Here is a 144,179-nt window from a genome sequence, read left to right on the forward strand (position 1 = left end):
TTTGCACCACTCTTGCCACTTAGGGGCTAAAGTTTACAATAATTTAGTGTTCACAATTGAGAACCACGTTGGGGGTGAGAGGTAGGGGAGAGTTGTGAGCATAGACATAGCAACTGGGTCATTCACGAGAGCAGATCTGCCCTTGCATTCATACACTTTAGACCCATTAGCTGCTTTTTCAGCATACACACAGATCTTAATACAGAGGATCATAAAAAATAAACTTTATTATCAAACTTAAAATTTACACATAAAACATAAGATCTAGACACAAATAATACTGAAAACATTCTCAACCAATAACCATTTTATGTAATTTGGATGATAGTTACCATTGTTTCAAATGCCTTCTTTAAGAATATTTCTTGATACAGACACCATGGTGAGATGTCTTAAGTGATTAAGCTGGCCAGTTTTCAATAAGATTTTTAAATAGGGGAAAACTTATTTCTATAGAAATAACATTATCTAATTATGAATCAGAGACCCATAATTGTAGTGCTTGGGGAAAAAATATCACAGCCTTTTTGAAATATTTAGAGGACATAAATAACTCTTTTACAAGTTTAAATATTTAAAGGCCTTTGTTACTATAAAAAGTTACTATGTACAAAGTGGATGCTATGTAGAAATCCAGCCAGAGGCAAGCATTGACCTCTCAGATTTGGCCACTGAAACCTATGAATTTGGTAGGCAGATTGTCCACAGGGTACACTATGGGGCCTGTTTTCATTGTAGGAGGTCCATTCAGCAGCTGCCAGTCACAGCTCCGAGCCAACTCCACTGTAAATATTTTTAGAAGGACTTTTGCAAACTCTTTGCCCACACAGCTCCTCAAGCCCCCACCAAAAGGAATGAAACTGAACCTAGAGGAATCCTCTGGAGATGGAGACATGAAGCGATCCGGGTTAAAATCTTCCTTGTTTGTAAAGAGATCTGCCACATCATGGGTATCACAGATACTGTAAATAACATTCCAACCTTTAGGGATCTGGTAACCCTATCAAAAGAAGAGATAGGAGACATGAAGCGCTTTGCTGTGTTAAGTAAGGTGAAGTGTCAGCGCAGAACACTGTTGGTGTGCCCCACCTCCCCTTCTGGCTTCCTGCAGGTCACTCAAAGGCAGATAACACTACATAAATGCACTAGTTCTTTACATCTGCATGGAGTTGTTGCACCCAAGCCCCACTTACGTTTAGCTCTAGAGTCTTGAGTGCAATTCGAAATCCTCCAGGAACAGGAGGGCTTAGTCTGAGGGTCTCTTTGATGACACAACCTGTGTACTTCAGCTGCTCTAAGACCTCCATGTCCAGCTGCTTTTCTTGGTTGGGACTGCACAGCAACCCCTAGAAAGCAAGATGTTGCCATAACTTTTATGGATCCAGGGTGGCCAGGGCTCCTAGCACTGCAAAGCAGCCACCCCTCAGCAAGTGGTGTTTTCCTGCCACACCCTAGAAGTAAGGGACCACCTGGGTTGAGGGGAGCCCCATCTGGGACACCTCTCCTGGGGGTACCTGCCCACTGCCCCTTCTTGTGAAATGTCTCTGGGGCAGACACACACCTTCACCTGCAGCTCTTTCCTCACTTTCTGTAGAACATTGTGGTGGAGGCCTAGGAAGGCGATCAGCGACGTGGCAGCACTAGCAGTGGTTTCATGGCCCCCAAACAGCAGCTCTGTGGCAGATTCCTTCAGCTCCTTACACAGAGAACAGAGGAGGGATAAAACAGGCCTTGAACATACTATCTCTCCCAGGCCCACTCTACCATCACAACACCGCATATCACTCCCAAGATGGAGCAGGTACCCAGGGATCAGAATGAGGAGGGTGCTTATGCTCCCTGTGGACACAGCCCTGGTTCTGTGCAACCAGCCTGGCTGCAGCCTCTGCACCCCAGTGCACTACTGGTTTATTTCATGGGGAGAGGGAGAACTTCCTGCTGTCTCCTTTTGGACCCAAAAAATAAGCGTGTTGCTGATAGAGGGAATGGGGAAAGGGATGTATCTGGCCCTTGGATCTCACCTGCATGTTGAGCTGCTCCCCATTGCCCTGGGTGTGTTCCATCAGCAGCTGCAGTGCATCCTTGTAGCCGCCCTCAGGCTCTTTGCGGGCCATCTTGGCACGGATGTTCTCCTCGATCTTGGCATGGATGATGTTGCGTGCCCTTAAGCCCTGACCAGGCAGCAGAAAGAGCAATGTAGAACTCAGGCTGTACAGCTATCCCTCCCCTCCATTCCCTGCTGTCCTGGGTGCAGGGCTATGTATTCCCCCCTCCTCCCAGGAGCCTTACCCGGTAGAGCCCGCTAAAGGGCACATCGATGGGGAGAGAGAAGAGGTTGCGGATCATCTCCTCAAAGGCCTCCACCAGCTGCTGCTCACCATCGGGGCTTGCCTGGCGGGGCTGGAAGCCCAGCAGGATCCTCATGGCAATGCGAAACATGAGGCGCTTAACCTCGGGGTACACCAGCAGGCAGGGCCCGGCAGCGCCCAGCCAGCGCGCCAGGCAGGCGCTCACCTCCTCCTGGATGACGGGCACGTAGTGCTGCAGGGCGTCCCGGGAGAAGGCCCGCATGATCACCTGCCCGGGGGAACGAGGAGGAGGAAGAGGACACAGCCTCAGCCGCTGCGCCTGGGGCGGCCGCACCCGCTCCCCGCCCGCCGTCGGGGCCGTACCTTTTTGCGGTGCTTATGCTGCCCGTTGTGGAGGTTGGAGAGGCAGCCCGAGCCCAGAATGGTGCGCACCGAGGCCGGCCACTGCACAGAGACGAGTCGGTGCTCGCCCAGCAGGATGTGCCGCACGTTCTCGGCGCCCATCACCCGCACCGTGGGCCGCCCGAAGAGGTGAGTCTTGTAAATGAAGCCGTATTTCCTGCGCTTCATCTGGAGGAATTTCCGCCTCTAGACAGGGGAGGGGGAGATAATGAAATAAATTTTTCAAAGCGGGAGAGGAAGAGACAGGGAGAGCAGCTCTGTTGTACCTGGGCACGGGGAAGCCGCGGCTCATCCCCCTCCCCAGCAGCCAGAGGAGGAGCCGGGGCTCTTCTCTGCTCCCCGCGGCATCGTTTCGCCTTACCTGCAGCACCATCTGCAGCGTCTCCCCGAAAAAGGGGAGCCCCATCGTGCCCGGGGGCAGAGGGAGTGGGCAGCTAGGGTCGCGGCTGCTCACGCAGTACAGGTCCCAGAGCTTGACAGCGGCCAGGAAGAGTAGCAGGGGCAGCAGAAAGGTACACAAGGCGCTGGCGACTAGGGCGGAGAAGCCCATGGCTGGGAAGAAAGTCCAGCCCGTCCCCACGGGAGCTCTGAGTGCGGGGGCCGGGCTCGCCGCGGGCCGCCTTTTATACCCTTCCCAGGTTGCTGCCCACCCTACCTTGGTCCGATAAATTAGTTCACCCAAAGTTCATCTTTAATTGCGGATTGCGGTCTGGCTCCTCCCCCCGAAATCTTTAACTATTTGTTTTGCGTGGCGCATCTTGCCCGCTGCAGACAGTTGATGGGGAAGGAAAGGTGCTGCCGGGTGCGGCGGCTGGGGGCTCGCTTCCCGCTGCATCGCGCTCAGAGAGCGGGCTGCGGGACACTGCCGACAGCTGACAACCGGGGGCCGACCGCCTCCTCGGATTTATCACGACGCTCGTTAGAAACCAGGAGGTTGCACCGAGCAGTGTCCCGCTCCAGCACCCGGGATGCCCGCTGCCCGGAGACACCTACCCTCCGGAGGCGCTCCCCGGCCGGTGCCGCTGCGCTCTGCAAGCTGCGGAGCTCCTTCGCCCGCCCGCTGCCGTCGCCGACCGGGAACAGCGAACTAGCGTCCGGAGCCGGACCGGTGCTGAGGCTGGACGGTGCGGGTGCTTCTCGGTGCCGGTGGCGCCCGGTGGCCCCCCGGGCGGAGCCGCAACTGTGGGGTCGCATCGGCGGATGAGTCTCCGCTGTCCGTTGGTTCACCTCGAAGGGCCCGGCTTGTGTTTCTGAGCGGCCACGGAGGAAGAAGCCGCGGCAGCAGTCCGTCTCAGCCTCCCGATGCAGGTTCAAGCGCGGGTCACCGAGGGAAAGGGAGGTGAGCGCGGAAAGGAAACACCTAACCCGCCTTGCCCGGCTCCTCTCCCTGGGATCCGCTGCCTGTCCTCGCTCGGGGGCCTTCGGGGCGGCCGCGAAGAGGCATTGGGCACTAGTCGGGCGCCCTGCCTGCGAGCCACGGTGCAGAGGGAGTCCCTCCCGAAGCCGTCGGGCAGGCACCGGGGGTTACCCAACACGCAGGAGCGGCGACTCCGGCCAGGAGGAGCGCGGCGGGACCGGGGCGGCCGGCGGGGCCGCAGGGAGGCTGCGCTCGCTGGGTCCCGGTGCGCGGGGCTCCATCCGGGGGACGCGGCCGCTGGGGAAGGGGCGCCCGGCGCGGACTGCGGCTTCGAGGACGCGGAGAGAAGGAGGGAGCGGTGGAGCGCTCCGCTGGGCATGGCTGCTGCCAATAAACTATCGAGCTCGCTTTTTTCCTTGCCGTTTCTGATTCCCTTCCTGTTTCTTTTGCTTTCTCGCTCCCAGACAAGCTCAATAAACGCTTGAAGTTGTGTGCGTGTGTGTGTGGGGGGGAAGGTGTCACTTTTAATTATTATTTTTCTGACACTCAACATATCACACAGGAGCCTCCCTCCTTTCACGATGCCTTGCGGGAGCGGGACTGCCCGCCTCCGCAGCCCCTTGCCCAAAAGGGACACCTCCCGCCCCAGGGGGACACTTCCTGGTCCCCGGAGGTGCGCGGCCCCGCGGGGTACGGCCGGCTCCCGGGGCCCGGCCGGCAGTGGCCGGGAGCGCGGCCGCGCCCTGACCCGGCGCTCTCCCCTTGCCGGGCGCTGACCTGCTTGTGACCTACAACACGGACCGTGACATCTGCGTGAACCCGGCCGGCAACCGCGCCAAGTTCACTGTCTATCAAAATAACGAGATACGGTGGCCTGAGCACCGATAATTGCCACAGGAAGGCTTTATTATCTCCCCAGCTGTGTATTCCCCAGCCATCGGCTCGAAAAGAATCAAATGGTAAAGAGTGAAAGGGATAATTAAAAACATCTTGGAAGGGGGTCAAGAAATTAACAGCCTAATATGAACAAACTTTGATTACAAGTAACAATTATTACACTTCATTTGTAAATGCTTTTGTTTATCTGCAAACAAAATCAGTTTCAAGTCTTTTTCTTTTTTTTTTTTTTTAAACTAGATCCATGTTACAGTTTTCAGCGGGTGGCTATGGGGCTCGTTAGCGCTCGGGGTAATTTTTAAGCACGCTGCTGGAGGAGCCCTCGCCCTCCTGTACCCAGTGCTGCACGCTGCAAGCCCAGCCCTGCCTGAGCCCTGCCTGTGTTGGGATCCTGCGTTACCCACGGGTCACAGCCACGCCAGCAGCTCCTGCTAATTAAAGTTAGTCACTGCCACTTGCAGCCACCACCTACTGATTTCACCTCTGATAGCCAGAAAGATTCACCTTTCAGGACAAGGTCAGCAGGGGCAGAGGCTCTGGTTCACTACGGGGTCGACCTGCCAACAGCACTTAACTCAGTCCTGCAGCTCAACCTCTTCCAGATTTGACCTGTCACATTTGGGAGCCACATTTCTGCCCCAGGTAGCATTGTGCTTGCTGCACAGCCCTCTGACAGCTAACAGCCGCACACGCTCTGCTGCAGTGCCCCAGCACTGATGTGCAAGGAGCACTGGCCAGGGCAAGGTCAGTTGTAGCTTGGCATTGAAGCAGGATGGTGACAGATGCAGGGGGCAGGGGAGCTCCCCAGAGCCTTTCCAAAGGGACTGTCCTCATGCCACATTTCTACCCTTGCAGGTGAAGCTGCTGCTGGTTCTTCACACAGCACACTGTGCCACCAGGCACAGGATGCACTGGAGGGACAGGGCGGATGATTCCCCACTGCTTCCACGCAGGAGCAGTAGTGAAGCTGAAAAGAGCTTATAAACATGTTGCAGTGGAGCAAGGACCTGGGTACAGCTGTCTTCTCAGTGCACAACCAACAGGACTCACTTTTATGTCAGAGAGACACCCCATGTCTCAGCAAGGCATGTGGTACTCAAAAGCTACCTGGTACCCTCAGCACCCAGGCTTAGCCCCTGGTATCACAAGATGGACCCACAGAGCTGTTGTCCTGGCACGTTCCCTGGCAGGGCTGGGCTGTGGGAGGTGATGTGGTCAGCCACCATGAGGCCTGTGTCACCTTCCAAATGGCCCCTCTGTAATATGAACAGCATCAACAGCAACCGGGGACTTTGTACCACAAATTGGACATATTCAGAAATGTCCATTTTCCAAATGTTTATTCTCCAATGCCCGCTCCCCTGCTTCATTCAGCCCAATCAGGTCAGGCTGCAGCTGGGAAGTGCATCTTCCAGGGACCCCACAGGGGGCTTCATGGCAGACTCTGAGCAGCAGCACTGTGCTCAGGCACGACATACACAGCTACAACTACCGACTGAATGAGACATCCTCTGTGCCAGCTCTAAAGGGAACTCCAGGAATAAGATTAAATATTTACAATAAAAACCACTTTACACCCTATTATTCTAGCTAAAACTGATGCCATGGATTGGGCAGCCCTGACTTGTGTTTTCCTGTAGAGCCCCCTCCCCTCATCTTCCCTCTTTTACCTCTAAAAACTACACTGTGCAGGATGTTCATCTTGCCTCTCCTTTAACACATCCACAGGAGACAGCCCTGGGACAGAAAAGCTCTGGGAGCCTTAGCTGAGGGCCTGCGAGTTTTCCTCTCCATCCTTGGCGGCTGGAGACCTGTGGGGGACAGGGGCTGGCTGCACCCCCATGGGGGCTACTCTGTTGCCAGCAGCTTCATGGGGTTTTGCCCCTGGGCTGGGGAGGAGGCTCACCCCAGAGCTCAGAAGCAGGACCCTGCAGGACCCTCCCTACCAGCTTACACACCAGGAGGGGGAAAATCCAAAGACCTCTGGGGTTTTGCTCTGCAGGGACCCAGTGCCATACATAGCCTGGGGCAGCAGAGACCTGCCTCCTGCAGCTGTGGAGGGGCATCGACACCAGGGATGAGGGGAGCAGTTTGTCTCTGGGGCTCAGGCCTCGCTGCCACAGCCAGGCTGCAAGGGGTGGAAGTAGAGCTGCAGCCCATCATCAACGGGGTGCACAATGGGCACGGTCTGCATAGTGGGGTAGCTGGGGGTGGCCAGCTCCCAGCGTGCCGTGCTGACCAGCTCGATGGCCAGCAGCTTGAGGATGGCCTGTGCCAGCTCCTTGCCAATGCAGCTCCGCGCCCCGCCACCGAAGGGGATGTAGTGAAAGCGGCCTGTGACCTCCGTCCGGGTGGCACTGAAGCGGTCTGGGTCGAAGGCGCTGGGGGGGCTCTGGTAGACAGCGGCTGTCTCATGTGTGTCACGGATGCTGTACATGACACTCCAGCCTTTGGGGATCTGGTAACCCTGGGGAGTAGGAGAGAAGAGGGGAGGAGAGTTATGTACCAGTGCAGCCAGCTATGCTAGCCGAGGGTGAACAGAGGCTGCTCGAGGACAGCCCCACCACACTGCCCATCTGCTCTGCAGCTCCTTTTGTTTCCAGCCCAGGTGGGACCCACAGAGGCTGTCGGGTGCCACTTGCCCTGAGCTACACTGCAAAGCACTGTGCGCAGACACAGGGTGCTTGCAGGCAGTGGCAGGCAGCAGCTCCCTAGCAGCCCGCCAGAGTGCGAGGCACTTACATCCAGCTCAAAAGTCTGCAGTGCTGTCCTGTAGCCTCCGGAGACGGGGGGCAGCACCCGCAGCACCTCCTTAATCACGCAGTCGAGGTAGCGCAGGCGGCTCAGCTTCTCCAGGCTGATGGTAGAGGGGCAGCGACAGCTCTGCCCTGACTGTGCCTGGAGCTGGGGACCAGTGCAGGAACTGCCCTGGGGGAGGGTGGGCTCTGGCAGGGTGTGGGGCTGAGGGGAGTCTTCCTCTGTTGGGCCTGAGCCCTGTCTCTCATCCTTGCGAGCATCTTTGGCAGTGGGGAGAAGTGGGTCCTCGCTGTCACTGCTCTGGGTGGTCAGGGTGTCCGGGCAGGGTACTGCAGGGCAGTGTTCACACTGCTGGTACAGACTGTGGGACACCAGCTCTTGCCTCATTTTTTCAATCACTGTGGGGTGCTGCAACAGCAGGAGGATCAGAGAGGTGCTGGCACTGGCCGTGGTGAAAAAAGCAGCAAATATGAGCTCAATTGCAGACTCCTGGGAGAGGAAGGAAGGTGACAAGTTTAAATGACATTTTAAACTGGTTGTGATTCAGATTGCTTTCACCTTTTGCAGGTTTTGTCCCTGTGCAGAGGGCCCCAGCCTCCCCTCTGCTCTCCACAACCTGTGCTCACCCTTCTTCTTCCAAGAACTCTGTAGGAGCTGGTCATCCACTTGCCAAGTTACGGATGCAGAAACACAGCTGCCCATTCTCCTTTGCACCCAGCTTTTACCTTTCTGCCCAGCCAGGGGTTACCAACCCGTGTGTTTGTGCAGGAACCTTAGGTATGCTGGCAGCTAAAATGGGTTGCATTTGATCCATTTCCACTTACAATGGACCATTGGCTTGTCAGGGGGGGAAAATCAAACCAACAGAGTCGAAAGCAGAAAGACCTCCCCACTCCAGCAGTTGCTATTGCTGGCAGGGAGCTCTCCTGCAGGCACCAGGGATGCACACACCAGGCAAAGGACTTGCTCATTTTTCAAGCTTTAGAGCATGAAGCACAGCAGTGCTCCTGATAGTTCCACAAGTTAGGAGGTTACCCAGCTCAGATGGACCACAGCACAGTCAAATCTGTTATAACTGCCTTGTCCTGGCTCACAGATCCCCATGCAGCCTCCTGGTCTTTCTGGGACTGTCTGTAGGGTCTATAAGGCACAGCACATGCCAGATTGCAGCACTCTGTGATTGACTTTTGGAAATTGTTTTCTGAAAGTTAAGGGTTGCCCAAAACTAGGTCATGGTATGACACATCTCTGACAGCAAACAATAATGCTCAAACATACAGCACCATCTGAAGGTGGCAGCTGCTCTGTCGCCCTGGCTGGTCTAGAGGCTTTTGCCAAAGTGCAGGTCTCAAGGGCATCTTTGCTGAAATAAAACCTCTGAAATAACAGATCCCTGTTGCCCCCTATCACTCCTGCAGGCATTAGCAGGAATTTGTAAGTTCAAAAGATATCAGGCCCAGATGAAAAGAAATCTATTGGTTCCACCTCTTGCAATTAAAAACCCAAGACATTTCAATGACATGCAAGGAATTTAGGGCAGGCTCTGCGATTTGAAGTAACAGACAGTCCTCATGAGTCTCTGCATCAACTTCTGACAGTGCTGTAACATACATTGTGACACAAGCTGCTGACTTTCCCTCCCTGCTTTTACAAGGCCAGCATATGAGGTGATGGGTGGCAGCATCTTCCCACAGCTTCATCAGTGTCGTCCCTGTGCTACAGCCCAGCTCCTTGTTCTGAGAGGCAGGACCATCAGCGTTATGGTTCCACTCATCCAGCCAGTGATGGCACTACTACATAGGATGGTCTGGGTTTTTTTTTTTTTTAAATCCTTCCAAGGTTTTAAATGTTTTGAAACAGTACTTTGGGCAAAGTGGTATCTTTTTAATGACCTTTGCATTTCGAGGGTCCTGCTGAGTTCATGCCAGCAGTGCAAATCACAGTGAATTTAGGAACATTTATAGGAATCCTGTCCATCAAAATCATTTGAACAAAAAGCAAATTAGTAACTACTGTGTGCTAGTGTGTGGGGTGTCTCTCCAAAATCAGCTACAGCAATGAGACTGGGGCAGCTTTGGGCTTTTTATCAAATTCCACCGTTCCACTGAAGGAAAGCTCAGCTGCTGTTTTATTAGAGTGGAGAAGATTGCCATAATTGCAATCACAGGCAGCCTGGTTTGCAAGTCATTTTGTAACTGTAATGGGCAGCATATGAACACACTGTCATTTGAATCAGCTGCCATGTCACCCTGTGTTGTGTTTAACATTCCCTTATTCCATTTGTGGTCAGAACCAGGGTCATGATGAGAGATCATGTCATTACTTGTGTATAATAACTGAGATTAATCAATCACATTTTGAACCCAGCAATTATTTTTTTAAAAGCAATTATATTATAATAAAATTCTATTTGAACAAATCATATAATGAATAATTATAATACAATTACTTTAGGAATATATGCTTGTTCTAATTGTATCTAACAGTCACTGTAAAGTCTTTCAAATATTTTAGATATAGAGATACACTTTTACAAAATATTTATAAAACATTAGTCTTTAGATAGTTCTCCTTAAATACCTAAATAAACGGTAAAACTAGGTATGCTCAGCACTTTTAAACCACACTAAAATACTTTAAACCTATACTGAGCTGCTGTACCCATGCACATCTGCTTCAAAAGCTGTTACATAAACGCAGTGTCACCTGCCACTCACTGACACCAAGGGACCTGGGGCTATGAAAGTTGCAGTACTAATGACAATTTACCCCCCAAGAGCCTTGCCAAAATACTTTTCAGTCAGTTGGCAGCTTTGGCTCAGTAAGGACTGCTGAGTTCCTCCCTGAGTCTCAGCGATGCACAGTGTTGCATCATAGCAATCTGTGAGCTAGCTGATCTAACTAATGACAGCAGTTAGATCCTCCTGATCAGGAACGACCTGAAATCCCTTATTTCATCCCTGGACCCATTTTGATTTATCACCTCAGAGGTTTCTGGCCTCACAGCCCCGAGGATTATGGTGACATGATCTATATGCCACCCTGTGCCAGATACCAGGGGATGCCTGAGGAGCACAGGACTGGCTTGAAATACAGATACTATCTTAAGACAGTATCGCGGAGGTTACTGAGTGCTCACTGCGGAGCCGTAGCACAGCCACATAACCCAACAGCACCTGAGCCACACTGAAGCCGGGTGGCCCTGGGGAGGAAAGTACAAGAGGCCTTTATTCCCTTTTTAAATACCAGCTCTCTTCTAACACAGATTGATGAGAGCATACAAGCATGCCAAGCCCAGGCTTTCTCACTTGTGCTGGAGTTGGTGTCCTCAGAGCTGGTAAGAGGAGGGGAGGAGCCAGCAGCTGGTGATGAGCCCCCACACAGCCCTCCTCCTGCTCCTCAGCCCAGGTCTCTCAAACAGCCACCAAGTCGGAAGGGACACTGCAAGGGGGTTCTCCTTACCTTTAGCTCCTGCATGGTGAATTCTTTGCCGTGCTCTTTGGCACTGTTTATTATGAAATCCAGAGCATCACTGTCATCTTCTGGGTTGTTTCTCTGCAGTTTTTCCTGAATTGCCTTCTCCATAAACTCATGTAGCATGTCCCGTGCTTTGATTCCCTGCAGGAGGCAGACACAGTTCAGGAGAGCCTTAGGAATTGCCCCCTCTCCAGAGAGACCAGGGGACCCCAAGGGTGGCAATCCTTAATCACAGGATCTGTAACAGCAACAACTGTTTACTCTGTGGCCCAGCCCCAGAGCCTCGCAAGAGGCAGCAGTTTGAGGGGAACTGCTGCAAATTCTGTTGCCTTGCTGTTGTGAATCAGGTACCAGTCCTAAGAAACACTCTGAGAGGAAAAGGCAGCAGTAAACCCATGGTGCTGAGTCCAGAGGCATCTGTGCTGAGAAACCTGTGGTTGTGTTAGGCCCAAAAGAAGCTTGTCCAAAGAGACAAGAAGAGGTAACCTAATAAAACTGAATCCAAGCAGCAAGGCACATCTGAGACAGAAGCAAATGAGTGGCTTCATGAGGGTATAGTAGATAAAGACTGATTAATCACACCCAGGTCATCTCCAGTTGCTTTGCACTCCTGTGCAGCAAAACATTCAGATAAGACCTCACCAAGTCAAGTGATCGGCAATCCCTTTGCAAAGTGGGAGGGCTAGACAGAGTCACAGAGTGTGTGGCTCTGTATCAAGGTGTCTCCTACAAAAGCCAGAAGGACCAAAGATTTGGGATGAAAAATGGCCAATGACAGATGTTGGGAAGAAGATACAAAGGCTGAAATTTGAGGTGGGAAGGATTGGACAAAGAGGGCAGGGAGCAAAGAGAAAGAGAAGGGAACCTAAATGCAGCCAGACAGGCTGAGGCTGACCTGAGGGAGGGCAGGGAGTGATAGGATGGGAAGGTGAAAACTCACACTGGTGACAACCTGCAAAGGGAAACTGATCAGGGGAAACAAGAGCTTTGAACTGGTGAAGAGCAGCAGGGAGGCTGGAGGAGAACTGGAACAGGCTGGATAAAGTCATCTGGTGGGGCAGAGCTCACAATGGAAGTGACAGATCGGGCTAAAAGGGGCAGGAGACCAGAGCTGCGGTAAGGGGAGAGAGCCCAAAGCCAGAGAAGGGAACACAGACTGCAACGGGGGAGGAAGCATGAGACACAGGACCGGGTACTTAGATAAGGAGTGTGGTGATGCAGGCAAAGAGGAGCAGGGCAGCAGGGAAGAAACCACAGGTTGAAGCAGGCAAAGGTGACTGCTCCTCTGCCATGTTCCCCTCCAGGACCCCTCGCTGTCTCTCTGCTGCTGAGGAAAGCAACCAAGGATCTTAAGTCCTCAGCCTTCCCTGAGGTGTGCAGTGCCCACCTTTGTGCTCATGCCCACAGACCCCTCTGCTGTGGGCTAACATGATCCAGGTGGGATGAAATAGGACAGGACTGGACACAATGGACTAACTAATCAGAGCCAGCAGAAGAAACATGTGGGGTGAGGGAGGAGAGGGCCCCTGCCATGTACAATGAACTGGAGCCAGTGCCCAAAGGTGCTGGAGGCCAGCCAGGAACAGGTGAGTAGTGCAGAGAGAAGGGCAGACACCTGGGGTGGGCAAGACACCAGGCCCTCAGACCCAGAACAGGGTGCTGCTGCAGATGTCCTGGCCCGTCAGAAATGTCCCTTGATGGGGCTGGGGACAGGGGGTCTGTTCCCTGTCCCCAGGCAGAGGGAGTGGGGCAGGCAGCAGTACCTTGCGCAGCCCGCTGAAGGGTATGTTGAGGGGCAAGGAGAAGAGGTTTTCCACCAACTGTTCAAAAGTTTTGGCCAGGTCCTTGAACTGCTTTTCCTCCAGGCGGAGCCCCAGCAGAATCCGAGCTGCAATGCGGAAAGTTAAGGTTTTAGCGGAGGAATAAACTGCGATGGAGCCCGGCTCCATGCACCAGCCCCGCAGCTCCCAGCTCACAACCTTCTGGATCCGTGGCAGGTAGCTCTCCAGGGCACCGCGGCTGAACACTCTGGCCAGGATCTAGGAGAAGAAAGGAGGGAACAGAGGCATGTCATTAAAGCCAGGGTTCCACCGAGGCCCAAGGCTGTGCAGGAGGTGCTGCCTGGGCTGCCTGCTTTGTCAGGGCATCCGCGAGGCTCACCTTGCGGCGCTGGCGGTGCAGGTCACCGATGGAGCCGAGCAGGGTGTGGGAGCCCAGGATGATCTGGGTGCTCTGAGGCCACTGCGTGCTGACCAGCGTGTGCTCGCCCAGCAGGATCTTGCGGATGTTCTCGGCACCCGTCACCCGCACTACCGGCCGGCCCAGGAGGTGGGTCTTGAAGACGTTTCCGTACCTTTCCCGCCGGGAGCTGTGGAAGCGGGAACCCTGGGGACGAGCTGCAGGTCAGCCCGAGGCTCCCGCCAGCCCCTTCCCACCCAGTCCCCGTCGCCCTGCGCCTTACCTGGAGCAGCCAGTGCAGGGTCTCCCCGAAGAAGGGCCAGCCCATGGAGCCCTTGGGCAGGGGCAGGGCGCTGGCGCGGTCCCGGCTGAGACTCCAGCGCAGCGCCCACAGGTGCCGGCACAGGGTGACCAGCAGCGCCGGGGCCAGCAGCGCCAGCGCCGCCGCTTCGGGCCAGGAGAGCCCCGCCGGCATCCTCCTCCCGGAGGTCGTGGCGGGCGCGGGGGCGCGAGCGGCTCGGAGGGGCGGCCCCGGCGGCTGTCAAATTCGGGGGGGCCGGGCGGTCCGCGACTCCGCTGCCGGCGGCGGGCGCTCTGCGGCTGGCCCTGCCGGCTGCTGCCCGCCCGGCCCCGCTCGCCTCCTGCTGCCGGTTCGCCCCTCGGCCACATTTATATAGATATTGGCCACTTACGCCCGATCCACCTTCGGAGATGACGTCCTCGCTGCATATTTAAGCAGCGCGGCCAAGTGCGGTGATTGGAGCGGGAGAACCGAGGATGGTGCCTGAGGGGCGCGGGGACGCGGCCAGGGAGAGCTGGGGCGGCCGGGGCAGCTCCCCCTCTCCTGGGGAATGGGGGCCCGGCCCCCCAATCCCGCCCCCCGCCCGGCCTCTCGGGGCGCCCCCCTCCTCTGCCGACGGCGCTGCCGGCCACGGCGTCCCCCGTCCCAGCCAGGCCGGCTCCGCGGCGGGACGGCTGCCCCTCATCGCTGGGTGCCCCCTCTGCCTCGCGTCCCGCCGAGAACCCCCAGCCCCCCTCCGGGCCACTTCCCGTCCGGGAAAGGCAGCGAGTCCCGTCCCGGGCTCCTCCGGCCGGGGAGCGTCCCAGCCCCGCTCCGCAGGCCCCGCCGCCCCGGACTGGAGCGGCAGCCCCTCGGGCAGCCCCTCGGGCTGCACCCCGCCGTGGGGGCCGCCCCCGCCCGCCTGCCCCGGGGGTAAATCACGAAAGAGCCGGGGCGTGTACAGACCCCAAGGAAACCAGCCCTAAGGTGCGTTGTAGCGCGTGAAATTAACCAGGCAAACGGCGAGGTTTGTATTACTGTATTTAGACCGACAATAACTTAAAAATACAGCGAAAATGTACACTATTTTTACATGTTCCATTTGGTTTGTATTTCTTAGACATTCTCTTTTGTGTCTAAAATAGCCAGGAGGGGAGAGTGCAAAGAGACCGGCGGTGGGGCGGAATGCTGGGATGGGTCGGGCGGTGGAAAGCGCATACTGACAAACAGATGCGGCACGAAAGCAACAGTGGCGAATCTGTTCCTTACTGCAACCTGGGGAAAAGAACCCGGGGTCTTACAAAAAGGACAGTTAGAAATAGTAACCCTGAGGACCAAAACTAAAACAAAATGTCACATTAGAAAGAACCCAATTCGTTATTTACATTCACAACCTCAAGATTAAACCCCTTTGGAGAACAAAGCCTATATGCCCTAATGCTAAATAAATATCAAGTCTAGTTCTCAGGTAGTTTTCAGAGGTACTAAAAATCAGAAGATTTTTTTAATACCTCCAGACTACAAAATCTGGTATACAAAATTATGTCCAATCACTTTAAGGCTAATATACATTTAATGCGGAAAAACAATAGGCAACATCTGAAATGCAAGTATCTCGATGCTTTAAAAACATTAAATTAAGATTCATCCAGAAAACAGCAACTAAGGGTTCATTTCTCAAATAATTCCTACCCGGAGCAAAATTTTGGATGCCATGTCTGCAGATATTTAAATAATGTATTTACAGTTCAGCTGTTCCACGTACAATACGATTGAGCTGTTTTTTATTGTACAGTCTCATTTTTCACCATTTGTTTACAATATACAAAATAGGATTCGATCCATTAAAAATACGTACAAAGATTGTTTGCCGAAGACTCCGTGTAGAAGCCATCTGCTGCATTTTTCCTCCACTCAAACGAATGTTCTAACTGATATCACTGTTTGCTTAGTAGAAATAGTGGCTAAGAAATACCTCTTGGAGCGATGAGATACCGTGGATTTAACAGGCCTATGTGTGCTGGGACATACCATTCACTAAACTCCTAAGTTGCTTTACTACAGTCTCTATTAGCTTCTGCTTGTCTCGATCATTCTTCCTGAACTGGGCAAAAATGTTGTTCTTTTTGCTAGAGTCTTTCATTCTGGAGAAACAAAAAAAAAAAGCAAATGACACAGACATGTTAGAAACAACAAAACCCGGACTATTTAAATAGGTTTATTTTGGTTCCTTTTTGATCTTTCTGCTAACAAGAACAGAAAGATGACAAAACCTGCTCTCTGTTTTAAAATTAAACTTCTGCAATGCAGAACTTGTTTTAACAAATACTACTTCACAAATCACCTGCAAGTATTAAGCAAATAGCACTTTGGCTGGAAACTGGCCCTACCAATTGCACCAGGAGAGAAGTAAACCAGAAAACCCATCAATATCATCATCTCCTCCCATGGTGTTCTGTTCACCCTCAAGCTACCCAGTACCATTATTGCTGGGCTGCCGTATCAATGCATTTTAAAACGAAATTCGGGAAATAAACCAAATTGAAGCAACATAATTTTGTAAGAATATAGGCGATACATACCCTCTGTGAACTCTGCAAAATACGTATTCACCGCAGGCCGGGGAGGAGAGAAAACACCGTTAGAAAGTGCCTTTAAATCACGATGTATTTAATGACGTTTCTAAAACCAGATTGGTACTCGGCTGACGGCAACGCGCCCTCCCTTACCCTGCTCTCCCTCACCGCTCGCGGGGCAGCCGAAATGCTCGCACCGGCTTTACCACGGCGAAGCCTCCCGCAACTTTCCTGCCCTAAAGCCGCAACTCGGTATCGCAAGCTGCTACCGGGACTGCGGCGTTCGGCACCGGGACAACGACGCGCTGCCCTCGAGGTCTCGCCGCCGCAACTCTCGGGTAAGGCGGCCCCGGCCCCGCAGCCGCCCCGTGGGTGCCGGGCTCGGAGCGCTGCGGCGCCCGTCCCTGCCCCGCGCCCGCCCCGCCGCCTCTCGCATCCCCGCGGCGGCAGCCCCGGCCCCGGCACTTACTTCTCCAGGAGCGTGAGGGCCGTGCTCGGATTGACCCGCAGATATTTCGAGGTGGCCTGTCCGTAGTCAGCCAGGTACGTGGACCAGTCCCACACCATGAAGAGGTCCAGGAGCTGGCGGGGGGAGATGCGGGTGAGGAAGCGCGAAGCGGCTCTACGGGGAGGACGCGCCCGCACGGCCCGAGCCGGGAGCCCAGCCGACAGCCCCTTCACCTGCCCATTTCCTGGGAGGCGGCTGTGCAGGTCCTAGGAGGGGATGCTAAATGGTTTCACGCTTTGCTGTTTCAGGAGCTCACTCTACCGTGGGGATGGAGAAGGGGATACTTTTCCCTGTTGCAGCTCACAGTAATTTAAACCAGAGGTTCAGGTAGTCTCAATTAAGTGAATTAAACACCCCCTGCTGCACTTTCCATGGTGACTGATCCCCGTGACTCAGCCCCAAGCCCTGGGCACACTTTGGCCCCAACAAACCCTGAACACTTAGATGGGGAAACAAAAAGCCTCCAAGCACAGCAGTTTTGAACCGGGCCTTGGACTCATACTCTCAGAGCTACTGTTGAACAGAACAACCTGCTTTTACAAGCAGACACAATACCTAACCTCCAGCAATCAACATCCTTGCAGCCCTCCAAAGCCTAATTCCCCTCCGCCATCACGGTGTGCAGGCCAGGCACAGGCAGGGTGCCCTGCCCAGGGCCAGGGCACAGGCAGTCTCACTCAGTGGAGCCTTTCCTACAGCAACCTGTGGGTCAGCAGCTCTTGGTCCCATTGACAGCAAGCGTAAGGCAGCCTCAGCTTCTCCCTAGCAGCTGATGCCTGGCCTCATCCTGCTGCTGAGGGGCTAACGTGGGATTCTTCTCAGGCTGCCCTGTGTTAACCAAAGCCACTGTTAAAATAAGTGTGGGGAACCATTAGCAACACTTTGCCCCAGCTCAAATGTTCACTTTAAACATTTACTTCTGTGAAATCAGAGGAGAGCTGTTATAGCTGTAATAGCTGGCTGCAGCAGGCACCTGCTCCTCTGACTCCTCAGAGTATCCAAGAGCAGGATTGCATCTTGGACAGCCTTGTTTTACTCAAACTTCTCAGCCTAATAAAACATCACAGGTCTCTGGTAATGCACATCCCCAAAATTATAACACCAACTTAATTACAAAATAAAAGAAGACACTTTACAGCTTCAAATTTGTATGCTTGCTTTCTCCATTTTTTCTACATCCTTGACCCTTTCTTATGTTATTTTAAAGGAAAGTGTCTAATTTAAATAAATTATTTTCTAATTAACTACTCCTTCCATACTTGTAGTATAGTGTATAAATATAGGTTATAGGCTATAAATAGTAACATTTCCTGACTTTATAACAGACTTCTGACACAGCTAGTGCTCTGTCCTTCCAAAGTCCTCCATGGACCACTGCAAAGCGCAGTGACATCTAGATTCTGCATTTCACTACCATCTAACTGAAAGGTGTATAAAAAGCAAGGAGTCTCTTTCATTCCCTGCTGGCTACATATATGTGATAGCCACCAATGTCAAATGCAAATGGTTCTTTCCCTAAAAGCGCTTTCTCAGGATGGACACCATCAATTCTACTGAGCTGGAGAGAAGACAACGTAACATGCCTTTAGTCACTGAGCAGACAGGCTTTGTGAAAGCCACAGCCTTGCTGCTGCATGTTGCTCACCCCCTATTACCCGTGTTGCAACAGTCAGTAGTGCCCAGTCCTCACAGAGGCTGTATGACATGTTCAAAAGCATGAACAAAAGAGTGGAAAAATGGGACAGGCAGACACATAACACACGCTGGGAGGATAATACTGGCAACTGAAGGAACCCAAACTATATAATCTGGAGATTTCATATTTCCTCTCTCCTACAGAGAAGCAAACAGAATGCATTAATAAACTAATTACAGTGACACTTGTCATGGTGTTCACATGGGAGATACCCTTAAGAAAGGACCATGCCAATGCTTCTCCAAGCATTTGTGTTCAATGGTTAAAGATTTCATTTCTTATCCCCATTGTAACACTGAAATCAAGGATTTGGGGTAAGTCCTAAACAACCCTGAAACCCTCGGTCAAATCGCTGCAAATAACCAGCCTCATGCTAATAAACCTCCTAAGTTAGAACAGCTGTCATGACACGTGGCAGGTAACAGGAAGGACCAAGGACACACAGTCAAGTGACACATGTACCCAATCACAGCTCCTCATGCAAAGGTTCAGGGGCTGCAGTGTGACAAACGTGCCCTGCTGCTGGAGTAAATGTGACAGGGAGCTGCAGACGCTGCTGGAGACTGGACTGCTGCTGTGCACAATTATGTATTGTATATTCTGTCCCCCTCACAGCTGCAGTTCTGCACTGTGGCATATTGCTGTATGTAATGTGCTTTGACAGCACGTACTGTACACTGTGGGTGGGCAAGAGCTGCCTGGTGTGCAGCTCTTCGGATCTGTGTCCTGGCCATTCACATCACCTGCATCTGACTTGGCACTTGGCGGATATGCAGTCAGTGTGGGCACTTTGCAAGGGGAGCGCCTGGCGAGCAGCCAACAGCAGTAAGGATGGTCTATCACACATAAGCTGCTCATCCCAGAACCATCACATGTGTATGGGAAGTAACTTCACCCACACAAAGCTTTTCTTGACCACAGCCCTAAAATTCAACCTTCTCTCCTGCAGTCATACTGCAGGGGTATTGGTCTGTTCTGAGTTCTGCTACTCTGCTCCCTTCTGATTTACACTGCCTTTTCCTACAAAAACGTTTGCTGTATTGAAATGAAGCAATCTATTTCCTCCTACTTGTTTAGAAAGGCATCTATTAAGGTGGAACTATCTTGGCATGATCTGGAAGACAGCCCATCCATTCAAAGAGGCAGAAAAATACTCAGGCTACTACATGAGATTTGAACATACTCTTGGAAAGACAAAGCTGATAATGAAGCAAAGCTGATAATCCTTTGGCAGGTGATTATTATTTTAGTAGGTGATAATATCTTGAAGTTTGTACATATTCTTGAAAATAAGAGAAAAACATGGAGATGCAAAAGCTTGGATTTTTTCATTTGTGTATACAGACAGCTTGATAGCAATTGGACAACTCTTCAGTAGTGGAGGAAAAAACCCTCAAGTGTTCCCCCTATATTTTCCCGTATTTTCATTCACAATAGATGCACACTAAAATGATTTTACAATGTGACAGGGACTAGGTGTGTCCAAAACCACAAGAGGGAACAGCCTTTGATAATGTTATACGGTACTCAAGGTGAAGACATAATGGAAATACTTCATGGATTGGACTTGACATGCTGACGTGACTCATACTACAGGTATAATACATGGGATTTGTCAAATTCCACTGAAAGAAAAGAAGGTTATAAATCTCTGGACTTTTAAACATTGTGATTACTACTAATGTGGAAAAATAAAAATTGTATCAAGTCTAATCATTAAAATATCGATTTTGCAAAAAGTGAGCATCAGCTACAATTGAAAAAAAAATCCCATCCCAGTATTTGGGGGATTTAAATTCAGGTCAAATCACCCCACAGTTTTTCAGTTGTGAAGCATCAAGTACAGGAGAACTGGCTTGTTCTGTGACAGTAGTTCTTACTGTGGTAACTAGAATCAACCTATATTAAAGGCCAAATAAAAGCAACATTTCCCTACTACTATTTTATCCACTAAAACTGTCGCTGTTACTGAGACAAAAACTGAAAATGAAAAAAAAACCTGTCCCCATTGACACACACTGTAGTAAGAGAAATATTTGCACAGAGTAGGTCCTGGAAATACTGTCTCAAAAATCAATCAAAATCCACACAGCACATCATACTGATGGTGCTAAGGGAGACTTCTTCAAGGTCACTGTTTGCTTTGAAATGGCAATAGGGAAAGTGTTTACTTTGCACACATCTTGCCAAAGTTAACACATCGGGGAAATGCTTCAAAGCAGACAGAAAGGCAATCTTTCCTGCTGTTCTCGGTCTGGAGGCAGTGCAGACCATTTGCTGTTAGTCAGCCACTCAGCCCCACCTAAGGAGCCACCCAAGGATGCTCTGTCAGAAACACTGCAAAGCATCCAGCAAACAAGGTATATGCACACTCTGCTGCGCTGGAACAATGGCACTGATACTCTATTCCATAACAACCATGAAAACTAAGAATAAGCTAAGACAGGCAATGCTATACCTGAGAATTTTATAATGAAGCAGGGTAAGTTTCCCCAGGAGCAAGTGAACAACCTTCAAGCCCTTCTGACTAGGAGTAATTAATAAGAGTTCGCAGGGAAGTGGCACATTTGTGAGTGTGAATCATTACCAAAAAAATAAAGGAACATGAGAAAAGCTTTATCCTTTCCAGTATACCAGATGGTGCGTCCAACAGACTAACCACTTACAATTGCAAGATTCTGCCTTATTTAGAGGGTTTGCCTCTTCTTAAAGGTGTGATCGAAGAGGAACCTTTATTCAACATCTTGGAACCATCAGGGCTGAAGATCAGAAAGGAGCATGTTCCGTTTACTGTATATAAACCCGCTGTCCTCTCAAACTACCACATTATCAGTCACATATATACTTCTAACATCACAGGTAACTTGAGGCCCTTGGTTGCAGTTCTACACTTGCATTTTGAATGATGCCCTACAATATGCTGATTTTCTAACATTTTGTTCCCATTAATATATACTCTAAATGCCTTTTACGTGCCTAACAAACTCTTACTGTTCAAAATCAACACCACTCAGAAAAAAACACACTTTATATATATTTATATAAAGGCTATACAAACAACACCACTGGTTTTAACTAGAGCACTTTTATTTTAAACACAACAATCTTACTGTAAAATATATTAAACTATTTTTCAGTTAAAAGAGGCCCTACTTTAAGACCTTGATAGCTAACAGGTTTGGTTAACACAAAACACTACAGTATTGATGTCATAGGGCCAAAAAAAAAAGGGTCTTAAGATTTTAGGTGTATTGTTCTGTTTTCAAATAGGGCACTTGAAAGAATAGGTCCAAGTTCAGAACTCTTGGTTTTTTTCCCCAAGTATCTAGGAGATACAGCCATGTTTGAATAGAAATCAGTGATCATCACTGCTCAGTAAAGCTCTGTCTTTTATTACCTAATGTCACGAGCTGCTCTACTCTAGTCTTGTATTTAGGCCATCTTGTAATTACGTGAGAATTTTGTGCACTGGGAACTGCTGGAATCGACCATCCGGCCCTTTCAATGCTGTTTCAACCTCTTGTCACATCCTCAAATATCATACAGATGCCCTTTCCTTTTTACTTTTGGGCAACTGTCAGGAATAATCTCAGAAGATAATGCGACTTTGGGAACTAGCTCTCCGCAGTCATCAGAAGGGCTTCACAGAAGGAAATGGGGACAGTGTCCATTAGACACCACCAATTGGGTTAGTTATACTAGAAAAAAGTAATTTTAAATCATCAAGGTGGCCTAGTACAAGTTGGAATGGTGCCACTGTATCTTCTGAAGTATCAAGAGCATCAGGAAACAGCTTTGGTTTTACAACTAGGCACCAGTGATTCCGTGACTGGAGGTAAAAGCGAGGAGTCCAGGAGTCGTACCTGTAGTATTCTGCCTACCTAGCCATAAATCCAAACATTCCATCAAAAGAAAAGTGATTATTTTAAAGTATCACTGTCAGTTATGTCCTCCTGGCCGACTCTCCTTGCTCACAAGCCGAATATTTCTTATGCTAAAGAGTTTATTAACCCCTAATCATCCAGTTGCTTCTGGTCTTGATTGCATGTGTAATTACCTTTTGTCAGGTACAATTTGCCTGATAAACATGTCAGAACACTTGCTGCTTAGTCTGTTGAAACAGATAAATGCTGTCTTTCCACAGCCTTGGGGCATAATTAACAGGGAAAAGAAAAGGCAGTTATAAAAACACACAGAAGCTGATTCAGTGAGGCAGGAGTTCACAGCATGCAGCCGCCAAGGCCCATTGCCGGCCCGCTATGCTTGCCTGAGCGCTTATTGAGTTCCAGCCTGCTGTGACAGGGCAACAGGGGCAGCCCTCAAAAAACTGAGATTTAAAGTAGGTTTCCACGTGAACTTCAAAAAGGAGCGGGATGATGCCCGTATGGAAAAAAAAAACCCAAAAAACAACCACCAAGTGAGGTTGCAGATAATCCCTGTCATCGTTCTATTATATGCTCAAGTAAGACTCTCTGGGATGGGACCAGGAATGGACAAATTGAGAGAGGGCAGAGGAAAAAAAAACCCACCTCAGGAAACGCAAAAAGGGTAAGAATAAAAAAAACAAACCCAAAAACCTATTACCCCCCACCCCAGACTTGGTAGCATTGTGGGGCTCGGTTACTCCTGCTTTCTGCCCCGTAGCCTTTGCAGGTTATGTACCCGCGCTATGGGGAGTGCAAAAAAAGAAATCCTTACCTGACCTCTGGATAACCCAAACAGGAGATTAGCCCATTTCCAAGCAAAGCAGGTTGTCACACTGTTAGGCCAATTGCTTCTATTGACACTTTGCATAAACATCTTACACAGGATGATCAGAAAGGACTGTTATGCCATTAACGCTCTTTTTATTTTTTTATACCTAAGCCTTACAGAATAAAGGCCTTTCTGAGCAGGGATAACAAAAGGGTCAAAAGGTCACAAACATTCTTTTAAGTAGGTAAAAATCGGGGAAGTTTAGATTCACAGAAAAGTGCAAATCGGAACTTTTCTGCATCTTGCCACAATTCCAGCACACTCAGCGTTTTCTAATTTTACTTTTAGCAAATTCATTAATCTACTTAATTGTGCAGTTTTACTTTTACTTTTAAGCAAGAAAATGTGACAATCTTCATTTTAGGAAATAGGAAGCTGTCTAATCTTCTCAGCTAATTAGTAATCTAAACAGATTTAGACCCTACCATTAAAATCCTCACGGGGAACAGTGTGAAAATACATAGAATTTTTTCTTGAACTGGCATGACCGAACAGTCTCTCTCATAGTTTTCACCTATAATTTACACAGCATGGGGCTTGCACCGTATACAGCAAAATATTCTATATTTTCCTTTGTTTTGTTTTTGCTTTGATCAGAGATGGAAACAATCTCCCTTTAATAGTATAAAAGCCACCTGCTGGGCATCGTGGACTACAGCTAATTGGTAAATTCTTTGAAATTTAGATATAATGGATTTTGACCTCGTTAATTAAAAAAATCCCAAAGCCTAGAATACTGGTGAACTCTTCTGGGAAACGAACAGTGCCAAGCATATACAACTGCAAGCTATACTGATTACTTTTTTTTTTAGGAGAAAACGCAGAAATTACATTGCATTTTTTTCCTTGACAATGTGAGGCTTTTAACCTAGAAAAAAAGCCCCATGACTGCTGTTAGCTACATATCATTTAAGTCATTAAGAGAAAGGAAGAGCAAATGTTTCAATTACTACTATTTCTATTGGGTTTGGAGCTAAAAAGTTCTGAAGATTAAGGCTTTTTCATCTTAAACACAGTAAACTCACAATAGCCACTCACAAACATCCCACTCCTCACCATTTCCCACCCCAAGAAGCTCACTGAACACATACACACCTTGTATTCAGAACAACAAACGGGTCTGATGGCTGAAGAAGCAGCCTGTCAACCAGAATCACTGTTGTTTCATAATTTCTGACATAATGTGAACCTTTCAGCGGAGCTATCATCTCATGGGTTTGTGAACTCTGAGGCAGTGCTGTTTTCCTTTTGTTAAAACACTTATTGATACTCTGCCCAGCATAATGGGGCCATGGTCCATGACTGGGACTCACAGGCACTGCAGGAACAGCTACACAACGACACTTTCTTTTTAGGCTCTGCTAATGTTTCATGCACATGTACACACGAATATACCTTACATAGGTATTTACTTATCTCCATCAAGTTAACGAAAACACCCCGTATGAACATGAAGATAACACTCGCATTAGTTCACCATATTATCTTCTTGTTTATTAAAGCATGCACACCATGAAAGCACTTACTAGATTGGAACTAAAGCATGAAGGACCAGGATCAGAACTGGACAAAGACACATCTTGTTTACTGTACACATTTCCTCGTCACTAAGGAACAATAAAAGTATTTAAAATAGAGATATCTAAGTCCAGCTTTACAATGAAAAAAGACAGAGTTTGCCAACTGTAGAATAATAGGGCACTAACCAAATGCAATTATCGCTTAATCAGTTGGTGTTCATTACTGGTGACGAGTATCTTGTCAGCCTGGTTAGAAAGTCTGCCTGCCACTTGCCAAAATATTTTGTTTTATTTACTCCTGGTGACTTATTTTGTGAATGCGGTGAATTTTAAAATCCAACCCCCACTGACCACATAACTGGAATAACACACTTCGGTCTTGTATTTCAAAGTGTAAATTGATCTCTTGATCTGTGAATGTCTCCCTATAGTTTATGCCACCCTTCTTCTGGATTGGTATAACAAATGCATTTTCAAAGTGATGCTATAGGGATTTAGCTATGCAATTCCCATTAGTGTCAATGGGGGTCGCAGGCTAAATTCCTAGGCAATGCTTTGAAAACTGAGCCCCGGATTTTCAAAGGGCAGTTTGTGTTAGAACAGCAGTGTTTTTCAATTTTTAAACCACTGCATTAAAACGTGCTTTTTTTCTTTTTTTTTTTCTTTTAACGCACTGTGCATTTAGAAATTGTGCCTAAATTGTGGACATTTAGATGTTTGTACGAATGAAACAGTTTTATATGTAAATGCTTCTGTTCCAAATTTGTAAGTGAAAATCACATCTGTCACTACCTTGAATGCTGTGATACAGTCTTTAACACATTTGCATGTGTATAATGTATAAACTCAGGTTATGACAGCTGAACCACTGGGTGTGTTCAATTAAGTCCTTTATAACCTAAATTCTCTGAAAGGGCACAATTGTTTCCTAAAACTGGACCCTGAGACATACTTTGAGAGATGCCTGGTCTTGTTATATTGATGAGCAAGCCCAAATACTTTTCTTTTTTTTCTTTGGCACTGCACATTAACTTAAACCTGTCTACAAAATAAAATGCCTGCTGTTGAAGTCCCATGAACAAGTTTGTTCCTGTTACTATAACCAGAAAAAGAAGTCACAACGTTTAATTTTTAAAAAGCCCATTAAAACCTCAAGCAGCCCAAGATGTGACTTCTGAAGAACGTCACTGAAAAATCACGGAGGCAAATACAAATATCTAGGGACTATGCAATACACAGCATAGCAAGAAGAAATGCCACTTCAAAGATTTGTTTAATTGCAGTGCAAATGTTTATTATGATGTGTATTCTTCATCATCATTAAAGAATAAGCTGGACTAGTAGCAAAAGAACTGTCTTTTGAGCCAAGAAACAGGGAAGAGTTTGAAAAGCAGGAGCTTGGCAGACAGTCAAGCATCAGAGGGCACAGGCTCAGGCCAAATTGCTCCTGTCAAGCCCGTTAGCCTGTACACGGAGTCCCTTTAGACAAAGCATAAAACTATGTCAATGGTAAAATTTGTGTGGATTAGAAAGTGTGCATTATGCAATGGTCAGGTCATTCACCATTTTATTTTGTTTTGGAGGTTCTGATGCAGAGGCATACACGCTCACACAGCACACAGGGGTGACAAGTGCAGCCCCCCAAAACAGGACAACTGCCCCTGTGACCTGAACAAGACTTTAAAAATACTATTTCAGTTTTTAAAATTATGATGAATTTAACATCACACAGTCAAACTTAATATGTCATTTTCATTTGGCTTCTATTGTTTATATTTTTAAACGCAGATTTGCAAGTAGCACTCAAACAGTGAAATTTGAAAAAAAAACCCCCACCACTAGTAACCAAACTTTAGAGTTTTGTTTACTTAAGCTTAAGGGGGTTTATATGCTTTTTTTTTCCCCCAAATGCATTAGACATAACAGACTTGCTTACAAGTTATTTGCTTTGCTATGAAATAATGCCATAAACAGCACTTCATGTGGCATAGTACCTTAAAACAGGTTTTGTGAGCATTAAAATCGTAGCATTTGCCTCAATTGTTCCTATAAAAAACCATTCGAGGTGTTTCACTAAGACAGTGTATATAAGCATTTTAAAATCTACTGTTAAAATTAACTAATTTAGAGAAGGTGCAACTAGTCAAAGATCATCTAGTTTGGTGTAACTGGAATAAAATTCAAAGACCATAAAGTTCTTTTCAACTTTCCATAATGCATTCTGGAACTGAACACTCTCGTCCCATCTGTCATATTTCATACTCAGCAGTATCCATGTGAGTAACTCTAGATGCCTGCAGTCTCACCAGAGGTCAGTTAACAAAAAGTTATTATCTGACAAATGCTGTGTTAAACTAACCCAAACAGTCCTTGTATACACACACATCTAATCTACACAGCCAGGCTGCTGTACCCTGGAACTAAACATCCGTAGTGGTTTCCAAGTATAATTACAACTCCAAGTTTAAATTTCAGTCAGATTACTTCTAGGATTGAAGGAAGGAGTTTGACATACGCAGCCCTGGCATGCGAATGTAAGCTGATGCTTACGGGAAGACAAGTAAGCATGGCACAGCTCCACAGCATCAGCCTTGTGCTCACAGAGGAGGAGAAGACTTCAACTCTGTGTGAAGCTGCAGTTTACGTAACTGGAAGTCGCTAATCTGGCCACCAGAAATTAGAGATATGGTGGTAGAATAGGACAGTTCGCTTTCCCTATCTTTCCAGTTATTTCTTGTCATATTTCTGACTTGGACCAAAACACCATAGAGAATTACAATTTAGGAAAATACTGAAACTATGTTGTTGCAGGGATTGAAGCTTGCAACCTAACAGGAGGATGGATATACGTCAGGTCTACAGGTTTATGAGCATCTCTTGATTCTATAGCATTTGTTCTCCACAAAGATCACTGATCTCTAGTGTATACCATAAAATACCATCTCTTCTGAGGTAACCCAGGGTTCTACAGCACATAGAGGAAAATAGCTTGTTTCAGCACAACATAATACTTATTAATCTGTAACTTGGTGTGGTTTATTTTTAAGATTTGTGTGTTTATCCAAAAGCTGCATATCTAAAATAAAATTTTAAAAAATAAATCTAAGTCTCAGTGCACCAGATCCTTCTGTTAGATGTCTATCAAAACCAAAGCATTTTACATACAAGGCATCTCTCTGGAAAACCTCTGCAGGAAGCAGATACGCATACAACAGCCATTCATCTCAACTGATCTTAGGTGCTGAGTTGGAATATGTGGGAAGCCAATGAAATCTAAGATATAATAAGCCAGAAACTAGCATAACTTTGTTTCCATCTAGAAACAAGAATCCAGTGCAACTCATCAGACACACAAATGTGTTCATCACGAGTTTACTGTGAACAGTTATTTCTTCCAAAGTAGTGCATTCAGGGTATGGCTTCATAACCACCCTTCAGAGCAGATGAAGTTACATCCCTCAGGGAAAGCTATACTAGACCTGGGAACCACTGGACAAGGAATTCCACAATCAGTAGCTCAGGAATGTAAATATAGACAAGTTAAAAGCAAAGCCAAAATCACCAGACAACAGTTTCATAATCTTCCCTGGACAACCTTCACTTAGTTCTTCAGCTACCACAAGACGTTTACTTCTATATTTATATCTATCAAATGACTCTAAAAACATTTTAGCAAATACCAGAGCCTCTGTAAAATCTTGTTTTTGTTTTTCTTGCCTAAGTAACTTGGTTTAGCAAATGCTCCTGAGCCCAGTAAGTTGCAGTAACAAGAAACCCGGATAACTCAGAATTTGTTTTTCTTGGCTTTTTGCGGAAGATTTTTCTTCTGCTGCTCTGTTTGCAAACATTTTAGGAAAACCCCTTTCTTCTTAGTATCAATAGTCCACTATTACTTCTTTTCTAAGAAACACATCATCAAGAAATCATTATCCTTAGAATTGGATCCTTTTCCTTACATTGTGTCTTTTCTCATCATTTCTCAGATGATCGTATTTTCTTAAAATGTTTCATCTGAAAAAATATTTTTACAATTGCTCTGGAAGAGAGAAAAACTACAAAATAAATACTATGTAATTTCTAATAATTACTCTTCCTATTTCAACTCCAATAGATTCCCATACACATGGAACTTCTGCTGAGTAACGATAGCACAATTCAGCCTCTAATGCCTCCTGCGATTTGAAAACCTCTTCCCCAGATTTTAGTTGCCACTTTGAAATGTTATCCCTTTCTGGTGAGTAATCCTGTGCTAGATTCTTTTGCTTCTTAAACGAACATTATTCTCACCCTTTATTGACTGACCACATCTATTATCACATGTAAGCAGTGTTAATCCTCTAGTAATTAACACCCTTATTAAAGTAATTTTAACTCAAAGAAGTTTAAATCGCATTATTGGTTTTATTTAATTAAGCTATGGGGACTGTTTTACACTGTCAGTTGAGTTTTCAGCTTGTGCCTTTTCAATCTACCAGTTACACAGGTTCATATCCCTCCATTCCTGCCTCCCCTTTGCTTGTGTATTTCTGTCTAGGAATTATTCAACGTGATTCGGTTTCACTCTGAACTTAGTAAAATATCCTCTATGTCAATGGATGCAAGATTTAGGAACTATGCTGAACATACTGCCATTCCCAAAACTGATGTGCAATTCAATAATATTAGCAAATCTGAACTTCCACAGGATTAAATACCCTGCTAGTGCTTAAAATGAAAGAGCCACTTTTACTGTCCTCATACAACCTAAGCAAGGGCAAAGATTTTTACTTAAAAATTTGACTGGTAAAAAGAAAAGAGAGTTTGAATGCACCAGGTTGTGCCACCTTAAAAGGCTGGCTCAGCACTTCTGTTACTTCAAAATAAGTCTGTTTTTAAAGTTGCATTTTGTGCACATGTTGTGAAAGTTCCTGTCTATGGGAAAACACCTCATGTCTATGTTCTTTTACAGACCTCAGGTAAGCTACTCAACTGACATGTTTGACACAGGGTCAAAAGATGAAAACGGCCTTCTGGTTTAACTGCATCATGTTACAGTGTGCACTCTGGAAGATCGTGAGCTAATTGTGCATCCTCCTGGAACCATTTCCTGGAGGCACACCACTGAAGCCGGGAAAGCTCGCGTTCTTCTGGGAATAGGGCGACCTGAAGGCTTCATGGGCTTTATACACCATTAACTGTGTACTGAAAGTCCTTTCTTTTGAAAAAGAAAAATGTTTCTTCGAACTTCTACTTTTTAAAAAAAGAAAAGTTCTTATTGGGTCTTAGCTTAAAACACAGAAATTACAAACTTAGAAAGAAAAGGCTAAAGACAGTAAAGTGCATTCATAGACAGAAACTGCGTTATTCGTCTTTTTATTTTTTTGTCTTTCATCCCATATCGTTATTTCCCCATATACTGCTTTCATCTATTCATTTTTCAACATTTTAATTTCTTTGCATTTCTATTCTTATTTTATTTTCTCCTACCATCACTCAGTCTGTGATTGAAAGGTATTCTTACTAATGCCCTAGGGAATATCCTCTCCAAGAGTTCTTCTTAGGTTCTAAAACATGTAAAACTTCTATGTAAAATTCATTTTTTATTTCAATATTCATTAAAGACAGTGCCAAACTGCTCCAAACCACATACACCCATAAAAGACAAGTGTGTTAACATTTAAGCCAGTATGATATAAAACTGTGCCTAAGAACAGTTGGTTCAGTCAGATCACTTATACTATAATTAGTTTGCTTCAACCAGAAAAGTTGTTTACATAATAGTGTGAAATTCAATTATTTCTTTTGTTACTTTTATACTAACAGAAGGAAAATAAGGTGGTTTTCATCTACCAGATTTTACTGACTGGAGGCAGTCAGAAAATCAGAATAACATTTTTATTTGCATTTCTTCAATGTTAAAACACTCAGCTGAAGATCAGTGTGGTACTTGCTGTACAAACACTTTTGAAGATATGAGCTTTTTTTCAAAAACATTTTGGTCCAAATGAATAAAGATTAGCTGCATTTCACCTATTCAATTCCTTGCCACACTCTGTGTATATGCTTTCTTTCTTGGGTTGTTATTGCTCTGAAGCAGAGAATAATCCTTGATTTCTCGATGTAAAGGATTCCTTTGATTTTGCTGAATTTTACACTGGCTCATTAGTGACTTCCAAAGAAGAGATGGACTAACTTCTCTTTTTCACAGAAGAAACTAGTAAAAGGTAAAAATAGATGGAATATTCTTCTTGTTGCCTGTGATTGACAGGTATTTTAAAGAAGGAATGGAATCTAAATATGCTGTTTGATTCAACTGAAAAAATACCGAAGGCAAATCTGGAGAGTTAAGGGGTTAATAGTGTTGCCCGATACATACTACCTACCAGTGACACTACCAGCTTATCTAAGGCTGGAGGATGTAAACAATCTGAGGGCAGAATATATTGAATATACTAATACAGCTAGCAGCCCCATAGCTCCTTGATGGGTGACCAGGATTAGTAGATGTTAAGCGAATATAAATGACAAGTAACTTGAAGGAAAACAACTATTTTCTTCTCTTGTGTTGCTAAATTAATGCCTATTCATTACTCATAAGAACCACACACCACCCATAGGATTCAGAGGAAGTCCTGGGGAGCTGGGGGATCTAAAACTGAATTCCATCCATCAGCTCAGTGCTACAGAAGGGCCCAAACACAACGGTAGAGATCCTGCAGCAAGTGGCTTTCAGCAGGATGACAACATCTTGATATTCACAAATGTCAAGAAAGTCATGCACCAAAATCCTGCTTTTACATAATTTATTACATGGCAAAGATAAAGGTGAGGATCAGATGGAGAACAAAACTGATAGCAGAAGAAAACTATTACAGAGAAGCTCTGTTTCACCTAATGACATGTGTATCAGCGAATCAAGAAAGGCCAAGCAGGAATCCCCAAATATAATATGCACCAGGATCCATTTCTTCTAATTCAAGCAAGAGATCTGTCAATTGAGAAAATACCTGAAAGTGGACCTTCTGAAACCTTTCTGTGCATAGAACCACTCCTTCTGCCTAAGAATAGAAACCTCCAGATAAAGCTTATTTTGTGCTTTGTCTCATAATGTCCTTGGGAAGTGGGTGCTTTATAAATAGTTTCCCAGGCACGTAGCATGCCAGTTACTGAAGATATTTAATATCTTATCCAAGAAAACTGAAGCTTTTAGGTTCTGGCATTATGGACAGGGCATAATTGGTCCTTCAACCACGAAGGACACAATTTTAATGCCATTTAGGTTATGATCTTACAGATCACGTAACTATGGGATGAGCTTTCTTCAACAGAAAGGCTTTCCAGTGATAGGAAGTTTTCATCATAACAACAGCTCTGCAGATTTTGAATAAATTGCTTAACTATTTCTAAACCTTGTCTTGTGAAAGTACCGATGACTAAGAAGAGCTGAAAACCGAGGAAATGTGACGGTTGGTAGTATTCAGACAGGCACTCAAATATGTCCATCTAAATAGTCTCGAAGGCTTTTGCCTTTTGCCTAATTTTTCTGTTGATATTGGGTTTTTTGTTTGTGGGGTTTTTTGATTGGGTTGTTGGTTGGGTTTTTTTAGTTTCGGGTTTTGTTTGTTTCTATAAAATATGTGCTTTGATCAACCTCTCCAGTGAAACTTTTAGTAATTTCTGTACTGGTAGAATTTAGAGGTTGGAACTCCCCTGCACTGCTCTAAGAAGTCAAATGTTTCACCTGCACATGACAAATGAGATCAATAAACGAATGCCATTTCCTGTCTCAGTTCCAAAAACTATAAATCCACCTAACAACAACAAAAACCCCTTTCCTTCAACTAAGGCTTATGTTCTTATGCAAAGGTTGTTATCTGCAGGTCTCTAAGTCAAGCTGAGCCAGTGCTTCACAAGTTCTGCCATTTTCTAAATACACAGCACAGATTTCTTGTCAGCTCAGTTTACCTGGTTTGGTAAGTGAAGAACCAAGAGAATTTTCCCTTAAATGAACTAGCTTAAGGAAACAACAAGAAAATGATTTCTTTTTTTTTTGTTTTTAACCTCCATGATTTAAGTACCTACAGTATTCTTTACTGTCAATGAAGCATTATATCCTTCACCAAACAGTCTCTCATGCACAATCTTTGCTCTGGAAAAACTGATACAGTTTTTGTCATAGATGGAGTAGTGTGTGTTGTAGTTAAATAGCCATATATATACCACTTCACTTAAGTAAGATATTGATAGGGCTACAAAAGTGAAGTAACAGCATTTGTACCCTGAGTTTTTAAAACCTGTTTTCAGGTATCAGGTCCCAGGATCTAGAGCAGAAACTTGGTATGCTATCAGTGTGTTATCTGCACTTCTCTGCTAAAAACAGGCATTCAGATATCAAACTGGATATAGTCTGTTTTGCACTGAATTTGATGAATGATTTCATGTCCCAAAGAACACACACACAACGTAATACCTGGCATGTGTGCTCTTAGATCCTGGCAGTAACAGGGTAGGAATACCTACTGCCAGGAAATGACTTTCCTGCCATCCTGCTTTGATTCTGCAAATCCTTATCAAGATAGTGCACTACCCAAAGCCATGCTTGGTTTTAACCTCCTGCTGCTAATTTCTCTGCATTTGTTTTGAAAGCTTCCTAATTCTTACCAGCTGGCAGGTATAAATCCCATCCAAGTAATGAGCTTGCTTGTTTCTGTGTACAGAGCACTGATTGAGATCTTCCTCACAAATATCTACAGACACAACTTGTGACCTAAGCCTACTGTCATTACCTACAGGCTTCACAGAATCCAGTTGAAAAGGAGAAATCAAAAGTAAGAGATTGCACTGGGATACAGAAGTGTTTACAAACAAATTACCACGTTTGGATGAAGAATTCTCATTGTAAGAATACAGTACTCTGAAAAGACATTGTATGTTCCCTACAAGTCGGATAACACACACTTAGCATGCAGTCATACTGAACTAACTGTGTCATTTTGAACACAGGTAGGCATTTGCATGATACAAATACATGAGATATTGAGCCCTGAAGCATCCCTGTTCTGCTCATAGCGTGCCTCAAGCCCTCCTTCTGCTTTAGTGCAGAGTCAATTGATGGAGAAGGGGAAGACCAGCATGAGTGTTGCTTCCTTCTCTAGCAGAGTGAGGATCTACAATCTGATATCAAAGAGGTGCAACTCCTGTTTCATTGCTGTCTGAAATCTGAGCTCCTTTCTTTCGCTGAATAAGCAGCATTGCACTGAAAACTAGAGAAGCACAAATCCCATTACATAGCACCCCGAGGCTGGGCTTCATGTTACAGATGTAACATGCTTCTCTGCTTGTTCAGAGAGGCTGGGCTTACATGGGGGGGAAGGGATCAGTAAGCATTGTGAAAGAGCCTCTGTGAAGATGAAAGTCTCAACAACCATTTCCCTCAGGAAGCAAAAGATGAAGTATTCTGTACTACTTGCTAATTACAAATTCGAACTGTTGCCTTATGAAAGAGAGAGTCTACTTTTATCTTTAAACTCTGATGTTTTTAAGATTTATTCCAAAACATACTGTTAGGGATTTCTCCCTTCTGGAAAATCCTGATCTTTTTGCAGGTCAAGACTCTTCTATGGAGAAGGGGTGGGTATACCCTACTCATTTCAAAGCCTAGGCACCATGTGGGCTGTCAGCTTGTGAAAGAAGCCACAGCACACCTTTAAACCTCTCCATGACTCCAAGAGTCATGGTGGATAGGTTTGGCAACAGGCTGCAGCTGATTCTCTTAGGTCTACTGAAGGGCTCAAGAGCATTCTCCACAGGGAACACAGATGGTGAGTGCGTCGGCATGCTTTACATAGGGGGAATCAGAGACAAGTCAGAGCTGAAATGCAGTTACTACCATAGGAAATGAATTCAAATTAAACACCACAAACAGAACAGTGGGGAAGACTGAGCTGTTAGCCTTTAGTGGCAGACAATCCTGTGGCTGGGCCTAAAGCCCAGTTACATCGTTCCGTAAAAATGAGTTACTTCTGAGCTTGTCAGAAGGACAGTACCATCTCTCAGTGATGAATGAGAAAGAAAGAACAAAGAGGAAGATTATATTAAGTACTAGAAAGAAATTTCTCCTTCAAATAAGTTTACATCTGTTGCATGCAACACTCCAGAAGGTTAGTGGTATTTCTCACCAGAAAGTGCATTACAAAAGAAAATGGACAAGCAACCAAGGAACTATAGATCTAATTTCCATTATGCTTTCAAAATCAGAAGAAAATGTATTATACTTTTAAATAGCAAATATCAATTCTTAGAAGAAATACATATTGTGTATTAACAATAACTTAAACTCATAGAAGTGTTTATCCACATGCTTGCTTACAGCATAAACAAGAGTCTGGCAAAAAAAAAGTATCTTCTGATGTTTCCATGGTATATTATTCTGGGTTACCAACAGCATATGATAATGATCCCTTGAGCTGGGTACCCCTGTTACAGAACCAGCACTGACAACAACTGGAGGATATTAACACCATGTACTTAGGTGCCAAAAGAACACACACGAGACACAGTTCTCTTCGCCCTTGGCAAAACAAGGTAATTCCACAATCATCAGGCTAGCTGAGCACTTGTCTGAGATCAGACAGTAGAGGAAGAAGGCCTGTTTGAAACTAAAGTAGTGCTCATGCCAGAAAGCAATACTAGAAGCAACTTGCAAAGCCTAAAATGGATTAAGTCAAGCAATATCTGCAGCTTAGGTTATAACTTTGCAGGCAATGATTTGATTGCAAGAATAGGCACTTGCTACCACCCAAGTGGTTAAGAATCAGGAAATTTGCCCTAGGACAACAACTGTTGACCTCTCAGGCTACCACAAGGTTACTGTTCCTGTCCACTAGATACTATACTGGCTTTCCAAAGAATAACGCCCAAATTGTATGATTCAGGCCTTTTCCTCACAGTATTTAAGTGTCTAGGACATACAAGAAACTGTTTCACATTCCAGAACTGCAAACCTAGTCTTTAGGCACTAAAGAACAGATCTCAACCAGGGCCAAAACTAATTCATGTTGGAGGTTGAGCTTCCACAGAGACTATTTCAAGTAGGACAAACTAAGACTTGTTTACTTTTGAAGGTTAATTCCAATTGACCTAGGATCTGAATTGGTATCAAAATCCCCAAAGTTCATTTCACCTCACTTTGGGCCACTGCACTATTTACCCAGGCTCCCTATATAGACAGTAGCAAGAGATTATCTGCAGAGAGCTATGCAGGTCACAGGAGAGCTGGGTCATCTTCATGAGATGCCAGGGTCCAGGCTCTTTAAAGCAGTACATGCCACTCTGCTAATTGCCTTGCTGAGCTGGCCTCCCGCTCTGTGGCTTTAAGTAAGTGGGGTGAAAGGGTGCATGTAGGTGTGACCCTCAGGTCATACATTAAGACAAGTGTCATGAAGCATGACACAATTACTACAACTGTACATTGCCATGAATCTATCCCAATTTGCTTAGCAGCAGCTTGCTGATGCTGTAGGAGCTGAGAATTTCTGGATAATCATGGCCATGTGATTCTCTGTTAGCAGGGGGAGTTGTATGTTGGTGTCATCTAAGAAAATGCTGTGTGATACCACAGTTCCACAGCCACTGCCCTTCCTCCTGGCTCTGAAGCACAATCCCATTTTCAGCCCAGGGATGAAACTCCATAGGTACATACATCCTTTGGAGAACAGCCCACTGACTGCTATAGATTTCCAGTGATGCTAAAGCCAAGTATGTTATTGACTGTGCTTATTACCTACCAGCATGAAGCAAGTAAAACGGACTCTTCCATTTGAAGTAAAACACTCACACAGAAAAGACTGTACAAACATGAAGTTATCCTGGATTCTCTCTCTCATATATAAGCTTTTAAGATCTTCAGAAATTGTGCTCCCCCCGCCCCGCAGAAGTTGTTTTCTGATTTGTCTGCCAAACATACACCGCAGAGCACAGGTAAAACATAAAAAACAGAACACCCCCCCTACACACACACACATAACATTCTTCCTCCTGGTAGAAGAAAACAGAATAAAGAACAAATGCACTATATGTGATTTGTGAACTACATCAAGTCACCTCTGTAAGATGTTGAGATACGAGGGTTATGAGAATCACACAAAAACCTTAATTGACTTGAGTTTCTACAGATTACTAAAAATCTTTAAGGAACATGTTAAGTGTAAAAAGAACATAAGAGGGGACAGTATAAGGAGAAATAAGTGGCTTATCAAAGGGGGCATTGGATAATGCCTGCTCCTTAGATCTCTTAGAGCTCTCCCTTCTACTAACTTTTCTTAGAAGCAACTACTCATGCCAGCTGTTTCTGTTTGCTCTTCTATGTCTCTGGAAGGAGGAAAGAAAGAAGTGGGCTTGCCAAGGACAAAATGCTGTCCTGAAAGATGGAGGATCAGGAACGGTTAAGAGGAAAATACCTATGGCAATTCTTTTCAAAGCTGCTCCTCACCCCCTGGAAATCATCCAAGTGTAGCTCTTCCTTCTCAGTTCCAAGCTGACTCCTTATGTACAACTTGACTTCTTTGGTAAGATGTGCTACAATATTCTACTGCCCAATCCTCATTAATCTCGTACATTGCCCGAGTACAACAGAGAGAGAGTAAGCTGTTGTTGAGATAACTGGCTTCCATTAGCAACCATGTGATTGGCAGGACGATAAAGTCTTTTCCCTTGCAGGTCAGCTGCTTTTTAAGAAGAGGGCAATCCTGCTGATCCATCTTTTAGCTACAGTCTCTCACTGAGTCCCAAATCTCCTGCCTTTTAGCTTTGATACGGTTCAAGCTTTCCCCCTTGTATCAGCCCCTACCTGTCATCAGCTCCTCTGTACCAAACAGCCAATATCAGGAGTTTGACCTCAGGGCACAGTCCGGGTGGGCAGGTAAAACCTGACCACTGGACCTACTTCCTTATCTTTCATATCCTGCAATTCATGAAGAAGTATCAAATTCAAACTAAAAAACAGAAGCCTGACCTTTTATAAGAACTTTCTGAAAAAGGCTCTGTTGCCTTTCTAAGTATTCTTGAAAAGAACTGTCATCCATCCTATTAAGATAGAAATGGATCACAAATAAGGAAGATAGGGAAAACACTGCAAATCCTTGCTAAATAGCAAATGTTTTTAACTTGTACTCGCAATACCTTTTGGTGAGGCATGCAAAAATATTGCAAAAACCAAAACAAAGATACTAGAATTATTCTACACCTACAAGCTCCAACTGCAACCCTGTAAAGAGAGCTGCTCAGACTTCTTTGCTGTTTATGAAGTACCTGAAATGAATTAGATTCTCGTGGTATACAGGGCATCCTCCCTAAAGCATTAATTGCATCGAGAATTATAAATGTAAGTTGCTAACATAAACTAAAAGCTATCATAAGCAACATAATCTCTATTTATGTGACATGCTTGACAGCTGGTGCTTAAAACATACAAAAATATTATTTATTTCCTGTAGCAAGTATGTACACACCCTGCCCTCCTGCATAGCTGGAAAATACGTTTTCCCTTGAAACAAACATAGGCTCTGCAAGGATTTATACCACTTTGGTAGATGACAGAAATGGTGCCAGAATCTCTCAACATCCTTTCCTTTCAACTAAACTGACAATACAAATTGGAAGATGTTTAGTCACTTCTAACATTGATAATAAAAGGAGAATAAAAAAGAATCCAAAAGAGGAAGGCTGCTAGTCAAGGCAAGACTTGTGGTATTTGAAATTTGGCAGAGTACATCTTCACATAAATTCTGGAACTCCCAATGTACACATATCACAGGAACAAATCTTGTGGCCACAATCCTAATATTCTCCTTGTGTAGTCCCTGTTTATCCCATCACAGATATTTTTCACTGTTATATGTGACAATGTAACAGACATCTACTTTTTACTTTTTCATTTAAAAACAAATTTTAATTAAGTCTTTTCTGTTAGGGGAAACCAGACTTTTGCTTCAGGAATTTTCCCTTCTGAAATGCCTTTTCATTACCTTGCTGTGAAAAACCTACTAAGCTATTAAAAGCAAAAATATTCTTACTATATAGAAAATTTGAATGGAATTCTTTCAACATTTCTTTTCTGATGACTTTGACGGGCTCATAATGGCGCTGAAAAATATCACCAACATCTGCAGGAAGCTAAAGACCCCCTATGTGCAATTAATGATTCCTTTCACTACTTAAATGACATTTATACTTGCAATTTTGTATTGTATTTGCATTCCCTTCTAAAAGCTTTCTTCGGTTATGAAAAGTTTATGAAAATGAATTGCTATGGGTGGATATAATTTCAGAGTTTAAAGTGTGTGGGGAATAAAATACATGGAATTAAGGTAAGTAGATTTTAGCCTGGAAAAAATATTCCTTTGGTCAAGAACTGTGGAAAACTGCTTCCAATATTAAGGCATTAAAATCGTATTTGATATAAAGATCAGCCAGTTGGAATAGAGCCACTTTCTACCAGTTAAAAATAATTCAATGTAACAAATTAAGGAAAGGAAATGCTAAATAATACCATGCCCAATGCTGCTGTCTAGGGAGCAGTTTTGTAGACAGAAGCAATTGCTCAGAATGGAATCAGGCCAGCACACACCCCAGGGTAACATGTACACTCTTGAAGAGGCGTCACAGGATCTTTACAAAATTGTCAGGTCCAAAATTCTCTCTTATATCCATGTAACGGTACCACCAGTAGCACAGTGCCCCCTAACAACACATGGGAGAAACAGTTTTATGCTAAATTACAGGGAATAGTGCCACTAATAACACTTCAAATAACCGCTTTTCAAAACTAATTACACGGGAATGCTAAAACATGAAAGGTTCTCAAATTTAATAACTTCGGCGTTGGTCAAAAGGGGAAATTAGTAGGATAAAAAACAACAACTAGTGTCTTACTTGTCTGAGGTCGATGAAAGCTAACTGCAGGGTGTCTCCCTGGAATCCTGGCACAGGCTCAGAACTAGCAAACACTGCAAAGAAAGGTTAAAAATATTATGGATACAGGTTTTGGGGTTTTTATAATCGAACAGAAAAATCAAGCTTTATACATTATAAATACCAGCTAGCACTAAAATGAAACAAGTTTGATAGAAATAGATTACAGTTATTAACACACACTGATTAAAAGCAAACAAACAACTTCCCCGTCATTTTTTCAGATCCAACAATCCCCAAGGATAATACTTTTAGGAGTATTATTAGGAATTTTCCTTAAAAATCTAAACCAGTAGTAATGCTACGCCGATGGAAGCCAACACCATTTTCTGGCCTGAGGTGAATGATTACTGAAGAATTTTGAAATAATACCAATTCCATGGCTGTCAACATAGTTTTAAACATCTGCTTTTGTCACAGCATCTGCCCTATAAAAACTCCACCTCTAGCCAAACAGCAATAAAAGGCAATCACTAAGGTGAGAGCTAGTTTGTTTAGACAACAGGTGGAAAGATCTACATGCCACAGTCAGAGCAGAGCTGAAATGCCTGTTCATGCCTTTTAGCCAGCTTATCAATAATGAACTTCTGATCTTTTTGAACCCCAAAACAGGCTGTCAAAATTGAAAGGCTAAAGTACATTCAGAATACAAAAAATGGTAACTCTTACAGTGATGAAAAAAACGTTATTTGTTTAAATTAGGAAACTATAAATAATTGCTAAACTTAAAAATAAATATACTTTTTGTTGTTCTTATCCCTGTCATGTTTGTAACAATGTCACTTGCAGAAACTCTCATTGCCTCATATTCCCACTGAAGTTGGACATCTCAGTTCAAAAGAATTTAAGAGAATTTTTCTTAGGCGCTTCAGTTGGACCTCTTAAATCAAAGTAGATATTACTGTAATAGTTTTAGAGGGGTATCATCTGAGGCACTGAAAGGTAACTTTTTTCAAGTTTGAGAAATAGGTCATTCAATAGTTGAGGAAGCAGAACACACGTATCTGAAACATTTCCAGATCCAGGGCTTAACTCTGTGCCACACAGACTCCAAATAACGTTTTAAAATAACATTAAATCATTAATATTTTTTTTTTATTTCATAGCTAGCTAGAAAATTTGGATCGTCAAGTGAAAGTAACATTCAGAAAGACACTAATGTCCAAGCTAACATGGTGGTAAAATAATGGATTCAGTCATTTGCTTCTGAATATATGGTTTAAATTTAAAGCAGTTTAATGAATTCAGATAGATCATTTACAAGTTAAAAAAATATTATGTAGAATACAATGTAAATGAAAATAATAAAGATTTTTAATTAAGTGGTACAAGAAGCTACTGAGACTATCTCAGAATACCTAAGAATGGCATAGTAATAGATTAATGTATTATCAGAATAGCAGCTTTACCAGTAGAGGAAGAGTTTATTACTTCGATTACAGTAGTGCAAAAAATTTTATGGACAGTCATGGAACAGAAGAATGAATTAAATTGGAATAGGACTTGATTCTTCATTAACTAAATGTATAAACATTACCAAATACCATAGGGAGAACACTGTAATGTCACAGTATCATAAAATGTTTCGGGTTGGAAGGGAATTTAAAAGATGATCTAGTTCCAACGCCCTGCCACAGGCAGGGGGGCCTTTCCCTAGACCAAGTTGCCCAAAGCCCTGTCCAACCTGGCTTTGAACACTGCCAGGAATGAGGCATCCACAGCTTCTCTGGGCAGCCTGGGCCAGTGTCTCATGGCCCTCACTGTGAAGAATTTCTTCCCAATATCTAATTCTAAATCTTCTCTCCTTCATCTTAAGGTCATTATCCCTTACCCTCTTACTGCATGCCCTCTTTAAAAGCAGCAAAGAGAATACGCGGATTGAACAACCACCAACCTGCAGAAAACAGAAGATCTGCAGGCTATGGAAGCACCCTTCTAAATAACTAGGCTAAAGGGTTGGGTGTCTCCATGGCTGCCCTCTGCAGGCATTTCATAGTGACTTGGACCACCCTTTCTTCAGGGAAAGGCCTATGATGATGGCCCCCAGGAGCCCAACATAGGGTTTAAAATGGGAATACCATATCATAGCAGGGAATCCTTTGCAATGCTCCATAGTAAAACAGCCAAAAAAAGATACATGGGTTGTGAGTTTTGCCAGTACACTAATAAGGAGGACAAGCATGATGGTCAGAGGGGTCTTTTCTAAATCCCTTAAACAGGACATGAGTGCCTGTACTATTCTTGAAAGGTAAGGGCCCTCTGTATCGGATCCTCTATAACTTTCCATTCATAAACAGTATATTGAGTTCAGCTTCTCCTACTCAAATCTGAGCTCATCCAGCCACTCCACAGAGCTAGCACTAGGAGAAGGGAGCTCTGTGGCAGAGGAATGGCCAAAGAATGGAAGAGTCTGTATAATGACCTGCAGCAAAACTTTTCAGTTAACTATTTGTGCTTTATACTTTGGGAGATACTTTCCTATAGTGACATACTTTTACTTGCCCCAGGGCAAATACTTGCATGCTTTCTGCAGGTCATCATGCTAACATAGATTTTAAATTATCCTAATGCATTAAATAATGCAGTATGATTTAGTTACTCTACATAGTACTTACTACCATTGCAGCTATAGAACAAGAAGCAGGCAATGTACAATATTTATTGCATGTTCTTCATTCTAACTACAATTTAATATTAAAAATATGTTTACACACCAGGTATTCTCACATTTGGGTTGTTTTTGACAGGTGACTACAGTAGAATGTGTTTCATTATTACAATTTCATGAGTTCAAAGGGCAAAAGGATAATCTACTTAGGGTAACGGTCAGACAGTTATCCCCTGCCCTCAGCTCAGGGCTTTTAAGTTTTGCTAACAGTTTTACAAAGCTAATTAAATATTTTCTACTGCACAGCATTTTAGGAAGATATTACAAGAACGGGATTAACATTCTTAATGTCTTTGTCCCAAGGGTTCTTTTCCAGATAGTAATGAAACATTGTCATATATTTTTTAAAATGTTCACCCTTCATATTCATTCTAGACTTAAAGAGGATTTGGAGGGGTGGGAGGCTGGTTGGTTGCTTTAGTGTGCATAACAGCACTCAGGAATTTTATTATATTGCAGAGTGAAAATGCAAAGATCACCATTAAACTGTTACATATAGGGGCAAATGACTACCTGCTTACCAGTCTGAATCAGAAACTTTAGTGGTTTTGGGAAAATAAGCTGAAAATATGCATCACATGAATATGGGATTCACAAGGTTTTTGTTAAAATCTTCCCCTGCACTTTGCTGATACTATGTGGAGCTTTTCTGTGTATAAAGAACAGGATCTTTGGCACAATGTATGTCCACAGTATGTATAATCACAACATAGCTCCTACAACAGCTAGTTTGGGAAGTTACAGACGGTGAAATCTAACAGAAAAACTATGGAATAATACAAAAAACAGGCTGGGAGGTAACACATATGTGAAAATGGTAAATTTAAATTTTAGAGATTACTTCAATCCATTTTCTTTTCTGTACTTTGATCTTTCCATTATATCTTGTATACAGGATATATATGAACTGATACATATGCCTTAATGGATATCTTAAGAAAAAGGCTGAGTCTGTTAAAATAGATTTTAAGACACCTGTAACTGTGAAATGTACTGAATTTCTATGCACTTCTAGATTTATCAATTTATCTTCTAAAACTCCCATCTCTTAGCCATTACCTGTGTGTACCTCTCTGTTGGTCTGGGAATTCAGTACCTATTTCCCAACAAATAGTTTTGCTGCTCAACAGCAGAAATCAAAAACCATAGTCCAGGCTTTGGCTCAAAAGCTGAATTAGGACAGTTTTATTTAAGCCTCATAGCATCGATTCAAAGGCAGGTCAGCAAAGCTACAAATGTATTTTTGAAAGGAAGAGCAGAGAATCAGGTGACTCACAGAAGCTGTCAGCCACTTCGCAGCCCTGTTGGATGCTCCAGCTGTTCAAACATGCCTGGAGGGGAGCCTCACTGAGGGAGCTGCCAGCTGGCAGGTCAGCAGCCCCCAGCCCAGCCCCCAGTCCCGGTAAGAACTCGCTGCTCCCCCTCACTCCCGTGCTGCCATATGTGACTGCCAGATGAAGGATGGTCTCATGTCAGCACAGTTAACCTGACTTCCCAGATCACAGGGGAGGCAGGTAAAGTAAGAGGCCTCCAGAGGAGGATACTGTGCCTTTTCAAGGAGAGAAAAAAAAAAAATTGGATTTTTCTGGCATGTCCACATGGAGATCACCTTTGTGTATGCTCAACAGAGAGCACCTGGGTCGAGATCTCTCTTGTTCTTGGATACTGCAGCTCTTCTCACAGTGGGTGAAAGAAGGAGGGACTGGTAGGAAGCCCTATGCAGGGCTAGTTAGGAAGGTGTATTGCATCCTGCTTTGCACTACTTCTCTGCTAAACCATGCTCATTTATAGGCAAGACCCAAAACCTTTTCATCTTTGCATGGATTCATGTCTGGGTGAAGAAGGATACCTAATTAATTATACTTCTTTCTGCCAATTAATCCCATCTCGTCTATGTTAAAAGACGTAAATTATAAAAATTGCTAACTATTCCAGCAGAGTTTCTAACAAGTTCTAATTCCTTCATATAATGTTGATGTAAGGTGTCTAGATCTGGATGCTGTTTCTGAAAAGCTCGTTTTCTATTACGTACACCTTGATTCTCATGAAGACAGATACAGCAAAGCACATTTGAATTTTATCTTCAAGATATGGCAAATACCTCCTTCCCCAACCCCTTTCCCTCTCTGGGACACTGGAATGCCATTTGAAAGCAGAACACTCTTCTTTGGGTTCTATTCAATGAGACCTAGTAAGTTCTATTTGTCTGATACTGTTGTAAGAATCTCAATCATCCTAGTGGAGATCACTGTTGAGAAAGGATGGTGCAAAACACAGAGGTAAAAAGCTGTTCAAAGTTATAAGACATGTAGAGACAGTGGAGAAATACTTTGACACACTGAAATAAAACTGAAAGCTTCTGGAATATTTGCAAGGAAAACAAAAACTTATTAAAAGCAGAGCAAGATTGTAACTTCTGATTTTTAAAATAAATAATCAGAGAACACCAGTTGATACTATTACTATTCCTGAGCAAAAGTATCAGATGCTTCCAGATTTTCTGCTCTGCTTCTTAAAGTCAGTTATTTTGCATAGAAATGCAGTGCAAGAAAACAAAATCCCAGAGTTCACTACAAACCACCTCCTTCCTCTCTTGGAAGTCCACCTATCATTCCATCTATTTGCTGTGACTAAGAACTTCAGCACTCACTGACTTTAACAGATTGTTGCTCACTAGCAGGTTGTTGGGTTGTTTGTTGGACTGTTGATTGCTTTTTAATGGAAAAAATACACCTGATAAGTAACCATTTTTTCCTGCTTTTATTTCTATTTCCCCCAGTTCATATTAGAGAGAATAAAAATGCAGTGTTAAAGATCAGGATAAATATCTAAATAAATATCGCCAAGATTTTTGAAAAAAATGTATCTTCAGATATTCATTACTTTCAACATTTTGCATAACTGCTTAGTTCAAATGCATTTGATTATACTCCAGTGTCTCCAAGTAAAATGTTAAACCCATGCATGCAATACAGTAGAAAATTACCCAAGAACTGTGACTTATCTGAATACACTAAGCACTAATTGAAATGTCGCTGTCGTCTCCATTAATCCCAAAGTGCCAAAGAATAAAGCTGGGGGAGGGTGATGAGCAGGAACATAAATCACAGGCATCACAGTGAGGCCTGGAATGTGCCTATGATGGACCTTATGAATGAAACCACAACAGCAAAGCCGTGCTTGAGCAAAATCTCATGCCAATCCCTTATTGCACAGATTGTAAGATGTCATTTGTTGCAGCATACTGTTCTGGCAAGTTACCATCATTACCAGGAGCCTGTGAGTTTTTCCAGTTCTACCCTTCTGATTCTCTTCCTCATCCCACCACAGGGGAGAGAGCAAGTGGTTGTGTGGTGCTCAGTTGCCAGCTGGGGTTAAATCACAACAGCCACTCAAAGGATTTCTGTGCAAAACCATTTTTTTTCTAACATGGTTTAAAAGCTTAGCAGAAAGGATGAAGTAAAGTTTATTCTAATTGCATCTGTACAGCCCACACAAGAAGTCACAAAAAGGTGCATTTGTCAGTCTGTTACTAGTATTCTGAAACTGCTCAGTATAACAGCTATGTATAACAAACATGTTGTCTGGAGGTTATATTTTAATCTTAAAATAGTGAAATATTATCATGTTAGATCAAATTACTCAGATCTTTTAACTGATTGAAATATCCACTATCCAGCAACCAAAGATGGTAGGAAGAGTAGTAACAGAAATTAGGATGGTAAATAATAGAGTAAAGGTTGAGAATAAATAGGTATGAAGAACCCAGAGACCACACAACAGCCAGACTCATTGCAACTTCTCATTACTTTGCTGTGAACATACTGTTCATACAGTGAAAGGCATGATTTTTTATCTGCTGTACTGCTAGAAATGCCTGAGTGCAACAGAGAATTGGTTCACCTATATAAAGTAGTATAACAAAAGTACTGTGTTGTTAAGAGATGATATTTTAAATATTAGAAACAGAATAATATGGTGGTGTGCAAGCTTTCTTCACTGTTACTTGTTCAGAAGGCAGATACTGTGTCGTGGGTGCACCAATTCAGCTCATCTAGATGAATGATTATGGTGTCAGTATTATGAATATTATGAAATTTCTGTTTTTACAGCTAAGATCTTTTTTACATCTAGGAAACCACACAAATGCACATACCCACTTACCTGACAACACCACTATTACATTTACAACATCACGTGTACTAAAAGTAAAAATGTCAAACTGACATGTTTGGCCAACTTGTGCAATCATGAGACAAACTTTAAGGTCATAATCACAAATATTTTTTCAATCCCATCAGTTGATGCCATACACTGAAAGGCCTTAAGGCTGCGTGGCGAAGGACTGTCAGAAAGATGCCTGCTCTACTTGTTACAGAGTCTGTCTGGAATGTAACAAATAAAGTCAAAGAAGGAAAGACAAGCATATAGTCAAAATGTCAAAAATGCCCCTTAAGTCTGTCCCCGGACTCCCACAAGAACCCTTTGAGATGCCTAAAAAATTGTGTGAAACCAAATTTCTAGTTCCCCACACGTGGATACTAGCTGAGCAGTCATCAACGTTTTTTCACGTGTCCAAATTAAAAATCCCAGGATATGACATACAGAACAGCCCCATTTTAGAGCTGTCAACACGTAAGAGGAAAGATTTTGAAAAAACTGCATAAGAATCCAATGGTGTGCATAAACCCCCCTAGTGAGCCTTTGCACTGTATCTCAGTCATCAACTACAAAACCAGACCTAAAACCTATTCATACCACACCAATGCTATGGAAGCAAACTTCCTTCATACAGGTTAACAGCTCACCCTCAGTGGTGAGCTCCATTTAAAACATGAAGAAATTAATCCTATACTCTTCAGTGCTGAATTGTTTTTTTTATACAATAATTCTAATGCCATATTTTGAGCAGTAGGAATAAGAACATGTGATGTTTGCTAAATGAGTACTACTGTTCTGCAGAGTAAGGCATTAATAATTCTAGGAGGGAGGAAACTCCATGTAACAGTACCTTTTAACTTTGCATCATAATAAATAAAAAGGGTAAAAATTAAAATTCCACAGGCATTAGACCATTTTTTTCCTCCTCAACTATAAAAGCGTAATTTTTACTTAGTTTTGGGGCAATTATGTACAGGACTATAGTCCATTTACTGGATACAGTGATTCTGATCCCATTAGGAGTAACAATAGATGTAAGTTTCAATTGGATACCTGAGTTTAAAAAAGTTACATTAAAAAAATCCTAGAAATGTTTATGTACTTACATATACTTTTACAAGAAGCTAACTATATTTAAAAAAAACCCAACAACCCAAAGCTCTAGTAAATTATGGAAAAAAAGATCATGATATGGCTTACATTAAAGAACTTTTTTTCAATGTTAAGAGAGGTACAGATAGCAATACTGGAACATCTACTTACATTCACATTGTATCACATCTAAATTAAACTGCTGAATCGCTCCCATGCTTATTTGTTTTAATTCACTGTCCAGTAGCATCTGCATTAGGGATGTTGAAAGATGCTGGCAAGCTGACATGCAAGCTGTCTGGGCCACTTTTCCCTAGTAGAAAGAGCAACAGGTTTTAAGATTGAAACAAATGATATGTCACCAAAGAACTGCTTATCTGATTTGATTTTAATATACACTTAATGATACAGGATTTAGATTAGAAGGAGAAAGACAACACTTGCTGTTATTTCTTTGACATATTAGCTTTGTTTCCATTAAATCAGTTTGGGAACTAAATTAAATATATGTCAAAGCAATGATTAATCATTCTTCCAGAAATCCAACAGTCTTCACTAATACAAGGACATTTCCAAAATAGTAACAATGTAAGTTGCTGAAGCATATTAACAGCTTTGTGACTTTCTTATTTTAAATTTTTTTACCCAAACAGAATGGAAACTAGTATGTAATGAAAATCCACATGCTGCACATTTTTAACAATAGACAGGAAAAATCCCCAACAAACTTTATATAAACCAAACCCCATTGCTTTCAATTGGGGCATTTCCCATAACAGGATGTGCTAATTATTGGCACTTCAATTGCCTGAATTCCATCTCAAAGCTTGTCGCTAAATTATTTAAAATATTCATGCTTAAACAACATTTTCAGGTGTTTAATTAGTGCTGTCAGTAATCAACTACTTACAAAATGAAATGTAGCCCTCTGCTGTACAAAATGGAAATAATTTTCCAATGCAGCCTATCTGTAACATTTCTCTTTATGGCTTATATAATTGAGACAAATTCTTTTCCAGACATGAGACCAAAAAATCAAAGCAGAAAATTGGACATGATTTTGATTAATTATTAAAAATTTAGTACAGACAAATCGAAAGATATGGGTATTCTACCTTAGGATTAAGAAAACCAATTAAGACCAGATACCCGATTAGATGGCACCATCCTGTTCATACCACTGCAATCTTTTAGAGCAGAGTAATCTTGGCTTTCAAATGCAATTATGTGAATCTCTCTACTTTAATCTACTTAAACTGTCCTTCGCTGAGGTCTATATTACAATATGTACTGAAACAATGGTAATTATTAACACGCTTACACTAAAAAAAAAATCAAGATCATGTAATACACCAACAGGAACACACACCACTAGTGCTTTACTTATATCCATCTGTAAAGTCATGATACCTGTCCTCTAAAGCAATGGTTCCCTAGCTGCTTCCTGGGTTGATCAATTCACTGTCAACTCCCAGAAACACATATAAGCAATGAAAAATGGTAAGGACAGAGAGCAGTTTGCTGTTCCAAAACTTTTGGAAAGTTCTGCTCCAACATTTGAAGAGCTAGATTTTGTTCTTAATAAGACAATCATTAGATTTTCATATGTGTGTGTGTCTGTGTGTAACAGAAAGCAAATTTGCCCCTAAATATTTGTAGTTTAAAAACCCATTCTTTGTTAAAATATAATTAAAATGTAGGCAATACAATGGAAAGCATTCACTCTCCTAACATGTCACACTGAAACATTTAATGGCTTTTTCTAATATCTTTTTAGCATTAGGACACCTCTAACTGTTAGGAGCTTTACAGCTAAAATGAGATGTCAGTTTCTTAATTGAAAATCTCAGAAAAGCAAATAACATTTTTGTCCAAAATAGATGAACTGACAACAAGGAATGTAAGAAACAATGCAAGAACAGCATGCTTAAAAAGTCTCCCAAATCCAACAGTAATTACACTGGGAGACATGCAGCTCTATTCCCAAAGCAGAACAGTATCAATATGAATGGAAAATAAAAGAGGAAAAAAAAGAAGGAATAGAGGAGGTGAGAAGGGAAATCAATGGGCCACAGTTCATTTAATTACTGAGTAGTAGGTTTGAAATACTTAATGGAAATGTCATTTTGATTTAATGGAACACCTAGTGCATCTCTGTTAAATGTACTGCTCCATCAAATCAGCTCCATGTCCTATTTATGCTGCCACCATAATGTAATAGAAGTTCACCCAGATTAATAGGTTGTCAGGAAGTATTGTAACATTCAATTTATTTTATATGCAAACAATGTGTACTCCTCTATTATTTTAAATAAAAGACAATTTTATATTTCTGACAAATATCTGCGGTTAATTGTAGTTAATACCTGGCAAATATCAATAGTACTGGAGCACGAGATAATGGTTACAACACAGAAATGACATGGTAAAAAGCCACCTGGAGTTTAAATAAGTATCAATACACATAATGTTTAATGCTTATTTTAAAACCTCATAAAATGGAAACATCCTAACATTGAAACTATTTCCAACTATGTAACTTGAACTACAGGCTTATTGTTCACATGACGTATCAACAAACAATAGAAGTTTACTATGCACAGTTCATACTTACACAGTACAATCACCTGATTTTCTTAAATCTAGAGAAAAAAAGTGAAGCTATGTGTATCAATCAAAATGCTGAATTTTAACTGAGAGAATGTGAACTTTACTGTTACGTTATCCTCTTCAAAAGTTGGTGATTCCCAGTTCTAAATACTAGGATGTATGATATTCAGCAAAGAATAAAATTCAAATTTGTGTTTGACAGATGAAATAAAGTTTAAAATCTCTCTCCAAGTTTCCATTATCCACTAATGAATTCCTTGCCATTTTTCCCATAGTGCCTTTTGAAGAGGAAATTTAAGCATTCATGAACATAACAAATCCAAAATTCTTTTCCAGATTAAAACAAATCTCAGTTTTAGAACGTTCTTCATGTTTATTATTTGTCAGTTTGGGTTTAATTACTACTATATTTTTTGAGGTGGTGCTGGCCGGGGTTACTGTAGCTAGAAATTAAATACCTATATTTGAAAGCATGCAGAGGTTCATCAGGCTTCTCACATTTGCTCCAGTTGCCTCCCATTTGCAGGCACTGTCATTCTCTCCGCTGTGCCTATGTTAAGTGCTGCTAGCTACAAAAACTATTCTTCTACTCAACCAATGTAAAGTTTAAGAAACAAGGACTCTATTCTATAAGCAAAACCACCTGCTAACAGTGTTAAAGGCAACTGTTTTTTCACCCAGTGTTCACATTTTGCTGAAATACAAGTTTGTAAAAAGAGAAAACCCTTAGACAAACTTATATTTCAAAGGCGCTTGTAAAAAGAATCTGCTGACTTATTAAATCCTTTTTTATAGGACCCAAAAGCTTTTCTCCTAAGAACAATTGCAGTAAAGAGACATTTGGCTCCTAGGAAATTCCCAAAGGGTCAGCCATATGCATCCTTCCACAGCACCTTCGTGGTACTGCCTTCGAAGACCCACACTAGCTGTCTCAAAAGCAGCTTTCATCATTCATTACGGTGTCAGTCAGTATGATTTATGGACCACATTCAACAAAGTCAAAGCATATAGAAAGAGAAATATGACTACAATCTGCTAATTTGTTTTGTATTGAGCCACTTAGGAGTCAAAGACCCGATGTCAGGCTGAGACTAGCAACACAATTAACCAGCCAGTGACAGATTCATCCATCCTCCCTGCCAGGCTGTGCCAATCAAAGACAGCATGAAGCGGCATTTGGAGAAATCAGTAAGAAACCCTATTCTCTAAGTAGCCTGTGGAGGATATCGACTGACAGGTTTTGAATATAGCTGCAGAAAACCACCACCCCTTCACCCTCACTGCAAGCTGTGAAATTAGGCTTTTGCTGCCAATCACAGAAACAATAAAATAACACAAACTGCCACCCTCAGCATAAAAGGAAATAACAGAACTTATCTGTTAAGAAGTTAAGCTGAAGAGTTATTTTAACAATATGAAAAGACATAGTGAAAAACTTTCCAAAAATGCAAGTAACTAAACATACAGGTTTCATCAGTCATAACTAAAGAATGGTATTAACATCAGGACTAAAATCCAACTTTTGATTTACTGACAAAACCCATGTATGTTAAAAAGCACTAATGGAATTTTTAAGACCAAATTTTACTCCCAGTCTGCCCCAAATTCTACTGATAATATTTAAAAATACCTGCTTGAAAGTAATTTGTAACTGTTACTTTTCAATAGTCATTCTTTTCCAAAGAGTGGTCCAATGCTAGCTTTGTACTGACAAAACAAGTCTAGAATAAAACTTCAGGTTATTCATACATTCTCTGTAATTTCAAATTAATTGATGTGAAAATAAAAGGTATGACTTTCGTGTTCAAAATAAAAACTGAAAAACACAGGTCCTTAAAAACAAATTTGATCAAGCAATTTATTTGGTAAGATTAACAGCTGTATAATGAAACTAACTTTTTCATTCACAGTATCTAGTGACACTATAACCTGCAATACAAACTTAGAATAGGATGTAAAAAAACATGAAGACAGTAATAATCTCAGAAGACTAAATTCTTGTGACTTCAGGAACCGAACCTTTAAAAGCTACATGACTCAGAAATGATAACCTTCCAAACCCAACACAGCCTCTGTGCTCTGCACCTCTGAAATCCTGTTTGTGTTTGCTCATGACATAACCAGCACACTGACACCTATTCAACATTAACAGGAAGTATTTCTCCACAAAATGTTTTATATTCCTAATGTTCATGACACTTTTTAGCTCGATAGTTCAACATGAGACTTAGAATTCAAATCACAGAAATGTGCATTGGAATGAACCACCACAGTCATGTAGTCCGGCTTCCTGCTTGGATTAGAACTATTGCTAGCACTAGTTCAAATCCATTGCCTTTTTTACTGGCTGAGCTTTCAAAACAACTGAGGATGGGAATTCCACCGCCTCTCTCAGTAATCTCCTTCAATACTACTCTCTTCATGCAAACTTTTCCTCTAATGTCAAAGCTCCACAGCTGCATGTGAATTTGTCAGTCCTACCAAGAGGAGTTTGGGTCCATCACATTTGTTTCTGTCCTTCAAGAGGTTTTAGGCTACCACAAGATCTTATCCCAGCTTTTGCTTTAACAGACTACATAATCCACCCCCCTAAACCTCTATTTGTAACTCATGTGCTCTAGGCTTCTAACAGCTTGGATGCCCACTGCTAGATACTCTAATGATCCACAGAGATACTGCTCAGCCAATTGCTCTCCAGTCTGTAGTAATGAATGGGGTTATTCCCACACTGAGCACTCTGCCTTATATATATGTTCACTTCAGTAGTTAACAGCACAGTGTACATTTGTTCACTTAAGCAGTGTACAACAACAAAATTTAACCACATTAGAGTTATTAGATAAAGCTAGTAAAAGTAAGTTCAGAAGTTCAGTAGCTGCTCTTAACAGAGTAACGTGAATTTCAACACTTTCATTATTGCAGAAGCACATATGCCAAAACAAAATAAATTCCTCATGTAAAAATTGATGACTTGAAAATAATTGGGGCTCAGAATAATTCTTAAATACAAGCCATCATCATCTTAAAAAAAACAGAAAGAAAAATTTATGGACAGCAGAGAAATGACGAAACTTTCACTGACTCTTTCCTCTTATCCTTAATTTGTATGCCTGTCCCATAGCTGCATTTTGATATCTGACCTCTCTTCCAAAAGGTCTCATAGTCTCCTCTAAATTATCTCATTTGGGATGCAAGGCACACCCTACCAACCTTCTGTAAGGTTTTTAGAGCTCCTGCTGTGCCAGTGTATGAAAGCCTGATGTTAGTAATTAACCTGATCCCTGCATGCAAATACACAAAGTACGCAGCAAGTCATCAGTGAAACAGAAGGGTTTTTTATTAAATGATTAAAAATTGAAGCAATAAGCCTGCAGGCAGTTCATAGTTTTTCAGTTCACATGCTTTTTCTTCATCTTGCATCTACTTACCGACATAGCTGCATGGTCATTGTTGTTATTCTGAGAAGGAAACCAGTAAGGCAATCAAAACAAAAAAAAAATTAAGATGTACTGTCAACATCCAAAAAAGAAAAAGAAAAAGAAAAGAATAAAAAATTGGTAGCAATAAAAGGTAAGGAAAATCTTCCAAAAAGACAATTACAGCTATGTAATTCTTTAGATTTTTAAATTATTTTTTTTAAACTGTGAACTTATATAGTATTTTGCTGAGGCATAAAAAAGAAATTAAAATTTAAATAATACTAATTTGGCAATAAAATGTTTTTCTATCATAAGGAACTATAAGCCAATATATAAAAGTAGCAACTTAAGTGATGAAGCCTCTGTTGATATGCCTTTCCAGAAAGTTTTTGTTATAAGAAATAATATAATCCAAAATATTTAGGTTAAAAAAAGGGCAAGTTGCATTTACTGCCTTGGCTTACAGAGGCTATCTGTATGTCATTAACATACTTTGTTCAAGCAAGATTTAGAACAGCTCAGGACAGTAAGCATCTACATGTAACATGACCTGTTAATAAATTTTAACATAAATCTAACAGTAATATAACTGGAGAGTGGAATAAAGCTATTTTATTTTCCAAAACTGTTTTGTAAGTATTGTACACAGGCACAGGGGAGAAAACTAAGAGGTAAAACTTAGGAGGTGAAAAGAAAAAGGCTTCCAAGACGTTTCCAGTGGATCAGTGGAGATATCAGACCCCAAAGAAGGTGTGCCATGAAGTGTACAGGTTCAGTGAAACTCAGATCATGGAATACCTGATTAAGATCTGTAATGTTGCAATAAGAATAATACAGAGTGTATAAAACAGATATTTAACATAAGATGTATTTTTTAAAATGCACATCTACATTGATACGGAAATACTTTAGCGTAGCCCCTCATAGAAGCACTAAAGGAGAAACATCCCTGTGCATTACACAGCTTATACACACAGCTAAAATAAAACCAGACTAACAACAGGAACCCAATGACTGTAACAAAAAGTTGTTAAAGAACATATTATAACATTCTACAAGAAGACTAGACTTCAAAACAATACCAAAGAGAAAGCCAGTGACCGTTGAACAAGACTATGGAGGACCAGGGTGGCCCATACTCCTAGCAGAATGCCCCCTAGCATGATCAGATACACTGAAGTAGGAAGAGATTCCTCTACTTGTCCTGCTCTTTTCCTTACTAAAATTACAGCCAGTAGCTAGGACTTCTGTTCTTTGATTTTGCAAGAAAAGGTTCTGAGAAGCTGTTTTGAGCAGTGGAATGTATCTGCCAGCCGTACAGAAATTATTATGGAAATGACACCGCGACATTAATGGAATAATTCATTCACGAAAATGAGTACTAAAACTATTCCAAATCTTACCTATGGCATATGAGAATCTTGCTTAGTTTAGGACTCCAAAGCACTTATAATTTTAATGAGTTATGGAACCTTGTTCTAGGCTTATCTTTGAAAATACATTTAACATACATTTTTGCTTAATGAAAGTGATTTACAAATATAACCAGAAGCACCATAATGAAACTGTACACACATTTTCATAGAACCTCCACAGCTCACACACAACAACATTCATAGCACTGAATGTTTCCACAATTGGCCAAGCCACAAGAGCGAACCATACGCACGGGTAAGTCGGAAACTGTAAGAATGCTAGTCGTCCATATAACATCCTGCCTGCTACCTGCCCAGTGTCTGAAATTCCCAACTGAAATAACCTCTTCACAGGAACTAGCTTTCTCCAAAGGCTGACGTGTGCTCCCAGGTGCATGTTTCCGTTCCTTTCACACTTCTCGAAGTCCTAATGCCACAGCTGTTTCTTTCCATCCCTCTTAAAACGTTACTGTTCTGTCTGGGGCTCATGTCCAAACAGCTGTATCACAACATACATTCACGACAGACTTCTGTACATCCTTCTCTAGCATCACAGAATGGTTCCAAATCTTTCAAACGCTATGTGCATATAGGCATTGCAGAGCAATATCATTGGCTCACGCTTTTGCACATGAAGTTACAATGAATTTAATTAACAAACTTGCTATTCTTTATAAAAAATTCCTCACGTGACTTGGCACAGAAGCACGTGCCTCACATGTCATACTCACAGCAAGATAATGTGATACTTTTTGAATGGGTTATGCTGTTGAGTCAGTTAAAAAGAGAGACTGCAGTATCACAGCCTCTCCACATGTGATCTGGAAGACGAGACAAACCCACCATGCCAGCAACTCGCAACACCTTGCTGTGGACATAGAGAAATTATCTTTTACTTCCAGTCTGGAGCCTCAAAACATTCCATGTATTGAGGACTTATTCTTCATCAGTATTGCATGTGGGTAAAACACTCAGACATCAGTGTGACAGCAGCAACCAAGGACAAGCTGATGAAAAGCAGGTGTAGCTGGAAAGACTGACCAAAAGTATAGACCGATAAAGCTATAAACTATTACGATGACACCAAACTAGAAATAGTAATTTTTGTCTTAAAGCAAAGGGAAATCAGACAACAGAATGTAGCAATTAGTACATAAAACAGGTTAACAGTGCCCTTTCACCTAGGACAAAATAATATAGGATATATTTGAATATGAACAAGGATTCATTTCAATGAAGCTCAGTTAACTAGAACCAAATGACATTTTGCGATCAAAATTATTTAGCTAAAAACAACCTGGAGATTTCAAGACCTTCATAATCTTATGCACAAATGCAAGATTTGCACCAGTTCTGCACTGTTTCAATCAATGTATATGTACTCAGAACAAATATGGTTAATTAAAAAGGCCATCTGATGCTCTAGAAAACTGCATGAATTCTTACATTATTTCTAAATTTGCAGTTGGTAACAATATTACTAGAGTATTTGAAAGCATTTGCTAAGTGTTACAATGGAGATGCTTCATCAACATACTGAAAAACATCTGAAAATACATCTATACTGAAAAAAAATTAAAATACATCTGCCAGCATGTGCACAACTCAAAAATCACATCTAACTTCAAAATCTTAGTATTTTAGAATAATGCTCCAATACTTTGAAATTAAACTTAATTTTGAACACTTACAGGTAAGTGAGTAAAAACTTGAAATGTGCTTCTTAAAAAGTTAATAAGGTCCATTAAGTATCCACTGGCTCTTCCATCTGATTCAGACATTGTCCAATCATAATCAGCAATCTGAATAAATTCATCTATTTTTTGGTTTAGTTTTGTGTATATTTCACTTTCTGCAGCATGCCTTGCATCCTGAAAAAAAATAATCACATGCAACTGTCAAAATTCTAAGATATTATTAGAATGCAGATAAAATTATAGTCATCAACAAAAACTAAAGTCTTGCAGTTTTGTTAGATTCTAAAAATATTTTACTTAAAATATTGTATTTAAAATCAATGTTCACAGTCTGAGGCTGTGTTTTTAAAAATACTTCTATAATGTATACTATAAGAGTCTTAATAACAGAATATGCCTACAAAATAATCTAAGTTCTCAGAGACAAATGAATTAATTATAATTTGGAATCACAGCAGTTGCTTCACTCTCTTTACAACTACCTTTAATTCAGCCTTACAAATTTATTAACCCTGACACAAAGTTTCAACTTAATTATTTTATCTTTATGGCTAGAGGTCCAGCAATCATATGAATGTTATGTAATTAATGTCTTAAAGCTGTACATCTGAAGAATATTGATAATTTTTCATCCTCCTCTAAATATCCTAATGATCACACACTGTGATCCGGAGCACTCCCCTATTTCTTCCCGCCCTACTTTTTGTTCTACCACCACCCAGATTCTACTTTTCAGAAGACTAAAGAGGCAAAGTCTAGCATTTAGCATTTACTGTGAAGTGAGTTTACCATAATACCTATCTGTCTAATTTGTTTAGGAAACATGATCATAACTGTAATGGGATCTGTGTACAGCTGCTTGATCTTACTGGAAAGGCATGGTTTGGCACACATTATTCGATAAATTCTATGTCCTAATTTGGCCCCAACACAAAACTTTCTTCACTGATTTTGGGAAAGAATTGAAGACCTTTGATTTAAAGTGAACTAGCTAGTTGCTGAAGGAGTTAAAATAGGCTGGATGTACTGGAGCAACATTAAAGTTGATAAAATTCCCATCACTAGTTTCCTCCAAGAGAAATCAGTCCAAAAACATGGCACTTCAAGAAAGCTGCAAGTAGGAAAAAAAAAAACAAACCCTAAAAGGAAAAAAACCACACAACAAACCATAAGAAAAATAAATCCCTAAACAAAAACCAGAGTGATCTGAGCTTAAAGGTGACATTGCACTGAGTGTCATGAGAGCACCAAATTCGGTCGGCAACCAGACCATGAGGCACTTCAGGAGGAAGCAAAAAACCACACAGCCTGGCCATGTAGAAATATCAAAGTAAATCTTCCTAAAAATAGTACTTTTACTGCTACAGACACTTGCAATAGCCTCCACTGAACCAACCAAACACAGAATCTGGCAACCTGTTAACATGTCAGATAAAGCAAGAGGCTGACATCCATAGTTTTATAAATGGCTATGACTATAAAAGCCTCAATTAAAGTCAGGTCTGTGTTTAAAGTTTCCAACAAACAACGTGACCTCAGTTTAAACAACCTATAATGACAAGACTTAAAAATATATCTGCTTCAGTTTAATGTGATGGTCTGGGTTTTGGGTTGGTTTTTTTGTTTTGCTTAAAAACTAAGTAATTTATGGAGTGGTGGTATCATCTTCACCAGTTAAGTGCTTCTAGTAACTGGCAACGAGAAGACTAGTCCTTCAGGTTTTGTTTCTGGAAGGCTGTTTTTGGCTCCCTTTTATTTTGCCTTGGTTATTGGGTTATAACTGGACCAGCATGTTGCCAGTACTTGAAGCAAGGAGTGCTGCTCCATTCCCTGAGATAACTCTGGACAGCCAAGCAACTGTATTTCAAAGGCAGAAGTTATTTCTGAAAAGCAGCACTGTGAATCCCATGTAGAAGTGAAGAAAGTGTTAGCAGTATTTAGATTTGAGATGACTCCTAGAGGCAGGTGAATTCATTGCTTCTTGTTTTAATGTAATGACAGAACCATATCAAAAGCCATTTGAAAGCTCCTAAGATTTTCCCTGATTATTAAAGAGAAAGGAGCAAATGACACAGTTTTGCCACACAGGTCCTTTCTCAGAGTCTGTCCTTGGTGCCATGTGCGTGGTTCCTAAAGAGGTATCACGCAGCTTAATGCAGAGACCCTGGGCTCAAAAACTTCTACCAACACCATCTGCAAATACAACTATTTATGCTTAGAGTGACTGCCAATTTAAACAAAGGATGACAATTGTCATCAATGCCAGAAAATGTGGCTATAAATATTGTAAGTGGCAAACTTTTAAAATATGATAAAATAAGCAAAAACAAAACAAGTTTTTGTTTTGTAGGTGGGTTTTTTCACCTATGTGGAACAATGCTTGGACTTTGAAGGACACCTTAAAATGAGATTTTAGATTAAAAAATAAAATGAGAAGAACACCCCTCTAAAACAGTAGCCATAAAACACGTCTCAAGGGTTCTATTAAAAAAATACAGCATAGAGGTACTTATAAGATCATCTCATGGAATGTAAATGTGATCAATGCTGCTAATAATAGATTTTTGAGCACTTAGAAAGAATGGTGGTGACATGATTTGCCACCAGGAGATGAATTTAATAACAGTAGAACATACCAGACTCTGAGAGGGCCCTGTTGGGAACTGCAAGCACTTTTTCATTAAAATAGACAGAAGGGAAAAAAAAAAAAAAAGAAGAGAAAAAGAAAAGAGGGATTAACAAGAAAGAATTTTATTCTATAAGTGGAGAACCTTGTGCTAACAAGCTCTCCAGGGAATGAGACAGGAGAGAAACCATAAAAAAAAATTCTTACATGCTTGTCAGCATTCACTCTCTAGTTTTTCAAAATGTACAGATACTAAGCTCACCAAACACAGATAGAATATTCTCAGATTCCCTCCAACAGAATTTAGATTAGTTTCTAGGATAGTTAAATATAGCATACTGCATAAGGAATCAGCACAAAATATAATGCAAACTTTCAACTTCCATTTATTAAATGCAATTCAATCATTAAGAGTATCTTAATGAAATCAAAACCACGTCTGCATTAAGTGGTTTTTTGGAATGTTAAAAAGGTTATGGACAACCATACATGAAAATATCTTGAAAGATGCAAATTCAAAAGTCACTCATGCACTATTAATACAGAACAAGCAAATGAGATCTTAAGGACAGGTCAAAATCAGTAAAGCTAGTGGTAGGGCTACAGTAAGCTAACTACAGTTTCAAGACCAGAACTTTTCTGTCTTGTTTTGTTAAGGATTTAAAGAATAAGACAAATGACAGTTAATGGGAAAATTGTTGGCAATCAACTGAAACATAATGTGTCTTGCAATGATGATGTCTTATTCCACCTCACCCATCTTTTAACATCTATGCTAGAGGGGATATTATAAAAGGATAGATTACATACTGCATCAAGAGAAAAAAAATGAAGTACAGAAAACAGAATTACTCTCAATAGGATTAGTCCTCTTTATCCCATAAATACAAGAAATTGCCCTCCTTTGTCTCAGTCTATACCGAAAAACCACCAAATACCTAAAGTTCTAGTTGCAGCTGCTTTAGAATCCCTGATGACTTTTTGTTTTGCTTTTCAATCATTTCTGTATAGAAGTGCCTGCAATTCCATAATCACCAGAGCATCTCTACATCTGTCCCCAGTGCCACTGCACAAGAGGGTTTCTGGCCTGTGACCAAACCAACTTTGCACTCAGCATAGCTAGTCCAGCTGTTTGGATCTTGTTGTAGAGCTTGCTATGGTCCTTATGACATAAAACAGCCTGGGCAACGATCATAATTTTGACCAAATTATCCTAAGGATAAATCTGAGTCATTCTGAGTTACCTGAGATTATGTATATAAATTGGTCTTCAGCAATTTCATTTTTACATGCAGGTTTCTCATTGACAACACGTGTCTGCCTTCCAACTGAAAAAGGACTAAGGCTTTTTAGTAATACTGTGGAGAGCGACTTCACAGGTGACAGTATGGTTCTGGCTCTGCAACGGATGTCAGATGTGACTGTTACAAGTCACTCAGTATTTCTCTTTTAGTTTCCTCTTTTTAAAATCCTTTTTAAAATTTTATATAGACAAATGCAAGAACAACTAAGAGAACTTCACCTACTAATGAGATCAGGAGCTGTATATGAAAAGAAAACAGAATAATTTTTTATTTTAGGATTATTTTATACTCAGCTTACAAATGTTGCTGTGCTAATTGCTGAAATTCCACTTGTCTTTGCATCACCAATGATTTAATTTTTTGACATATAAGCTTAAATACTTCTGCCATTTCTGAAAAGTACAGTTTGTGCAGCTATTTATTGCAGCAGTTGCCAGAAATGTATGGCATTTATGAAAACAGTCAAGCTCCCAGCCAGCATTTTAGCAAGTATTATTGTGTATACACATTTAAAGGACATGTAAATAAAATATGAATTCTAAAAAGATAATTGAATAATTTATGCACTGCATCACATCCTTAATACCGCTTTTATATTAATAAGTTACACACACTGAAAATATACCACAGAATATTTCCATTTTAGAATAAAACCAAATAAATAATAAAAACATTTAATCTGTTTTCCCGAATTCTATTCAAAAAGTGGAGATGTTACACAAATTGGAACTTAATGTATTGAAAGCTTCTGGTGCACTTAAATTTAGCTTGTCATTTTGTAACTTATTAAAAGATAGACCTGATAGAGAATTCTGATGCTTCTGAGGTACTGAGAAATTTTAAATCATACGATAACATAAACCCTAGTGTTTACCTGCTCAGTTTCAAAGCTGGATGCTTAACAGTTCAGAATTGTTTGAGAGTCAAAAATGGGAAAGTGTGCAGCTTTGCCCTTAGCCTCTTCTGTTTTAAAATGCTTCATTTATAGTGACTGTAATGTAATTTTTCAGACAGAATCGTGTAACTGATGAGATACTATACCTTAAACGTAGAAAGTCCATAAAGTCTTGCAGTGTGAACAGTCACTTGTGAAATATTTGTAATGTTAGAGATAAAATCCTCAAGGTATTTACAGGCTTGTTCCAGGTGTGTTGTGTTTATGATGATTTGAACAAGCTGTAAGACAAAAATATCTTTGTAAAAATCCTTTTTTAACAATTTGTTGTAATTTGATTTTGTAACTGATTACTTCTTTTAGCAACATTGTTACTGGAAATGAAATAAAATGTTTCAGGTTACCACCTATTGCCTGTTAGTTTTCAGGTTTGCTTTCAAATACCACTAAAGTGTAATACTACAGTTTACATGCAAATGATGCCATTTTTAAAATGAAGACTGAAAACACCAAATAAATGTAATAAATTCAACTTATATTATAAAATTAAAGAAGGTAAAATAAAGGAAAATATATTGACAAAACAAATAACTCATTTCAACCATAAAAATATTTTTTTAAATGATACTGATATATATATATAAACAATAAAAATCACAGCATTTTCTACAGAATAGTGCATTTGAAGCCAGGGAATATCCAAAATAAGACTGTCCACTTCCACTCCTTGCTCCCCTAACTATGGTAACAATCTGTTTGAACATTATACATTTTTTTTATAAATAGGACCTGCATGTGCACTCAGTTCACACATTAAACAACATACATAATGCACAATAACTTAAATATCAGTATATTATATCTTAATTCTCACTGCATACTGTTTTAGTGAAAACTAATGAAATGCTTAGAAAAGTTTTCTCTTTTTGTACCTGCAGTGAATGCTCAGACTGATTCAACGTCTCACCCTGTCTTATTCTGTCCAACAAGCAAACTAAACAAAGAGTCCTATAACAGAGAATAACATGCAGAAACCTACTAAATATTTTAATTGCAGTTGCATAGAAGAAGTTTCATTTGTTAAGAGTGAACTTGAGATTTAGATTTCTTGATCTGGTAGGTTTACTCAAACTTCACCCAGTTCTGAGAGACATATTTACTCTCCCTCCACTGTCCCCCCTTTTTTTTTTTTATTAACAGAAAGGAAAAGAAACTCAACAATGTGCTACTAATTGCTAGACAGGAGCAGAACACATGAACCATGCCCTGTATGCAACCAGCAAGTTAAGGCTTATTCCTTGCAAAACTCCGTTTATTATATAGACAACAGAACTCTTTCACTGTCATCTCTCTTAAAAGTCATCCCTGTGTAAATACACTTCCAACTAGACCAAACACTGTATCATATTATTTATGTAACAGATATTGATGCTTTTTTTTTATACTTTGTCTTTTACTACTTCAAATTTTTAAATCTTAAGGCAAACACTACTTGTTTTTCTTACACAGAATCTACATTTTCTTACATGGCGTATCTACATGTGCAAGAATAGTTTTAGCAATGTCAAAAAACCACAGTTTTGAGCATGTGTTTTAAAACTTACCTCTGTTAAACCTATATGAGGCTTTTTAATTAGGTTCTGTAAACAACTACTTAGAGTTCTTGTAAGAAGCAAATTTGTAGATTTTCTGAGCATATCATCTATTTCTGTTGAGCTGAAAAAAAAATTTTTTTTTTATAACTATGCTGTACATGACAATAATTTCACAGTGGCACTTAATGTTTTTTAATGTTAAGAAATCCCTATATGCATTTAATTCCTGGTTGTCCCAAGTCTTCTGTGTTCTAACACACAGAACACCTCTTTCACTTACAAAATTCTCCATTAACTGAATTTCAACACTGAAGCAAAACCTGTTATTTTTAGATTTTGGACATGTTTATTGACACAGCAGTTTGGAAAGAGTAATTTGTGGGTTTTAATGAGTTACTGAGGAGGTCAACATGAGCTCATTAGTACATGTAAATTATAAACAATATCAATTAAGATTGTGTAAAAGCAAGCCATTTACATCTTTAACAGTGCAGAAGTGGGTGACGAATACCTTCCAGATTTCAGCTCTATGAATGTTATTTTATGTAATTAAAACTAAACTTTAGGCCACAAGAGGAAAGGGAATGCAATAACTGTGATGTTTTCCATCAGAAAAAGGTGTGATGGAAGAGAGAACAAACATGTAGCCAGCACACTTTCTTTAGCAATCATTTCTCCTGCAACAAACTCAAAGCACTGAGAAGGGAAGGACCATTCAAAGTGCTCAGGGATGCTACACAATTATTTCTGAAATTGTCAGTACCAAAGTATATATTTTAAATCTTACATGCTATATTTAATTTAAAAAATCTCCAGAATATTCACACCAGTCAGTATGGTTTAAAAAAACCCAGCAGTCTTTTAGATTGCTTACCATGCCACACTAGCTTCACCCATAAAGACACACAACACATATCATATTCAATATATATACACATGTATGAAATATATGCTATAGCATTGGGAACCACAGTTTCTTATATAAAGAAATATATAGGTAAATTATGATACAAGCACAGCTAGAAAGTACATGAGAAAATAGATTTAAAATTTAAGATATATTTTTATATCAGTGGGAAGTTATAGGTTACCTTCCTGATACACTTTAAGCTTACCTGCGGTGAAGTGACTCTGAAAACTTAAGGCTTGCATAAATAAATTCCTTAACCTGGATATATATCTGAGGCACTGACTGAGACATTGGAAGCTTCTTTGGAAATGACTGCTGTGAAAATAAATGATAATACAAACTTACACTCGAAACTGATTCTAAGAAGAGCTTGGTATTAAATACAGTAATTAGACACTTAAGACTACCAGTATTTTAATTTACTTTAAGCTTTTCTGTTTTTTGTCAAATACAAACAGTGATACGTGTTGGGTTGACTTTTTCCACTTTTTAAAGAGCTTATAAGCAAAACAGAACTTTTTCACTTATTTAAATTACAATAAGGTTTGGACACTTTATGCAATTTAAGATCCCTCTGTAGAAAGCAATTTACAAACATATTAAAAAAATGGGTCTCAAACTATTTTTAATCTGAACAAACAAGATAGATTTAAGTGCCATAGTGAAAAGAAAAAAGAAAATTAAAAAAGGAAAAAAAAAGACAAATCAGATTACCTTGACATTCTCCTAATCACACCTCTTTATTTAACATTAGGTGGTATGACAACTATGTGATACAAGTGCCAGACTTTCGGGTCATTCAGCAGTGACAGCAAACATTAACAATAAGATTTACTTCAAATATGTGTTCATCTGATTTAAGTGATGAGGTTCTACATATAAAACAAGTGCTACTAGATACAGCTCCTTTGGATCATCACAATATTCTATCAGCAGGGCTTGAGTCTCAACCTTCAACAATCTAAGAGAGGATGTTCTTAGCCTCTATAGTGTCTGGCCAACACAACACTTTGCCTGCTTCATAGGGTAGGAAGCAAGACAGAAAAGAAAAAAAAATAAACCCATAAAAAAAAATCCACATAAAAAAAACCCCAAAACCAAACCAACACAGAGATACCAGTGAATTGTTTAATTCCTGAATACAGAAAGGAAGTAAAACTAGATTATATAATCAAAACATGATAGTTTGGCTCACTCAATCTAAAGAGCAGAGTGCAGACTCTGTGCTTTGTCCAGTCAGATTGGATTTGCTATGTTAAATATGTAATAGGTTCTTGTCATAACTCTGCCTAATGTGCTGCAATCAGCTCCTGCCATAAACTTACCTGTAAAATGTGAGGTTGATTCATTCTAACCTACAGTTAAAAATGAAACACTCATTTACATTCATGTTGTTTTAAACTAGGTGGAGAGAAACAAACATTTCCAAAGGTGAAACTCCCTTTAGTCTGTAAAAGGCATCAGAGATGCATCAAATAGAATTAGCCCTCTGGGGTGTCTGTTCCTCTCTATCAACTACACAGGCTCCCTCAATGACTTGTCTGAACTTACACATCTATTTTAATTTTATTTATTTATTTATTTATTTATTTAAATATGGAAATGTAGATTAAACAAACTGAACCAACAGGACGTCCCAGTGGCTTACAGCCTGTGGCAATAACAGAAAGGTGAAGTGGATGAAATTATAAGCAGCGACCAATAGAAGTGATGTTGCAGCATTTATAGTTTCCCTTCCACATGAATTCCCTGCTACCTAATAACACATAAGGTAACACTGCAGTCTTTCTTTCAACAAGGATACTTAATGATTCTTTCTCCTCTGTCCCACTACCTAGTTGACAAAACTTTCAGGAATGACCTTTTGAGTCTTTTGCCCCTTTGTTCAATTCAGTTCCACTAAAATAGTTCCAAAATTGCCAGGACACAAGAAAAAAAACCCCAAACCCAGACTGCCTGCCTTATTTATAGGGATATCCTGCTTTTCACAGAGGTTTCAAAACCCTTTTCAGAGGTATGTAAAAAAAAAATATAAAATGTTCTCTCTTCTTTGCAGATTAATTAAAAATGAATTGACTTATCAGCATCATGCAGCTGGTCAGTTGATAGAATTGCTAACAGAATCCAACCTGATTCCCAGCTTTACACTCAAGTTCACCAGACCAACAAAACTAAGAGTCAGTAAGATTCCGACCATAAAATATCTACAAAAAATGCTCCTCACTATGAAATAGAAATCCCTCTCTGTGTCAAAAATGAAAATTAAAATTGTTGGGTGCAGAGAATACATTTCCCTTCTAGTGAAATAAGAGACAAAGCTTTGTATTAATCATAGATATGTGTAACTACACATGCCTAGACAAGTAATGTCCACACACACATGCTGATTTGTCAGACAATGAGAGAGGCTAGCAGATAAAATTATTTAATATAAATTAAAAATCTCTGCAATTTATTAGCAAAGTATGTCATGCTATGTAGTATTCGGGGTATGGTATACTTCCAACACTGTAAGGTATTTCCATTCAGTTTATCTTAGTTTAGTATTATAAGGAATTTGATGGAGAAAAGCATCCAGCAAGCACTCTGGAGTCTTATTTTAAAAATAACCATCAAACCCACCTTTAGATTTTCATCTTCACTGCAATACTGTACTAGTGACATGCAGCTGCTACATTTCCCTGGTAAACCCCTGCTGAATCATAGAATCAGAGTATCTTTTTACTTTTGCAGGTATCTGCAGATGGATCATGTACAAACCAACTTCCCTCTACAACAGTTACTCCCACTGTCACATGGTTCTTCGATTTAGTTCCCCTCTACAGACTCCATCATGGGGCTGTTATTTCTACATCGGTATTACCAAACCCATATGTGAACAGCAGAACATATTAATCGCCTTTCTGTGAAAGGAGTTTGTAGTGAAATGGAATGCTAGTACAGCAGCATTATTTACAGTCCCTTTGCATTTATTTTGCCACACATACTCAAACACAAATATTTAATTAAAAAAAATTAAATACAAAAGATGCTGTCTCTAACAGATGCCTGTTTTACACATTTTTGCCATACTACAGCGTATAATATACTGAGAGTCACAAAACCCAATGAATTGCAACAAAATTTAAGTTAACAAATTAAAAATAAACTCTATTATAATTACATAAAGGCTGTATCAATTAAACTGTATTATTAATTTGTTTACAAAACAATGGGTTTCATTATTCACTCGAACATCAGAACGAATGACTAAAGCTTTAATTTTCATACTTATTTATGACTGGATAATTACACACAAAGAAGGTGATTTAGCCTTTCAATCTACCTAGCTTTTCAAATTTTAATTATTTTTTAATTAAAAAATAAAAAAATCATTTCTTTCCAAAGTGTCCTTAACTGGATTTTGACAAAATGCAGTAACATAAAACTTTTCCTTACCTTATCAAGTTCTGGATCTTGGAAAGGAAATTTGCTTATAACTATTTTATATTCTTCCTCATTTGCTACAGGAATAGGGCTGTAGTTGTCTGCTTCAAAAATATCCCTGGTGAATTAGTAAAGCAAACAAAATTTAGGCTGTGTAATTTACAGTATTCTGCAGTGTTAAAATGTGTAAATGAATATAGATTTCACTGACACACTTAGGTGTTTACTCTAAATTGGAGAGATGTGGACTTGACACATGGACCACTCAGTAGGCAAGAAATCGGCTGAATGGTCGCAGGCAAAGCATTGTGGTCAACAGCTCAGTGTCCAAATTGAGCCCAGTGACAAGTGGTGCTCTGCAGGGGCCGGTACAGAGACGGGCACTGTTTAACATCTGTGTCGGAAACATAGACAGGGGGATGGAGTGCACCCTCAGTACGTTTGCTGATGACACCGAGCTGTGTGGTGCACTTGACATGCTGCAGGGAGGGGATGCCATCCAGAGGGACCTGAACAGGCTTAAGACATGAGCCTGCATGAACTGCATGAAGTTCAACAAGGCGAAGTACAAGGTCCTGCACATGCCTTAGGGCAATCCTAAGAACAACTACAGGCTGGGTGGAGAATGGATGCAGAGCAGCCCTGACGAAAAGGACTTGAGAGTGTTGATTGACATAAAACTCAACATGAGCTGGCAATGAGTGCTCACAGCCCAGAAAGGCAAGAGTATCCTGGGCTGCATCAAAAACAGCGTGACCAGCAGGTTAAGGAGGTGATTCTGCCCTTCTACTCAGCTACAGTGAGACTCCACCTGCAGTACTGTGTCCAACTCTGGGACTCCCAGAACAAGAAAGATATTGAGATGTCGGGAGTAAGTCCAGGGAAGGATCACAAAGATGATAAGAGGCTTAAGGCACCTCTGCTATGAAGACGGGCAGAGAGAGTTAGGCTTGTCAACCTGTAGAAGAGAAGGCTCTGGGGAGGCCTTATTGCAGCTTTCCAGTACCTAAAGGGGCCTACAGGAAATCTGGAAATGGGCTGGTTACAATGGAGTGACAGGACAAGGGGTAATGCTCTTAAGCTGAAGGAGGGTAGACTGAGATTAGATATGGGGAAAAAATTCTTCCCTGTGAGGGTGGTGAGGCACTGGAACCAACTGCCCAGAGAGCTAGTGGGTGCCCCTTCCCTGGGGGCCAGGTTGGATGGGGCTTTGGGAGGCCTGGGCTAGTGGAGGGTGTCCCTGCCTGTGGCAGGTGGTTTGAACTAGATGATCTTTAAAGTCTTTTCTTTCCCAAACAATTGTGTGATTCTATGATTTAAATATCAGACTCTATCTGCAAACAGGCTTTGGAATACAGTCCCAAGCTGCCCCTGTTCCTAGGCTTACAATTTACTCAATCAAATGTTTCCAAAGAATAGGTGGAAGCCAACCCGCATCAAAAAAAACCAGGAAGAGGTACTGGCAATGTCAGTAAAGTCAGGGAGATACACATATCAGCTAATGGTAAACAATCTAAACTAGGAGCCTAATGCCCTATTGCAATAGTCTAGAGCCATTAGGTTCCTAATTATGAAAACCAGATGTCTCTCCTGCATCAATAGTGTTTCTTTGGAGACCTTCCTTCACTCCATTAATTACAGACACAGTCCTCAATGACTCTCCTCTTGAATATTAGTCCAACCCTATCTGAAACTCACACACGAGTTAATAATTACAGAGTTAATGAATTCTTCCACAATTACAGCTCTATTAAAAAATCAAAACACAAAACCTTTGTATTGTATCTATTGGGGTATTTTTTCTGAAATACAATTATTTTGAAATACTAACCTGAACAATCCAGACCACTTTTTAAGAAGTGTTTCATTGTACTGGTCTCTAATCTCAAATAAAAGATCAAATAGTCGAGTCACAGGAAAACCGTAACCCTAACAGTGTAAAAATTAAAGAATGGATAATTTAGAACACACTCAATTCCTATCACAACAATTCAGTACTCTGAGACAAGACTTCTTATTCAATCTTGTCCCTTCTATAAAACAAATTATACTACTTTAAACACATCACTACAGTTGGAACATTTTATATGAAAATTCTTAGCAAACACTTCATTCTATGCTTTTGGACTTCAAGCAGAAATTTGTCTTATTTCTCTAACATTTTGATTTGCTATCTATGCATACAACTACTATTTCTTTATTGTCTGTTAAACACTACAAGAATACTTGTCAAACATATTCATTTGGTCTTTCAGCTACAGAGTTAAGTAAAACATTTACAGAAGACAAAACCATACAGAAATTAGAAAGCTAATGTTAACTTTGAGTAGATATGAATAACTGCATGATGGATGAATAGCCCAGAATCTATACATTAAGTTGGTAACACTGGAAAAGAGGAAGCAAGGCAAGAAATATATAGACACATGTATATACATATATTTAAAAAAATATATTATTGTGTAATTTTGTCCTTCATTTGTATATATGACATCAGGGAAATGCAAAGCATTGAATTTATTCACCTAAAGGAAAAATTTTACTCTAGAAATTCCTACTATAATACATACCTGCAAAGTATCAGCAAACACTACAATGAGATTCTTCAATTCCAGAACAAGGTCAGGATCACTGCAATATGACTGAAAGTGAGAAAGTCTGGTTTTGTTAGCAGGATTTAAAATATGGGACATAGATTTTTCAAAGAATATTAGCACAGAAGGTTAAACTCTCCACCGTTATCCTTTTACCTGACTGCCTTACTGAAAAACAACTTAGGACGTTTTCTTCACTCAGTCCAGCTACACAAAAGTATTTGTTAAATATTTTATATATATTTATATATTTCAATAGTATAAAAGCTCAGAAAAAGAAAACTAAAATATAAGATTCAATACATATCAGTATATTGTATTGAGACTAAAAGAAACCCAGCAAATTACATTTATTTCAGTAGACTATAGGGGCACACATCAAAATTCTTTGATAAATTGCTATCAAAGAGGTTTCCAGAGGACATTCTTTTGAATGCTAAGCCTGGGTCCAACTAGTTCTAACTGTGCCACCTCAGACAGCTGATTGGGGAAAACACTATAAAATACTTCCTAAATATGTTCAAACTAGAAATTTGATAGTAAAAACTCAAGACATTAAGTTAGTTATCAAATGACTGACATGTTATTTTCATAGGTATGGAGTCATACAACTAACTCTTTCACCTCAGTCTCACTATTCTCAATACTGGATAAAGTAAAAAGATATTTGTATTTAACTAATTTGAAGCAGTATGACAATATAATATTGGTTAGAGACCGTACACACTTGTTTCACCTTTGCTTAACTTTTATTCTTAGCATACTTTAACAAAGTAAGGGTTTTGTTTACAATACTTCATAAAACAACATACACTTATCTAAGCATTAGTCTGTACTAGGAATGATGTTAGGAGGAGACTGTGGAGACTGTGATAGTTGGTTTTTATGGGAGTTATGCATTTTGAGAAAAGATAGCGATCAACAACATGAGAAGACATTGAAGGCGTCTTTAGAGATTGCATTACTTTTAAATTAGCATATTCTTACATAGTTCTATAAATTCATATACAGCTAATTAACTTCCAAAGTATTTAACAGAAAAAAATGCCGAATATACCTCAATTTATCCTGCTCCTCTAAAATTAATTAAAAGTATGAGAACATTTCATGATCTGTACAGGTCGTAAGAGAAAACTATAGTTGCAATATGAACTTTTCCCCCTTTTTCTTCAGCAGATACGAAATGTAAAAATATTCCTCAAATTAAAGACCAACTATAATAAAAATTATGTTGCACAAAAGGAACTGCTTCTAGCAAATATTAAAAAGAGGAAGATAAAATTCTTCTATTTTTTCCAATAGTAAAAGTTATATCAATAGTATACTCTGAAGCAGTTTATATCACTCAGTCTAAGTGAACAATGGTATTCCACTGGTTTTCACAGAGGAATAAGAAATAGCATGCAGCCATTTGGCATCGTTGGAACTAAAGTAGAAACATAACTTTTGGAGACACCCTTTGAATGTACTGAAATACTCAGATGATACAGAATTACAATCTAACATCTGTGAAGACTATTCTAATACTCTTACTACAGTAGCACTGAAAAGATAGCTCCAAGGGTTTTGCTTGTGGAGTTTATTTTGGAAACACAGCATTTAGAATGATAATTAAGAACTATTTCCTGGTGCTGCTTTCAGTGCTGAACTATTCAATCTGATCTAATGAAGAGGTCAGTTGAGACTAATGAGCAAGGATTGCAATAATAACAGCAGATTAACTCTGCATATTCTAAACTGCTGGACTAAGAGAAGGTTTGGAAGACCCAGTGAGTTGTAAATCAGGGAGGATTATGCAAATAGCCCATGGCTGAGGATCACAGCCTGATACTGTTGGGAAAAACAAAAGCTTGGCAGGCTCCCTCCCAAATCTGAGCAATTTTTAATCACAAGGAAAAGAAAACATGAAGTCTAATTTTTCACTTTGTTGCTATCCCAGCTTTAAATATACAGAACATTGAAGAAAGAGGACTTAAACTGCATACTGATAAGGCTTCTCACTTACCGAATGTGTTCTAAGAACAGCAATGATCTTGGAAAGAGCCATGTTCCAGAGTTCATCAGTGTATGTTCTAGTTACCAATCCTTGGGTTACATGTAAAATGTGGTCTTCTACTACAAAGAAACTAAAACAAAAGAATGCTTAAATTAAGGGTTTTTTTCTAATATCAGAGCAAATTCTACCTTTTCACACACAAGCACCCTTCCTCAGTGAGCAGTGACACTTTGGTAGGTTTGGTTATTCTGTTCTGCCCAGCATGAAGTGAAAATGTGAAAAGTGTGTTTCACACCAGCTGGAGCCCCAGCTGCTGGAGAGTCCTTGTGGGGACACATACTTATACAGCCTGCATGATCAGATCCAGCAACAACCACTCGTGTGACTTGTGTGGAAACTAAATCTCGCAGAAGGAAGTTTTTGCACAATGGGAGAATAGAGGATGAATCAAGAATCAATATAGTAAAACCGAAATAACTTACCCTACAATTTGACTGAAGTATCTTCTATAGCCTTCTACTGTTTCATGCTTTTGGTGAAAAAGAAAACAAGTTTAGGAACATAAATACCACTATGTATCAGGTACAACCCAAGCCAATGTAAACCCAAAAGTATTGGTTACCATGCTTGACTGTGGCTGCAGAACTAATCTTGCTTGTTTCCTTCTTTGTTTTCTGTAGTAATTTTCAAATACTTCTCCATCACCCTACAAGACAAAAAAAATTAAAACAAAAACATTGTTGCAGTATAAAAAAAGGCACTTCTTAAATCAAAGGCAGGATCTCTTAAACTAAGGCACGTATTTTGCATTTATTCTACACAAAGCCCTCCAGCTGACACCAACAAAGTTTTACATGAATTAAAAATGCAAAAATTTTCTTTTTTGGGTTTTGTAGCTTTAAGAATGTACAGTCAAATTTTTGTTGCTCATGTGCCTACATTTTCTCAAATAATGTTATGCATTTAAAGCAGTATCTATGTTTCTAAACTACAGCTTTCATAGCGTATTAGTATTTATAGACAATGCATGTTACCTATTACTCTACCACTGAAACTCACTGCCTCCTAAAGTGTTTCTTTAGGTTATTCAGTAAACTAACTGCCTTATAAAGTTAAGTTCCAAAAGTGTTTCTGTGACTACAGGATAAATCTGAACACTACCTGTATTAGCATTGCCCAAGAAAAAAACCCACGAGATTTATTTAATATTTACTTACTCTCCTTGGAATTGGTAACAATAAGGACTTTGGATTTTTTTCCTATTACAATCCTCAAAAATAAAATACCCTCTGTGTCTAATGATTATGTTGTGAGGAATTCAAGTGACATCCCACCCATCTCATTAAGACGACCATTCAGCAGAAACCATCTGTCCATTTGAAACCGGTGCTACACTGACTCATCTACCTACTGAACACAATTTAATTTGTATGCAAGCAGAATGAAGTAGCTTACCATTTTTGTTTTTACTTCATGAGCTATTATTAGGTTAGTGCTATTCAGAATTCCACTACTTGGCCTTCCAAAAATCTTCATATCAAATTATTACAGGGATTTTATGCTACTAAACCAGCATTAACTACCTAACTCCTTTACAATATATAATAAATAAAGTCTAAATTTAGTATTTTAAATTCATAATGACTATTTCATCATATTTAGAAATACTGCTACCCTAACAAAATCTAAAAGTAAGAAAGAGACTTGGCTTAAGAACAAAGAAACCCCACTTGAAACTGAGATGCAAATTTACTAGAATACTTTGTTGTAGCAGAAATTTACACAGTGTGCTATAATCATTCATACTAATACATACTTATCAGACATACTAACCATTCACCTCCAGCCCAAATAGTCAATGCAGTTTCAGATGTACAAAGCCACTGTTAAATTCTGCTTCCAATACTAAATCTCTACTCAGTCCTGACACAAGCTTCTCAAGTTAGAAAGAGTGGCTGTTCTTCTCAAATCCACACCAAAAGTGGAGATGCAAAATACCTCATTATTATTTTTAGAGTGTGCTATCCTATGCAATCAAGATCAGCAATTCAGGCATAGCAACTATTTTAAGAGGATATTCTGAAGCAATCAGCTTTAGAACTCTACAACAACCCTGATGATTCACTCAAGGAATATGCAAACTAATGGCAAGATAAAATATACTGAAGTAATGCATGTTTTGCCCAGCTTCCAAAGATTCATGAGTTGATATAAATACAAATAATAAATCAGTTCACGTTCAATCATAAATTCTAGAAATATCGCCCGTATATTGGGTTGTTTCACAACAGTTACATTTATTTTATATTGCTATATAGCATTTAGTTAAAGGTTAATGTCACATGCCAAAAGAATCAAGGATTTTTTCAGTAGTATAGAACATCTCACATAACATATGGCCACAAAAAAAGCTCTTTATATATATTGCCCAGAAGTTCTGAGCCTAAAGAAAGGCTACAAATACAGTCTACACTTGGTACGTATGTATCTTGCAATCATCAGGCTGGTATGCTGAGGTATGTAACATCCTGCTTTCTTCAGTATGAAGATGGAGAGTAGAAGACTTTTGTCCTGCCTGAAAATAGAATATTTTCTACAACTTCGTAGCAGCAAGAAAATTCACTAAGAAGGTGCCATTCGCTGGGAGATAAGTCCTTGATATAGAAACGTAATGAATAGACACCTGATATTACCCCACTCCTTTCCTGTCATTCTGAAGTACTCCAAAAGAGACAGCTTACAACAGGAGATAAACAACTTTTGATAATGCTACCATGGCTTGTTAATCAGATGTTGGCAGAAAAGATAGAGGCCATATTCTGAAGGCATCAACAACCCTTTTCTCTAAGGGGCCAAGAGCCTTTGATATCAGAGTGCACTCCAAGTGGTTTTCTGTTTCCAGTAAATTCAGAAGCTGGCAAACTTTCAGTGCAAACCCAAAAAGCATATCCTTGGATCAAGGATTCAACATCAGGTTCCTTGCCAAAGTAAAAAACATAATCACATACTACTTTTAAATGTCCTCTATGCATTTTACTTCATGTTCTTTTATTACAATAAAAGAAGAATAAGGTGATGTTGTCAACTGGTGTTTTTATCTTTACACATTTTTTTAAACGTTATTTCACACTTTTTTCCTCTCTAAAAACAAATGGTCCCTTCTTTTTTAATACATCTGGCAGCCTTTTCATTGACATGAATAATTACTGATTTAATTACTTATGCTTTTGTTTGGATTCTGTCTTAATTTTTAAAAAAGTAAGAGTGAAGTAACACTTCAAACATTATTTCAAGATATAAGCTTCCATGTTACACAGTTGTAAGTTTTCCATAGAAAGAAGATATCCCAGCCTGAACGCTTGAAGCCAGCTCTAGCCGAGACTGTAGGATGAACAATACTTAAATGTACTTCATCTACATGCCCCGATACTTCTATAAAGTAATCTGACTTCAAAAGTAACTGAGATACAGGAAAGGTGAGGAAATAATAATTTGTTACCAAGTTTCTCCAATTTTTTTTGTTTTTGTTAACTTGTGCTTACTCTTTTACAGGAGATTAAATGGGCTATTGTGTCTCTGCTGCTGAATTCCACCTAATCTGCCTAAGTACAGTTTGTCACAACCCCCAGTTCTGGCTTTTTATTTTGCTCTACTATTCCAAGCTGCATAAGAAAGATTATATTCATGACTGAATATTCCTATGTTTTGTAATATTCATCATGTACCCACAAACATTTGGGTACCATAGAACCCTAGGCAGAACTGCAAAAATGCCTGTATCTCAACTGAAGCAGACATGCACATTTTACATATAGTCTTAAGAACATTTATGTAATTGATATCTTGGTCTGTGTACTCTTATGCATGTAAAATAAAATATGCAGTTGTGGCCTTAATATCCATATTCTACTCATCTCAGCTGTTTCATCAAGAACTACTAGAAGAAATATATTTCTATGAAAATAAGAACATTCATAGAATCATAGAATATCCTGAGTTGTAAGGGATCCATAAGGATCATTGAGTCTAACTCCTGGCTCCACAAAGGGCCAGCCAAGCCAGAGCACGTGACTGAGTGCATTGTCCAGACATTTCTTGAACTCAGTCAAGCTCAGTGCTGTGACCCGTTCCCTGGGGAGCCTGTTCCAGTGCCTGACGACCTTCTCTAGTAAAGAGCCTCTTCCTAATATCCAACCTAAACCTGACCTGGCACAGCATCATGCTGTTCAACTTCAAAAAGTAAAAGACCTTTTGAAATCACCTTAATACATACCAAAACTGAGTAGATGTGCAAACACCTATAGACTGGAGAAAAGTCTACAAGATCTTGTGCAGTTAAAACCTGAAAAAAAAAAAAGAAAAAAAAAAGGCATATAATCTGCAAAATGTGATATATGATCGACAGAACTTTTCCATTTAATAAATACTTCCTAAGACATCTTACTGGTGAAGAATTAATTATTCTTTTCTTGTAAATTCTGGTTTAGTGCCTCTAATTTTACAACTGCTCAACTTGTTTTCTTAAAAATTCTGATATTTTAGGGAGAATTAGTAGCTTAGTAGTGCGTGAAGTTAGTAGACTGATGAATGTAAAGTTTAGATTAATATGGATATACATTGGAGTTGAATACAAGAGAACAACAAAACTGGGACCAGCAAGAATCAACTCTGTTGACAGGTTTTATGGCTACTACAACCACTATGTTCACAGAAAGTGGTAGGAGGAGCTTGCTTTAATGACTTGGAGAGTGACTGCATCTTTTTGCCAGTAATTTCATGACCCAAAAATGGATGGATTCTATCACAAGAGTAAAATAGTAGCTTAACTCTCCCCTATCTTTGTATTACAGAAATAGATTTTATTTGTGTTACAATGCCAGACTTCTTTCACTGTGTTTTGAGAGCGACAGCTTTAAAGGTCTAAATACTCTGTTTTATTAATTTTATGAATTCTGAATATGTGATAGCTGAAGCACAAGTCCTCAACACAGTAATGCTGACTTTCACAGAATCACAAGGTTGGAAGAGACCTTTGAAGATCATCGAGTCCAACCATTCCCATCCTATGCTAAACCATATCCCTAAGTACCTCATCAACCCTTTTTTTGAACACATCCAGGGAAGGTGACTCAACCACCTCCCTGGGCAGCCTGTTCCAGGCCCTGACAACTCTTTCAGTATAAAATTTTTTTCTAATATCCAATCTAAACCTGCCCTGGCACAGCTTCATGCCATTTCCCCTTGTTCTATCTCCTGTCAACTGGCTGAAGAGACCATCACCCACCTCTCTACAACCTCCCTTCAGGTAGTTGTAGGTGGTGATAAGGTCTCCCCTCAGCCTCCTCTTCTCCAGGCTAAACATCCCCAGCTCCCTCAGACGCTCCTCATATGATTTGCCCTCCAGCCCCTTCACCAGCCTGGTTGCCCTTCTCTGCACTTGCTCAAGGATCTTAATGTCCTTCTTATGGTGGGGAGCCCAGAACTGCACACAGTACTCAAGGTGTGACCTCACCAATGCCGAGTACAGGGGCACAATTACCTCCCTAGACCTACTGGCCACACTGTTCTTGATACAAGCCAAGATGCCGTTGGCCTTCTTGGCTGCCCGGGCACACTGCTGGCTCATATTCAGCTTGCTGTCAACCAACACCCCCAGGTAAGAATATCAGCAGAATATTCCAGTTGGTCACATATCATTTACAGTGGGCAGGTAAGGTATAACATAAATTACAAATGAATTTCAGAATAATTACAAGTTTTATTCAACTGAGTGTCCCTAAACATAATGCTAAAGCTACTATTAATACAACTAATATTTCAGCACTGTTTCCCCCCACTAAAATGCTGATCTGGACTGGTGTCCCTTGAAGGTGTTCTCCAGTCCTTTTTAAGTAACAGTGACCATCTACAAGACAGTATTCTGCAAGTTTTGTTCATTAAATCTACAAAATTAATTTGAAATATGACATATTAATTTAGTATAAAGTTACCTCTTCGTCATGCTCATCATCATCTTCAAACGTTCGCTTCAGTGTAATTTCATTCTTGGATTCCAAAATTCTGCTTCTACCTAAATGCATATTCCGACCGTAGTTTACATTACTCTGCTTCTGAAGAGTGGTACTAAAGGTTTTCTGCTGTTGTGCCTGGTTTAAAAGTAGCAGCAATAAAGAGGGATGTAATATAAATTTCATCACTGATGAATATGTTATGTCATGAAAAACAGGTGGTGCTACAGGTCAGTCTAACTACAAGACATGTGTTCTCAGTCTACACCAATGATTTTGTCCTTAACTGACATGGGATGATAAATTAGTTCAATAGCTGATCCCCAGAATGCAATTTTAAAAGCAGAAAAAGTTTTAAAAGTAATCTGTAATTTTCACAGAATTCACAGAATTGTAGGGGTTGGAAGGGACCTCCAGAGATCATTGAGTTCAACTCCCCTACCAAAGCAGATTCCCTAGAACAGGTCACAGAGGGAAGTGTCCAAACAGGTGTTGAATATCTCCAGAGAAATATATTAGTTCTTCCTTACCCAGGGAGGCAACTCCTTCTTGTATAGGAGACAGATATAAATTTGGAAGGAAAGTCTGATGCTACTGAGGTGTCACACTGCTGCTTGCTGTGTTAGCCAGCGACTGCTAAAATTGACAACTTCATTTCCAGAAGAAGAAATTACCCAAGATGTTGTTAGCAAGCATTTCACAGCTCTCCATCTGTACTCAAAGGTCTATGTGATGATTATAGTCCTTAGACAAATCTTTTGGGCTAGCCTGAAACTATCAGCACAGATATTTTCAGTAGATAACAGACCTGAAGTAATACTGTTAGGTCAGCTTACCTGCTTCATGGCTGTTTCCCCAATTCTGTCAGAATGCTTTCGAATACTCTCTAAGAAATCCTTGAGATCTGACATGGATATTTCTTTTATTTCTTCACGCAGTTTTGGAAGATTTTCTATCATGATCTGGCAAAAACGGTATTGGCTAACTCTAGGAAGATACAGATTTTCTAGCTGTTCCATTGTTTTTAAAGCAGAATAGTATCTACAAAGAGATTAAAATAAAATCATGTAGCTTACCAAATTTTAATAAAATATTTTGTTATCAAATACATCAATACCATACACACAATCAATATATATATATAATTAAATTTACTCTGCTCTTAAAAAAATTAAGACAAAAAAGATCATCCATCTAATAATTTGGAAAAAAAAACAGTGACCTGTCAGAATGACTCAGTCAAGCCAGAATTTTAAGGAGGCTCCTATGGTATTAGCTGTTCTGATCAATAGATTCCCAATACCACATGGAACATCTTTCAGAATGGGGACACTAGAGACTGAATTTATTAGTTAGTTTCATGAGTTCTTTTGTCTGAAACACAAATCACCAGTGACCCAACATTGCACTATATTAAAAAAAGTATTGGAAAAGTGTGAGAACATGGTGAGTTGATGCTTTCTTGTCTTAAATGGGAAAGGTAGAAAAACTGAGATCAGATTGAGTTACTTTGCTGTTAGTTCCAACCCTTTCTTTGCACAAGTGCAGACTAATATCCTTAGCCCATTTTTAGCTTTTTCTATTATAACCTTAGTTCCTTTTTTCTTCTTGAAAGTCCTACACAACCAGTACTAGAAATCTACCAATTCATTTTGAAAAGGAAAGGCTGAAAATGAGTAAAGTCCCTTCAAATGTTTACGAAAATCTGGGAAAAAGTGTCTGTTCCAGTCCTTTTGCTTCTAGATATTTCTTTGTAGATACAGTAAATTTCAGTTTGAGTAAATATATTCAAACTGAAATACTAATCAAGCTGCTGGCTCTCCTTCTGTAGAAGCAATAATAAATCATTAACACTTCACTCATAACTTCTTGTTCTATTCTGAAACATATTGTTTTAAATTTTCTCAATCAAGATATTTCTAAGGTAACAGTTTGGCATAGCTGGAGGATGGGAGAAAATGCTTTTTTTATTCCAGAGCACAACTGCTTTCAGTAGACTGCAAATAAAGAGGTTTCAAGTGTAAATTAGGAGCTTTTGTTTATTATATACTTGGTTTATATAAAATATACATAAGGCAACAGGAATGTTACAGATAAGAAAGGGTCTGGGGGTTTTATCTGTGGGGTTTTGGGTTTTTGAAATAGTAAATGACCAAGAGTGCCACATGGTAAGACTTCGGGGGAATAAAACAATAATAGCATCAAAATCGTATAAAAGGTTTTTATTTAAATTATATGGATTAGCTTATCAGAACACTGTTAGTTCATCTGGAAGGTTTTTGACTGCTGTCTCTAAGATCAGAATTAACATAATCCACTTTAAATCCATTCTAGAGTCCCTTACTAATTATATATATATGGAGCTCAGGACCTTGCCCTTTTAACATCTGTTGTGATAAAGCACTGAAGTCTTATTAATTTGAAGGTCATCTACAGGTCAGGATTTAAAATAAAAAGTTTTGCATGTAATTTCACGGAATGATGTATTTGTATATTTTGCTTTAAAAAATATTCCACAGACTTAACTCAATGCTGAACATTTTGACAGTATTATTAGCCCCTATCCTACATTAGCAAACATACAAGGTAAAAATTGACCATTTGACTATAGAGTAGTGTGTTGAATATTATTTTTTTCATATAAAGATAGCAGTCTTCTGTCTGTTCTTCTGAGCTAACCTTGTAAGAATCCGCTCCCCAGTGCAAAATTTATAATGTCAGATCTGAAATTGAAGACACAAGTTCAAAACACCAGTAGAGGTCATATGATGAGACTGTCCAGAAGTGACCAATCTTGTCATCAGAACCAGAAAACTAAAAAATTGATTTTACTAACAACTATAAAAATGGTAAACTTCAAAAAACAGTAAGAAGCAGGTGCAGAATAAACAAAACAACAAAATTAACACACACACCCCCTCCCCCAAAGATTAATATTAGCATTCTGCATCATCTTATTCTAAAATTGAGTTAGCATTTTACAAAAAACTCAAGTCCCAGGCAGAGTATTCAGGTCTGTATTAGAACTTGAAGCATCAACACACAAAAAATCCAAATGAAAAAGAAAGTGACCATTACTTCAGTGTACACAAACATTAATCATAGAATCATAGAATGACATGGGTTGGAAGGGACACCAAGGATCATAGAGTTCCAACCCTCCTGCCACAGGCAGGGACACCAACCTCCAGCCTGGATCTACACAAGGTTGCCCAGGGCCCCATTCAACCTGGCCTTGAACACCTCCAGGGATGGGGCATCCACCACCTCTCTGGGCAGCCTGTTCCAGCACCTCACCACTCTCTCTATAAAAACCTTTCCCCTAATATCTAATCTAAACCTTCCTTCCTTTAGTTTTAATCCATTCCCCCTTGTCCTGCCATTATCTACCCTTTTAAAAAGTTGATTCCCCTCCTGTTTGTATGTTCCCTTCAGGTACTGGAAGGCTGCAATGAGGTCCCCCCTCAGCTTTCTCTTCTCCAGGCTGAACAAGCCCAGCTCCCCCAGTCTCTCTTCATAGGGGAGGCGTTCCAGCCCTCTAATCATCTTTGTGGCCCTCCTCTGAACCCTGTCCAACAGTTCTACATCTTTATTGTATTGCAGGCCCCAGACCTGGACACAGTACTCCTGATGGGGCCTCATGAGGGCAGAGTAGAGAGGGACAATCACCTCCCTGTCCCTGCTGGCCACCCCTCTTCTGATGGAGCCCAGGATACCATTGGCCTTGCGAGCTGCAAGAGCACACTGCTGGCTCATGTTAAGTTTCTCATCTACCAGAATCCCCAAGTCCTTCTCAGCAGTTAAGTTCTGTTTTAACTGACAGAGAACCTAAGCTTTTTAGCAGCAGAGGGTCACTTGGAGGCAGTTAAGAGAAACACTATACCTTACTAAAAAAAGCCCCATCAGGACCTAGAGCAGTCAAGAAGCTACGCAGGACAGGAGCAAGATGAGCTCAAAGGCTGTGAGTTATACTGAGAATAATGCATCTGCACACAAGCCTTTCAAATAAATAAATGTGTAGTCATGTATAAAAATTTCCTGCTGAAAACACACATGGACAGACAACCCCCTTAAAATTCTCATTTTATTTTAATTAAGGAAGCAAACGTAATTTACAAAGAAAATATGCTGCTTTTTTCCCAAGTTTTGTACTTCTCTCAGAGGCAAATATATTCTTGCTTACTACATTTCCATCACATAAATATAAAAAACTTTTTGTACGCTTCTAAAAAAATTTAAGGGCCTTCACTAAAATGTTTCAATATTACTGTGGAAAAGTTACATTCACCAAGATCTTGGAGATGATATATATTTAAAATGCAATTGAAAACCACAACAATAGCTATTTATTTTGGTTTTCGATCTAGTTGCCTAAATAATTCTAAACTGGATTTTTAAACTTCCATAGCATACCAGTTCTATCAGTTGCCCTAAAGGACCACAAACTCAAAAACTACTGTTAAATGAGTCAAAACCTCAATATTTCTGAAAATCAGATTAAAAAGTTGCTGTGTGGGAAAAAAAAAAGAAAAAACATGTGGAATACCTTTTTCATCCACAACAATTAAGGAGATTTATTTTTCTTTTTTAATATAAATTATCAAACAAGTAGGGTTGTCAAAAAAAGCAAGCATGAAGCTGACAGTTCAGTACCAAATATATATTTTGATGGGGTTTTTTGCCAGACGCAATGGCTCTGAGTTGGTAAGATTTAGTGCTTCATTTTTGGCATGGTTCCAAAACAACTCAAAATCAAATTCAAATCACTATTGGTTTTATCTGTTCCACTATCTTCATATACAGACATGGGTAGAACCATGTTTTCCTATTCCATCCTTTATGTCTTCAGGTCTATCTGAATGCTTGGAAAGTTTATTCAGAGAAAGGCTGCTTGACTCTCTGACACTCAGTAACCTAAATAACTAATCAATTCTGTCTTTCCCACAGTTCAGATGAAAGCTTATAGAAAGGTCAGAAAACAAGTATAAGTCTTTCAGGGCAAAAAGTTCACTCTGAAAGACCATACCCATTCTTTAGTCCTTCTCACCAACTACCTTAGCAGATTGATTTCATTATTTTCATGAATGGTGCATTTGAGTTTTGTGGGGTTATTTGGTTGTTTTTGTTTTTTTGTGGAAGGAAGAAGATTTGTAAAAACACCAGTTCCAACAATTCCCAATTAGACCACAACCTCTTGAAGCAGCTGGAAACCTTCTCCAAAGGCACGTATCAAAATCCAAATGCACAGGTCATGGTAACACAGCTGTATAAAACATACAATGATCTTATCTCTGACTTAAAATTAAAGATCTAGGTAGTTCAGTCTAAATGCAGAACCCAGCTAGGTGTTTTGGAGAGCAGTGGAGAAATCACACCTCTTCCTTCTGCTTCCTCAGCTAAGACTTTAAACCCTTCATAACTCGTTCCAGCCAAGTGTGCCTGTTTGGACTAAATTTTGTGGTTACTTCCTCTCACAACTATAGTTCTTGTCAACCTGTGTTATGCATGGCTCAGGAGACCTACAAATAAGATACAGAGCCTTTCACCTCTAGGTCATCAGTTCAAACATAGCCCCTATCTTTAGGGACCAAAAGTTGCTATCAATAGCTGGCCTTTTGGACTCCTCAGTAAACCTCCATTCTATCTGCATGAACCATCTGTATCTCAGATCCAAAATCCTGCATTACCTTAAGAGGCATGCAGAAAAGGAAATGGAATTCCAATCTTTATGCTAAAACAACTGCTCCCCAAAATTATAGAATATCTCACTTTCTTCTTTCTTTCCTTTAAACATTAGAAATGCTAGCTTTATTCACAGTGCAACACTGGAAGACAATGGAATAATGAAAATAAGTTCTAAAAGACTGCAGGCAGAGAAAGTTAAAAAAAAAAAAAAGTAGTCTTTTTTAAAAACACCAGTGAAAACTTTGCTGCACGGACAAACCTCAGTGAAGGTTTATGAGAAAAACTGTCCTTGCCTAAGATAAACATTCCTCAACATTTTGTTAAGACAAGAATTGTGAATGCTCCTCTCTCCGACACTTCCAGGAAAGCTTCACAGTAAAACTCAGGAAGGTCAGTTTTGAAATTCCTCGTACCTGCAGCCATGCCATAGATGTCTTTGCTATTGCTCAATCATTAGTGATAAAGACCAAGGTACACTCACTCTTTGGATTTGTTGCCTGCTCAGCCACAAGGAAATTACCACTTGAATTAACTACAGGTTCCACGGGATAGCCACCTCTAGGCTGTATTACAGGGAACTGTAAGTCGCTGGCAAAGTAGTAACTGTAGTGTAGCTAATGAAAGGGATACCTGAGCTGCAGCAGTAGCCTGCAGCAGTCTAAACCTTGTGCACTCCATGGGATTTCAAGGTATGGTACATCAAAGCTACAGCATCTCCCCTCTCCCTTAGATCTTTTTATGGTATGACAATGACATGTCCAAACCCCTCAATTCAGTATATCATTCTTTGAGTTTTAAGACTTCCTGTCTGGCAACTCCTTCCACAGAAAAGTTATCCAACCTGAAGCTCTTAAATAAACAGAAATTTTATTTTAGTTTTAAGAGTACAGGTGCTTTCTGAGAAATCATATCAACCATCAGCGGACTCTAAATAACTACTAGCAAACATGGTGTCAAAATGCTAAAAGCCATCCACAATTTTATCTCACCCAAGTGATCTCTCCATGATAACATTAGGAACTATAACTTCCCTTGCAATTCTAAAATCAGGATGCTGCTTGTCTTGACTGACAGAGCAAGGGAACAGCAGAATGCAGAACATAGCACACACTACAGATCACCTTGCAGAAGGAAGCAGGAAGTGGTGTGGTTCAGGCAGCACACCCTGCCAAACTAGTGTCCTGTTCAGAGGAAACAGTATTCAAGCTGGTAAGAACTACCACACTGGTTCACATCTAGCAAGTTTTGATTTTAAGTAAGAGGCAGCAGAGTGCCGTAGCTATTCGGTTATTCTTAAAGCTCTTACATTTCTGCAGAAGACCTCCCAGACAACACGTGTGTGTAGGTATCATGTAGCACATATACCACTGTCAAAGATGCATCAGATTCGCTGCAATGCTGCTTGATCTGATGTGCACAGTAGATCTTGCATTTTGGACATTTACTCACACGTGGTGGCTGTTGGGCAGGATTTTCAGATGTCCAGTAGTACTGACTATCCAAACAGTCCAACAGTAATCTAGATTATACAGTAGCCCTGTAGACACCTGACCACACATAGCTAGTTCCAAATGAAGACAGACTTGTTCAGGAGGAGCTCACTGCAGTGGCACAAGGTGCACAAAGAGGCAATGACAATGATCATGAACCCAGCATGGGAAGACACACAGCAACTGGCATGACTGAGGCTGTATAAAAATCAGGCAGGAATGAAGGTGGCAATGATGCTGTAGGGATCAGCAAGAAAACAGCAGCAGTAGTATTCCTGGGCGTGCATGAGGTGCAAGACAGCAGCATCAGCCCCAGTGGGACAGGACCACGACAGTTTACATGGGGCAGGGGCAGCCAAGCTGCCACAGAGAAAAAACTGTGTACTGTGGTACAGCAGCAGTGAGTGGCTCTCTCAGAAGGTGGACAGTGAAGACAACACAGGAAGGCGCAACTGGTCAGGTCATGTTAGAAACCATTATTCCAGAAATTTATTTTTAATTGTAGATTTAATATTTTAACAAGTCAATTTGTCATAGAAGAGGAAAAAACCCCAAACAAACCACTACACATTATCAGTACTTCATTCTCATAGTGCTCTGTACATAGAATATTAGCACAGAGATACCAGCTAGGACTGCAGAGAGATATATGGACTAAAATGTCCTTTTTTCTTGGATTATGAATTCAGTTAAAATACATCATACATCATGATGGATTTATTAGGTATAAATGTAGTCTGAAAGATCTTTACTCTCTAAGGATCTTACTATTCTTGCTTCTTAAACTGTTTTAAGTATTAAAAAAGCAATACATTTTACTTGACATTTTATAATTTTACTGCATGTCATGTTTATTTAAGTAAACGTTATTTTTTGCAGCAATCACTAAGCTCCTAGAAGTCTTTATATTAAATATAACATTTATTCACTCACAGTAACATTCTTGAAACACAGATGAGGTATTATGAAAAGAAGATTATACGTACCAAGCTGCAGGAATTAGAATACTTACTTGCCTACATTAGTGTTTGCTATTCTATCAGTTTGCTTATAAATGTTGCATTTTGCACATAAAAAAAAAGTTCACTCACCTTTTTACATTCATCTGTTCTTTTAGTTTGCTGTACATTTCCAGCACTGCATAAAAACAAGCAGATTAACCCATGGATCTTATTGTGGCTTAGTTAGTAAAAGAGGAAAATACATACTGTGAAGGACAAAATAAACCATAGAAAAGGATATGCTATATTTACCTTAGTTAAATCCTACTGTAACATAAAAGTAACAAAGCTAGCAAAAAAAAAAAAAAATCTAGGATGCAGCTAAGACAGACAAAAGAATGGAACTCTTAACACCCTAAATGAAAAAAAAGTAAAATTAAAGAAAACAGTAGACGTTCCATATTATCAAGCATACTAATTCACTTATTACATGCCATAACTAATCTGCCTTACTGGTCTATGACCTGTCTCCATTAAATGGCAACAGTACCACCTACTGTACTTGTAACAAGTCAACAACAAAACTTTACAAAGCAAAATTCTCAAATCTGTTTTAAGCCAGTATCACCAACAGGATAAAATCCTTATAGAGCTGTGTGCAATGCTTCAATATTATCTTTGAAACATCATTTAGAGTCCTGATGTGTAATTTAAAAAAACCCAACACAGCCTGTAATGATGCCGAGCTAAAAGTACAATGTTGAAAAAGAATCACTAGTATTTTCCATACAATTCAAACAGTAAAATACACCCCCTTCAGCAATAAATTGTCTGTTTGTCATATTAAAAATACTACTTCATTTAAAGCTGTACAAGTCTACACTGTGTGCATCATTTATATATGTCTCACTATCTTCTCAAAGTGTCACAATTGTTCTCAATCAAATATTGTAAGACATAGAACCTACATGTGGACATCTTTTTAAAAACTTGCTAATTCTTTTGTTAAACTGTATGTTACAGCACCACAACTTAAAAAATAAAATCATTTTGCATTTTGGCTACTGTGACTTTATTTAAATTGCCATCATATTTAGCTATAGGAGGCTCACCTGGAAGACACAACTGTAGTTTTTCCACAACTGTTGTAATATTCCGTTGCTGAACTCTACATCGGATGATTTCCTCTGTTTGGGCTATCACCTTAGAGATGTAAGAGGGGAAAAAAAAAAGGAAAATAATTAAAATCATGATGCAAATAAAATAAATTTGCTACAAACATTCATATTCCATATAGGAAGCACCATTTTCTCACCTCTTTCCCAGCATCCTGAAGCCTTCGGTTGGTATCAGTAACTTGGACCTTAAAAATAAATTCACCTTTGTTAGACAAATATGCATATATTGCCCTGATGTGACTGCTCACCCTTGTAATCAGATCATGCTTCATGAGAAACTTAGAACAAAGAAATGCAAATTCAAATTAACTCTACAGCTTGAACTTGAACTTTTGATCGCAAAGGGCTTTTGTTAACTTCAATTACTTATGACAGTTCTTTCTAACAGATTCTGTGGCAAACTTCTCAAATTTACTTGGGATTTTTGAACTTTCCTTGTTTCTGTAGGTCTGTCAAACAATTCAAATCACTGACCCAATTGACCACTGGTCCCTTTTTGATAACCTCAATGAGCTCTATGGGCCATTCATTGTCTGTAGGAAATGGTGATTGCATTTTATGGTAATTAAACATTCATACTTTACTGAATGCAAACACTGGGTGGTTGATTAACATCAAACGTGGAAATCTCCAAACCACAGCAACATTTTAATGCTGCAGGTGCAGGCAAAGCTCGACCTCAGATTTTCCCACATAGTAAGTGACTCATTAGGTCATCATAATAAGGAAGCACATTCTAGTTTATTAAAAATCTCATTAATTTCTGAACAAAGATGCTCAATGACCTCATTGACGCTGTATTTGGTCTCTTGTTATCTGAATATCCTTTATATAATGCTCTTCTAATCATAACCTCTGATGAACTATGCTCATTCTGTCTGGTGTGCATATTTTGCTCTCAAAAGTGTAAAGAGAGCTAAAAGGGATGGATCTCATAATTCACTATTCTGTGTTCTGATCTGGGAGTAAATATTAGTTCTCATTTCTAATGAAAACTACTAACTCTACCTACTGTCCAACTCATTACAAAGAAAATCTATTTTTCATGCATAATTGCAGTATTTTATTTTTCTAATGAAGATTTTAATTTTTTTCTGACATATAAATGCATAATTAGAAAAAGACCTATGTAAGAAATATTGCTTTAGCATTTGCTGTTCTTTACCCTCTGAGAAAGACTTTAAAAAGAGCACAATAATTTTGGTAACATTTTCTGAAAACCTACATTTAAAAAAAAAATCTGAATTAGACCAAATAAAATATTCAGCTTTGTAAATTTAAATTACTGGATCAGGCATCACAGCTCTAAGCACAAATCCTAAATAATCAATTTTTTTAAACTGTTGCAGAACATATGTGATAATCACTGATTTGTTATTCTTCAGTAAAAGAGTCGAGTTCCTCCTTCTGAATTCAAAGACAATGATAAATGAAACTCTGAAAACTAGTTCCTTACCTTTAATTTTTCTGCATCAGCCCTAACTTTAAGAAGTTCTGTAATAGCATCCACAAAGCCCTGATGGTGAAAATTGCACATCTTTTCTATCTCCCTGTCATGGTTACGTATGCAGGCATCTAGTTTTTCCATAAATCTCTGATGTGCATTTGGTTGGTCATCATATACAGACCTGTTAAATACAAAGAAAAAAAAAATTACTTTTTCCCCCAGTTAAAAATAGTATGCAAGGATCTTTATTGACATCTCTTTCTTAAAAAATGGGGAAAAAAAAAGGCACGCAAACTTGATGTTACGGAGCATCATTTGTGATCCACTCCACCAAAATCAGCATTGAAAGAGATGGTGCAAAGCAGAGAACTGAACCCAGCCCTTATGGCATTAATCCAGGTGCTTAACCAGTTACATCATGGTTGACCTGAGCCTCACTGGTCTGTTACTTATGCCCTAACGCTCAAATACGGGTACAAAAGAATCAGTTTCTCCAACCACCTCAAATAGCATGGATCGCGTTTCCATCAAATTCCACTCTTTGCTAAATATAAAGAAGTGCAAACATACAAATTTGCTTTTCTGGTATTCCTAACATCAGAGTTATCCAACTAAATCAGGGTTGGATGCTTCCACCCAGAACGAGCAGAGTACTGCATAGAAGCAGCCAGACCAATCTCCACTGCTCCCTGAAGCCTCCCGCCCACGGTCAACGTCTCCTAAAGCAAAACTATGACATGCACATACCTAAGGCTGATGCCTCAACAGGATCTAACTTTCAGGAATGTCTAAAATCAGGTCTTTTAGTTTCTTTTACTCATTGTTTGAATAGTACGCTTATAAACCTCAAGCAGGAAGCAGGACTCCAGGAGCAGTTACTGGTGTAGCTTGTTGAGCTGCATCAAGAAACAGAAAGCTGTACATGAAAACGCTCATGAGAGCATGAGAGTGAGCAAGTTTACAGCTTTAGACTTTAGCAGAGGAAGGAAGAAAAGAGGCGTTAGAGAACTGTACTGCAAATCAAGGTTATGAAGTCTCCCAAGAAAAGTAAGGCAAAAGCAGTTCTAAAATTTTATTAATAACTTGGTAGAGCAACAACAGCAAAGACAGGTATTGAAGCAGCTTTTCAGACAGAATGGGAGCAGCAATATGAGGATGATAGTGTCATACATATACAAATGTTTTTACTGCAAATTACAAGCATTCAAGAAATCAGGAAAACAAAAATCTTTACATTACTTCTTTTAGCCTCTAATTTCCTTTCACAATTACAAAGGTTTCTCCAGAAATCCATAAGGAGAAGCTGATTTAAAAAATAATTATTTAAAAAAACCCTTAAAGATGGGGAGAGGAAAAACAAAAACAAACAAAAAAAGGCTGAAGTTCCAATGGTCTCAATGCTGCTTATAGAAGTACATTCTTAAGTTCATGATCCAGGCAACTGTAAATCAAAGCCTCTAAATCTCTTGACTACAGAGAAAGTACTTCACTCACAGTCTTCTCAGAGAAGTATGATTTCCTGTATTCTTCCAGATCCTCTTTTCTAACCAGACAGCTGGGCTCTGCCAGGATCTGGGGTCATCACCAGCCATTCAACCAAGCTACAGCTGAGTGTCTGACAAGAACTTGACATTAAAAAGACTTGTAACTAGATTCTTCATCCTTTCTGAGCTCATTTTGACCGTGGACAATATACTCAGGAAAACAACTGAAGTTAGAGAAATGAGAAAGTTAATAAGCTGTCCTATGCACCAAAGGAAGAAAGTTAACTCCTCCTGACAGGCTGCTTGCTATAGATATTTTCTAAGGAAACCATATTTTCAATAAAATATTCCTTTGAATAGCCTCTTTTTCCAGTTCAAGCAATTAATGTTGCAGTGCTCCAAAATACATGGCACAGGCTGGGTACATGAATGCTGCTCTGACTCTACAAGAAAAGGGTCAAAGATATTGAAACTGTTCCTGGAGAAGAAATAAAAAGATTATGAGGGCAAGAAGCATCAGATAGTGCTTTCACAGATATTGAACGTGCATGAGCTTCCTTTGAATGGGCTGAACTCACAATCTAGACTGTGCTGGATGCTAAAGCAAAAAAAACCAGAAAAAAGCCTTCAATTTATTACTGTTTCCTTGAGCCTTTTATTTAAGGGTGGAAGGAGTCTTGAAGTTTAGTTCTCCTTCCAATTTTCTCATAGGGAAGTGAGAAAGAAGCATCATTATCACAAAGACAGGAACCTTCCATCTATCATTGTGTACTCATAACGGTTAAGTTGTGTAACATAACTGTAAGTGAAAACAGAAGTAAAACACAGTAGACCAAATATACTTAAAATAAGAACAAGATGGAAACTTCCTTTGGTGGTAGCAATGCATTGTCTTTTTGGATTTAGTTACTGCCTGGTGATACCAAGCTATCCAGTAGCTGCAGTTCAGCATGGCTATCTTGATACCTTTTTAATCGATTTCAGATCTGTCAACACTGGCAGACATGCTGTTAAAATACTGAGGGAAATAATTGGCAATCATGAGATTTCTCTTTAAAATGTTCTTAAAGAATTCCAGACAACACAGACAGAAAGTCTGAAAGTACACACAAAATAACATCGGCAATACAGTAGTCACTGTTATAAAAAACAGTGTTTCTTTTTTTCCCCCTCAATATTAAAGCTAATTATACTACAGTTTAATAATTATAAAAAAAATACTGATTCATAATTCTCAGGGGTATTATCACAATGTTTAGTTCAGAATCATACAGGGTATAAATGTTTAAAACTAGGCAAGGGACGAAATAATACAGTGTACATACACTCTGACAGACTGCCTTAACCACAACATTACCATACCTGATTAAAATATTAGTTACTATTCTATGTTCTGCATTATATTATTTTCCACAGGGATTCTAATAAAACGGTGATCTGTAATCTAAAACAGTATTTTGACAGAGCTCAATATTCACCAGTGGTACAAATTCCATACTAATTACCTATGTAGACAGCTCCATCTTGTGGGAACAATAACAAATCAACCCTCTTCAGCACACCAGTGAAAAAACTCCCAAGACAGAACCGCTTACTTTTAAAGAAATAAACCATGATGGTATTTAAAATAAATTCACACTTTGTATGACAACTCTCTGATCTAGGTGAGAAGAAAGAAGATTAATTAAGCAAGTTGATTTTCTTAAGACACTATACTCTTAGAACACTATACACATGCTATTTCAGAGGCGGCAGAAGCAAGTCTGACCTACAGAACTGGCCTTTTTTGAAAGTCAAGTGTACTCAAGAGAGCCATGCCACCTCTGGCCGGGGACAGAAATTAGGCTTTTTCTCAAAACTGCAAACACAACTGAGGCGATGCATGCCGGATTTACCCATTGTGGAACATCACACATAGTACAGGATAGCTCATTTCTGATACTGGAGGTTATTTTCCATGTATACCTTTCAAGAAATGACATACACTTATCTCAATAAAGTAACTGCTGCCTTTGAATAATTATCTGAAGGGTACATTTCAACAGATTATGGCACCACAAGCAACCTTGACAGCAATTCTGTACTTTTCAGTTATCACACAGTTACTTCTACTACACAGACAAATCACCACACTGCAACATCTTGGAAAGAGACAGGATTCTGAAAGCATCCAATAGCAAATTCTTTTAAATTACAAGACAAAATTTACAACACACACAGAGTTCTGTTGGGAAGACAGAGGAAATAGTAGCCCTTCCAGATGCATTTCTTCAGGAGATGACTGCTACATGTGATTATGTCTACCCTAAAAATATCTCTCTCACTTGAAGCTGCTTCATATACATCAGCGGAAAGTGTCATTAAAAACTGGCACATGTGCCTGGACTATCAACAGAAATTTTACATGTGTAATATAATATAAATACTTTCAATTTTTGTTTACAATTATACACCTCAGTGAGAACCACAGAATCCTTTTCAGCTTTATTGTCCCCTGAAGTGGATGCTGGTAGCCTTAAAGACAGCGCAAACCTGAACTGAGCCAAATTGAAAGACCTGATCAGTTTGTATTGAAAATGCTTTCAACCTGTGAACTATACAACTACAAGAGGGACCTATCAACCTATCTATCAACCACAAACTGGTGGTTGGTTCAAACCAGGAAACTCTGAAACACAGGTTTTTCTCAGTATGAGTGTTCAATCTGGAAAAAAAACCCATGGAAAAACATCACTGATGTTGGAAACAAAAATTTTTACTTGATTTTGGCACCAAAAAAAAAACCCCACCCCAAAACACAATGTTCCTCCTTAGCTTTCAATCTGCAATAACCATTAACTTGAGTGACTAGTTAGACATCAGTACTGCAAATCAGTGACAGGGCAGGTACTATTTTCATTTCTAATTGATGGGACAAGCAGGGCACCCATGAGGAGCCCAAGCAGAGCTGAAGCATTTCTTCTGGTAATTAGCAGGTTATTAGTCTGTGTTTCCCAGAACTCATATATAAACAGAAAGATTTTTTTCTGACTCATCTCAGCAATTGGACAATGTTAGTCATGTTATATGCTAGTCTAGGTAAACACAAGTCAGTGCAGAAAATACTTGAAAGAGGAAAAAAAAACAACTAGGAATAGTCAGAGACAGCTTAACCTAAGGAGAAAGATGTCTTAGTCACTGGCTCAATTTTATTGCAATAGGGAGATTTTTTACCTTGATCTTTTCTTACAAACTGGACTGAAGGGAGAAAAACAAGCATAAACAGATTCAAATTCAGGTGTCCATAAAAAATTAGGAAGAATTTTCAGATATGCAATCATTTTCCAATTGAAGAAAATCAAACAAGGTTACTTATATAATAAAAAACCTCCCTAAAATGTTTATTTTCAAAGCTGAAACACCACATGAAAAGTATAGGTCTTACCAACGATTTTTTGTGTGTTTACATGCAAAAATCTACTGAAGCACCAGAGGGCACCATTCTATGCACAAAAATACCAGCTGTTGAGTAAGCAAAAAACCTGACCTCCAAAGAGCTAAAATTCAGCCAAGATTCCTAAAACCTGATCTGTCCTGAATTCCACCTGACCCTTCAGAAAATAATCATCATCATCCTCCTCAAATCACCTGATCTATTCTATAATGACAACTCCATACATATGCATTATCACTCTGCTATCATTTCACATAAATATTCTCTGTGCATGCAATCAGGACACATGTCATTAAATACCTAAGTGCAAGCAGGATTAAAAGAGGGATCAGCATTTCACAAAGGAAGAAGAATTTTTTTTAAAATTACAGGCCAAAAAAAATAAATCATAAGCTCAGAAATTAACTTAGTACATTGACCGAACTACTGGAAAAGCAGGCAAAGGAAGTGCATATAGACTAGTCAGTGTAAAACATGAGAAGCCCAAGACTACATTTTTAGGAGTTCAGCAAATACCCCAAATTTACTTTTTCCCTCATCCCCAGTCCTCACGTCTACATTACTTCCCACGAGAAAATGAGAATAATCAGAATCTTGCACACAACTTCCACTGTAATCTACCTGGTGGGAGTTTAGCATAGAAAAGCGAATTGCAAGACTCATCAGAATGAAAACTAAAATAATTTTGTCCCTTGTATTTATGGCAACAGATGTAACTTTTCAACGGTAAGCAGAACTGCTCGGGTACTCAGGCTTCAGGCAAAAATGAATTCGAGTTTATTTTATTAAAATAACCCCCACATACTTTCATCAGAAAATAATGATTCAGAATATAATATGAATTTCTGATTGGTGATAAATAACTTTCAATTAAAAATCATTACTAAAATGGTCTATTATATAAATAAGAGAACATTTAACAAATCCTTTTCAGGTTTTTAAAAAATCTGTAATGTCTTCAAGGTTTTGGAGATTGGTTTTTGTGCATGTGGGGTTTTGGGTTTTTTTAATGGGCAATGACTAGATTTTTAATTGCAACCCACATCCAGAAGAAGCATCTCCGATCTTATGGAGCATTACTGTAAATGCTTAAAGTGAACAATTCTTTTTCTAGTAGCCATTTATAATAATAGGTTTCAACAGCAGCTAAGACATTGTTAAAAATAGATCACCTATTTTAAAAATAGCCAAACCCCCCCCCAGAAAATAAAGAAGAAAAAAAAAAAAAAGATTTTTTCGGGACAAAGCAGCTCCTCACTCATGACTTGCCACCTTCCACCGTGTTCACACAGCCCCAACCCATCCCGTTCTGTCCCATTTCTAGGAGAAATTGCAGATTCCCTGCCTCTGCCTACCTTACCACAAAGTTACATTTCCTGATTACACAAGACTTATGAAGCAATTAAAAACTGTATACACACATTTCTTTCAGGGTAGTGATAACCACTAAGTAAGTGCCAATCAGTTACTCCTCCGTGAATGCTGTGATGATGATGAGAATGACACATATCTGCACAATAGATGTACAGGTCTGACATGGAATGTAAGCCTGACCATGCAACTTCCAAACTGCAAGGGATGCAAGAGAAAAAGAGCTTCAGATTTAGCATTGTGGAGGGGAAAAAAAAAATTAACTGATCACTTTTATCAGTTTTAATCCAAGTCACAAAAAAAAAAAACAAAAAAACCAACTCACATACAGCTCATTCCATTTTTCAAAGTAATTCTCAAAATACACAAATAAACCAATTCTCAAATGAAGAAACTGTGCTTGTGGAAAATCACGGTTTTCGAATTCATATCTTGCTACCAAAGCCAATTCTGTACTGAGGCTAGAGGTGCTCTCACCTAGCTCCTGAACACGCATTGTAATAAATGGCACAGTAGATATTTTTCCTCTCTCTCCTTTTCTCATTTGATTAAAAAAATAGAGAAATATTAAAGACACATAATAAGATTTACAATTCAAATTTGCATGCTGAGTTCAATTAAGATTCTGCCCTTAATACAGACCTGTCACTGTGACTATAACCATTGCATACCTAACCACGATACTGTATCACATGCTCCATTTAAACTGCAATTTCACAGGAAACACAGCAGAAACTTCCTTTGTCCTACAATATACAAAGATACATTCTGTTTACACAAACCACAAACTTTGTAGGGATTTTTCCATGGAGTAATTTCATATAGGTGGCTGCATACACTGTAAAAACCTTTATAAAATAATGTCCAGGTGTTTCCTGTAATTCAACTGGAGTTATGCTAATAAGCACATTTCTTAAAATCTAAGCAGCCTTTCTACGCCAGAGGCTACTACCTAGGTTCCACTTCTGCCATCCTTATTCATAATTACATCTCACTGCTCTATTTAAAAGTGCATCACATGCCAGAACAACATAGAACTCAAGCTAATCAGAGAAAAGATTTTATTAATCTTAGTTTAGCTGTTATGCTTTTACTTGCCTGGTTTTCCTGGATGCGCAATTTCTGTGAATTGTTCTCACTAATAGTATCCTGTTTCTATGAGCAGGAAAGGGCTGAGTACAGTTTGTTAGTTAACATTACTTCCTATAAGCAGGGTCCATATTCTGTAGTAGCAGCACTACAGCAGTCATTGTTCATGCTGGATAAGCAATGGATCACGCTGATGGCTGTTAATGGACATCCTCTGCAGCGAAACATGAACTGATAATCAGCACACCCAGATTTGCAATAGACTTCCTCCTTCCTGTTTTTACACTGCTGACCAAGGAGATGCCTCTTCCTGCTAAGCCTTTGTGCGACCTACTGATGTATGAAGCAAGAAACTGAAAAACAAGTGCTATGCTGCTATTTTTTTTTCTAATTTTATGTTGTAATATTAGATAAGAAAAGCCAGCAAAGAAAATAGCAGTTTCACTTACTTTGGTACTAGCTATCACCACCTAACAAAATGCTGAGTTTGGCCCTCTGTTTCATGCACCTAATGAGATACAGTGGACATAGGTGGGACCTGTGTTATATTTCACAGAAAATGAATCAAGAAACTGAAGTCCATATAGCAATATTGTTACTTTCCTGCATTATTTCCACGGACTATAATACAACTTCTTTTCCATTTTAGGAGCAATGGCTTCATGTATAAATGAAAACAATGAGCTTCAAAGTTCTTTTTAAAGATTTGATCTGTTTTCCATTAACATCCCAGAAATAAACAGTTGTCTATTACCACCTATAGCTTATCTGTCCTCTTTTACTGGGGCACATTAGACAATCTTCAAGATAAACACGTACCAACTGTTTCTGTAGGCCTTCACAAGACATATGAAAATAGAACTGAGCATTTAATGTCATAAATATCTGTCATGTACTTCAACAGGCTTTGAATGCCAGCACTACACTGATGTAAATAGATTCTTTTTGAAATCAACAAGTTCCAGATTAAACAAAATATCCAATAATGAAAATGTTTCAAAATCAAATGTATTAAGAATGTATTCAATACAGATAAAACTAATTCTCTGATGCGTCACATTCCTCTGCAAACCTATAACCAAAGTATATATTTTCCAATAATTTTATATTATTCATTTTTATTAACTCTATGACCTCATATAGCCTATGTGTAGAAAATCATCATGTACTTTTCCCATGTGAACCAACAGCCTGTACCATATAACCTTTGTATGTGCACATCTCCCCAGATCACTGAGGAAAGATGACTTTTTAGTAAGTCTGGTTTGAATTCAAAATCCTAACTAAAACCAACTCACTATATTTCTCTCTGTTAGGAAGCAACTAACTGTTGAAGCAACTGACTTCTACTCTATTACCTTAATCCAATTCTCTACCTGGTTGATGAACAGACTAAGCAACAAAAAATCTGTTTGATATTGGTGACACCATAGGAACTCCACATTTCAAGAGAAAATAGCACACATTGGCTGTCTAATTACAGTTTCCTAAGTTTATCAAACAAAACAGAACAAACATACAGTATAAAACAGTATCAAGTATGTTAGTTTTATGTTGAAATTAACTAAAAGCAAAATTTAGGAAAAAAACATCGCCTCACTGAAATCAATGGTTAGAGATCCTTCAAAGTCACTCTATGCTTAAGGAAGCATGCAAACTGTGAAAGTCCCAGTGAGAGTTGCTACCAACAAAAATATCTAAATGCCTGTAAAAGAGTATATTCAAATTTAAGTATGCGATATTTCAAAGTTTAATCTCCTCTTTTTGAAGTTTAAATGTCTCAGAAGTACCCCCCTAGGTACACATACTATGGTATATGCATTATTAACTTTGGAATATTCTGATTCACAGGAGAATTGCAAGTTACATTCACTACAGTTTTGCAAACAGATTACTTTCTCTGAGACACTGAAAATCCCACTGACAGTATTAGACCTGAACACCTCCCTCATGCTACAGCAAATTAAAAAAAAAAAAACAACTTCCAGGCTCTCTCTGAAAGACCTTAGCACAGAAATGTTCAAAGACAACTTTCATGTTCCCTCTGCCAAACATCAAGTCTCCCCATCAAGATTGATGCACCCTAAACCCTGCTGCTTTCCTTCTTAATACCTCCATCAGTGATTAAGTTCCCTACTAGTTTGGTATTACTGGCAAAGGTTGAGGTACAGGAAGGGCTTCATCCAGGCTCCAGGAGAGATCATTAACTCCTTCCTGCATAGGACAGTTTGTCAGGCATATAAATGACTCCTTAGACAACATGGCAAGAAGAGGAAGAGGCGCACTGTTAAGCATACTTTAAGCTGCACATCATGACATCATTGTTCTACAAGGCTTGTGGTGACAATGATTAGGTTTGGGCATTTCAAGTATCATCAGATAATAGCCAGAAAGTCTGGCAACAGCTAGATTTTATAACTAGCCACAGCAAGTTCTTCAGTAAGATAAAATCTAATGTGATTACTTGCTGATGCAAAACTAGGCTGATGTTTTTGAACGAGTTAGTGCTTAGTAGTTTACTACAACCCACAGAAATAGTTCCCTATTTGCGAACTCATTCCTGGTATTATCTTAGCAGTGTTATTTAAGAAGTATCAGTCCTTGTAGATTTTTATGAGCTCATTTTAGTAGTATAATCCATAAAATGCAACAGGACAAAACTCACTTAACTGTAGCTGCTGTAATGTCTCTCTTGTATCTGCAAACACTCTAACACTTATATGTCAAAATAGGCTTATATTTAATTGAATTAGGCTAATGTTCCTCAGGTAGACACCTGTATTGCAGAAACTGCAAAGTCTCAGAACAATGGTTCAGCAATGCCCAAAAAAGCTAGAGCACAGTGTATGCCATCAGCTTCCCCCCAAAAATACCTACCCTAGCGACTGGCATTTGCAAAGTACATAATGTTATGCATTTCCTATGCATATGGCAGGTCCAAAATCTGGGTCAACAGAGTCTAAATAAAATCAGCTCCAGGAATAAGTCAGTGAAGAAATTACATGAATAACAATTGGTTTTCTTAAGTTTAACTGACGTAACAGTGAACAAGCCATTCATACGATGGGAAGGCTAAATTTAGATTAGAAACGATACAAACTGTGTGAACCACTATTCTGGATCTCTTGGCAGATGATCCCTCTATTTCAAAATCTTTAATGTATTCTGAAACATGTTTCCTACACACAGGAACAATTTCAATCTTTGGTAATGCTTATGAAACTGGAAAGAGCTATTTCAGAATTATTCTCCACACAGGTTACTAGTTAGGTTAAAGCTTCACTTGGCAGTTGCCCATTTGGAAAACACTGCAAGAACTGAGTCAGAAGCTCATGCATGAACACTTAAAAAGATCAAGATAACCAGAATTGCAGGCCTGTATTTCATTACAAATTTAATCAGTGTCGAACCTAAAGATTTTTTGCATGACAGAAAAATGCAGTGCAGATACGATTACCCACAGGCTTTACAACAAGTAGAGGAGTACCATGTTGAAACTTGCAGCAATGGAAGCGAATCCTCACCTCCTTCTAAAATATTTTTGCCAACAATGGCAAATCTGTCATAAGTATCAGACTAGCTACTGAAAAACTGCCACAGAAAATCAGTTCTGCCACTGAATATAAAAATGCCAAATTAATCAGTCTACAGTACACACTGTTCTTATGCTGACTTGACTTTCCATAATAAACTAGTGTTAAAACAAACCTGCACCTTCACAGAAATATGTATGGTGATAGACCTGCTCACATAGACAGTTGCTTTATACAACTGTAGCCTTTCAACTTCAATACTCACAGTATCATCAAATCCTGCACCATGTGACAAAACCTGTAATCAACACTACAAGCCAGCCTCTGGTTTTTCAGGATACACGGCTCTCAGCAAGCAGGCCATTCTCTTTAGTATGTAGCAAACCAGTTGCAAAATAGGAGCTAGCTATTATAATAAACCAATATATAAATATATATCAAAGTACACTCCATGACCTGATCCGAAAACAACCAAGGGTAACACACTAGGAATCTCTAGTTCCTTTGGACTACTGTGTAACTTCAGTTTGAAAGGAATGAAACACATTAACTTGAAAAGTGAGCAGGGCTTGAAGACAGACCATTAATGAAGATACAGACCACTGATTTTCAAATCATAAAAATAGCTTATAACATTGCAAAATATTATCGTATTATTTGAAACTGAAATACACAATCGAACTATTTCAATTGTGACTCAAAGCACTGGTTGATGATCTCAGAGTTCTCCTACATTTGCTCTATAGTTAAGACTAAGATACAAGAAAAAAAAAAAAAAAGTGAATTGCTGGCTCAAAATCTAAAACCAAAATAATGAGAACATAGAAAAATGCCTTTTGACAATCATACCTGGCAAGTAAGACCACAGGGCAAAAATGAGGGCAACCACACTATGTCATTGGATAACCACATCACAAATCCCAACAGCCCATAAGCAACTTCTCAGAAAAAATATTTTCCAGCCTGTGACTGTGTTAGTGCTGAAGTATCTTCCTACATCTTGAGAAGTCATTCATACTGAATATGCTACAGCTTACTAACTATTCCACTAAAGACACAGAACCATATAAACTAAATCATGCTTGCTAGTAATAATAGCATATCTTTTTGGTAAACCAAGTTACACTGAGGCTTCAAAGCACCCTGTCATACTCCAAAGGGTATTTTAGGTATTTTGTTCCCTTGGCTTTGGACAGATACCCTCAATGGATATTGGAATATCTCAAAAATATGTCCCACAGTCTAGGCAAAGCATACCACAACTCAGTAAAAGCAAAAGAATTTGACTCTTAGTCCATATCGCTACCTCTGAATTTTCTTAGATCATGAAAGGACAAACCAGTCTTGCTTGGATCACCATTGCTACTTCCACTTCCTCAATTTATTCTTGGATTTATGCCTTACCGAAGTGCGCCTTTTACCTTCAGTTTTTCTGCAGCACAGTGACAGGAGTCCAGGATGAATCACTTCTAACACGTCACCCATACTCGTTCATGAGGCTCACAACAAATCTACATCCTATCTTCAAACTCTGTTCAGTCTAAATGAGACAAAAGCAGCACCATGCAGAATTGATTTTGCTCAGCAGCTGTGTGGCTCAGTGCTGCTTTCACCAGGGCAATGCAGTCCTAGGTCAGCGGAAGGTCACCGCAGTATATTGCTGCATCAGACAGAAACGCATCGAGCTAATGTCTCTTGATGGTGTAATTCCGTAGCCAGAGATAACACACCAGTGAGGTGTCTTCAAAGGAGGCCCACTGATAACTCTGGAAAGAAGTTTTATAGCTAGCACAAAAGTCCCTCCTCAGCTTTCCTGTAGGCCCCATTCAGGTACTAGAAGGCTGCTACAAGATTTCCCCGGAGCCTTCTCTTCTCCAGGCTGAACAAACCCAACTCTCTCAGCCTGTCTTCACAGGAGAGGTGCTCCTCTGGACCCATTCTAACAGTTCCACATCCCTCTTATGTTGGGGACTCCAGAACTGGACACAGTACTTGAAGTGGAGTTTAAAAAAAAAATTTCAAAAAATTCTTTAAGTTGTAGCTGCAAGCAGGCAAGTTCTTCCTGATGCTGTTCCAGCTGTTTGTTTAGGTGACAGCTAAAGCAGGTGACAGCCTGGTGATGACATTTCAGGAGCAGAGGACCAGAGAAGTTCCTTAAGAGCATTTTTACACTGACTTTCAAGGAGCATTTCTGAGCTGTGATTGTGAGTCAAAGCCACTTCCAGATAAACCAACAGACATAGCATGTCCTTATCAACTTTACCTTAGCTACAAAATCACCAACATCTATTTCCCCATGATTTTAAATTCTATTTTACTTTATTAGTTGTTTAGTCAACTGATTACGGACATGGAAGTATCCCTCTGACACACTGCATGGGCATCAAAGAACACTGCAAAGTCAGGGATGTGAAACTTATGAGATGAAGTGTTCAGATAAAGTCTACTACATACTTATGCAATATGTGACCAAGCTGGAGTTTGGGAGTTATTTCGTTTATTTTGAAAAAAAGAATTTTGAAATATTGCACATTACCACAAGCTCAAAGAGACTGTTAAGTACAGCATATCAGGACATTCACTGAACATCATCTACTCTGTTGAGCTCCACTTTGAACTATTTCAACCAACATAAAACATAGTTACAGTCAGTAAAGTCAATTATCTTCTTGTGAATATAATTTACCTAATTAATTACCCTGGCGTCTCCAGGGTATGCAAGAAGTATGAAGTAACTCTTAAAAAGTGACTCTTGAAATTTTGCTAATATATATTTATACGGAGTTCAGTGAGGTTTTTGTTATTAACTTTTTAATTATTTTTATTTTGGAGAGGGATATGGGAATTGACTTTCTTTTTATTTTTTTCCTTTTCCTTTATAAAGATTAGAAATGTGCTGACAACTCTCCCTGGTTTTGCAAAGCTCAACAGTATATGACATGAATTCTAAGATATTAACACATATAAAAAGGTGAGAGTGACAAGCCTTTAACAGGTGTTGTCATCAATCTCATTTAGTTAGCCATTAAAGCTAGAAAGATGCTGGTAGGTTTCAGAGAGTCTGCTAAAAAAAAAATAAAATCCTGGCCTATTATATACACAGTCTGCCTATTTAATGAAACACACATTATATAGTTGATTTAAGTCTCACTTACAATGATTCAGTGTGTGTCACTGAACTTAGAAATGTAAGTTAAATACCAACTATTTTAATCATTAATCCACTTAAATTTTAAAAATAAAATTAATCACATTATTTTCATTTTATTTTCCAGAGACGCAGAGCAATCTTTAGGAGCTAACTTACTCTTCCAAATACTAAATAATTCCAATTCTACTCACTGTACTTTGACTCCTCCTACAAAGGACCTGTGTTTCACATGCCTATACATGTGTGGATCTCAGCACTAGAAAAATCACCTGCAGGATCAATTTCTGTGCTGTGCTTATCTGTAAATTAGACTCAAAAATATTACCCATCAATTATATTTTTTTTTAATAACATAAACACACGTGCTGCCACTTTTCTAGCAGGATAGGAAACAGCACCCTAGCAGAGACAGCTACACCAAACTAGCAAACAAAACCCTAAAGAAAAACAAGAGCAGAAACCTGTTTCCATGGAATCTACATATGGCTCACAAAAAAAACCCTCCTCTTCCTTTATGAAGCATGGATGCATTAGAAAGATACTCAGATCTCAATATGAACAATTCAGGATAAGTCAGATCTTGCATATCCTACGATCTCAGCATTTAGTATTACCTCATGCTACTTACCCAAACTGCTCACCTTAAGCCCCTTCTGCTCTGCTATTTCAGTTGCTATGTTGGTGCTTTATTTCATGTAAAATGCTATATTCTCCCAGAATTACAGACCACAGATTGCAAAACCACTCCATTTCACATAATGAAATTAATGTAACTTCAGTCATTACATGCAACAACCTGCATCAATGCCGTCTACAACTGGAAATCAATGGATCACTTTATGCTGTAACCTTGTATAACTGCACATAGACTTACTCATTTCTTTGATTTATCTTGTTTAGCAAATAAAACCTAAATCTTGTGCAGAAAATAATGCTCCATTTTACATTCACACATTTGTTCACTAAATTAGATCTTGATGTTAGATGTGGGATTTCAGACTTTTCAGTATCATGCAGCAACTCACAATGTTAACAGGCATAGCTATGTTTTTATTTTAAACATTGCTATTCCTGTAAAGTAGTATTCTGTAATGTTGGCTGGACTATTTTCAAAACAGCCAGATGTTCCCATTCTTTAGCCTCTTATTTGCAAATGAACACTAGAGGTTAAATCAGACCAACATACACTTCTTTTCTAAAAATTCTTAAAGTCAGAAATGCAAAACTCCCCTTCTGAAAGCCAGTAAGAGATAAGACATATGAGATACAAATAGAAAAAGAAAGGATGGGAACACCCAAATAAATTAAGAAGCTAAGTGTTCTATTTATAAAAACTTTAACACATTTAAAATGCTTAATATGGATAAGAGATTTGCGCTGTTCCTTCCCCCTTTAACATCCCTACCCCCCATCTACACATGGTTCCCAAACACACGTTCCTCTGGGCAGACATTCTCTGTATGTCCTTTACACAGGTTCCTCTTACACAAGCTCTATATTGCAGATGGTAGCAAAACTGTAATTATGTATCTCGTATGTGTAAGGTTTTTTGTTTTGGTGTGTTTTTTGCAGACATCAGCTCCAACCTGCCTGGTCTTGTTCACTGAAACACTGCCTCCAGGGACAACTCAAGTCTGAAAGCATCTCAGCTACTTTCTCTCAATCTGAGCTCACAGACTCTTACAGGTGAAGCTCCTTGTGATGCTCAGCTTCAACACCACCCACGACCACTTCTCCCCCCCACCCCATATTCCAAATACTGGCTGTGCTTAAGGAACAGTAAGGGGATCAGAGAACAGTTTGCTTCAAGCTGTGGCATCAATGACCAGGCTGATCTCAGAAGCCATCCCTGGGTGATAAAGACCACCATGCTTCCCATTTGGACAGATTAGCCCCAGCCTCACACAAATGCCCTGACTACCACCTCCCACACAGCACTCGGCACTAGAGGACCCACTGTACACAACTATAAAATTATTCACTGCAAAATGACACATTTCACCTGCAACAAGAGTTCTCGGCACCAGTTTCCCTACGCCTGTACCCCACATTCACCTTTCCACAGCCCTGCCCACGCTCTCCAGGAGAAGCCAGAAGCACCACGCTCACTGCCCTACGGCACACTGCCACACAAACCGCCTTTTCCAGTTCCCTGCACAGAGGCTCTGTACTTCTTCCCAAAGATAACACCCCAATTCACAGTTCTCTCTCCCCAGTTTGGCTAGTGACCATGCTTTTTCACGCCTTTCAGGTATCTCTAATCAGGGAACCATCAGCACAGCTCCAGGATGAAAATCCCCTTTCCCCTGAGCCTCCTCCATACATGATCCACTCTCTCCAGGTCCTGCCCTTCTCTCCCCAGCTAAAACCAAAGACCTTATTTTCTGACAGGAAAAGACTAAGCAAAACGTGCTGGCTGTGTGTGGAATTTGGAGGAGGGGGGCAGGTGGGAAGAGAAAAAGCTACTGAAGTCACAGCATTTCAGATATGCTCTGAATACTATCACGTTTCCAGAAGGAACCTGACCAGGGCAGGAGATTTCAGACCGCATAAGGAAAGGCTGCATGCAGGAGAGCCCTGCAGTTACTGTACAAACACCCGCCCACAGTACGGTTTCGGTCCCGTGCTCAGCACAGACCCGGGGTACCGGCACGCCCCTGGGAGATGCCCGATGCCTAAACCGGGACATGACCCTTCCCTGCCTGGCCGGCAGAGGGTCAAGCCTAGGGCCCCCAGCTCAGCCGCTCCTAGGGGGCCCTGCCCCGGCGCCCAGCTCCGAGGCCCCGCTACGGCTCCACCGCGCCCACCCCCGCCGGAAGCCGAGCAGCGCACCGCTTCGCCGGCAGACAATGACAGAGGGAGGCCCGGGCGGGGGCACAGCCGCAGCCTCCGCTCGATCCCCTTCCCTGTCAGCGCCGTTCGACCGGGGGTGACAGCCGCCTGCGGCCGCGCCGGCCCCGCTCTGTGGCCGCACCGCGCCGCGACAGCCCCTTCTCCTTCAGCCACCCCGTGGGCGGCTGGGACGCGGCGCCCCCGCAAGGCCCGAGGCGGCGGCGGACGGGCCTCCGCGAGATGCCCCCAGGGGCTGCGCGTCCCCTCCCGGGTCCAGATGGGCCGCTCCCACCCGAAGGGCTGCGGACGACCCCAGCGCGTCTCTGGGGAGGAGCTGTCAGAGCGGGCAGCCGGGCCGCGCCGGGCCGCGGGTCTTTGGGCGGAGGAGCAGACCGAGCGAGGCGGGGGACTCTCGCCCACCGTCGGCGCCCTGCCTTCGCTGCCCCTCACCTCAGGGTGGGTCCCACACAGGCTGTGTCCGTGCTCTCGATCTCCTGCAGGATCCGATCATGCTCGGGGAGACTCTCCGCCATCTTGGATGGGAGGGACCCGGCAGCCGCGCCGCTGCGGGAGGCGCCGGGGAGGGACCGAGGGCGGAGGCGACCGCGGAGCCAGGAGGGGAACAGCACGGGAATCGCGGGGCGGGGTGGGGGGGATTCCCGACACAGAGGGGAGTGGGCGGCCAGGGCGAGGGTGAGGAAGGCGGAAAAGAGACGGGTGAGATGGACCGCGTCGTACCGGGGCGCGCTCGTACGGTTCGTCCCAGTGCCCCGCGAACCTTGTCGGGGGAAGGGCTGCGTCGGGGAGGCTCTGGGAGCCCGTGAAAGTCCCCATGTCCCCTCGGCGTCTCTGGGCGCTGTTGTCCGGTAGAGAGCTCGAGCAGCTGTGCCAGCCTGGCGCCACCCGCTCTGCCCCCCTCAGCGCCCTGTGACAGGAGAGGGACACGCAAAATGACCCCTCGCCCGGCTACGCTACGGAAGGACCAACTGCCCTTCCCGCGCCCCGCCGCACTGCGCTGCAGATACGCCGTGAAAGCTTTACAGGATCAAACCCAGCCTTTTCCTCTGGACTAGTTCTGGTTTATTTCTTGGGGTAGTTTGGGGTTTTTAAATTATTTATTAGTTGGGCTTTTAGCTGCTCCCGCTCACATACAGGCGGGCCGCGGCGGTGGCAGCAGCGGTGCGGTGGAGCGAGCAGCCGGCGGCACCGACCCCTGTCGCGGAAGCTCTGCAGGGGTTGCTGCATTCAAGTTAGGTCAGCGGCTTGTTTCCGTCCTTTCTTTAGATGACAGAAATTTGGGGGTAGGGGTAAAAATAGAACAACCGAAAAGTGCACCTTTTTGTGCGCTGGCTCGCTGTGCTTCACTGGAAACTGGCGTGTTGCTTCCTAGTGCCCTCGAGCACCGGTACAGCAGAGCTGCGTTTTTCAATGAAGGAGGAATAGCCCATTTTCTATTTAAATTATACACTTCGTGGTTTGCGGCCAAAGATGAGCTAGTCCTTGGGTTTTGCATGCTCAGGAGACAGGATACACCTGCTTTCTGGGCAAAGTTATCTGCACACAAGTGGGAAGTCAATGTAAAGAAATGGGCCTGAAGTGCAAAACCTCAGGGTGATGTGTGGCTACTTTTCCAGCGAGGAACTGACAGTGCTTTACAACTGTGAAAGCATCAAAGTCTAGACACCAGCCATCTACAGCTGTGTCTGTCACCTTTGCAGTTATTGTCACCAAACCCCTCAGCTCTCTTGCCCTGGTGCAACTACACCTGTACGCTACTTAATAAATGGTGCTGAAGGCTGCGCACATCTTGTCTGTACTTGTGGTTTTACTGTATTGAGTGTTGATTCAGATGAATTCATTGATGACACCTATCAACAAGGACTATTCTAAATGTAGACAAGTGCCTAACAAAGGGGATGCTGCAGAAAGAAAATAGGCTATCGCTGCAGTAGTACTTCTTTCAAGGAATCGCTTAGACATAGTAACGATCTTACTTTTTTTCCCCAACTTTTTTATCCACAGATTGACGTGCATTTTTCAGGGTGAATTAAATCTTCTTTCTTTAGCCTGATAGTCACTGCAACCTGATGCCCACAATGCCAGGCAGGCTATTTTTAAAACTCTTCTACAGATACTGACAATATACTTAGACACATAACATAATTTTTTATGTATTACTTTTTTGTAGGGATGAGTATGCAGAGGATATTTTTAGTTGGATGTAGTTACTATTAAACAATTTCCATAAGCTGCAAATTAAAAGAACATGAAAATCTACAGCTATTTATGAATCTCAACAGTAAAACCTTAAATAGTTGTATCTTTAGTGATTAAAGAAAGGTTGCATTTATTAAAAATTTAAGAAGCAGTTTATAATTTTAAAATGTTAACATCAAACTGAAACTACTGTCACACAAAAGAGCAAATTCCCCCTTGGTTTTATGCTTAATAGAAATTTCTTTCTTCACAGAGAATCTGCAGGCAGCCTTCAGCAACAGATAGCCTTGTCCTGGTGAAAAGAAAGAGCTGAGTACATGACCTTGGTTTGTATTGTTTCATTTAGGGCCAATTACGTTGAAATTAAATTCAACTTTCCTGTAGATTTCAGGGTCATGAAAACAAAGTTGCTAGTACATTAGAAAGAGCTGACTGAAAGAGTAGCTACAGAATGGAACAAATCCATCATGAACAATATAATATTATCCAAATGCATACCTTAAGGTGGTTCCAAGAGGCAGCTCAAAGGACTGGATCTCAGCAAGGGCATTTTCATATATCTTTTCTTTGTTCTCTTCTAGATATAATTCTGACAGACTTGATTTGCTTTTCCTTGCCATATATTAGCTAGTCTAACTCTAGGAGAGGACTTTTATGCTGATTATTATCGTTGACTAAGTGACTCTGTAGTCAGCAAAACCAGGCATGAAAAAACAGATCCTGCGCTAACCTCGTGACTCCTGAGGACTTTGTGTCCAAGAATGGTGCACAGCTGCTGTTTTCCTGTCTCGGCTGGCAACATGTGCCTCCTATGCAGCACCCAGGCCTCCACAGTCTTTTTTTCTGTGTGCGTCCTATTTATTTATCGTAACAGAAAATTTACTGGCAAAAATAATATTTCCACACCCTTTTAATAGTTCACCAGTAATATTAAGCCCGAAATCTAGTCAGTTTGAAGACACAATTTTACAGCAATTTCATACACTAGTCATCAATGCTCAATTTCTCATTTAAGGTTTACAAGGTTGTTATTATTGTATTTTTCCTTTTTTTATATAAAAGTTGGCACATGTAAGAAATTAGCTGGATTTATTAATCACGTTTATGGACTTTGTAAAGTAAATTGGAAAAGCAGGGAAACTTTTATTTTTTTTGTCTTCTTCCTTTTCAGCATTAGTAGATGCTATTTGTAATGACAAATTGAAGCTGGTAATAAATAAAGGGTTTCTAATTCATTATCTGCAAGGAAAGGACATGGATAAACTCCTACAGATGTTGAGAGTGGTGCTACTGTCAAATCATTATCATTACGATGATGACAAAATACTTTACACAACTGCCACCAGTTACTTTAATTTCTGGCAGTTCTTTAAAACATGAGACTGGACTTCTAGACCTTTCCATTTAAACAGCTTTTTAGAAGCCTAATTCAGCGTTACGTATCATATTGAGGTTTTAACTGTATTTTGTTATTTTTGATATTACCAAAGTTTTAATCAAAATTTCACTCTTATCTCAGTACCACTCCTGACAAAATTGATGAGCATCTTGACACACTTGGTGCAGTCAACAACTAAATACAGGAAAACAGAAATTACTCATTTCTGACTAGGGCAATACATTGTTTATTCACATTGTGCCCAGTGGGATCACTGGGGATAAGTTGTCAGTAGCAGTGGGAAAGAGCTCCTAAGGCTACAAGGAGTTACACACGTACATAGCTGTAATGGGTTCCCTTGAACAACCTGCTTTAATTACCTGTTTATTTTTAAACTCAACTCAAGCAACTGCTCCACTAGCGTTAATATCCAACACATTTCCTGCGTTCGTGTTCCAAACGGAGTTGTGAGGCATTTTTACACCTTTCATGAGAAATAGGAGCCTGTGATTGACCCATCCAGCCACTGGATGTCACACAAATGCAGATGAAAGCATGTCGTAATGACTTGTTCTAATCTTAACAGACCCCAGATTAAGTATTAATTTATCATCTGTGGGGTGACACTGTGAAAGTAGACTGCAAAAACTATTACACCGAGTAAACTGAAGCTTATTCACACAATAGAACAAAGTACATCTGCTGCCACTGTGGCAGAGCACAGGCAAGCCAGGTAAATCAGAGATGCCTTGGACATCTACACCCAGCCATCAAACACTGTAGCTTGCAAGAAAAATTGGAGATGGTGGTGGGAGCATGCCCCTTCATACAGATTGCTTTTGTAAATGTTTTTTGTGATTTTTAGGCAGGTTTAATACTTACAGAGGCTTTAAGTACAATTTCTTCTCCATTCTTTCCCAGTAACTTACACAGAAACTTGCTGTAGGAATATATAATTTAAAACAGATAGTACTCAGACTCTGCTGTGCAAATGTTATTGAAGGTGTCAAAGCTGCCTGGAAATAAGCACATTTAATAATAAAGCAAAACCATGCAAAAAGAAGCAAACAAATACAAAGGTGAATGGTGAAGAAACAGACAGGTGTTATATCTGTTTATGGAAGTGGGTGTTGAGGTACATTGGTTCTCTGTACAAGGTGAGACCAAATCCCCACAGGCCCATCTGCTTCGCTCTGCAGAGCAGTTTACACCCAGACTGAAGCTAAGACAGTGAAATGTGAAGGATCACACAGTGGTGGCGGGTCTGTAGGCACCCTCAGACCCACAGACAGGAGTAGCCCATTCTGCTGCAGGCAATCCTGCTTCTTCCTGTGCTGTCTGTCCAACCTACATGTCCCCTGTTTCTGCTTCTCCTACCCCTTCCATAATCCTGCTCCTGATTCAACATGCCAAAGTCTACTTTTTTTCAGTCCTATGTGAGTTTTCTCTTTTTCCATCTGAGTTCAGGGCCACTTTCAAAAGGCTTTATGGAACTGTCTTGACCAAGGAAATAAAAGGTTTTTTGCAAAAAGACAAATTCAGACAAATTCGTCAGATTCTAGAAGAACAGTGCGTATTTACTTCACAGATATACATAACATGCATAGAAGCTGCAGCTAAATAGACTGTCAGCAGACAGTGCTAAGTATTTAATTGTGTTTTTAATTTTATGGCACTCCACATACTGAAAGGGAGAATAGGAATTATAATTTCTGAAGCATCATACTTGTACTAGTTGAAATATAATCAGGTTAAGCAGCCCAAGAAATTATTCATCTCCTAGAAGTCCCTGACAGAAAAAGGGAAGATATTTTCTGTGCTTGTTAAATTCTCACTCTTTCTGTGAAGGAGTTGTTTCGTTGCCTGGGCAGACAGAAACCTCAGGGCCTGTGAGTTTTAAAGACAGCTGCTGCCATCTTTTCAATCATCCTGAGATTTTCCTTTGAAAAAAATATGCCAAAGCACCTATTTCTTGCTGATGGAATAAAAATGGTTCACAACTCTGTATAGAATAAGAAGGGAAATTGAGGCAAATACCAACAAGATGTTGAGGCAGGATGCAGTCTTATCTAGAGCAAAGGCACATTCGCCACATCCTTTCTCCCTTTCCTCTCCTAAATCCTACTCTTTCTCAGCCCCAGTGGGATACCAGAGGGCCAAGAACTGCTGGTTTAAATCTAACTTGCCTGTGTTAATGCTTTAAAAATACATTTTACCCACACAGCAATTACAAAAAGAGTAGCATGTGCTGTAGTGTACAGTCATCCCTGCTGGGTATGTAATTCCCATGTAGATTATTTTTTTCCTTTAAATTAACGATGCAATATTAGCAGCATCAAGTCATCAGAGGTTTGTTTAATTTTCATTCCCAGTTGGATTAGAATCCATTTTGGATGATTCATGGAAAAGAAGGGAGAAAATGTCCACCCTCAAATGGAATTACTATAGATAATTTTCGCATGCAATGCCATCCATAACAAATGACTTCATTGGTTATTGCCCAGATATCTTCTCTTTACAACCCTCCACAAGGACAACAATGGCATTAGTCATTTCTCTGGCATCTCCTGCTCTGGTGCTGCCTCCTTTCCTGGGCTCATCTCCAAACAGGACCCTTTCAAACCAGCTCATTCTCCCTAGAACCTGCACCAGCCGCCCACCCTCCCCTCATCACTACTTCTTTCTTTGCTGGTGGCCAGACAAGTTTCTGCCTGCTTCTTGGATGAAGCATGGTGGCAAGACCCCTGTGAAATGGTTCTTGGGGCAGACAGGCAGATAAGGAGGTACTAGAACTACAATCCACATCTTCTACCTTGGTGCAGATGTGCCTTAAGAAATTTTATTTAATCTATAACCAGAACAGCCACCTGAACTTCTTGATAAATACTGCACCGGAAGAGTTATCAGAAGAGAGAACACTGACTCATTTCTTGCTCCTTTCTCTAGCCCCCCTGCAATGTAATGGTCAACATGCCTGTAACATCATCAACAGTACAGCTAGCTCAGCCTGGCCCATCTGATTCAGACAACATGATTTTCCTCATATATACCACAAAGTTTGAAATCAGAAGATCAGAATCAGGCACCTTTGCCCAAGCAAATATAGCAAGAGTAGCTATGCAGGAATAAGTTATTCAGTGTAACCTAATCAGTAATAACCAATGTACAATATAAGTTGTGCTGAATGGAGTACTTAGAGGGTATCGGCTTGAGCTGGCAGCAACACATTGAAGACAGCAATCTCTTCTCTATAAAAATGGACTTCTGGTACCTTTCTAGAGGTTCTCATTCATTATACAGAAAGAGAGTTCTTCTTGGAATTTTTCTTTTCTTGAGATAAAAACATGATATCCTATAGGAAACAGGAGGTTTAAAATAATTCTAATAAAAGGTACAATGGATACCCACTACTTATGCTTTGATCTTGATAATCTACTGTGTTTGTAACAACTCTATCTTGGACACATTAATAAATTCTATATTAAACTTTAGAAGCTGTAAAATTACCTTTCCTGGATAAAGTAGAAGGCCTCTGTGTATGATTCACAGCCATTTGCTGCTAATTAATAGTGGGGTTTAATTGTCCCAAATGCAATTAATTATGATATGGGTTTGCAGGATAAACTGGGCTTTAGATTATCACATAGCCAAAGAAAATGTGTTAGGAATTGTTTTAGTCATCAAATACTACTATGAATATAACCTGATTTTTCTAGAACTGAATTGCTACTGTCTCTCCAAAATATATTACTACTAAAATAGTCCTTTAGCAAGTATCTGATAAAATGTATTCTTTTAAGGCTGCTGACTTTCCTGATCCCTCCTTATTGCAAGTTTATTACAATGCTCTGTTTTTTCAGAGCATTTAAGTGAATTATGCTTCCTGAATTGTAGTCAAAAATCTGTAAATACATTGTTTCTTGTTTTAATTACACTGGATTTTAAAATTGGACAGCGAATGTAAAGATCTATACCAAAAAACGGAGGCGATAACTTTCTATTGCACTGTTACACCTGTTATTTTTATAGAAAATTGCTCAGAGCACCACACCTCTCATTAGAAGGGCAGTGCATCACTAATTACTTTTGATATTTCATTGATGTCTTACAAATGCATAAAAACCTCTGCTGATATTTATGTTATTTCTGTAAAAGTCAATAAATAAAGTCTTGGAGACTACTGGCTGAGTAGAGGCACTTCTGTCTGAGAGCAGTGGGAATGAGAGGAGAATCACACTCATGCCTGTTTATATAATGCTCAGTGTCATTGAGGGACAAGTACTATTTCATTTCCATTGTAACATACAGACCATGAAATTACGCTCAGCCCAAGCTCTGGGTACATAGAAAAAGTGATTAACAGTTCAGACTAAATAAATACCTCCACTGTATTTTAACACACATTTTAATCTCAGCTTTGAAGGAGGCACTGCTTAATAATGTTGGATAATAAATTAACAAAGTAGCTTCTCTATCTCCAGGAAAAAAAACCCACTGATGCATAAAAAAAATTCTCTCTGGTTACTAGTGCTTTTAAGGAATAGGCATTGATTAAAACCTTGAGTCAAGGACGTGCCCCGGGACCCTAAGGGCTTTGCTTCTTTGCAGGCCGTGACGGGCTGTATTACAGACACTGCCCTGGAGGACATTGATTTTTCTGGAACAGGAGGGCTTTTTTACCCTCCACAATAAGTACATCTAGTCTGAGTTAGCCACAGCATTTAAATTCCTTACATAACTCAGGAGGACTTCCATGAGAAAAATCAGACCCTGTTGTAGTTTAGGGTATGAGTGAGCCAGAAATCAAAATTACTTCTGAGGTTAGTACAAGTGCATGATAGACACCTGACAGGCCAGGGGACCCCAGCTTGGCCGATTGCTCAGTCAGCTGGACCACAATGACTGACAGACACCATGCCTGCTCTGAGCCCTCACAGCAAACTAAAAAGCTTTAATTTAATGGAACAGGAACAACCCACACAGAAGTTTGATCATTTTTAACATGGCCTATATTCTTTAAATGCTTTGGGGAAAAAAAAAAATCCCTAGTCCGAATATAGGCTTGGATCACTTTAGCTACCAATTAATTAAACTAAATGTCTCCATAGGCATTTTCAGACTTTCAGGTTCTGATTTCTGTTTAGTTAGAACTCAACCTAATTGACTTAAGTGAAATAACTTTGTCTTAAAAAAAGGAATGTTATCAGATAGCTTTTCCTACATGTGCTCTGTAGGTCATGCTTCTGCTTCATTCTCCACTCATGCTTCACGAGAGTTTGAGAGAGGAGACAATGTTAGCTTACCACTGCATGATGGTTGGTATTTTAATCACCCTACTAGTCATACCTGGCAAGAGGAAATCTTCAGAATTAATTTTGCTGAAGAGCCCATGCCTGACTACTTAGTAGTATTCGCAACAATTGGACAATTTAGAGGAAGTATCTTAGCAATATCTCCTGCTTAGATAACCTGGGGTTTATTAATGTGAAAGATCAAAAAACCCCCAACCCAATTCCACAACACTGCCATATAGTACTATATTTCAAGAGACAAATCTTTTTTTTCCAGTAAATAAATTACTTACAGTATCAGACCATGCTAGCTGCTTTTTTGGTAATTCCTAGCCATATTCAATTTACATAGCAGATTAGACCTTGTAAATCAACTCTAAGAGCTCTGAGAGGAACTGCTTGTTTTTTGAGAACATTCCAGTCCACAAACACTTTTTCCAGTGAAAACTGAACAATTACAATAAGAGTCTGTTTTGGTAAGAAAATAGGAAATGATGCTAAACAAAAGGGAATGTTTATTTAGAAATTCCAAGGTCATTAATTTATATTAAGAAACTGTTGGTGCTCAGAGACTATAATCAAAAGGTGATGTGAATCATTGATCACAAAAGGACTTTATAGATAAGGAGCAAACGGTGCTGGATGATTGTATTATATATTAACAACTTTCATGAGCAGCTTTTGCTGATTCATTTGGCAGGAAGTGAGTTGCCAAGAGAGATTTCTAGGGGAGGAACAATCAACAATATTTTCATATAAAATAACCTCCAGTTACTGTATTGTTCTCACAACATTTGATAATGAATGCTTTCCTGTTTAAGAAAATAACCGTAAATCACAAAAACAAAGGCAGATCTGGTTTAGTGTTACATGGCTATAAATACACATGTAGTGTGGCAAAGAAAGGGAAGGGTATGATCAATTAAAAAATTGGAAAGCTGGTAAGTACTCCTAGTGAAATTGCTGCACGGTTTGGAATTAAAGATACAGTAAATGCCATTCTTTCCAGAGGAAAAAAGTCTACCTACCTTCTTGGTAGGAAGCTCACTGGCTGAAGCACAGCTGGGATTTACACCAGAAAGTAGTTCTTGGTTTTCCATTCAGGAGACCGGGACCTCCATGACATCAAAGCTGAGCCACATCAGGGGTTTGTATCATGCTGGGAGGCTGGTACAAACGATAGGGGAGCTCAGCACTTCCAGAATTCAAACCGAATCACTGTGAACAAACCCAAAACAACAGGACAGTTCCAACACCCCAGGACACGGATGTCAAAGCCAGCCCTGAGACCACTGCCACGCTCTGACGACACACACCACGCCATGGTGGCAGCTTGGCACTATGAGTGAGACAGCTACAACAGCAGCAGCTAGCCAAGCCAGCGTGTCCCTGATGCTCTGCCAGGGTGAGGAGAGGTTGGTGGGGTTGCGTTACAGACATTGCATTATAGCCAGCCCACAGCAAGGGAACATGGTGAGCCCACAAGCCCTGTGTGCTCTGCCCACAATGCCAGCAAGGGTCATTCAGCTTTCTTTCACTGCTGTCACTGGTACAAATAGAGGGTGGGAAAATACAAATTACTTTAATCTTAGTTATAACTTGCTCTGTGATAGGGCTACCCAAACACAGAAAATTTGGGAGCACGTGGTGAAGAGGGGACAGGAGAAAGAGCATGTACCAAGGAGCCCAAGGGACTAAAAGAAGCTTCAGTATGTCTTACAGGCACTTCTATGCTCTGACTGGATACAATTACGTGTTTATTCATGATCAATTGTTTAGCTCTTTAACACAGACTTTCCTGTTACAAGATTTTCAAGGGCTGATTTAGGAAGCAATATTTATTAGAATGACTAATAAGGGTTTTAAACAGATTAAGGAAGAAAAGATACAATCCAAGTAAGTTAGCAGTAGGTTTTCATTCAGCACCACCCCTTGCAGGGCTTTGGTTCAGCATCTTTTTTTATTATTATAAAAACACAGCTCTCCTCTGATTCAGGAAATACTAATTAGGCAACTGCGGAAATACACTATTACAAAGGACAAATGCTATGAAATAAACACTTCTACTAATTTTACCAGAAAAAGTAATGATTATCAAAATCCTGTCAAACTTTAAAAAGATTCTAAAGAAAGCATTTTGAGATTTTTCTAAGAACATCTTGAAATGCTGTGGTAGGTCAGCAAAATTAATTAACATAGCCAGTGTCTGAAATCAAGGTACAACTTGTGCAATTAATGTAAATACAGGCCTCAGAAAATTATTTAAAACATCAGATGTTGATGCCAAATAATTACTTGCTCTCTCACCTCTGCTGGTTGATCTCATCATGATAACACAGACGTCGCATCTCTCAATAACAATCCATTATAAGATTTAGGCTGTCCTGATAATGTAGCTCATCTGAACGACATCTCAACCAACATGTAAGTATAATCTGCCCAACCAGCACTGCAGGAAAGACAAGCTTAATTAATCATGGCGAAATACAGATAGTGGGAGCCTTAGAAATTCCTGACTTCAGAATCAGTAGTTCATAATGTGCAATATTTGAATCCATTCACATGCAAATACTGTGACTTACCAAGACAGAGAGGATACCCTAAGCAAATAAAACTTACAAGATTGCAGAACAACAAATTGCATTCAATATGTAAACAGATTTTTGTAATTGAAAAGTCTATGACAATGTCAGAACAATTGCTTAGATTGTATTTTCCCTTCTGCATACAGCAATCTACCTCAGCTATGGAGAGGCAATGGAAAGATCTCAAGAAATATCTGATCAGCAGAAATAATTAATAACAAATGCAGAGATTTGACACAACTCATCTCCAGTTACCCAGGAAAGACATTTAAAGATACCTGGGCCACGTTAAGAACAAAACCAAATCATTTGTCACGTCAAGAAGAGGGATGCTTTGAAAAGTTAAAATGGATTACTTCCTCCAGTCATTAACCAGAGGTACATTTATAACACAAACCAAAGAAAAAGGCATGCAAGATGCAATCCATGGAAAACAGTGCAACACCAAACTTTCAGCAGTTCCAGGAAGATTAGAATCACTACTTGCAGTGCAAATCTCAGAGAAGGTAAAAAGCAAACAATTATTTGCCTCAGAAGAATTGATAACTTAAGGAATTTTTTTTTCTCTCCTCTTACCTTATTACTAGTAGAAGAAACAGTCCTGCAGCCAAATAGTCCTATCTTTCTTTAAAATTATCAGGCTGAAATAAAAGGTGATTTAATATATTCATACAAGCATATATCTTACATATATATATAAGGTACTTTTCAGATTTTTTTTTTCTATTAATAGGCATTAGAGAAATATTTAACTGTGGTGGGTGCCACTTCCTAAAACAAGCCTTGACTTCATAGATTTCAAGTAAAGGAGAAGTGTGTCTTCTGTGATTAATCCTAGTGACTAATTATGCCTAGAGGTGCTGTCCCCAAAAATCTTTTATGCTAGCATTGCCTGCCACCCTTCACACACATCTCTCAGTCTAACGTAAGCTTTAGTTTTACAGTTCTCTTTTCCTCTTAAAGGTCACGTGTCATTTTCAGAGGTTATCAGTCCAGCAGTGTAAATTCTATCACTTGAAATGTAGCATATAACATTGTACCCCATGATTTCAAAACCTTAGGGGAATATTTGCTCAAAGTAATTAAGGAATTAAGGCTTCAAAATGTTTTTTCTTTAAAAAAAAAAAAAAAAAAGCTTTGACTACAACTTGCTTTCAAAAGGCATGCAGATGTTTTCCTTGCCCAAGACAAGATACCAACAGACTTGGAGCCCACCACAGACCACTGCCCAGGCACAATAGGAAAGAAAACCAGCCTTAATTCCGATTTTTCCTGTGTGTTTAAATCAGACACTTAATGATTTTTTTTAAATGTAGGGTTTGAGTTTGAATAGTACTTTAAGCACTAAACTGTCTCCTTAATGTTTGGAGGGGATTAAGTTCAGAGTTCATTGTGTTGTCTGTCATTTTAAAAAGATTAGATAGTTTAGTTCGGCTCCTACTGGCAATGTAAAAGTCTCTGTATTTATTGACTGTCTGGAGTCATTATCAAAGCTTCTAAAACCAATCGACACCTTGTAAACAAAAGTCCCATTATTTTAGTGATCCTGATAAGATTTACATGCTATCCACATTTTTGTTATTATTGATTGAACTATTAGAGATATTCATACTGTAACAGGTTGTGTGTTAAACAATTACAAATTAAATTAGCAAATTAGCTCTACATAGGTTTGCAAAATGTGAATGAATGTTACTCATCCTGACACTCCTGTGTCAGACATCACTTGTAGTTTTGGGTTTGGATCAGGATTATTCTGAGAAGGGTTTCAAATATTCTTCCAGGAACAAAAGATCCTTTCTGAGGGAAGAAGTGATATTTTAAACTGGGAAATTTTTCTGATGGCTAGTAGCAAACTGAGAAACAATATCATGTGGAGTTTGATATACTAAAATAGTAGGTTATGGTCAGATAGTGGGAAAGCTGTACACCACATGACTACTACTATATAATTGTTCACTTGTATGAACTATTTATTTTTTCAAACAACTCTACAAACGTCACCTTGAATTAGAAGCCCAGACTCCAAAGAGTCATTCTCAATAAATGTCTGAAGTGTTGGTTTTAAAAAGAGGCAAAGCTAAATGACAGGGCTGTCAACAGTCACGTTGTAAATAATACCCACATAAGCAGCCCTGTTGACAATGCCCCATGAACCACTGTTGTAAGTCAGACGCCATAAATACAGCAACGCATCGCAGTGCATTGCTGAAATCGCATTATGCTGACAGACAAAGCAAATTCAATTTCATTTCAGAATTTTGGCATAATTTTTATAACTATGCTGTCACTGACCATATTCTTTTCCCCATGATCATGAAAGGAGGTAAGTAAGTTAAGGTACTCCAGGGTAGGTAAGAGCTTTTCTTAGACCTGGTTACATAGTAGGTTTCAAATACAAAGTTTGTGAATACAAAGTTTCTTGTGCTAAGCACAGGTAGGGCCCTGACATAAACTCGTTTTAAGGAAAGTCGGTTCATATTGAACTCTGGCTCATATTGTGCAACAAGTCATTTTTTGTGGTGATCCTTCTGCTGAACTTTTATTTGCTGACATTTGATAAATACTTGCTACTGCAGATGTAAGTCAAGTGGTGTTAATAAATCAAATCAGTTTGTTAAAACTTCCTATGTTGACAGTGCCAAGGTATCCTGTAATCTATGAAAAAAGAATCAATAGAAGCACATGAAAATGTTACCACTGTGGGCCAGTATTGATTTTTGTCTTAGAAATACTTGCTTAACTCCTGAACCAAATCATTAAAATCAATGGGAAATCTCCTGTTGACTTCACTGGGGTTTGGGTCAGATTTTTAGACTAACAATTCTGGATTCGGGTACTGTGGGGTTTTTTTTAAGTTTGCAGGTGCAGACAGCATGGAGTCTGGATCCTTAATGGCTAGTTCTAGGCATGCCTGTGATAAAAGCAGCAAGCACCGCCCCCCTCCATGGTCGGTTCCAGTGCACGGTTTCTTAAGAAATAGAAATTAAGAAGGTTTGCATGACAGGTGAAAGTTTAATCTCCCTCTGTTATTACTGCTTCAGTTTGTGTGACTTGTTTTTTCAAACTTAAAACATCCCTTTTTCATCATATTTAAATACAATGCTTTAAGCAATACCCTTTTCCATTGGAATAATTTCTCAAAGAATTTATAGCCTTCAAGGTAAAGGTCTGTGTAATGGGATTATAACCATAAGAACCACACAATAGCATCATTAAGGGTACTTCAGTTGCATTTACTTTCCCAGTGCTCGAATTTATTGCTACACTATAAAGTCTCTATTCAGAAAAAATACATTTAGGTCAATTTATAGAGCTGACTTTGCCAAAGAGAGATTAGAACTAAAATGATTTGAGACAGAATCAAAGAATTCCATCTTTTTAATTAGTCTGTTAAAGGCAGGAGCACCTAATACAAATATTTAACTCTGTTGTTGAACACTACTGCCAAAGTCATGAAGAGGAAATTTATAGGGAGCTCTAAAGTCACTTGACAATTATTTTCTTGGGTTATGACTTCTCAAATTGCTGTTTATTGCCAATAACTCTACATTTCAACATAAATAGGATTCACAGGATTAGTGCACTGTCCTGGTAAAGATGTTTAATCTTCACTTTAAATGAGATATGGTAATTGAACTCCTTCCTTTCTGTGTAAGAAGTGCCTTTAAACAAGGTTAGCTATTTTTATACACACTAATGAATCACTAGCTAAAAAACCTTTTTGGTCAGATGCCAGGCTTGACTTGTTACCTGCTGTTCTCAGTAAATATAAAGCATGAGGTGAAGAGGGGGAAGAGGAAGGGAAATTACTTTTTTCTTCTTTTTTTGCACATTCTAATAAGAAAGAGGACATGAACCAATTCTGCTTAAAATATTTCAGCATCAATGGGATTAAAAATGAGGAAAAAACACTCCCTTGGCCACTAAGTAGCTAGTTCAAATCCGGCCAGTTCAGTGTTTTAAAAAGTTATTTAAATATTTTTTTAATGTTTGATAAACTCCCTATTTTTTTTTTTGTGAGTGGGCTGATGCACAGCAAACCTTAGCAGAGAGCCAGAGACAGGATTACCTTGAAGTTGGAGGATGAGCCCTTCTGAGCAGTTAAAAAATGTTCATGAGTCACAATTGTTTGTCAGAGCCAAACAATTCCAGAACTTCCAAAAAACTAAGGGACCCATGTTCCTTGCTTGTTACTTCATTGTTTCGACTGGTTGCAAGATAGCAAGCATTTTCAGGCGACTTTGAATAGTTGAGTACAACACAGAGCTGCTTATTGCTGGAGTCTTTAAAGTGACATGCCATAATATCTTTGAGAGAGTCTTGGGAGCACTTTTTACTGAGCCTTTCAATTCTCCTTCCTTAGCTACAGGGGTCATTGCAGCACTATTTGGAGGATGAACACACCATACCTGGGCAGCTCCAGCACAGAAATTTAGGTAGGTGTAAATTTGGGGGTGGAGGAGTAGGGAAAAGGAGAGACAGACATGGATGAACTTTTCCTGTTTTCAGCTCGTGAATTTTTTGTTCCTTTAGCTTCCCTCCCTGTCAGGGTACAGGCATCAGAGGCTGCACTTACATGAGGAAAACTAATTGGGTTTGGGACCTTTTCTGCAGCCCAGATGGCAAATGGCACCGCACGGCTCCCATATACACATCAGGAAGTCACACATGGTATAACAGTATGGCCTTATTCTTTCTGATTGCTGGAAATCAAGTGGCAGCTTCTGCCATGCCCTGAGAAGTGTCCAGGCATCACAATGAGGAAACCTGGTTGCTGGAGTTGACAGCTGCCAATGAACAAGACATCACAGGCCCGTGCCCTGTCCCTGTGCTCACCCATAGGGATGAAGCCAGACAGATGTCCATGGGCACTGTAATCCACCGAGACCCAACTGCACCTGGGATAGGGGTGTGACCACTGTCTCTCACAAGTACAAATTTTCAAAGGGTCAGAAAGTCAGAAATCCACCAACAGGCACCTTTTCCCAACAGGAGAAGCAGGAAGGATTCACTAAGGATGCACCCTCACAACTCCTGGCCCTAAACATCCCACCAAGTAAAAAACTTTCTCAGGGTCACAGCACAAAGTAACTGGGCTCTACTTCAAAAGCACCACAGAGTCCAGTCATTTAAAAAAAAAAAAAAAAGTTTTTTTTAAAAAATTATTTACACCACCACCACCCCCAAAACAACAGTGAGAGATGCCCATAAGACTCGGGAGGGAAACAGCAGTAGAAGAATAGCCCCCTCTGGCTTGGTGAGGAAGCCAAACCTCCAAAGTGTCCACTCAGCACACGTCGCTTACCTGTGGGGAGGGGGTTCCTTGGGACTGGATTTGGGAATTGTGTGGTTTTCCCAGGCTGAAGGACCTGGCAATAGAGAAAGTACTCTCCCTGCTGGGTCTCTTCCTAGAAGTTCTTATTTTGTACATAAGCACAAGTTCTTGGTTTTCATACTGAAAAAAGTTAATTTTTGGCTACTTCTGATTTCTATCATGAGGAACAATGATGTAATGCCTTCTGATTTTGTATGACTGACAGGAAGCTGATAAAAAATTTCTCAGTGCCTTAGAATCATACCTTCTCAGATCTGACGTTCCCAGAAGTTTCTGTGCAAATTCATCAATGTTACTAGGGCACCAAATGCAAAGAAACGTATTCATCATCTGTCCTTTCTTTCAGAAGTTCTCATCTGCTTCTCCCTTATTTCAAATTACAGATTTTGAAACAGTGGATTTCACATTTATAGGCCACTTGTCTGCTCTGGTTAATTCTTGTTAATATTAATTATTACATTTGTTAGGAGGGCAACATAGCAGCACTTCCCTAGATTCAGATGCCTGATTAATAAAGTAGAAGGGTGATATTTTTCCTCTCCACTCCCTCTATGCTCCCTTATGAAAACCCCAACCATATTTGGCTGTAACTGATTTTCTCTGCCAAAACAATGTAGTGACATTCTGAAAAATATGTGAGAGGTGGTTAAAATTCATCCAGGGTATATTGCAAATACAGAAATATTTTCAGGATAAAGTATTGAGATTGTGTGAGCAATAAAACTGGTATCAAATACCATTCACATATTTTAACTGCTGTTCTTGTAAAACAATTCTTTAAAAATCATAGCTTAGAAGCTGTTCTACCTACTTTTATCATAGCTGAATCAAGGATGTCCTAGCAACAGTTCATGCAATAATGTCATGCCAAGAGATCCCATGTTTTTCAGGATTCATCAAATCATTCTTTCTGCACACGAAGTTCTCATCATTTTTCCTCCCCTGTATACCACAGAGTATGAAACTATGAATCACAAATGCAAGAAATGAAAGTTTATACTTTTTCCCAAATGTATTAAAGCTCCTGCTACTAAAAATGAAGTTGTTTGACTTACAAGTTAGAAGGTAGTGGAGTTTAGCAGATAGGCTAGGGTATGTACACAGAGCTGACTTTTTTTAGACAAGAACAGGACTATTCCACTCTGCTAAGGTCCCTTACAGATAACTCATGGGCATATTCTAATAATATTATTTTGATGTCATACTTGAGCACAGTTATGTAGAGGGACACAGCTGGTGTCTCAGCTGGATGGAAAAAAAGAAAAGTCCTACACTGAATGTAATGAAGCATAGTAAAGACAACTACATCATTATGCCTGGTGCACTTGTGTTTGCCAGGTACAGCAGACCTGGCAAGATAATCTTCATTGAACCTGCTGGTTAATTTAAGATCCAATCACTCACCGACTGGTGCCAGGAATTCAGAGTTGAAGATCATGAACTGTCTCTCCCTATGGCATTTGTGCAGTACACTGAGGCCTAATACCCATACAATCACCCACCAGTTGTAAAGTGCTAAGAGGTCACTAGACACTCACAATTTCTGTCTAGACAGGTTGCAGAGAAGGGAGTATTTGGCAGAGTCCTGGCTTTTATAGACTCAGAAACATCCCACTCACAAACTGAAAGTAGAGAGCGCTACTCTGACATGAGAAGAATCCTCAGAAACCAAACCAACCTGCCATCCCAATCCCTCAAAACAGGAAAATTTTGAAACAGTGACTGGTGTGAAAACATTTGTATGTTACCCACAGAAACTCATAACATAACATAACCATCCCACATTTTCATAAATCAGATAGATGTACACAACTATGCAGACACAGTCTCCTTTTTTCTGTCAGTTCTTTAAAACAGACCTGACCTATTTAAATCAAGTATGCAGTTCACCAGTCAAGGACATAAAGACACGAACTCACTCAAGTAAGGACTGCTGTCAAGCTCTTTAAAACTGTGCAACTCCTTAAAGTTGGTTTACATTCAGTATTTAATCCAACCTTAGAACCTCATCCACTACTTAATTAATCCAATTAATTATTATTACTTATTAATCCAATGCTGTTCAGAAAACTACTTCTACGTAACAGATCCAATCATACCCAACAACAGGTTACATATGGTTTCAAAAGTCTTCTGTCATGATGCTGTATCTGTGCATACAGATGTTCTGATTGTAGAGAGTCTTCTCAACGACCACTTAATATAAAAGCAGAGACTACTGTGAAATAACTAAAAATAGAAAAATAGTATCTGTATCATGGTAATATATCTAAATAGGTATATAACTGTGATTCAAAAGACAGCTTACTCATTGTGTAACCCAAAGACAAATGACTGTTAGTGAGTACAGCAGCTATTTAACAAAGAGCTTAGTCACTTGCTTAAGAATAATTTTTAAAGTCTGGATTCCTGTTAAGCACAATGGAGAAGCCAATATGTAAACCATTACTGAGTAATGTTTGCATAGACTTTTTTCCATAGTCTTTTTTGAACTGGCATCTGACAGCTGCTGAGACAGCTGTGATGAAATTTTTCTTGGGAATCTAATTACTGGTAAAGCCTTCTTTTGCAATGCATTTTGCTGAAAATACTTTTATTTATATGGTTTGCATTTCTAACTAATGGCACACATGCCAGATCCAGGATTAAGCATTTTAATTTTTGTACTTACTTAGCCCTTCAAAAATTACTTATAAAACATTGCATCATATTCGAAGTGCTAAGTCATGAAAAGAGATAACGTGTTAAGCAATTTTTATTCATACCTACTATCTATAATAGTATAGTAAGTTACATCATTGCCTCCTAATATCTTTTGACTGATAGAGGACCATAGGACTTAATGTGGTCTTAATGTAATAACTGAGGATTCTTCTAGCACTGAAGAGTTCCTGTCAGCACCTGGCTCTGTACTACACTTAATCTATTCATATTTGTAAGTAAAGGATGTAAAGAGCAAAAACCTTTCATTAAAACTGGCAAGTGAATTGATTCACCATTCCCCAGCCTAGCCAGCATAGTCATCAGATGACTAAGTGGAGTCAACGTTGATTACACCTGTGGCTACTTCTCAGATAAAGTAATTTACATCCCACCTTTCAAATGAACTATCCTCTTGTGCATCTGGGAATACAGTTCTGTATGTGCAGAAGAGTCAGAGAGGGTCATCAGACACTCGGTATGTGAGATGCTAAACTCAACTATACAGCAAGGATCCATAAACTTAAGGTCAAATCCTTTCTTCCCTACTTAAATACAGAGGCAGACCTATAGTATATACATGCACTGCCCAGCAAGTGATGATGCTGCTAGATAACATGTGACTATGCTTATTGCTCAAGAATGGTAAACTTTAGGTCTTAAAAGGAAAGGGGAAAAAAAATTAATACCTTACTGAAAATAGTCTGTCTTCAGTAACTCCCCAGTGCAGATGGGTTGTCTAGCACACCTTATTCCAGGTTAGCTGGCCTGGAGAAATACTGCCACAGCAGACACACACAGAGCTGCTTACGTTATCACAGTCTAAGTCTCCAGAACAAACACAACAGCCTGTTCTCCAGCAGGTTAAAACAAGATAAAAATAATGATTTGGGAAGCAAAAACAAACCTTGTGTTTATTCAAATGCAACAGCATTTTGTTGTTCCAAAAGAGCCTCTGTGCTCACAAATGGCTCCAAGCACTGGATCATCTCAGAACCACAAATGAACTTACCCTGTTAGGTCTGGGGATATCAGCTGGTTCGCAGATGGAAGTCTGAAGCATAAAGTGATTTTACTAAATAACTTACCCAATGTTAAACTGCAAACAAACGTCAAAGCAGAAAATTGAATCCAGACTTCTCAAATCTCAGCCCAGTACCTTCAGCACAAGATGACCCATGCTTTGCAAAAATGGGTACCTCTGGTTTATTTCTGGTACTTCCAGGTTCTGATGGGGCTGGAAGTATTACAGCAAAAGAAGGAAGTGGAAAAGAGTGTGAAAAGTTAAACAAATACCAGTGTAACCAAACTTTTATATTTTTTTTTCAAACTTGATTTGAGGAAAGATTTAGGATTTCTTCTTCAAAGCGAATCAGTCTCTAAATAAAAGTCTGTGACTTCTGATCTGAATTTCCTTTTAAGGCAGGTTAAGTACTGTACCCTCAAAGCAATTTAGAATGCATAGTCTTGTTGACAGTTGTTACCTAAAAGATTGGATCTGCTGCCCAGTATACAAGTTTCCTGGTCTCTCCCCCAAACTGAATCAAAGAATGAAAATGGTAGGAAATAAGTTAGTTTTATTCATTGCATTAGTTCTCTTTTAGTTCTCTCTTCACTGGCTGTCAGGTCAGACAACAACTGCTCCTGTTGCAAGAAAAGGGACAGGAAACTATGGCACAGAGAGAAGTGGGATTGTGCTTTTCAGCAACAGATAGCTGCCATAGCAGAGATAATCTAACACCAAACCACATTAAACAAGGAAAAATTGGTCATAGATTAAGGCAACTATTTCTTTTGCACTGAGAGGAAGAAGGGCCTCTCTCCTTTGCTCTTAATTTCTTGGAGTATTTTTCCAGACTGTTACCACCATGACTGTACAAATGTTGTGGTCTTCTAAGCAGAGAAGCCCATCTCTGACAATTATTGATGCTAAGCAGACACAAAAAGTTGTGGATTCATTATTAGACTGTCTTGTAGGATAAGTTCAGACCTGATCAGGCATGACAGCTATGATCACATACATCTTGGTTAATCGTTATGTTTAACCTTTAAAACAAAAAAGTGCAAAGAGACTGCATGCTGTGCTTTATGTCATAGAGCCCAGCATTTCTAATCAGGTACAAGGTTCCCTAAAACCATCTACTGGAACCACAGCCAAAAATATACATACATTGTACAAAGCCTATATGCATACTACAGGGTAATTGCTTCAGCTTCCAAAAAGCAACAAGTTGCTAAGATAGGTGTTGTTTTTCAGTTTAGCACCAGGCTCCCAACAAGATGAAAACAGCTTGTGGTAAATGTAATAGCTAGCAGCCTGAACAATAGCAATTAGGACAACAGCCTAAATCCTGTGGTGTCTCGAAAATGTGTGAACGGTCTTACTAGTGTGGTGATAAGAAGTTTAAATTAACATGCATATAACATCCCTGGGAGTCCTGCAGCAACCCCAAACCAAGAAATCATTAAGCTAGTACTTCTTCATCCTGGTTGACCTTCGTTGGATTTAAGCAGAACTTTAAAGTTGACACCATTTTATGTGCCTTTCTGACCCCAGACACAAAGGCCCTGAATTGGGACCAAAGAAGAAGAAAACAATCCAAACACCACACCACCATGACCAAAAAAAAACCCCAACCAACCAACTCCAACCCCACAAAAAAAAAAAACCCAAAACAACCAACCAACAACAACATCTGAAGGAGTTCCATTTAAAAGCATCACCTTAATTGGAAAAATTAAGCTAATGATTCAGTTGATTAAACCTTCCATGCCCACTAGAGTTCATAAGCCATGGACTATCAGGAGAGATGGACACTCTACACATCCTCAGTGACACATAGGGTACCTCCATCTATTTGAACATTTAAGACTTTAGAAATAAAAAAATATGAATTCATACAGACAACAGCAACATCTAGAATGACAAGCTTCAAGAATTACAAGCTTCAAGAGTAAATCAACATTATCAATACAGTAACTGCCAACACTTTGTTGACATTTCCACTGCCTCTCTCCCCCCTTAAAAAAAAAGGCAGTTGAGTTGTAGAATGCAGTTTTAGGGTGATGTGAGGCTCCACAAAGCAGAACTATGCAAGACTTCCAGTTTTCACAGTGCAAATACGTGCATGCAGAAAGCTATATGGCTGATTAGTACTTGTAAACTTGAATCACAAGCACTGATTATCCATACTGACTAACAAAAGCAGGGGCTTTGCACACACAATGAAAATAGAAGTATTCTTCAGGAGGCAACAGCACACATTTTCTGCCGCAAAGTATTGTTACTTTCAAAGCAAAACTATTTTGGAACAGCGGGACAGTTCTTGAGGTGGGATCCTGACTTTCACTTTTGCTATATAGTCAAAATGAAAGGGAAGAAAAGTTCAGCTTCTTTAAAAAAAAAAAAAAAATCCTTGATTTTGAGCACTTTTCTGTTTTCCAGCCAGCTGTAAGAGTTTGTTCCCTACAAAGAACTGACAATGCCCAGTTGTTGGAGCAGCACAGAGCGGCTCATCCTATACTTTTCTAATTTTTTCTTAGCTCCCCTGAGCAATTGTTAGGGTGCTCGCCACCCCTCCTGTAGAAAAAGTGGTGGGAGGCAGCAGTTGAAGGCAGGAAGGCATAATGAAGTGCCTCTCAGGGTTTCCTTGGCATAGGAAGGCAGAGTGAAAAACAGTAGAATTGAAAGACTGGATTATTTCCCAGCTCACTCTCAACAATTGCCAGGAAGGGGTCTGCCAGAAGCTCAAGTCATCCCTACAGGTCTGAGGCCTCTTCCTTCAGGCAGGATGGCTCTGTTCAGGTCGCATCGCAGTCTGACTCCCCCAGCAGTTGCTTGATGGGATTTGGTGTAATCGTATTCATCAGCTCATACAGCAGTTAAAACGAGGAAAAACCCTCAACCAGTTTCTGTCCACATTCTATTAATAATAGGGTGGGTTTTTTCACAAGTAAAAAGAGGCAAGAAGAGGACAGACTTTTACTTTGCCTTTTACCGCTGAGTAATTTAAATTCTCTCTTTTTTTTTTTCCTTTTCATAGTACCAGCAGATTTTAGTAAACACAGAGCACGTTACATCATGTGTGGATACCCGCTTCACTTTGTATTCTCAGTTTTGCATCTATCACATGGTTCAAACCCGTACCAGCAGCACGTGGGAAGGAGCAGAAATGGACCTGAAGCTGCAGCTTCCCAGACTGGCAAGCGGGTATCAGGCTCTGCAACGGCCGGACACTTATCTAACACGAAACCAGCTCATGTTGAGTAAAGGGCCAATACAGTTAAGTAAGATAGCACAAGGGGCGTGGGAAGAGGGTGGTATTAAAAACCAGAGTCAGCGTAGAGGAGTCTTTGCTTAGAGCAGAAGTATTGCTACACAGTTTGAATAGGCTTCCTGTGGCTGCCCAGAAAGCAACACATCTGGCAACACAGCCTGCTATACTGAAGAGGGAACTCCTTTATCAAGGGTACAGAAAATAGAAACATAACCACAAAGGTGGGAGAGCAGGTTTGTAAGCTGTAGCCAACCTCCTTCAACAACTGTTGTTCTTATTTATTAGAGTCTCATTAAACTCATTTGACACAGTCATGTAGATAACCATCTACCATTTCAGGTTTGCTAAAACAATAGCCCACTGAAAACACACAGATCCAAAATTTTAGAGTGTTTTTGAAACATAAGCAGGCAGCACAGCAGCGTACACCAAGTGAATCCCAGTCAGGTTTGGGTTTGGGTTGGGGGGGGGGGGGGTTTGACTGTACAAGTAATATTTTTGTTTTTGTCGTAGTTTACATTGTAAAAACAGGCAAACCATGTCACTTTTAAAAAAAGGGATAAATTTAAAAACAAGAAGTGAAACCAAGCAGATACCTGAAACTACACCAATTCTGCCAGCTTTGCTGCACTACCAACAGAAATAGTTCTGTCCTGTTTAGATAGACTTTGTTTTGCTACATGACTGCATATGCAGCGAAATGATATCAAGTCCTGAGGGTCCACTCCTTTGATGAGTTAAGCACACAAAGGCCCACATTTTGATGCAATCTGATATCATATATTTAAGTCCTAGACAAACTGCAACTGTGAGGAAGTGATAAACAGAACTTCCTGCACAAAGCTGCCTGAGATAACACTTTCCATGGACTGGAAAAAAAAAAAAAAAAAAAAAAGAGAGAGACATGATTGCTACAGAACTAAAAGGGAACTGTTCTGCTCTTAATAAATAACCCTTTCTTTTTCACGTGGCTATTGCAAAAGCCAAAGCACAAGTGGCTAAAATTCAGTATGCTGCAGAGCAGTCCTACTCACACATTTCTGAAATGATTCTTTGAGGAACTACACTTAATTGTTAGCTCCAGATCCGTGCTGTCCTGTAGGCTCCTCTGCTGCAGCTGGAGCCCTGCAACCCAGAAACTTCCTAGATAATATTTTTACTTACATCTTAAAGAAACTTCTAAAGAGCTAAACTAAAAGTTTAGTCCAGCTGAGGAATAAGGAGGGATTGTTTAATGATTAAGGCTAGATTCTCACAGACGATGGAAAAATCCTATAGGAAATATGATTAATTCCTTCTTACAAAAGTTCCTCTTGATTTTGCCTAAATGTCACCTCAAACTCCAAGAAATGTATTACATTTATAACTGCTTTGAGTTCATTTTGTGAATGTTTGAGCAGAGAAGTTTTACTCACACTGGAAATCAAGGGGAAAACGAGCATCAAATGTGAGTACCTAACATGCATCAAAAGGTGATTTTTAATTAGAAAATGTTTTAGAACATTTAGAAAATGTTTAAAATATGGAGGTGTTTCTTCATATGTAAACTGACTAGATCATAAAATAAAAATCCATGGAAGTTAAAGGTCCAAATAACATGCAATATCTAATGCAAAATACCAAGAATTTGTAATAAACCATTTACCATTTGTTAAGGGGTGGAAGGAGAGGGGGAATAGTAACACTTGCAGTATAGACTTGCTCATTGTCAAAAGCACAGACAAATCACTGAAGCCTGGAAGAGATCCCACAGGTCATCTACAACAGCTCACCTACTACACAGACATCTACTCTAACCTCACACAGTGATGTCCTAGAAGCAGCCCTGACATTGAGTCCTTCTGAGATACCAGAAGGCCTTCAGACTCAGGATATTATAACCACTTCTGATATAAAGAAAGGGTCTTTGTTAACTTTTGCCTCTTCTGTGCATTACTTTTTATACTTTTTTTTTTTTAGAAGCTCAGTCTAGATAATGAATCAGGAGAGAAGCAACTGCAGGAGAAGAAAAAGCAGTCAATTGCTACACATCGTTAAGGGGACTTAAAATTTCCATTCCTGTTCCAAGTTTGTGAAGTAACAGTGGAAATACAATGACTGATCAAATTAACATGACATGACATGATGTTCCCAGAGATTTGTCCTGTACCGTGGTTCTTGACACATGAAGAGCCATAACAGCAGCATTGTTGGTCAGATCTAAACCTTACCACAAGCCACACAGTGAGCTGTGATCGGAGCAGCATTGGAGATGCCATTAGCACAGCTGTGCTGAGCTCATGCAAACCAAGCCAGGGCTACGCGGTCCTCTCAGCCTGTGACATACCAATTTATTTAAAACAAAAACCCTTTTCAGCAGTCTTTTTAATTGGATCATGTCAGCAGGCTGGGCTAGAGGAGAGCCACACCAATGGGAGAGCAGCCACAGCGCTAATCTGCATGTCAGGCAGGAAGGAGGAGAGGAGAAGCAGATTTGACCCTGATGAAGTTGTAAATGGAAACACAGCCCAGTGATTGCTGAGGACCAGACAGTCAGATTAACAGGCTGCATAAGGGTGAAAAAAAAAAGAAAGAGCAAGCCAAAAACCGTGTTTTTTTTCACATACTCAATAGGTTCACCATAGCAGGATCTAACAATGATTATCTTTCTAAGAGTCTCTTAACCATGTTCTTTGGACAAAGAACAAAATTATTATAGGCTTCTTATGATTTAAGAGACGTAACTACCATGGTGGTAGCAACACTTGAAAAGTTTTAAAATAAATTATAAAACACACAAATGCTTATTAATTTTGGCCTGTTTCCATTGTTTCTACAAGATACTTCAAATATGGAAACTTGCTTATTTGTAATCTAATTAAAAATTGATTGCTTTCCCTTTAATCTTATACATTTTCTAGTTTTATTCTAAGGTCTTGCACACTTCCTCCCCTGGAGCGATTCTTCTTGCAGATAAATGAATGTAATGAGTTAGATAGCAATTCGTTATTTTTCAGGTGTAAGATGTATTGAATAACAATTAATGAAACTTCTTCATGAACTCGAGAGCTGCTTGTTCACTTGGGAATTATGGTAGAAATTATTGAACAAACATTTTTATCATCGTCAAAACAAGTTTCGTTTTTGTTATACTAAGTTATCTTAAAAGCAATATTTAGTATAACACTTGAGTGACTAGTTTATTGTTACTTAGATAGCCTGGTGATAGGCACCTTAGAAAAAAACCCCAAAAACACGTAGTACACCAAACTATGAGTAGCAAACACTCTCAGTCTCCTCCTCTTTCAGTATAAACGCAACTGAAAGCCTTCACAGTGGTGGCAATCTCATAATGGGCTTCAGCTCTTTACCTTGGCTATGAATGAATTATTGATTTTTCAATTGCAAATACAAGTCTGCTGAGCTGACACTTGTGACTACAGAAAGAGCGCCCATCTGATGTGAATCAGTGCACAGAGAAGCCTTGTGCGTCAGCAACAGATTCCTTGAACAAATAAAAGTCACTTACAATATTGTAAACACAACAACAACAAAAAAATCCCATTTGATTTTTAGTGTTACAAATAGGACACTGTGCCAACTTTGCTCCACATAATAAGTCTCAAGAAGCTCTCCTGGGAATGTTTATATTGTGTTTCTATCCAGACCTCATATTTGCTTTGAATTGTGACAACAGTTTGACCGTTTTCATGTTAAAAGCTTCCTGCCTTTGTCATGAAAGGAGCTTTTCATCAATATCTATAGACAACAGTCAAAACAGGAATTCAGGAGTTTTGCTGCAAACTTTATGAGCACCTGTCTGGAAGTGCTCGTGCCCCAGTACTAGCCCTGCCAGCCCCCCCAGTCCATGTCTTCAGCAAATGCCATTACCCTAAACCCTACTGAGAGCAAAGCAGAGGGCAGTGGAGCCCAAGTCCTGCTACTGCCACCCATCTGGGAGGGGGCACAGGCTGAGCAGGTAGTACTGAACAAGTCTGGAAGCAGGTAGCAGGAGAAACACTGAAAATCTAAAGCTAACTGTGCTATCAGTTACAAAAAATACACCTGCATTTAAATTTTTGTGGAAAGATACTATTCATTATCTGTTCTGGTATGATAGAAGAATAACATTGACAAACATGCTCAAAATGTACTAGAGTACGAAAGGCAACCAGTACAAAACTTTTTAAAGAAGTTCTTATGTACATAAATACACAGACACTTGTATATGTGTGCATATATATATGGGAAAGTCTTAGCTATAAACACTCACATCCATACTCACATAACAGTTTGTGTTTTGACTTTTTTATTATTTAATGCTGCAGAGCAGCTTACTGTTTCCACCCCTCTCAAGTCAAATAAACTATTCACATCCCAGTATCTTGGAATATATTGACTTCCACCTACAGGAAATTCTACTTGAAAGATAAGACTATGTGCAAGACTGATATAACATCAACTGGTCAGGCAGAAATCACAAAGTCTTTCCCTGGAAGAATTAATTACCTCAAAACTTCAGTGCAGTTAAGAGAAATTGGAAAGTATGATTCACCTTTTAGATTGTTTTAGTTGAGTAACGAATAGACTGAACTTCCTTTTTTCAGAGCGTAGTCAAATAGTGATTATGCAAAGTGTACAATTCTAAACAGCAACCCCAAATCTTTACAGCTGAATAAGCTGCTTAAAAAAAAGAAGAAAAATAAAAAAGGCAAAAAGCAGAAACTTGTATACAAGTTGTTGGCGTGTTGGTTTCTTGGGTTTTTTAACACCATCAGCTACCCTAGTGATTCATCTCTTCACACTCTTACCTATAAAACAAAAAACAAAACACACCACCACAACAAAAAGCACACAAACACTATCTACAGGTTTCAGTGTATTTTTCTATGAGAGCACTTTCCATCTGAAGGTCCCAGGGGAGTCACTCTATTTCCTAATCAAGACGGCAAATGTGATATAACCTTGCTGTTCAGTATCTTCATTCAGGACTAAAACCCAACCTAATTATATCATACCAAAGAAACAAGAGCATCTTACACGTTTCCAAAGGTTATTTTAAGAAGACCTTTGATTTGGATATACTTTCTTCACATCAGATACATACATAAGAGGAAAAAAATTATTATAGAAATAAATTTGAGCAAGATTTAAGTACTTTGCGGGACATGACAGAATCTCCTGAAAACTACCATGTAGAATACAATTTTTCAGCTTCTTCCTTGAAGTAAGCTAGATACCATGTCATTCCAGTGGTTTTAGAGAACCACTCAGCTTAGTGGAAAAGCATTCTGCAAACACTTCGTCAACATTGCTACAAACTTACTCTGGTAAATCCAAAAGTAGTGGCAAGGTTTGTTTTTAATGCCTACTTGAAGAGGTTTGGGATTCTCTGGACACTAGTCAGTCAAGTGTAATTTCTTTTAACTTCAGTCAAAAGCTATCAACTGTTGCTATAAGAGTCATCTAGTACTTTTTACTTCTTTTTTTTGAAACCTGAAGAGAACCTGAAGTAAGTCAAGGACCACATTAGCCCCTCAACAATTAACTGAATGCTTTAAGCTGTTCCTTATGCACTAATGGACTCACTTAACTATGGGAAAAAAAACGCTCTCACTATCCATGAACAGTATTCACAAGAACAACATCTGCAGCAGGGTTTTTGGTGAGACATATAAGTATTTCTTTCCACTTCCCATTATTGTAGGTAGTTGTATTCAGAACTGCATGGTGAACAAAAGCTAAAGAGCATCACACAAATAGGCACCTAGAGGATGAACACCTCACTTGGAATAAAAAAGCAACCAAACAACAAATAAAAGCCCTTAACACTCTATTTTAGTTTACTTGGGAATGCTCATTAACATCTTGCTTGGATTAGGACACTCACTTATTAATGCCATCACATCAATTTTATTTTCAGAAAACTCTTAGCATTTGTTTAAAATTTCTCTCCACATTTGTATATGTTTAGTAGTATGTTACTTTATGATGCAGATTGTCCATTGCTGTTGGGTTATGTACTTTTAAACAAACAAAAAAACCTGGAAGCATGAGATACTTCAGTAATAAAGATGACAATTTAATGCTTTTCTCATCTTTTATAACAGAAATACCACTTTGTGCAATGGGCATTATTACTAGATTTTTCCTGCAGCAGTCAGGAATGCTGACTCAAGTACTTAGCTTATACTGCCCTGTTATCTGGGACCAGGGTCCTCAACAGTAGAGAAAACCGTGAGACATTCTTGATTTGCTCTTTAACTGACTTTACTATGTCTCCGGGGTGTTAAGTGAAGTCTGTCACTATCCCAGAACAGTTTCTTAACTCCGTGGCTTTCACAAGCTTATATATTTATCTTCCAGTTCACCTGGGGATTACAAAAGGCCTCAGCTGAGTTGTAGCTTTTAATGAGCTTACGCAGGGTGCAGGACTGAGATACCAAACTGACTCCTCTCTTGGTAGGCCACAGCTTGGGCAGGGATACAAAGACGACTGTGTCATAGCACGAGCTAGACACACTTCCCTTCTGCTCCCTCCAGCCAGATAGCCAGGAAAGGGCTGACTATGATTTCTGTAAATTTGTGTTTCCTGAACATGGTGGGTCACTGAATTTCAGCTAACCCATCTGTGCTAAAGGTGAAAACGCATTGTTAGCTGAAACATTATCAGGTTATGTGCCTCAAAGAGCTCACTAAGCTACTGTTACCTGGAGAAGCTTTGCTGAAACCTGGGTTTCCCGATGGATTGGAGTTAATGTACATTGAATAATGCAACTGAAAGAGGCGGCCCTGACCTTGCTCAGATGCATGTTCTTACCAGGTCTCTTACGAGTATGAGCAGCCCTGAAACTATGTGGCCACTTAGATCAGGGACCTTCTGAAGATTAACCTGAAAAAATACAAATAAAATGGTTAGTGTTCACTAGCACAAGTTTTCACAAAGAGTATAAGAACAATGACTGTGGAAAGAGGGGCCAGAAAAAGCCTTTTTGCTGCAACTTCTTAAAGTAACGGTGGAACCATCAGGAGGGGACTACAAGCTACCCCAGGGCTAGCAGCAGGTTTTTGCAATGATTTAAAACAGTGCTGTTTTGAAATGGTATGTTGGCCATATGCTTCTACGCTGCCTACTGCTGAGGATGCTAAAAAGCTCAGCAAAGCTCACAAACAGCTCCTTGGTAGGTACTATCCCTCCTGTTTTACAGGAATGAGGATGTGGACAGGGCTTGAATCATTTACCTGAAGCAAAAAAGCACGTTAGTGGAAGACAGACAGAAAAACAAAACCACTGATCCTTGATTCCCACCACTATGTTAATTAATAAATCAATTGTGACCAACATGCAGAACATTAAGAAATGGCCCCTGAGCATTTGCTTGCGAGTTAGGCAAATGAGCAGCTGCGTGGCCACAGCAGTGCTTGCTCGGCTGCACAGGCAGAGAACAGCAGAGCGCACAGGGCCGTGCACCCAAGGGGGTGTCTTGTAAAGCTGGTGAGAACAAACAAGGGTAGGCAGCACAGGGAAGACACAAGATAGGATTTAGACATGGATACACAACCAACAGATGTTAACGGCATCTTCTTTATGGTGCAGGGTGTTGGCTGGTCTCGACTTTGTCCTGTCCACAAGACCTTGCTGGTCATGGGATACAGAAGGGAGCCATGATTTTGTCATCCCTAGCAGTCAAGAAGGGTGTGCATAGCCCCATGTGCCTGTTCTTAAGTTATAGTACTCCCAGCTGGGAAAAAATCCACAACTCTAGTACTATTGCACAAGAAGGCATTTTATTTTGTTTTATTCCATTTTAAAAGCACACATTATGTACTAGTGGGCAAATTTTGTCGTTGCTTCAGAGCCCCTATGAAGCCATGCAAAAATATATGTTGTGGCCTCAGTGTTCCTTTGAGCCTTATAGAGGAAGTAGTGTTTAACTTCACTGTATAGAGTAGTAAAATTCAGATGAACACCCAGTTTAGCCTAGATTCTGACCCTGCACTTCTGACTTTTTTTACACCACTTTGTATGGACATGAATGATGGCACATTCTGTGGGGTGATGGATTTTCAGATCTCACTTATTCAAAAGGCAGTTGCCAGTTGGCTGTTAAATATTTTTATTTTGTGATTTCATAACCTCTCTTACAACAAGTGAACAAGATGCCCCTGCTTTTGAAACCCCAAAGATCACAGTTAACATGGCATCAGAGATGTAGCAAGAGTTGATGAGCACAAAGCATCTGGGTCTAAAGGACATTTGGTGTATTTAAATCTCATTTTAATCTGCTTTAAATATTGATAATGGTGCTTATAAGTGGGGTTTATTTGTTTGGGGTTTTTTTGAGAAGTCATGTTAATCTAGGGTGTACTAAAATCTGTTTTCACCTGGTAATCCAGCTATTTATATGCATAACTTTAAAAAAAAAAAAAAAGTCCAAACTCTTTCTTTAGCAAGTTCTAAGTAAGCCCTGTTTCTTTGCTCCAGGCTTTGGGCAATGTCTACTGTTCCTTTTTGAAAGGAATCATGTACAAGAAAGACTCCAGCAGAACTGAGACTTCTAAAAAAAAGTGTAATCCAGCTCCCTCTCCTAACACCAGGCACAGATTTAATTTCCCTGCCACTTACCCTTTGGTGCATATGAGTGAGCAGGCAGGTCTACTTCAACATGAGAACTATCACCTGCCTCAACATATCTTAGATATCTGGTCTCACTAATTGTCTGATCTCTGCAAAGGATTGCTTGGCTTGATTTTGTTCCTCCCCAGAAGCATTTCTAACCACTAACAGAGGAGATGGTTTATTGAGCCAGGAAGTTGTGAGACTCCTCAGAATCAGATGTTCTGGCTTTGAGGATGACACAGAACAAGTTACACCAGTCACAAAGGACAGGGATAGTGCTGCTTTGCTTCAGGGTCTCTTTGTGTTCCGCTCATTTGGAGGGGCTCGGAGTGGACACACATCTCCCCAGTTGCTCTTGTTCTGCCTCAGCAGAAGCCCTGGGGTGGGAGCAGTGACAAGAACATTTTTTGAGCAGAAGGGTAGGTAACCAATGGCCTGGGAAGACAGTTCAATTCTTCACCACTTCCCAGATTCCAGGGGAACACCAATCTAGAGATCCTAATCAAGGAAGCACCTGGATGTCCGATTTTAATGCTAGACCTTTCCTAAACAGCTGCCATGCCAAGTGCTTCCTCTCGGTTCCTATACCAGGACATGCATGAAATCAACCTGTGACACTTAGACAAAATAAGGCCATAAAAGGGAGGTGAGCAATGTTAAAACCATTCGTTAGGAATGGATTTTCACTGGAAGTGACATTTAGTAGGAAGGCTTTTCCCAGACAGGAACAGAAGCTGGAAACACAGGCTCCAACACTTCATCAGTGTCATAGGGCTTAGCAGCTGCTCTTTCTTTAAGCTTCCCACTGCATATACCCCAGGCGCAAGCACTACCAAACACTGTAAGAGAAGTCACCATTAAACTAATGAAACCCCCCACACACCTAAACAACTGCATTAGCGATGGAACTTTATAAAATAAAACATAAAATAAACACCTAAGAGTAATAATTTCCTATGTGATTTTATCCTCTGAACTTTCCCAAGTTGGTTGAACCAGAGTTTTTACAGGTATTTTCCACAGCACAATTTCAGATCCACTACCACAAATTCAGAATAAATATCCTAGAAAAAATGGAGGAGTTTTGTGCTTCCACTGCCATAACCAAGAGCATAACCCACTGTAGAACATCCCAAGGCCAGACTTTGGGAATGCTTAAAAGATCCAACACAACCAAATTCTTTCAGGCAAGAGTGCCTCTTCCATACCATAAACAATATATTAAAGGCAACTTCCTTAAATCTTTTCTGGAAAGCAATTTATGTCACAGTTACAGGCATTTCCCCCACCGTTTTCATCTTTGTTGTTTCAAACTTTGATAGTGTGGGAAGGAAATCAGACAACTTGTGGATATTGCTGCTACGCTTCAATTCTACTGATAATAGTTGTGGAAATATACACATAAGAATAACTTCCTGAATGAAACAATATTTAGCACGTATAGAAGCCTTTGTTCTGGTTGCCTAGAGGATACGCAACTTTACACAATCACAGTGACTTTTAAGTGACCAGAAATAATACCACTAAGATGTGTGAATGCTCTCTTCAAATAAAAAAACCCCAAAAATACCCAGAAAAGCAGCCAAATTAGATGAGGTTTTTCCAGACAGAAAGGACAAACAGATACGTGCTAGATCCATTTTTCTTAAGCCAGTTGTATCATAACAGGAAGCGTTACTCAAAATTTGATGTTGAATTGTTTGACAAAAAAACTACGATGAGCAGTGGACAGAACTTTCCCCTCTTTATTTCATAACAGATTGAACAGATTTTTCAGCAGAAGCCAATGTGTCATCATCAGCTGAAACACATTCAGTCACAGGACTGAAGACATAAGGTTTTAACTTTCCTGTCCCCAAAACTGTAAAGAATCTACATATTTTGTGGGTGAGTTTGTTTTGGGTTTTTTTTTTTTAAAGTTATCATTATTCAAGCATACAAAAAAAAGAAACTCCTGAGGAATCAATACATCTGTCACTTCAAGATGATAAAAAATACAAACCAGTTAACTTTCCCCAAGTGATTAAACTTTATACTCTTGTAAAACAGCAATAACTTGGGAACATAAAAATGGTCGTATTTGGCTAGACCAAAAGTCCACATAAGCCATTATCCTCCAACAGTTACCTACTGTGCAGGATAATTAAGGAAGAGAACAAAAAAAAATTAACAAAAAACCGAGTCCATTGCAACAGCCTCTTAAAAGCACACACACTTACCTATTTCTTTCAACAGAAATGCTAGCGGACACGATGGACTAAACTACGCTCTTCACAGGTCTCTAGAAGACAGACAAGTCAGCAAACTCAACCAGAGGAAGTAAATTAAGAGTAAGAACAAAGAGACAACAGGTGTTTCTTATTTTCGTTCATGGTAGGTGAGTAGTAGGCTTGTCATTTCCTGAGGCAGAATTCAGGCCATGATTTCTAAGAAATCGTGGGTTTTGTAACTTCATTAATCTTAGCTTTTCCTTTCTCTATGCTGGAACTTGATGAGATTATTAGATGCTCGTACTTCACCTGCACTGTATGTTAGGCATTATATATGTATGGAATGTGGTTGTGACTTTGGATCTTGCACATGTTATTTCAAAATGTTATCATTGTGTGTCTCTAATTTTAAATCAAAACAAAATTGGTGATTCTGATAAAGGGTTAAAAATCCCAGCATTTTCCCCTTCCAAGACAGCATTTAACATAGTTATCCCATGCATCTGAACAGGATTTATTGAGTGTCACATTGAATGGAAACAAAACATTATCATTGCTTTCCCAAGCATATTGCTTTATGTCTTTGGCATCTTACATCAGACAGGACAAATTTCAAGTACAAAGATCATAATTCCCATCACTCTACACAGCTTGCATAGTTATTCATTGTAACTCTGCATATGAATTAGTAGCACCTGAGATTTAAAAAAATTAGCACACTAGAAATTAGACCTGCAGATTTCAATCTACAAGGTTTTGAGGTACTTTATGCCAAAACAGAGGACCACACTAGATCTCATCACATAACAAAACTAGTATGTGTGGTTTTTCTCATTTATTCAGCCTAAGATTACATGGACAGAATCGGTATCTGTCTGTCAGCCCTTCCAGCTGAATGAGTAAGCAGTAAGCATTTACAAGATTGAGGCATTTGGGGAGTAGCAGCAATTGGTGTTCCACTCTAAAGAGATTTGCTTTAAAGGTGGATCAAACCTCAGTGGTTTTTAAATTTAGATCTGTAAAACAGCCTGATGGCTGCTTCCTTACTCTTTCTGAGTATGCCTGAGATTATAACATAAAACAAAGTTTATAAAGTTATCTAAGTCTTAATCTAATAATATCCCTTCCTTTAATTTTCTGGCTGGAAGACTGACAGGGCTGAGACCTTTCTGACAGTCGCATCTCCAGGGACAGGCCAGGACAGCTTTGCCCACCCTGAGACAGGGAAGAATTTTATTCTGAAACATCAGTGCATGCAGTTAGTTGAACACCAAATACTTCTGAAGATACGATCCTAGTCAGGGTATTTCAACTTCTAGTTTGCTCTATTAGGTGAGTACGTAGAGATTGGGGTTTTGGTGCTGCACTTGCCCCACCTAAATGGCAGTTACGTAGGTAATACACTGGCCAACCAAGATGCTGGCCCATCAGCTATGAAGAACGCCACCATCAGCAGGGGTTCTGTGCGAAACGAAAGGGGATGAGGAGTGGAAAAAGCAGCTGTGTGACTTTATTCAAGTTCCTTTCACTCCCTCCAGTCATCTATATAAGGACACCATGATGTTTGTGAGAACAGACTAAATTTGATGAGTTAGGAGAGTTCTTCCTGCTCTTGGTTTATGGGTTTTTTTGGGTGCCTCCACCCACACCATTGTCCCATTAAACATGTGGCCTGGGCAACCCTGAGAACCATGTATGGGAACAGGAGCATCTTCAGCAAATTAGAGGATTTCAAAGCACAACTGTCACCATCTTCACATTCACCAATAGGTTCTTATTTGCATTCTGATTCGTTTAGTCCTTTAGCTGCACTTTTTCTAATTTTTCTTTGACAGTGTCACAGACACAGGGTCTTTGGACTTTTTTAAAATGAAAGCTCAGTTTATCACACAATGGAAAGAACTGAGGCTGAAAAAGCTCTAAAAGCTGGTGCAATTAACAGTGCACTATGGAGAGTTGGCAACACCTCTGTCGTGCAACCCTGGGCAAGTCTGTGCCTCTTTGTTCCATTTCCACTGAGTAAACAGATGCCAGAGGGGCAACTCTCTGTGTACCAACCTCACACGTGAAAGCTGCTGAGACAGTGAGATCACAGAGACCTTTGCTTTGGTGTCATCATCCTGGAAAGACAGAAGTACTGAATCAAAGGCGTCAGGTCTTTCATGTGAATAAAGTGCTGATCCCACAAGCTCAGAGGCCCCTGCTGACTGGCACTGCTGAGCACAGAAGAGCCGCCTTCACACCAGGTCAGCAGACAAAAGGTACTGTTCCAGTGGTCCCAGAGGCTGGTGCCACCTCTGCAGGTTCCAGTGAGAAGGTTAATCTCTACACTAGCACAAGTGCTAACTTCAACCCACTACACAGGTAATGTTGCCTTGACAAGGACCCAGCAACATGAGTTTTATTAAAGAGTTTCTAGCCAATTGGTATACCTGGGGCACAGGAGCAAGGCAGCTACCTAGATTTGTCAAACACATACTGTGCAAGCTGGCGTAGGTAGGAGGGGAGCTCCTTTTACCACTTTCAGATGCACAGATGCTCCTTTTCCTAGCCAGAGGAATACAGTGGCACTGCTCCCCCCAGCATCTCTTCCCCTCCTCTCAAGCCATGCAGGGAGGAAGAGCTTTCTGCCACCAGCTCCCACTGCTGCCACCACATCTAGTTAGGGCACAGTCTCTGTGCCCCTGGGGACAGCACAGAGGGCGGAAGGGTGGGCCTAGGGAAGGAAGGAGTGGGTGGACTGCAAGCAGGCACAAATATGTATGACTCTCCTCTCACCTTCTAGTGGGTCTTACTGGGGAAATTGGTTTATTTCCCTGTCTTCTACTCTCCCCAAAGCAGAGGGAGAAACTAAAGCCTTGTCTCTGAAATCACCACTGGCCACAGGAAAATACTATCCTACCCTTGGGGTGGTGCTGGCTGAAGACCCTCAGCAAGGGCAGGACTGGCCAGGCACAAAACCAAGTGGCAACTGAAGTTCTTGAAACAGATTTTGTCTGTCTTCAGGTTTTTGATATCTCGACACAATATAATCTGTCAGTGCTGGAAGTATTTTTCCTTCTGTTTTGGGGGAGAGGAAAATTAATTTATACCTGTAAACTGAAAAGTATTTTTTTCAATCTCCTGAAAAACTGATTTTCCACATATTTTTCATACCAAAAAACCAGTCATCAAAGGTAAATGCTCATTTTACTTAGGCAGATGCTGATACTGGCTTCAAAGGGATCAAGTGGATAAAAAGGAAAAAGAATGGGCACAATGACTTGTTCTCTTTCCAAGTCAGTGCCTTAACTGCCCCTGCACTTCTGTTTACTACACCTAACGCAGAGTCTGTCGTGCAACTCACTAATTATTGAGCAGAGCTTCAGCCAGTCCTGCAGGAAGCCATCCACAAGCCAGTGCAGGTTAGGGACCGAGCACTGCACATGGGTGGCACTTCTTGCTGGGATTGGAGTCAACCTTGTATTACTGTTTCACCAATTTCAATAAAACTAGTAAAGCTCTTATTCTGTAAGCAGAGCTTGATGAAGTGAAGGGTAATACAGGAGAAACAGAAAACCCCAGCACTTTTTTTCCCTCCCTGGGCTGTCCCAGCTGTCCCAGCAGTGCTGCAGCCCTGCCAGTAGGTCAGTGATGCAGTATCCACCCCTAAAACCAAGAAAAAAGAAGAGCGCGAGTTAGAATGTAATGCTGAACAGTTTCGGTGCACTTAAAATGTGACTTAATGCAATTTGGATTTCATAAAAGGAGTATAGCACAGCATTTGTTTAACTTGAGAATCTGCCCTTTTCCAGACGAATGGTTGGAGCCATTTCATACCTGGGCTTCCATCATCTGAGACACTGTAGATGGCTTTCATTGTCTCAGGAACAT

The 144,179-nt window shown here is 40.0% G+C and overlaps 3 protein-coding genes across 4 annotated transcripts; all 3 read right to left on the reverse strand.

Moving 5' to 3' along the window:
- Window positions 1-658: 658 nt before the first annotated feature.
- On the reverse strand, window positions 659-3,261 carry CYP26A1 (cytochrome P450 family 26 subfamily A member 1; the record flags this gene model as incomplete). The annotated part of the gene is made up of 7 exons (XM_084265387.1): window positions 659-1,000; window positions 1,194-1,346; window positions 1,562-1,696; window positions 2,022-2,171; window positions 2,290-2,577; window positions 2,673-2,897; window positions 3,073-3,261. The coding sequence occupies 7 exons, from the start codon at window positions 3,259-3,261 to the stop codon at window positions 659-661; spliced, it is 1,482 nt and encodes a 493-aa protein (XP_084121513.1).
- Window positions 3,262-7,069: 3,808 nt separating this feature from the next.
- On the reverse strand, window positions 7,070-13,852 carry CYP26C1 (cytochrome P450 family 26 subfamily C member 1; the record flags this gene model as incomplete). Its single annotated transcript, XM_084265461.1, has 6 exons — window positions 7,070-7,432; window positions 7,708-8,211; window positions 11,185-11,340; window positions 12,963-13,238; window positions 13,360-13,584; window positions 13,661-13,852. 6 exons carry the CDS (start codon window positions 13,850-13,852, stop codon window positions 7,070-7,072), a joined length of 1,716 nt encoding a protein of 571 aa, XP_084121587.1.
- Window positions 13,853-14,687: 835 nt separating this feature from the next.
- EXOC6 (exocyst complex component 6) lies at window positions 14,688-106,244 on the reverse strand (the record flags this gene model as incomplete). Of its 2 annotated transcripts, none has more annotated exons than XM_084264758.1 (22): window positions 14,688-15,801; window positions 16,703-16,815; window positions 39,623-39,696; window positions 47,754-47,895; window positions 56,718-56,897; window positions 61,695-61,829; window positions 63,153-63,264; window positions 64,259-64,368; window positions 67,492-67,597; window positions 69,311-69,408; window positions 70,050-70,121; window positions 72,079-72,199; window positions 72,552-72,598; window positions 72,692-72,775; window positions 76,343-76,411; window positions 78,060-78,215; window positions 78,914-79,118; window positions 86,344-86,389; window positions 87,306-87,396; window positions 87,509-87,556; window positions 88,828-88,999; window positions 106,162-106,244. In XM_084264758.1, the coding sequence occupies 22 exons, from the start codon at window positions 106,242-106,244 to the stop codon at window positions 15,669-15,671; spliced, it is 2,397 nt and encodes a 798-aa protein (XP_084120884.1). In that variant the 3' UTR covers window positions 14,688-15,668. The 2 variants fall into 2 exon arrangements, with proteins under 2 accessions (XP_084120884.1, XP_084120883.1); XM_084264757.1 differs by lacking the exon at window positions 106,162-106,244 and adding an exon at window positions 16,240-16,251 and having other exon boundaries at window positions 88,828-88,974.
- Between the last annotated feature and the right edge of the window lie 37,935 nt (window positions 106,245-144,179).

The sequence above is a fragment of the Gallinula chloropus genome (assembly GCF_964237585.1).
Source record: "Gallinula chloropus genome assembly, chromosome: 5".
In the NCBI taxonomy this organism is placed as follows: domain Eukaryota; kingdom Metazoa; phylum Chordata; class Aves; order Gruiformes; family Rallidae; genus Gallinula; species Gallinula chloropus.